The sequence below is a fragment of the Cydia strobilella genome, chromosome Z (assembly GCF_947568885.1).
Source record: "Cydia strobilella chromosome Z, ilCydStro3.1, whole genome shotgun sequence".
Taxonomy (NCBI): Eukaryota; Metazoa; Arthropoda; class Insecta; order Lepidoptera; family Tortricidae; genus Cydia; species Cydia strobilella.
In genome coordinates, this window is record NC_086068.1 from 19,208,842 (window position 1) to 19,353,020 (window position 144,179).

The 144,179-nt window shown below is 37.7% G+C and overlaps 1 protein-coding gene across 1 annotated transcript; it reads right to left on the bottom strand.

Annotated features, from left to right (window-relative positions):
• Positions 1 to 26,913: 26,913 nt before the first annotated feature.
• Positions 26,914 to 107,204, bottom strand: LOC134754162 (sterol regulatory element-binding protein cleavage-activating protein). The gene is made up of 22 exons (XM_063690283.1): positions 106,636 to 107,204; positions 106,430 to 106,548; positions 105,222 to 105,329; positions 103,427 to 103,535; positions 102,101 to 102,287; positions 101,108 to 101,253; positions 98,404 to 99,585; positions 97,556 to 97,764; positions 94,028 to 94,184; positions 85,501 to 85,594; positions 84,955 to 85,115; positions 82,233 to 82,303; positions 81,360 to 81,394; positions 76,638 to 76,765; positions 63,582 to 63,951; positions 62,465 to 62,642; positions 60,625 to 60,735; positions 60,154 to 60,263; positions 59,764 to 59,911; positions 33,598 to 33,743; positions 30,220 to 30,340; positions 26,914 to 30,101 (listed from the first exon to the last, which is right to left on the bottom strand). Exons 1-22 carry the CDS (start codon positions 106,752 to 106,754, stop codon positions 29,968 to 29,970), a joined length of 4,143 nt encoding a protein of 1,380 aa, XP_063546353.1. The 5' UTR covers positions 106,755 to 107,204; the 3' UTR covers positions 26,914 to 29,967.
• Positions 107,205 to 144,179: the final 36,975 nt, after the last annotated feature.

Consider the following 144,179-nt stretch of genomic DNA (forward strand, 5'->3'; position numbering starts at 1 on the left):
TATCTTTTCTTGTTTACTCTGCAACGATTGACCATATGCATCTGCTGTGCATATTTTCTGCGTATAATGAAAGCACAGCTTCCCATGGCGAAAGCAGTATGTCTATTATACCTGCTTATCAAATACTCGATTGAGTCATACTTATTCTGCATACTGAAGTAAACACTCTTTTCCAAATCATACAGCGTTTCTTCATCCCAGTCGCGGACGTTCTGGGTCTGAAGAAGTAAAACACATTTAGTTTGTTAAAAAGGTAAAGTAGGTTAATTGTGCCCGTTTGCCGTCCAGTGCTAGTTTCCGTCCACTTGGCGGAGTTGCTACAAAGAATTGTGTATAAATATCTAATTTGAATATAAACTTATAGTATGAATTATCTCAAATGATTTTTTCGCCCAAACCCTACGCCGTTAAACAAAAGGCATTTTTTTGTGCATAGCGGAGGCTACCTTATTTCTCATTAGTGAAAAGATCACGCCCGTTTTAAAGGCAATTTTAGCGTGCTACACATAGGGCTCAAATTTATGTAACAGCTTTTTGCTATCTCCGAATATTCTTACCTTTCGTCCTTCATTACCCAAACGTGTTAACTCCGAATGCTATAAGTTGCTTGCCTTTTAAATGGGCGTGATCCTTTTCACTGATGAGAAATGAGGTAGCCACCGCGGCGCACAAAATAAACAATGCCTTTTGTTTAACAGCTTAGGGTTTGGGCGAAAAAATCCTTAGAGAACCCTTAATATAATATCCACTTACATAAAAATGATATTTCGCATGTAGCGAATAGGGGATAATACTGCAATGTTCTGCCACCAGAGTGCAGCAATAGCCTTTTTAGTAAACCATAGAGGAACTTATATATAAACTGTACCTACCTTTAACAGGTTTTTGACATGTTTTCAGAGATAATAAAACATGACATTGATGCATCAAGGCGATTTGTTTACAGAGGACCTACCGGGAAACGCGAATCCGAAATTTCGCTATCTGCCTCTTTATCGCTGTAATGTGCAAGAGTGACAGAAATGTTAGATACCGAAATTTCGAGTTTCTTGTTTCGCGATAGACCCTCAGATTGTGGTAGTGGCGCCCCTTAGGCAGTTTCGAGTAATATTCCCTATTAAAAATAAAACATTTTTTTTCTTCTTAATGGAAATATAAAACATGTTAGTTTGCAGCTTCGCATTCGTGTCTTTCAGAGGCCATAAAACCAAGAAAAAAAGTTAGGCGGGAAATGTTCATGGTAAGTTTATTAACTGTTCTAGATATAAGTAATATTTCTAACACGTGTATACATATAGCATGAATTTTTTCAATAGTTATTTGTGCAACAAGAGAGGAACGTTGGTTTTTCTTGCGAGCGTTTATTTTGAGTCCCGAGAAAGCGAAAGATTCTATAATTGAATCACGAGCGAAGCGAGTTATTCTAAGTTAGAATCTTGAGCGTAGCGAGGGACTCAAAAACACGAGATGTAAAATAACTTTTCCCCTCACTAGCTCGGAAAGCCGTCTTTTATCCTTTAAAACAACCGGGGAAAAACCCATTTTATCCACTAGTGGGGAAAGTAATTTGACCTTGGATGGAGCGTGTTTAAGTAGCTTGACAGATAACAAAACGTAAAACGCTCGTAATAATGGTTCGTTCGATATTAATTATCATTAAATAAATGGTTTGAGAATCTAATAAAAAATACCAGATTTAGCTTTATTTAATGATTTTAAGTCATAAAATCCTTAAAATTCCATAATAAACGTTTGTTTTTAAAAAATTATGTTAAATATAATTCTGAACGCACAAGTTAAGTCGATGCAATTTCAAAACGCATCATTGACATTTCATACGTCAGAAATGTCAACATTGTCAACAAAAATTTTACTTAAAAACTTCTCACGTAAAAGTACAGAATTTCCAGTTTTTTGTTATAAGATCTAACGCCTGTGGATGTTGCACTTTCCTCGCTATAGTGAGTGGAAAAGTTTTGTGTTACACACAGGTGCAAATGTATTTTACTTCTCGTATGTTAAAACACTCGCCGGTAATATACAACTTTGCACCCTTGTATAACAAATAACTATTGCTCTCGTGTTGCACACATAATTTTTCACCTCAGTAGTGAGAACATATTAAAGGTTAAAATGTATTTCGAATTACACAGAATAATACAGAAAAAAAAGAATGAAGTGGCAGTTCCTGGCCTTCACTAAATTAAAAAGCTACTTTGTTTCACTCCCTGGAGTGAGGAAAGTCGCACTTTCCTCACTCCAGGGAGTGACGAAAGAAGGCCTGTTCGAGCTGCTGAAGTGAAAATGATTTTCCGGTCCGGTCCGGTCCGGTCTCGTCTCGTCTCGTATCGTATCGTACATATTATAATACTTTTTTTTTCTGTTTATTCTGTGTAATTCGAAATACATTTTAACCTTTAATATATTCTCACTACTGAGGTGAAAAATTATGTGTGCAACATGAGAGCAAAGTTATTTTACATCTCGTGTTTTTGAGTCCCTCGCTACGCTCAAGATTCTACCTTAGAATCACTCGCTTCGCTCGTGATTCAATTATAGAATCTTTCGCTTTCTCGGGACTCAAAATAAACATCCGCAAGAAAAACCAACTTTCCTCTCTTGTTGCACGAATAACTATTTACGCCTAAGACCCTAACGTGCTAACTTAGAAAAAAGTATAACATTATCAGTTTTATGATGTTTTTTAAAGTAATCTTAGAGGAATTTTGTGGACGAGAATTAACATACCAATTTTATGAATTATTTAGTTTTGGCCTCGGACAGACGGAAACCGAAATAGCAAGGCGAATATTTAGTATGGGGATTTTATTTAAATGTATCTGTTTTTCCTTGTTACATTTGTTTTTCCTCTTAATATGATCTGTATCGCGTATTAAAACCGGCATTAAGTTTACGTCCACTCCTTTGTCAACGGTGCGTGAATATAGGTACTTAATGGTATTTTGTACAATTGGTTCTGGACCGATTTAAATAAAGGATTCTTGAATTTGGTATGAAAATAGCTTGAATCCCAAGGAAGGACATAGGTTAGGTTTATCACGAAAATCATATACCTTTAAACGAGCAGTTCTTGTATATATCTATCTATAATCGCACTTAAACTATCGTGAGACATATTTGAAAATATTTATCAGTACGGTTTTTACTCACTATTATTTTTAGTCGCTTTTGGCGACATGTTTCGGACTCTTTGGGAATCCATCCTCAGGCACGAGTGTCCGCGGCGGTTGTACGAGCGACGAGGCGGGCGGCGCGGGCAGTGCACGACGTACAACCGCCGCGGACACTCGTGCCTGAGGATGGATTCCCAAAGAATCCAAAACATGTCGCCAAAAGCGACTAAAAATAATAGTGAGTAAAAACCGTACTGATAAAAATTTTGAAATATCTATCTATATTTATATATTTGGGGATCTCGGAAACGGCTCTAACGATTTTGACAAAATTTGCTATATGGGGGTTTTCGGGGACGAAAAACCGATCTAGCTGGGTCTTATGTCTGGGAAAACGCGCATTTTTGAGTTTTTATATGTTTTCCGAGCAAAGCTCGGTCTCCCAGATATTAACACATTTGAGTAAGGCAATAAAGATTTTTGTTTTCGCATTTTAAAGTTTGCAATTACCTTATATATGTAAGTAGGTAGGTATTATAACTAGTAGTTCGCCCTGGACTGAGAACTCGCGGTTCGCTAAAAACTCTTTAGAGTAGGTTCATAGAGTTAGACCAAGATAACTCTGCAGCGATTTTGTTAAATTAAATCCAAAAAATCCCCAATTGCGCTCTCCTAGTAATTCATACAGTTTTACATGCTTATAGCTACAATATTTATAATAACAACTCTCTTTCTATTAAACGTATAATAACCATATTTAATCCATATCGCTTGTAGATCTATTAATTGACGTATCTAAAAGTTTATAGCAGAGCTGCCACACAGAGACGTTTAATGGTTAACTACTTACAGTTAAATTAATATGGAATTGGTAAGAAATTATGTTTGAGTAAATTATTTCCCGTTAACATACATATTAAAGATACTCTAGCATTGAGTAATTTAAAATTAGATTATGAATTTTATCTTTAAAATGTCATTACCATTGACCCAGTTTTACACCATCCTCTATGATTAGCGCGTAGTTAATTTCATTTCTTTTATAACATAAAACTCTTCTAAGATCTTCATATCCTTTGACACCAGCGATTGATCTTGACACCCATCAAGTTGCTATAGGTACGTACAAATAAACTAATAAGTAATAGGTAGATAATGTTTTAATTATTTTATGCTTAATGCAAGCTCGGCCGAATTTTACCTTCCCATACAAGCGGAGTTTCGTTCTCATTTTATCTTTTTTACTACCTGTTGTTTAATTGCAATGAAACTTTGCACATACAACGACACGAGGTATATGTTATGCCCTATAATTAGTTTATATAGCTCCAGCTTATAAAACAAACTAAATAAAGTCTGTCCACGAAAAAAAGTGGTCATGCATATAATAGTGTAAATCTTTTATTTGAATGTGAATTTTCAAACAGCACGTTTTGTACATAATTGGTGGATATCAAACTACCTATACATATTAAAAATACAAACATGATATAACGTTAGGTTTTCTATGAATTTTGGCAATATATATCCCATGGTACCAATGTTTTCTTGTACAGCGTTTTCTGGCAGTTTTTACCAAATTGTCCCGCTAAATATATATTTTATTTATTTATTAGATAATCCAAATTATACCTTATGACGTCCTCTTTTCACAAAAGAAACAATTTTTCTAATTGTATTCAGATTGAGATAGTTCTGAGGTTCTTTAACTTTGGTGAATTTGACTTTTTGACGAAAAAATGCCTCCCATATAAAAATTACTTTCAGTGCTTAGAGTAGAAAGTCTTCCTGACTGCCACAAATAGAAATGAGTTTCAAGAAGTATTTTTTTGGTAAGATGAAATTCTAATGTGCCTAAAACAGCTTGTAAAAAGATAAATACTGTTGTGACATGTAGCAGGAAGCGAGTGAAGAATGTCAAAAAACGCTGTACAAGCAATGAAAGGTATGATGGAATTTATTTGGCGAAAACTCACACAAACGCATACATTAAAATACTATTTTATTTTTGTTTATAGTATTATATATACAAATTATTAAAATAAAAAAAACTTCTTGAAAATGTACATTCGGTAAAAAGATATACCAGATCATCCACGACCACTTTTTTTCGTGGACATACTTTACTTATAGCAAAAACCAGTTTTGTATATATTTAAACTAAAATAATATATATAAGTAAGTACCTACAAAGTTTCAGAGCAATCTAGCTAGTCGTTTTGGCCATGGGGGCGATTTTTGAATTTCGATCGCTCGATTTCGTCACTCGAAAATCGGTGGAAAACGGCGAAATGCTAATTTATGAAATACGAAGCCATATAAATTGGGAATCTAGTGGTATTGAGCACTCGTTTTCAATTCTATTAGTATAATTTAAATTCCTAGTAAAGTGGAACGAAATACAAGAAATCGAGCGGTCGAAATTCAAAAATCGGCCCCCAAATTTGACTACGAATTCACATTAAGAGGCCGGTGTCGATTTTGGAGCAAAAATGTAAAATTAATAGATTTAGTCGTTAAAATTATACACGTTTTGTTACGTAATATCTAAATAACAAGTATTGGTTTCTATTAGCACGTCTTCTCATCTTGCCTTTTAATAATGAGGTCCTTGCGACACCGGTAATATAGGGGCAGTTTTTAAAAATTCATCAAAAAATTATGGTGGTAAATTATACAAATTGATGTATAAGAATAGTTTCAGAAAATGTTGCAGATTGTTTAAGGCGACGGGATATGACGTTTTCGATTTAGACCCCACTTTGCGGAAATAATTTGTTCAATAAATGTTTAATAATTGCATTAAGTTACACGTTAATGAAAATCTTCAAGAACCAAGAAACAGTTTAACGGCAATACAACTTATTCTTCGGGCGATGCAACGTCTTCTGGCATAAATGGGGTTGGAGTGACTCCGCGCGGCCTATACGACTGCGGCATCGAGGACCAGACCATGGAGCACATCATCCAGCGGTGCCCACTCCTCGCATACTCGGGTAGCCCGGATGATCTATTAGACTTGACGTCCGATGCTGTGCTATTGTTGCATAACTTGGATGATGCCTTATAAAACACACTACATAATTTTTGTCTACGTGTCTATATCGCACCAGAGAAGACCAGCACTTAGTACCTATTAGCGAGTTTTTTCGGCTTTGGAGACAGAAATGAAGCAGGTCAATATAAGTATATAATAAGCACCTATCGCTGAGGCCTGCTTTGTGTTGTTTATATATCGAGTGTTATATACATTTTTACTATCCGACAAAACAATGTTTTATTTCAAATCAGCCCGCTGGGACTCGTAGTTTCTGGTCTCTCGCCAAAGCTCTACAGGGGAACTTCTGTAAGGTCTCCCTTCCTTCTCTGCACAAACCTGACGACTCACTGGCTCATTCTGCAAAAGAGAAAGCGGATCTTTTGTGTTCTCTTTTTACGTCAAATTCGACACTAGACGACGGGGGCAGCACGCCACCCACCATCCCGCGCTGTGAACACTCCATGCCCGAGGTCCGCTTCACTCAAAGCGTAGTAAGGCGTGCACTTATTGCTCTTGACGTCAATAAGTCTAGTAGGCCTGATGGTATACCCGCTATTGTGCTAAGAACGTGCGCTCCAGAGCTAGCTCCGGTTTTAAAGCGCCTATTCTCACTTTCATACTGCTCAGGTAAATGTCCGTCATCCTGGAAGACTGCTTGGGTCCATCCAATTCCTAAAAAGGGTGATCGCACAAACCCTTCCAACTACCGGCCGATTGCGATTACCTCTCTTCTCTCCAAGGTGATGGAGCGTGTGGTTAACAGCCAGTTCCTAGTATACCTCGAGGACCACCAGCTTATAAGTGACCGGCAATATGGCTTCCGCCATGGTCGCGGCGCTGGTGACCTTCTGGTATATCTCACTCATCGTTGGGCCACCGCCATTGAGAGCAAGGGAGAAGCTCTGGCAGTTAGCCTAGACATCGCAAAGGCTTTCGATAGGGTTTGGCACAAAGCGCTTCTCTCGAAGCTTCCATCGTACGGGCTCCCTGAGGGACTATGCACATGGGTCGCCAGCTTTCTATCTGGGCGTAGCATTGCAGTCGTCATCGACGGGCAATGCTCAGATCACCGGCCCATTAACGCCGGCGTACCCCAAGGATCTGTACTGTCACCTACTCTGTTCATCCTTCATATCAATGATATGCTATTGACTAGCAATATCCATTGTTATGCGGATGACAGCACAGGTGATAGCTTCTACACAGGTCGTGCAAATGCCCCTCGTGAGCAGGTGTTGGAATGTAGAATGCAACTTGTGTCCGAAATCGAAGCCTCTCTTGAGCAGGTATCCGAGTGGGGTAAACGTAATCTCGTCCAGTTTAACCCCAGTAAGACACAAGTTTGCGCGATTTCCGCTAAGAAAACTCCATTTGTCCTAGCGCCTAAATTCCAGAACATTCCCCTTGCCATATCCATGAGTATCGGGATACTCGGTGTTGACTTACGAACGAAGTCCAGTTTCGGGGTCACTTGGAACTCAAAGCCAAATTGTCCTCTAAGAAGCTTGGGGTGCTCAATAGAGCGAAACAGTACTTCACACCAGGTCACCGGCTTTCGTTATACAAAGCGCAGGTTCGACCACATATACCACCGAAATATTAACTTCTTCCACTTGACTCCATCCAACGTCGGGCAGTTCGTATTGTTGGCGATCCCGATCTCACAGTCGGTTTGGAACCTCTTAGCCTTCGGAGGGACGTTGGCTCTCTGTGCTTGTTCTACCGTCTGTACAATGGGGAATGTTCTGAAGAACTTTTTGATCTGGTGCCACCGTCACGTTTTTACCATCGCACCTCCGGCCAAAGAAACAAAGCTCATCCTCACTTTCTTGACACGTGGCAAACCAAAAACAAGCGGGCATCTCGCTCGTTTTTGCCCAGGACGTGCAAGTTGTGGAATGAGCTACCTTCTGAGGTGTTTCCCCTGCGCTATGACATGGGGTTCTTCAAGAAGCAGGTATTTAGGGTACTCAAAGGTGGGCAACGCATAAGTGGCTCCTCTGGTGTTGCTTATGTCCATGGGCGGCGATGACTGCTTCCCATCAGGCGGCTCGTCTGCTCGTTTGCTTCCTATTACATAAAAAAATGACATTTTGTGCATAGGTAGGTATCTAAAGTATCATACTAATCAGAACATATTATAACCGTAAGTAGAAAGCTAAATAAAATCCGAAATGTATGTTTCGGTGCTTTTCCACACATCAATCGTAAAAAGCAGTAACAGATTTCGTTATGGTATAAGCGACCGTTATTATATATTTATCGATACCGTTTCGTTTTGAAAGTAAAACAACTATACCTACGTACGGTATCGGTACCACCGGTATAAAATTTAAAAAGGACAACATTTTTTTATAAGTGTATCTGAACCATTATTTACCGAGCGTCAGCGAAGGTGTCCGTTTCAGCGTGGGCAAAAATGTTCTCCTTTGCAGATCTCATTTCTCGACTGATTTTCGTGAAAATTTGTAAGCAGGTTCGGTAGTTCGATAAAATTATTCTGTGGTTTCGTTTTTTTTGAAAAAGTTTAAGGCAGAAATTGGCATACAGGATTAAAGCGCCAGTAGGGTCTATGACACTTAAGACCATTGTGATTACGCCGCGCCGCGTGGAACGTGAGGTGCGTTGGGGTAAGTGCATACAATTCATTCAACGAAAAAAAAATACCTCTTATAAGATCACTGGTGTGTCTGCCTGTCTGTTGCATTCAATTCACATATTATTATGTCACATAAGTATAGTAAGTCGGTGCCGAAGACGGACTAGTAAAGTAAATAAATGAAATTTAAACTTATTTGCGGTCATTTTTGGTATCGTGTGACATATCAGAATAATTTTATTTATTCATAAAAACAAATAAACAAATATAATAAAACTTACTATTTAAGTACAAAAACTGTGGCGTACAGCCAGTGGACTGTATAAAAATTGTGCGGGTTGGGTCTGCTGTTGGCAGAGGCCTCTGCTGGTGGTGGCTCCTTGTTGGTTCTTTCTTTATCTTATTGGAATGCTTAAGAATATTTTTTACTAAATATTATTTATATTCGTGCTGTTTTCGATTGCGATTCTAATGACACAATAATTTTAAAGGCAGATAATTATAAAAATCATATAAATAGGTAAAAAATTACTATAACCTATCTCAGAAATTTTTAAAATATACAATAAATAGTTCAACGCCATAAGATCAATGGAAAAAATGACATTAATTTAAAAATAAATGATTATTCTCCCGCCAAACAATTGCCTATGGAAAACAAGTTTTTAAAAGTATATGTGATAGGCCACCTCTTTGTTTCATATTTGTATACCTATACCAAAACTTATCTAGTAAGTAGTGACCTATTGTTATTGCGTAAAATGTTAGGGAAGTAGATGTACGTCAAGTGCCATCGCTTTTGCGGGGAATTTAATGCCAATGACACATTGACAGCTTAATGGTCATAAGTCTTTATAATTTAATTTCAATTTAAAAAATTAGGTGTAACAAAAAACTTAATTGTATTAGAGCTACTTTTGGGCATTTCTATTTAAAGATGTACAAAAAAAATCGTGTTAATAATTGGGAATTTTTATTTTATTTCTACTCAGTCACGAGCTTTTTTTAATTTTTAATGCGAAAAAAGTGTCCCCAATATTTTTGGTCCGTTTGGTTTGGTTACGGTTTTCAATTGATACTTACAACGTTACAACCTTCTATGACTAACAAATCGGACAAAAGTTTTAAAAATCTAAAATACAAGTTACAACTTTAAATAGGAATGCCTATTTATGTGATCGCCCTCGATTACCAAATTCGAAAAATTGGTTCCTGGTCACCGATTAAATTCCATCTTATATATGCACTTATCCCAACGCACCTCACGTTCTACGCTGCGCGGCTTCATTGCCGCTCCCACCGGCGTAAATAACATCAACAACTACATCATCAAGGGTACGATCTAAGTTATTCAGCACTGAAATAACACCGGTATAATATTTTTTTTAATTTTCATTTTATTAATTTAACAGCGAAACAAACAGCGAATATACCACATAAAAATAAATCAGAAAATATATCAGGTAAATTAGCCAACACTGTTTCCACATATATTTTTGTTGTTTTATTTAATTAAATTTCCAAAGTTAAATTTCCGCCCTGCCTAAACTATTTATTTAAATTCCCATTGAATTAATTTTGAGCCTTATGAAAAATACTCCCATGAAAGCAATGAATGTATACATATACCTAAGTTATGTTTCTTTAAGACCTTATTCAAATATAGCGGACTTTTTAACTAATAATAAATGTAATAAACATGTGTGAAGATATTATTACTGAAATTTTATGTACTGAAAAACTGTTTAATTTTATACAGGGATTGATTAAACTTAAATAGCTATAGTTGTGTTTAAAATGTAATGTTAATGCCTGTCATAGCCTGCTTAGCTGCATGTCTTGTTAACATGTCTGTGTTTATTTTTACTAGACATAAGCCTGCAGTGTAGAGTTTTAAGTATGCTATATGTAGAGCCATACCTATAGTTATTTTTTTTGTTGGTATGTAAAGTGTAAGGAGGAGTGTTAGAAATCGTGTAGCGTCCCTTTACATGTATTGTCTATTGATATATACAGGCAACACCTACTTTGTTACTTTATGCTACCGCTCTATAACTGTATCCGTTTTTGTCTTTCGTCTCGCTTCTATCGATATAGCTCTGCATAAGTTGTTCCCAATTTTAAACGGTGTTTTATCATAATATGTGACTGTTCTAATCTATATTTATCAATCATTGACATGAACGGAATGTAGTCTAATTTATAGTAAATTTAAAACTACATATTTGTTGAGCATAAATATGATTTTATTTCCGACGACATAATCACCACAATCCTTCGCTGCACTCGAACGCGGAGCCCTGCGCCTCCATTCTGCACAACACTGCTGAATAATCTTAATTTGTTATCCGTGCTTATTCTTGAGATAATAGACATATTCGTATGATCTTCTTATAGCTTAAAATGTCAACGATTTGTCCGTCAACATTGATTTCAACTGGCAGTGAGGCAGTACAGCTATGTCGCGCCACCATACTACATCAGGAATGCTATAATGCCTATCTACTTATATTATCCTTTCATCTGTGGCTTGTCAAAGTTATTATATCTTGAAGTTCAAAAATTTGAATTTAAAATTGCGCCAAAACTGATGCCCGATTCGGGTCTCGCCCTCAGATGAAAGGATATATTATTAACAATGTTCATTCACTTTTCTAAAGGAATGTATTCAATTAAACAGGCATCTACATTTAAAACTCACTCACTGCTCACTGTTTCTATGTTATCACCCAACTTGTTACTCTAGCTGTAAGTTTACATAACAATGTGGAACTTAAAGTTGAAGTACATAAGGTAAGTATGCCTATACCTGTTATCAGAATTATCTATTAGGTGTGTTCACTTTGCGGTGAAACCTTAATTCTAAACCAATATTATATTATCTACTCATGGTGCAGTATTAAGATGTTTCATTCCACTTACCCGTCATCAATTCCCAATATTGTAAACATTGCCTCTTTTTTCAGCTTGAATAGACACGTGCTGATTTTTTATTATTGTAAAACTAGCTGTGCCCGCGGCTTCGCCTGCGTGGAATTCGGTCTGTGTCATGGCGAAGCAGACGCTTACGGGGACCTGTAGGTGCTTGAAGCGGAACGGGAAGTTGCTCGGGATGAGGGGGATGTGCGGGATGAACACGGCTTCTCCGGCGCCACACTCCGTCAGGATCTACGCATACATATGTATTGCGTACGATGTCTTTGGGATCACAATCGAGACTCGCGCTGGCTTGCCGTTTTAGCCGAAAGCGAAGCGACCTGCCTGGCTAGAGCGCCACTGAGTCTCTCACCGTGGTCTTTCTCAGACTCCTGAGACCGTGCTCCTTTCGCGAAAGATTCGATTTTTTTCGGGATAGTAACGCGTATAAGTCCCAAATCGTTTAACAATTATTCCGCAATTATCTAAATCGGTTAAGCGTTAATTGAATCCCATACCAATTTCCACCTCCCTTTTCACACCCTTAAGGGATGATGTTTGAGATTAAAACTATCCTATGCTATTCCCTGGGACTCAAACTATCTCTATACCAAACTTGAACTAAATTGGTTCAGCGGTTTAAGCGTGAAGAGGAATTAAAAAAGGTATTTTTTTTTTCATATTTTTTGTGCTTTCACTCCGGAATGGTGTCATTTTGATATCATAAATGAATTCGGCATACCCGATTTATACAAAAACGATACCTAATTAGCCCTAGTAACATAAATGATATAGTTATCAAGATAAAGTTTTTAACCCCTTTTTCACCACCTTGGGGGATGAATTTTTATAAAAGCTGAAAGTAATTTTCTTGCGTTTTAATATAACCTTTTTGCAAAAGTTTTAAGTTCCTAGCTTAAAATAAAATTTGCACCCCAAGACACACTTTCATCCCCTTTTCAACCCCCTGAGGGATTAAATTTCCAAAAACGTCGAAATTACTTTTTTTGTAATCGTCTATTATACCTTTCTAAGAAGTTTCAAAGCATTTGTAATGTATTCAAACTTTCAACCCTCTTTTAACCCCGTTAGAGGACGAAATCTTGAAAACGCTGAAATCACTTTTCCTATATTATAATAATATGCCCAGGTACAAAGATTCAAGTAACGCACTCGAAAAAAAATTTGATCTCCATACAAACTTTCAACCTCTTTTTACCTTCTTAGGGGATGAATTTTCAAAAACACTGAAATTAGTTTTCTTGTAATTCAATAATATATCTTTCACGAAGTTTCAAATTGCTAGCTTAAAATAAATCTTGAACCCCATACAAACTTTCATCCCCGTTTTAACTCCCTTAGGGGTAAAATTTCTCAAATTTTTATAGCCTATAACCTGGCCGTGGATTTTTTAGACAGATTAGTAAAGTTTGCATCAAAATCCGTTCAGCCGTTTTAATTTGATGCGCGGTCAAATAAACAGACAAACAGACAAACAGATAAACAGACAAAAATTCTAAAAACTGTTGGAACGTGTTCTGTTATCGATTCTAAGTATCCCCAGCCAATTTTTTTTCGAATATCTTCCATGTACAGACTTTCGACCCTCTTCCGCTTTATTATATGTATAGATATAGATTATTTATCATGCGGAAAAGTAGCTCCCGTACGCCGCTTTTATAAGGTTTTACCATGGTTTCCCCGTTTATCACAAAACACAATATTATTTATACGATTCTGAGAATGACAATACACATGCCATGTGAATGACGTTTAGTGGCTGCTAAAAACATCGCCGTAGATACATACATACATAGTTTTTAATTGAATGACAGCTGCAGACTTTTCTTGGTTTAACTTTACCTACTATGTCAAAAAACTTTTATAAAAAAAAAGCTTAGCTTTCGCGTATTCGCCTACGTAGTACGCTGCGTTAGGCAATCCAACGTACATACTTATATAGCCGCAGCCTTATCGAATTGCACCAAAATCACTATGAATATATGGTTCAAAATTTGGCTTAGCACCGACTTCAAACATATCAGTTGGTAACGCATATACTTAAACACGGAAACCTAAAAAGGATAATATTTTATTTCTTCCTTTTTGAAGTCGGTTTATCTTTTTTTTTATGAGTTTTTATTTTTCCATTTTTAGTTTTAAGACATTGTTAAGAGCATGACGCATAAATGCAAAATATAATCATGTTTAACTCTAAATTCGTAAACTTTATTAAATAATCAGAATTTTCCTCGAGTCCGTCTGAGAAATCATTCCTGACACTAAATCCATTCTCCGCCCCGCCACAGACCCAATCCCTAAAACCCCCCGATCACTCAACCTCACAGCACATCAACCCCTGATCACCGAACCCCTCGACCCTAAACCACCAACCCTTCAACCGCCATTCCCCGACCCCTAACCGCAGACCCCTTAACTCCTAACCCTAACCCCCATTCCCTTAACTCCCAACCCCTCAGTCCCCGACCCATCAACTCACCTCCCCTCAAACCCCCCAAACACTAATACCCGCTACTTTCACCTCTCAAACCTACCCCTCACCTCTCAGTCTCTGGTTGTTTTCACCACTACCTACATCGAAAATCATAATACACATACGAGGGACGTTCCACATTTCGTCCGTGGTCTTCATCGTCAGTAGCCTTACCACGAGTTTGACATTGATATATTCGCTATCGTGTGCGTAACTTACTGTTTATGCATCTCGCTCGTACTGGCATATTAGTGTACAAAGTTACGAAGACGCTAGCGAATATTTAGTGTCAAACTCGTGGTTAGGCTACAGTTGCACTACATCAAATTGGTGGTTTTTGAGAGGAAATGCTTGAGTTACTTTAGAAAACACCGAAATCACCATACACCTGCCTTTAAAAATTGAGGAGTTCCCTCAATTCCTCACGGATTCCATCATCAGATCAAAACCAAAAATGTTACGAAAACACCTTGGTTCTTTCAAACAGAAAAAGAATTACTCAAATCGGATCATGGGTGCCGGAGTAATACAACCATACAAGTTCCCTCAATTCCTCATGGATAACATTATCAGAACAACACCAGATTAATGGGGGACCACCTGGAGGTAGTTCCTTTCAAACAAAAAATAATTGTTAAAGTCGGACCACGGCACCACGGGTCTCGGAGTAATCGCTGAACAACCTACATTAAGAAAAATCATCATCATCAGGTCCACCTCATCAAATTGGTCGTTTTCGAGAGAAAATGCTCAAGTTGCTTATGAAAACACCTAAATCACCATACATGTGCCTTTAAAAATTGAGGAGTTCCCTCAATTCCTCCGGGATCCCATCATCAGATCAGAACCAGATTAATACGGGACCAACTTGGAAGTAGCTCCTTTCGAACAAAAAAAATATTCTGAAATCGGACCACGGGTCTCGGAGTAATCGGTGAACATACATTAAAAAAAAATAGCCACAACCGAATACAGAACCTCCTCCTTCTATGAAATTGAAGTCGGTTAAAAACGAAATAGTATACCTATCAAAATCATAATGACATGTCTTCACTGCCTGCGGGCTGCGGGTGCCAGAGGGCCTGCCGCGAACCACGTTCGACGTGTTGCCTCCCTGTCACACTTACGTACGAATTTACAAGTGCGACAGAGAGGCAACACGTCGAACGTGGTTCGCGGTAGGCCCTCAGTACCCTTCCGGTTTTATTACTTTATTAACCGACTTCAATTTCATAGAAGGAGGAGGTTCTGTATTCGGTTGTGGCTATATATTTTTTTTTTTTTATGTATGTTCACCGATTACTCCGAGACCCGTAGTCCGATTTGAGTAATTATTTTTTTGTTCGAAAGGAGCTACTTCCAAGTTGGTCCCATATTAATCTGGTTCTGATCTGATGATGGGATCCCTGAGGAATTAAGGGAACTCCTCAATTTTTAAAGGCACATGTATGGTGATTTGGGTGTTTTCATAAGCAACTTAAGCATTTTCTCTGGAAAACGACCAATTTGATGAAGTGGACCTGATGATGATGATTGTTTTGATGATAGTGATGATGATTTTTTTAATGAAGGATGTTCAGCGATTACTCCGACACCCGTGGTCCGACTTGAACAATTCTTTTTTTGTTTGAAAGGAACTACCTCCAAGGTGGTCCCACATTAATCTGGTGCTGTTCTGATAATGGGATCCATGAGGAATTGAGGGAACTCCTCAATTTTTGAAGGCACATGTATGGTGATTTGGGTGTTTTCTTAAGCAACTCGAGCATTTTCTCTCGAAAACCACCAATTTGATGAAGTGGAGCTGATGATGATGATTGTTTTGATGATAATGATTTCAGCGATTACTCCGGCACCTATGATCCGATTTGAGTAATTCTTTTTCTGTTTGAAAGAAGTACCTCCAAGGTGTTTTCGTAACATTTTTTGTTTTGATCTGATGATGGAATCCGTGAGGAATTGAGGGAACTCCTCAATTTTTAAAGGCACGTGTATGGTGATTTCGGTGTTTTCTAAAGCAACTCAAGCATTTCCTCCCAAAAAACACCAATTTGATGTAGTGCAACTGTAGCCTAACCACGAGTTTGACACTAAATATTCGCTAGCGTCTTCGTAACTTTGTACACTAATATGCCAGTACGAGCGAGATGCATAAACAGTAAGTTACGCACACGATAGCGAATATATCAATGTCAATCTCGTGGAGGCTACTGATGATGAAAACTACGGACGAAATGTGGAACTTCCCTCGTATGTGTATTATGATTTTTGATGTAGGTAGTGTTGGATTGGAAACAACCAAAGAGACTGAGAAGTGAGGGGTAGGTATGAGAGGTGAAGGTAGCGGGTATTAGTATTTGGGGGGTTGAGGGGAGGTGAGTTGATGGGTCGGGGACTGAGGGGTTGGGAGTTAAGGGATTGTGGGTTAGGGTTAGGAGTTAAGGGGTCTGGGGTTTGGGGTTGGTGGTTTAGGGTCGAGGGGTTCAGTGATCAGGGGTTGATGTGCTGTGAGGTTGAGTGATCGGGGGGTTTGAGGGATTGGGACAGTGGCGGGGCGGAGAATGGATTTAGTGACAGGAATGATTTCCCAGACGGACTCGAGGAAAATTCTGATTATTTAATAAAGTTTACGAATTTAGAGTTAAACATGATTATGTTTTTCATTCATGCGTCACGCTCTTAACAATGTCAAAACTAAAAATGGAAAAATAAAAACTTTTATAAAAAAAAAAGATAAACCGACTTCAAAAAGGATGAAATAAAATATGGTCCTTTTTAGGGTTCCGTGTTTAAGTATATGCGTTACCAACTGATATGTTTGAAGTCGGTGCCAAGCCAAGTAGTAACAATACCAGTCAAAAATAATGAGCTTTATGTATATAAATTACAACTGTACAAATATTATAAACGTGAAAGTAATTCTGTCTGCCTCTTTGTTACCTTTTCATGGCTAAATAACTGAACCGCTTTAGCTGAAATTTGGCATGAAGGTTCCTTGAATTGTTTTATATTTTGAAATGTAGTCCTCTGGATAAGCGACAGAAAATAACTCAGTCCCAATCCCACACTTGCGTGCTATGGACTGTTCAAGAATTAGTAAGAAATGCTCTTTAAAAAATACGACGACAAATAAACGCATTCGATTTACACTAATGTGCTGACAAGCATGGTACGAACTGCGTCAAGAAGGTTCAACCGTGTGTTCTGTTCTGAGGTGTGTTCTTAAATACCTACAGAAAGTTCGTTTATTATCGTCGTGTAACGCTGCGTCTTACATAGGCGAACAGTCGCGAACGCGAAGCGAAGCGACACGGCGCGGCGCGGCGGGCCCAAGGCGTTCGCGTTCGCAAAGAGATCGCCCACGTAGGACACTTCTATAGGTATCAAAGGATTAATTAAGGCGCCGTGCCGCGCTGCTTAGCGTTCGCGTGTTGTTTGCCTACGTAGTACGCTGCGTTAGGCAATCCAACGTACATACTTATATAGCCGCAGCCTTTATCGAATTGCACCAAAATCACTATGAATATATGGTTCAAAATTTGGCTTGGCACCGACTTCAAACATATCAGTTGGTAACGCATATACAGGAAACACGGAACCCTAAAAAGGACCATATTTTATTTTATCCTTTTTGAAGTCGGTTTATCTTTTTTTTTATAAAAGTTTTTATGGCTCCTCTACACCATTGGCCATGATGAGCAATTGCAGGTGATCCCGATCGTCTGTAGGGCTTAGTGACCCACGATCGGCGACGATGGAGCGTATTCGCCATTCTGTCTGCAAAGGAAGTGGCGGCCATGAGTGTGCGCATGCCCACACGATGGAATCGGCCCATTCTGTAATGGACCATATTGCCGATGGTGTAGAGGAGCCATATGGCCCTTTCCATAAAAAAAAAATATACTTACAGCTTCTTGACTTTGGCTTCTGTCTATTAGTACTGTAAGATCAAACAAATTATGTTTTTACATATTAGCAGGCCTATGGAACTCTCCGCGCGAGCTCGGATTTATACCTACGACTAGCTTCCCGCCAGCGGTACTAAAGCTAGCCAGTTGGTTGCCACACGCGCTCATGCACGCACGTCACCGCGCGCTATGCCAAAGTAATGTCTTCGTAACGAACAAATAACACAGCTTGTAGTGTGGTCGGATGCAGAAACAACAAAACAAATAAAAAAAATATTTTTTTTCCTTTTTCGACAGATGAGTTCGACTTACACCTACTGTTATTATTTTTGCGATATTTACAAGCTACGTAGGTACTATTAAATTGTTTTAAAGATATAGGTAAACAGATTTATAGTTAGATATCTACCTAAGACACCTAAGTGTTTGAAAGAAGCGTCGGCAATCCTAGCGTTGTGTCGGCGCGCGCGGTGCCGGGAGCGGCGCGTTGAAGAACTTGAAGGTCACTCCATTGTATTTTTGTGTAGGTATCAAAACGGTAGGTATTTGCGTTTTCTTTGAGAGATAAGTATCTGTTCGTAAGAACTATTGTATAATCTGTGGTATTAGCTTTAACAGACTACCAAAATTATATCTTAGGCCAATCAAATCAGATAAAAAAAACGTTTTGAGGAATTAATTTCCAAATAGTATAACACTATAATAGATAGTATGAATTATCTGAAATGATGTTTTGGCCTTAAACCCTAAGCTGTGACTGTGAAACATAATACATCGTTTCTTTTGTGCACCGCGGTGGTCACCTGATTTCTTATAAAAGGATCATCAAGCCCATTTAAAAGACAATTTATTACATTTATACTAAGTAAAATTATTATAATAATTAAATCATTTTAAGTAGAGTAGGTACTTACATAATGATGTTAGAATTAAAAAAAGAGGATATGTGTACACGGCCAACATGATTCCAATAATAAGGATTACATATAGACTGTAGAATTCAGGTATACTTAGCGTAAACGTAAAAATATGTTTGCGTTGGATAAATAAATGTGTTCCTAATTACGTTGAACTTTTCATTTTCTATTGGTGCTATTTGTAGGTACCTACTCGTATTCAAATTACAAATTTAATGATCAATAAACTTAAAACGGGTAATAATTTATAGCCGTATTTATAAGCCTGTACGATAACATCAACACGTAGAAGTAATATAAAAGTTGTACTTGGATGCAAATAAAGATCTCTTATTTCTATCTAATTTAAACTGCAGGGAAAAAAACTGAAAAAAACGGGCCAAGTGAGCGTCTGTCTGTCTGTCTGTCACAGCCTATTTTCTCCGAAACTATACTGGACCAATTAAGTTGAAATTTGGTACTCATACGTAAGTTTGTGACCCAAAGACGGACAAGTAACGTAAACAAATTAAGTTTAAACATGGGCGCCACTATTGGGGGGTAAATGAAAAAATTAAACTACTACTACCACTGGGTATAAAATTTTGAAAAAAATATACAAAATAACTCTTTACCAGATCACAGGAAAACCTATTAGAAATGTGCAGTCAAGCGTGAGTCGGACTTAATTACTTAGTTTTTATCCGACCCCTACGGATTTTTTAAAGACATCTCACGTTAAAGAGTTTAATTATTTATAAACAAAACGAGATTACACATGACATAACATTAACTATAAATAGACTTAAAAATAATAATATTGTAAGTACCAATAAACTTAAAGTAAAGGCTTTATAAATAAAAAACGTCCCCCAAGTCACTGCCGATGGGCAGCGTGCCCAGAAGACTGGTCGCATTGCCACGTTGAATTGCAATGCTTATCCTTTGAGCAAAATACTAACCAGCCCTCTGGTCACCTGTGGCGCCTATAAGGCGCGTCGCTATTAGGTCCTTGTAGAGCCGATGCGCGCTTGGTCCCCAGTCCCCACGGCCCAGCGTTCTGACCCCAAACGCCTCAAAACACAAAACACAAAATCAGTGAGTTTTGTAACAACTTGACATAGTCGTATTATTTTAGTTGAAATATTTCGGGAATTTCAGCGGTCATCTTGGTTTATTTTAATTATTTTGTTGCTATTCCTGAAAGATTTTTGGAAAACGTGCTGAGTTTTTATTTGTAATGGTTTGAAGTTCCCTTTGTGATAATGTCTTGTGTTATCGAGGGCTGTAAATCGCATACAGGAAGAAAAGAAAATACGCACGAACCGATAACCTTTAATCAGTGAGTTTTGTTCAATTTTGAAGAAATTAATTTATAGGACCTGACCCTAAACATAGAAATCGATATGTTGTTTATGTAATTATTACTTGCATTCAAGTCTATATAGATTTTTGCATATATTTTCGAACATTTCTGCTAAGTATGAAAGGTTATATTTTTGGCATAGTGATGTATCGACCTCAGATCAACAACCTATCGACATTTACAGCTTTCTTATAGTTTGGCCCAGGACTGTCTCATTTTAATTGAGTACAGTCAAGGGCATAAATATATATACATTTCCAAAGTCTCAAAAATATGTGTACGCTCAGACAATAAAATCGTGTTCATATATTTTTAAGCCATTTGTCTGGATCGATATTTTTGCCTTCGACTGTACCTATAGTTTTCTTTGTTCTTACTTACTGACAGATTGTGTTTGCCAGACTATAGTTTAATACTAAAAACCGGTCAAGTGCGGGTCGGACGCGCGCACCAAGGGGACCGTACTTTTTAGTATTTGTTGTTATAGCGGCAACAGAAATACATCATCTGTGAAAATTTCAACTGTCTAGCTATCACGGTTCATGAGATACAGCCTGGTGACAGACAGACGGACAGCGAAATATTAGTAATAGGGTCCCGTTTTTACCCTTTGGGTACGGAACCCTAATAAAAAAGACATTAATGATCATTGATTAATGTTCCTTTTATTAATATAGTTGATCACAAAACTCAACTTTTTATTTCAAATCTCCAAAGCACGAGGAATAGGGGATATTACTGCAATGTTCTGCCACCAGAGTGCAGCACTAGCTTTTTTAGTGCACCGTAGAGTAACTTATTCATACTGTACCTTTAACAGGTTTTTGACAAGTTTTCAGGGGACCTACCGGAAGACTCGAATCCGAAATTTCGTTATCTAGCTGCCTCTTTATCGCTCGAATACGCAAGAGTGACAGAGATGTTAGATAACGAAAGTTCGATTTTCTTGTTTCGCGATAGACCCTTAGATTGTGATAGTGGCGCCACCTACGCCGAGTTTCGCGTAATATTCCCTATTATTAAATATAAAAAATATATTACACGAACGTTTTTTTTTTTCATTTCCTATTTGGTACAGTCAGCTGCTGAGAAAAGGTAACCCACGTCCATACTAATTTACAGAACTTTGTATGCAGGGGGGGTGCCTTTTCTCTGCAGCTGACTTTACATGACTAGAAACTATACTTAGTCTTTTAGCATTAGAAAAAACGGTAAACCATTTCCACGTGTCTTTATTGACAAGTTTTTTTTATAAATATAGCAATATTTTACTTATGAAAGCAAAAGTATGTAAATGATCGTATATTATATTTGTTGTGACTTATTTTCAAAGTGTTTTTCGATAAAACGACACGTTAAGATCGCTCGCCTTCTTTCTAATGATAAAAAAACGAGAGGTATAGGTAGACGGTTCTGAGTGGTAGACTGCAAATGAGATAAAAGCTATATTAGGTACATGCATTAATCCTCATATCAGGCGGCTCTTTGATTCCAAGGATTGCATAATTTTTATACTTTTTAATGATTTTTAGAATATGAAAATTATAAAAAGTATAAAAGTTATGCAATCCTTGTATTCCACGCATTTCATTTCATTTCAACGAGCCGCCTGCTACAGATTTCTTGAAATTGCCGCGTTTTTTCAGGTTCAACTTTCATTAGACTATTATCAATTTGCCAATTTCGTGATTATTCTTTTACACGGCACATAAACTTATGCATAATTTATCGATATAAAAAGTCGACACAGTTACATCCCTAGCAAATTATCAAACTTATGACACCGTACGTAAATGAGAAATAACAAGCATATATGCATCTCTTTTCGGCACATTATCTAATTCGTAAGGAAGTACGGGTATACATATTTGCGAAGCATTTTTGCCCGACTTCTATGCTTTAGTCATTATTCTGAGTGAGTACCTAAGATACATTTGAAAATTGATTCGCCGTGTAAGATGTGTACAGTAAGATAAATTCGTGCTTCTCATTTGACAGCGAATGTAGCCATCACTTTGGTTGTCGAAAGTTGACGTTTAACTATTCACAGGCCCTACCGCAAACACCGAAGTTCGCAAATTGCAGGCATCTTTCTCTTTAACAGTTTTGAATGATTCACGGTTAGTTTCACTAGACTGCGTCGAAATATCGGGAGCTCGAAAACAATACATAAGGTAATCACGGTCCATATCCCGGTCAATATAAATCTTTCACTTTTACTCCCATTAAGGCGTAATTAAAGAGTGACAGAGAATGCCTGCAACTTGCGAACTTCGGTGTTCCCGGTAGGCCCTTAGTTACCTACCACAATACATGACACGAGCCTCGTCTTGTTTAGCTGTCACTAGCCCTCGGCTCGGGGGCTATATTTATTCTTACACTTTACATACTACACAACAGTACTGATATGATATGCCGTCAGAAAACTAGGAGTACAAAATTGCTTTCTTTCCACTAGGATGTTTTTTTTGAAAATTCTCGTATTTTCGTATGGAAAACTAAATGAAAGTTCCTTTTGTTTCTTGTGTAACATTTACTTAAGTTTCCAAGAACTTTTCCAGCTTTTTGGAAGCTGTCTGCAACTAAATTTAAATCAAAAAAAGGACCTTATTAATTGGTTATTATTGATAATAACGAAAACCGGAATGACAATTGTTACAGGTACTTTTTCAAAAGCTGAAATAGTTTTTTAGTGTTCCGTGCAAAACTTTGTTTTGACAAACGGAACACTTATGGGATAACTTGCTAATCAGTTAAATGAGTTTTTCTCACAGACCGTTCGACGTAGATAGTTAGATACCTACAATTTGAAATCGTTATAGCAATTACCACCACTAATATTGTATATAAGTCAAAACCGCTTATTTCTTATTTTAGGGGGAAGTTTAGGGGGTTGAGAGGGGTAACCAGATTTTTTATTTCATTTGTAAGAATCGTGTGGGGTGCCATTAGAAAGCTTGCAAAAAATTGAGTCGATGGACTAATTTTGACTTCATTTTAGACTGCAGTAGTTTCGATAAAAAATGCATTTAAAGTTGCAAGTTTTCATACAAAAATATTCGCCTCTGTCCTGGGGATTTTCGCAAAAACTCGCTAACAGGCAGCTAACCAGACAATAACCAACTAAAACGAGCATGAAGACGGCGGGAAAATTATCAGGATAACGTAACCTTTACTAGTTTTTGTAGTTTTGATCTTAGGTTACTTAGGGAATAAGTACTTGGTAATTCTGTACTTTACTTTACCTTTAAAAAACAACCTTATTCGAATAGAAATAAGTTTAAATTTGGAACGGGATTTTTCACATATTTAAGTCATTTAGTAAACTTGTTTGTGGAATTTATATGTGCATAAAGTTACTAAATCGTAGATAAATTAATTTAATATTTATTTAATAGTGTTGATGATTTCAAATTTTGACTATGACTGACAGTTCAGTATCTGATTAGTCAAATTATACTTTAAAAAAAACAACCCACAAATCCCTTTTGGACAATAGTTCAAACCCCTGCGAACGCGCTAGACTGCTCGCAGTATCGGAACCCGAGTCAGGGCATTGGCTGCGCGCCTTCCCGTCGCGGAACATTGGTTCCCTTTTGGACCCGGCGTCACTGCGCGTAGCCGTATGCCTCAGGCTAGGTTTAAAAGCTCGTACCTTGGTTCCTGAGGCGGACCCTGGCGTGGGATGTAACATGCGTTGACACGCTGGCCCCATCTCACGTCCGGCGCTCTGCCAGGAAGCCAGGGTCAGCAGCAGACGACGCCTAAATTGCCAAGTGTCGCAAATATGCATTTCTAAAACTAATTATGTAGTAGACACCAGAAAACTAGTAAAAGAAATTTCTACCTAGTACTAGGCTGTCTGGCGTTCTACGAGCTGGCGCATTTTTTGCGCAGAAGCTCAGCCTCACTGTGCAGAGGGGGAACGCGGCCAGTGTCCTGGGAACAATGCCTCAGGCTAATTTAGGTTAAGATTTTGTTTAATCTCTGTTTTGTGATAATAAAATTGTTTTATATGAATAAAGGAATAAATTATACTGTCGAGTTAAGTAAACCTGGATAAAGGTTGTGTAATGGACAGATATGATTTAGGAACCTAATACATATTACAAATTAATGGTAATTTATACAATATGGTACAACACAAGTTCATGGCAATATAATTATTTCAAATTGATTGCAGTTAAAACTAGTTTTGACTTTTCGGGAAAACGCATTTTCACTAGGTGAAACTAGTTTTCACTGTAGGTATTTAAAGGATAGGTGCGACGATGAGCAAAGCGAGAAGGAGTATGTTAGGCTAACCGTGACCAATCAGCGCGAATTCGAGAGAATGGCTATAAATTAAATGACGCATAATTTAATACTGAAACGGGATTTAATAGAATGCACTTACTTTTATCATTTTGGCCTGACGTTTTGAACGTCACATTACGTCCGCGGCTACAGGCAAACTCAAATCAATATAGATAAAATGTATTTTTTCTTATTGCTACTTTCATATACCTCTTATTAAAAATTAGGGTATTTGTAAGAAACGAACTTACGAGTAAGAGACAAAAACTGACTTTTCATTTTGAGTCGTGTCCAGTCTATAAGTTTCTCATACCTAAAACAATCATAGGTTATAATAACATGAGGTTTTATACCTACTTACTGTTTTTGATGTATTTAGTTTTTTACATACGAAGTTGTTATTTTTATTGTCAACTTTGACGTATATTGTGTTATTTTGGTGTTTGGTAAATAAAGATATAAAGAGAGATTTTATGCTACTGGACGTGAGATATAAGAGGGACAGTCGGTGTCTACGACACGGATATCAAATGACGCCTCCCTCTGTGCATCCTAGACGCCGCGGCAGCAGAGATCGCCGCGAAGTCCACCGTCGTCTTCTTTGACCACGTTCCCCCAGATTATATTATATTATTATAAGAGTTAGGGGCGAAAACCAGGTTTCATACAATTTTTGAAAAACTCCTATAAGTCGGGCATAGCTATGATTAAAATATATCAAATTGTGTAAAATATGTCAATATATAGGGAGGAAAGTGAGGACTACGTTTGTGCGGAGAATCGATTGTCCCCTATCTTCTTAACGTATGCTAGAGACTCTCTTAATGTATGTATTGTCACTGTGACAAGGTACAAAATGGGTCATAAATTAAACCCGTTAGAAATACTATAATAATGATAAAAGCTTTATCTAATAAGCTTTATCATTTCATAGTGTTTGAGATATGCCTAAACTTTAATGCGTCATAACGATGCGTACAGTCACCTGCAATAATATGTTACTCTTCAAATGCCGCAAAAATATGAGACACGCTCAGGCTTTACAAATAAGACCATGTCACATATTTTTGCGGCCTTCAAAGAGTAACATATTATTGTAAATGACTACCTACTATACGATAGATTACCTACTCACGGAACACTTTGCTGCCGCAGTCGTGACTGCGGGCTTGGCCAAATTATTTTTATTTACAAGGGGGCAAAGTTGTTGAACCTCTCGTGCTAATATTGATACCCGAGCAAGCGAAAGATGCCAAAATTGGTTCGAAGTTTAATCTTGAGCGTTGCGAGGGTTTTAAGGCACGAGGGTTAAATAAAATTTTCCACCGAGTGAAACACAAAAATTTTCACCACACCAACACAAGGAAAATAAGGTAAACGCAGCTATCAACGACCCATCGAAAATCTGCAGGTATTACCGATCTATTTAAGTAATTAGATATGTTTTCGTTGCCAGAACCATTTCAGCGGTAGGTAGATAATCTTTCACAAGCGTTTGTTCCTTGGGTATCGGGTAGTTTAACGTTATTTTGAGTGGTAGTTCGAAAAAGTTCGATAAAATATGCAAAACACGACTCGGGTGGCGTGGACGCAGGGTTTGTCATACTGGCGCTTGTACTTTCAAGTAAGAACGTGACTTTTCTGTTTAAGACATTTATTAAAACAATTGACTACTGTACTTTACTTTTTATTGCTAAATGTATTCATTCCGTTGTAAATTCTTGTTTTTACATAACAATTTATATAAAAAAGTCTTTTAAAACCATAAAACTTTAAATTAAAATAGGACGGTGATAGCTTCACCACTTTTGGTTGCAGCAGCTATCAACGATCCGTAAGTTTTCAATCTCCCTATAAAAATTTTAGAAATTTTCTAATTAATCCACTATGGAAACTGTCGTCACACCAGCTTAGGTATATACGTCTCACTGCTGGGCACATACCTTCTCTTATCACGATCGGTAATAGCTGCTTAAAAATCGTTAATAACTTCACAGCCATTATTATGGGTCGGCAATAGCAACAATCGACTCAGTAACTTTAAAAAATATTTTTTACATCATAATCCTTAATTTAGGTACAGGTAACTTAGTAATTACCTTTTACAAACATAATATTATCATATAAAAATGGAAAAGTATATTTGAGGGCATCCTGTATACTTAAAAACTATGGTCGAATCTAAAATTGCTTTAAGGGGGTCGTTAATACCTGCAGTTACCTTACTAACTGTAAAACATCCAACAAAATGAAACCAAATCAAATCCTATTGTATGTTATTAAATATTTATCTAGAATGAATAAACATGGGCCCTACGGAAGACCAGCGCTGGCTTTATAGCTAGCATTATGCTGAGCTGGGTCCATTTCGTGATGCACACTTGATGATCTCTTCTTTTCTTGCTGTTGTTGTCTGTACATGTTCGTACTTGTGTTGTGATCGTCACGAATAAATGTCTTTTATCTTTTTTTTTTATCTCAAAATTAGCATCAGATTACTTTGCCTCACATGTGGATAAAATTAAACTTACTTAGCAGTTATTGAAGTAAAAATATATTGAATGTTTAAATAATGATTGACAATAAGTTAAAGGTATTGTTAGACAAATTAACATTTTATTACTGATTGAAGTTTCATAAATACATACCTACAGGTAATAATTACATTTATCTACACACATATCATAAACCCTCTATGATGCCTTCTAAATCCATAAATAATGGTCAACATTAAGATAAGATAATCTGTTTTGTTACAACAAATTTAAAGTTGTAACTGCTTCATTACCTATTATATCAAAATCGATTTGGTAATGACATTCAAATTTAGAACATCTCTGAAAGAAAAAAGCAATTCGATTTGTCAATTGCATACAATTTTGACAAATCTCGCATGTTAGTTGGTATCGAACGATATAGTGGAGTGGGCTGGTATTAAAATACGGCGTTGCGTGAACAAAAGATTTCCTTTGACAGGATTGGTCCTTAGGATCCAAGGATGGTTTTAAGATGTGGAGCCACCAAGATTTTTGATGTAAATTTGGGGGGTCTCTCTCTCTCGCCTTTTTCTTGATATCTACATCAGTTAAGCTACTAGGCCAAGTTTGGTATCGTTTTCGTATAAATCAGGGATGCCGAATTCATTTATGATATGAAACTTATGAAAGTGACACCATTCCAAAGTAAAAACACAAAAAATATGAAAAAATACTTTTTTTTAAATTCCTCTTCACCCTTAAACCGCTGAACCAATTTAGTTTAAATTTGGTATAGAGATAGTTTGAGTCCCAGGGAAGAACATAGGATAGTTTTTATCCCAAAAATCATCTCATAAGGGTCTCCTTCAATACTCCATCTAGACCTAAAAGATACTGCCCTCCCCTCTCAATTCCATTTTCATCACGTAATTACAGAAAGAATAGCTTTCTATTGCGAGCTGGTAAAAGTCTAAATGAACTAACGAAAGAGTGTGATATTGACGTTTTTAATAGTAACATCACAACTATAAGACGGATTCTGGCAAACAAATTACTTAAGTGAGCGAGTCGTATGCGATAGCATACTCATAATAATATTATTGTATCGATCGATGTATTTTATTAATAAGTTTTGGTTTTCTTAGCTCAGTATATTAAGAGTATTGAATTGTGGGTATTTAATAAGTAGGTATTCTCATTTTGAAATTAGTATTATTTGAATATGTTGTAAAATTTTAGTGCTAACCACCAATTATGTGTTAACTTGTTGCTATTGGTGGGAACCTATAATTGGCTTTTTGTTATTTACTTATATAACTATTGTATAATTGACAGCTGTTGGTTCTCCGAAAAATAAATAAATAAATAAATAAAAGGGAGGTGGAAATTTGTATAGGGATTCAATAACCGCTGAACCGATTTAGATAAAATTTGGTATAGAGATAGTTTGAGTCCCGGGGAAGAGCATAGGATAGTTTTTATCCCAAAAAAATCCGTTAATTGAAAAGGATGGTGTAGAATTTTATGAGGAATCAATAACCGCTGAACCGATTTAGATGAAATCTACGTCTACATCTTTGATTTAGTTGAAAATGATACTAAACTTGACTTAGAACCTAAACTTAAGCAATTATTAACTTGAAACGTCGCCTACGCCTAAAACCCCCCATCCCCCACCTGAATTAAAAATCTGGGTGGCTCTACTTTTTAAATACATCTTAGGAACACATAGATTAATTCTGCCAAAGGAAATATTTAGTTCAGAGAAAGCCTACTGCCAAACTACTGCACTGTGCCAACTTTGCACTACTGTTACTGTATTTGACCTTTTTATGGCCTGAGCACACTCAACTAATACGGAAATCGGCCCCCGACTCTAGTTTGTCTCTGAAATAAATAAAAAAACTACGGCGTGACATGCGTGAAAAAAGTTTAAGTAAAAAAATAATTTGTTTTGGTGTTTTTATACTAACTGAGCCATAAAGACATTTCGGAGACGCCACATCATATCCGCGAGTTTCGCCAGAGAGAAACGATGCCCCAATGTCGGCTGTAATATGAGGTTAGTGAATAAATATATCATAGAAAGTTTATAATATGTGTAGATAAAATAGTGTATGTAACTGTACATAATTAGGCATTAAAACACTCGTGTGGTCCTTTTAAGAAACTCACTTGGTTCGTATCTTAAACCCATAGGTACTCGTATTTTAACGCCTTTCATTATGTAGCAGTCACATAAACTACTTTTAAAACTTACATTACTTTGGTAAGACACTATAAAAGTCTGTCGTTTAAATTGTGGTTGTGATGGCAGTACAGGTAGAGGAGCCCAAGAAGGTATTTCAAGGATTTTACACGAGTGCGCATCACCGTGGACTCCTCTACTATGAGTCTCAATTAAATTCTATTTGCAATTAGTTTCAAACTGGGTTTATACAGACAGATAGGCGGTACCTAATAAATAGGTGTGACTATTTCCATTTGTCCTCCAGGCCTGTAAGCTCGAGACGGACGCAGTTACAACTAGGAATACATTGTAAATATAAAATAAAATAGGTACGTTAAACATGTGGAATACATGTATAATGCAACAACATGTAAGATACATGTGACTTGGACGTTACGTCAGAAACACGCGATAATTTTTGTGACGCTGTCCACTTTCTTAGAATTGCATTATTGCCATATCTAAAAAAATAATTGCAAATAATGTTTATCGATTGTGATCATGTTTGTGTAGTTTGACTTGGCTACAAAAAAGCGGCAATCGCTTGACGCAGCGTTAAAGGAAATGGTTCGGGCGTGTTTTTGTGGTCGGAGAGGTGTGTGGTGTGTGGTTCAGTCGCTCTTCAGGTCCTCGAGGCGCGACACGAGCGGGAAACGCACGATGCGCAACTGCGTCGCGTAGTCGCACACAATGGCGTCCTTTAGAGGTAGAATCTGCCTCACCAATATACACCCGTCATTTTGCCCTGGAATATTTACTTACAGTTTAATATAACGCTGACAATTCCCTTTGTCTTATCTGCCTAATATTTGTGTTGCGTCTATTTCCTTTGTAGGGAAAAACTAATGAGTGAAGTGAATTACCTAAGAGCACTCGCCGTATGACGTCACCGGTGCTGAGGTCGTAAGCCGCGAGTCCGCTGCGGTCGCCCATCAGGAGCAGCGTGTGTGTGAGCGGCAGCATGCGGCTCATGTAGTTCAGGCCCTGGCGCAACACACGTTTATAACGACTTCCCATACAATGTGACGCTGTACTGTACTCGTACGTATCGCAGCGATGGCGTCAACTGGTTACAAGTTACACCGCCTCAAACGCCCTAATTCCTGTTCTTCTAGTTTGAGTTTGCGATAATAATAGTTTTCTCCAGTATGCTCGCACATGTTCACCTTATTGTAGCAAATATCGTAGGTACGGAAAGTTCTACATTATGGACAATCTCAAATTAGGTATTGTGTTGTACCTTTTAAAGATAGGTATGTATCCAATAAGAAAATAATCAATACAAACACCCAATTTAAAGCCGCGTCTGTACGACCCGGGACAGGAAACTATAGGATAAAGTTCGATTGGGAGATTACATGTCTAGTTCTTGCAAGACCGTTATGTTGTGTATGATCGTACGAAAACTTATTAAGATAAAATCAAAAGCTACAAAACTTTTATATTTTTATTAATTAATTTTTACCATGGTCCCATCCTACTGTTTCTTTTCAAAAAAACATTTCTTTCGCAACTTAATTATTTCTGGGCGGTTTGCCCTTCGGGCATATGAAGCTACCTAACGAGCCTAACCTACCTACCTATTGATTTAGTGTGACGTCCGTGAAAACTTTGGGAAAAAAGTGTAGGCGCGTCTAGTTTAGTTGTGAAGGTGTTTTTGGAAAAGAAACACATGTGCGACCATGGTAAACATAAATTTAAAAAAAATTGACAGCTTTATGGTTCCTAGTTATGAACTGAGAATGTTAATTCCTGATAAGTAACCATATACTTGAAAACTTCTTACAGTACCGGCCAATAATATATCACTTTTGAGTGTTTTTGTATGAGCTTGTATACAGTAAACAATATAGGTTTGTTTGTAGATTGCATATATTACTAGTCATTTTATACAAATATATGATGAATATTGCAATAAAACACTGTGAATTACAATAGGATACTCAGCATATTACTAAAAAAACCTCTAGTAAAAAAATGAGGTATAAAAAAAACTTCTATGAAATAGTATTTTATACAATCGTGATATAATAGAGAGCTTTTCAGTCGAGTACCGTGTTTAAGCAACGAAGCTTGCTGAGTTGCTTAAGTTAAGGTACGAGATTGAAAAGCTTGATTATATCACTAATTGTATGCAATACTTTTTCTACGAGACAAAAAAAATATACTTTCAACTAGTAAAATGATATAGGTAAACAAACCAAAAGTTTACAGCTAAGACACGCGAGCTACCGCAAGCCGCGATACCTTCATACTCGTACGCGCCCCGGCCGCCGGGCCCGGCGCCCCCGGCGGGTTGGTCAACGACACCTTCTCGTAACTCATGAGGCCCTGGTACCTGCTCCGCGCTAAATTCAATTTTAAGACAGTTTTTTCTCGATTTTGGCCACCGTAGCCTATGGAGACTAACAAGCAACGCTAAGCGGTTTTCGTAGGGTATGGATGTTGCTATATGAAGGGTGTCACATGCGCGTTTCTGACTTATGAAGCAATTGTTTCTACTACAACATAAAATAAAATGTTTTTGTTGGCCAACCAATCACAAAGCAGATGCGACGCAGCAGCGTGTTTAAGCAGGCTAATTTGCATTGAATCGAGTCCAAATTTTTTATAATTGACTAAACCGTATCGATAAAATTCTTATGGTTGAGTCGGAAGTGCCATAGACTATCCAACGTTGAAAAGAGTAAGGTTGTAGTGTCGCATATGAAGTTGTAATACACAGATTATACTCGACGAGTAGAAAAAAACCATTACATGAGACCAATTTTTCTCATCGCCCGTACAAAGGAATACTACTAGACTACCTAAAACAGTGAGGTGGAAGTCACTCACAAATATATAAGAAAAGTTATACCGTAAAAACACGAAGGTGATATATTATTGGCCGGTACTGTAGTTGGCAACTATAGATGTGTAACAAGAATAGTCCAATATTCGTCTTTGGCAACTGGTTGTGTAACAGGATTATTTTATGAAATATTTTTTTTAGTTATAGGTGCTTTTGCTTTTTACAAGCTTTTATTTACCTTGCAATGTTCCTATGTAAGTATGTATGTAATATGTATGTAACTTGTTTGTAAGGGTCAAATCTTGCAAGTTAAATTTGACCCACTTCCCGTTTTCCGATGAATCTGAAAATTTGCATACATATGTAAGTCGGGTGACAATGCAATATTATGGTACCATCGAGCTTATCTGATGATGGAAACAGGAGGGATTACATAGGAACTCTGTGATAAAACAACGCAACCTAATTGTGTTTGGAGTTTTTAGAATTGTCTCGATGAGTATTAGTAAAGTTGCCTGTGGAAAGGAAAGTACAGTCAGCGATAAAAGCTTGTACCAAAAATAAATTTTTTGCCAAAAACTTATTTTATTTTTGTAAGCTGAAGACGGGGGTGCGATTCCCGCCTCGGCCACCGGTGGACTTGGTCACTTTTTCTTTAGTGTATGATATGTATTTCAGTTTAGAATATTGATTAACTTAACTTTGTGATTCTATGGATTAATCGTCATTTCGGTAGAAAGGAAAATGGGTTTAATTGAGGTTTTTGGTTGTTGGGGTAGTAAGATACGTTGACGGTGCGTTAGCGATTCAGCTTGCGCATAAATGTTTTCGATGGTCGTTTGTTCTTCTCTACAGGTCGCAATTCTCATCCGATTCTCGTGAAACTTTGTGAACACTGTACAAGTTCGATGATCGAATAGAATTTTTATATCGATTCAGTTCCTTCAAAGTTTTTAAAATGGCGGAGCCATGGGGGTTCGCAAGGTCTACAGCTCACAGAGCTCCATGAAATCTTGTTTTAAAAGTGGCAAATTATATCGTAACACGTCTTTACCTATATATCATCATAACAGTAGGCGTATTATGTACGAATTGTACAGTCGCCATCAGATATATCGGAGCGGCCAAGGTGTTCACAATATCTGAACAGTGAACACGCACTCTATCGCCTTGACAATAGAGGCGTGTTCAGATATTTGTGAGCGCCTCGGCCGCTCCGATATATCTGATGGCGACTGTACGATCTTACGATATATAATATATATGTATATGGTCACTAGAGTTGATGCAAGCTATCTGACGATGCCCGTACACTATAAGCTAAACTTAAACTTGCAATACAGACGAAAGCTACTTTTTAACCAATTATAAGTATTAGAAAGAGAGTTGTGTTGGTATCACAAGTGAGAAAGTTTGATGTAAGGGTTCCGGTCCGGGTTAGTCTACTCACAATGTGTATGGAGTTGAGCATGTGTCCCTGGAAGCGGTCCCAGATGCAGAGGCGCTCGTCGGCGCCGCTGGACACAACGTAGGACGCCGTGTAGGCCAGCGAGGTCACCGCGCCGTCGTGCGCCTGCATGCTGTACAAGCACGCTCCTGGACACACAAACAATAGGCTATTTGACTAATTTTTGAAAATGGTTTTAATTGATTGTTTATGACTTAATAATTACACTACATTGATATTTCCGTGAAATTTCCTGTATTAAATATAAAAAATCAATGTTAAAGTTTATTTATTCTGAACGCGCCTTAAACGCTGTTTTTGCAAAGGGGCTAATCACGTGACACGTGTGACGTCACACGCGAGTAAACTCAGTCAATGACCTTAGTTAATCTTATGGTTTATGTGCATTGAATTGATTATTTCACTGTAAAATGGTATATAAATGGTGTATAGTGCCGCAATGTTCAAGTACGACTATAAAAAATCCAGATAAATTGTTTGTTTCCGTTCCAACGAATCCCAAAAAAAGAAAAATGTGGTTAAAACTAGCGCGAAGAGACCCAAAGAGCATTTTAGCGCATACAAATGTTTTTATGTGTGAAGACCACTTCGATGTAAGTAATATTTAACTGTAAATAAATATGGTAGTTAAAGCAGCGGATTTTGTTGTATTTAACGAAACAAGATCTAGGTATTTAATGTATTACTACATAACCTCATAACATAGCTCTTTCAGCATTAGTAGGTAGTTAGTAGCATACTTTTTCTTTCAAACTAAAGTGCAGTATGGAGATACTATTTTCGTCATCGTATTCTATATATATATATCGTCGTCGTATTCGTATCATCGTATCATTCGTATATCGAAATTTTTACGTATACTCACACAGCTGTTTTTACATTTCTAAGTTCCGGAGCATAGTAATCCGGATTATCTTTAAAGAAAAGTGGAACCAGTGATGCGTCTATGTCTGGTAGGATGCCGCTATCAGCTTTCACATATTTCGGCTCCATTTTGAGATTCTTATGAATATTGTGCTACTAGATATACGGATAAATCGGAATATATCAGAAAACTGTGGAACAATAACTAAAATTAACTAAATACAAATAAAACAGTTAAAACACTCAAGGCAATCAAGAATGTTTACGCGCGTGTGACGTCATCCGAGCGTTGACCAATCACAGAGCGTTCACGTCCCTGATGAAATTTCAAAAAATATTAAATTTTCTTTCGTTTATATTCCAAAAACTAAAAATAATTTACATTCAAATATAGTGAAATATACTTTATTAGTTTATTATCTTTCAGGATGACAGCAATTCGTTATATATTTTTAATGTTATCAAATACCCTATACTAAGTACCAGTTGCACCATCCGCACTTGACAGACCGATCGACGTCACCCGGCGAGCCGCGGCGGTTTACTATAAATAAATAAATATTATAGGACATTCTTACACAGATTGACTAAGTCCCACAGTAAGCTCAAGAAGGCTCGTGTTGTGGGTACTTAGACAACGATATATATAATATACAAATACATAAATACATATAAAACACCCAATGAAACTTACTATACTATTAACTTACTATGAAACTTTACATACAATAAAATTTAGCGAACTCTTTAACGATGACGAACAGATGGTGCAACCGACCCTTACTCTGCAAACTGTACAAACTAATTCGCTTTAGAGTGCCTACCCCAAGGCCTAAAGACTTCCTTAGAAATATATGACCCGCCAAAAGCTTCTATGTGTTGTCCGTTCTCAAAGAGTTCAGTAAAAGTTGCCAGTAATTAACATAAAAATATTTTACAACAGCAACTTTGGGCTTCGTCTATACAAGTCCGGGAACGAACAAATCAAATTATTTTATCAAAGATTTTGATTTGTATTTATAAAGTAGTCACACTACTACCTATATGTAAATTATTATTTATTTTTGATATAAATTATTATCTATTTCAGTTTGTATTTGTCTATGTTTATAAAATCTACAGAGGGTTGACGTGCCTCTTGCACTTGGGTCTGGCTGGTAAGAACTAAGAACATAGAGAAAATCTTTAATGTCGATGCTGTCAATGTCATTAAAGTCATTGAACGCAAAAAATCAAAGTTTTTATATAAAACTAACGATTTATTTGCTTAAAATATTTTTATTTAGTAGTTTTAAAAATTAAAATTAATCATATGCGCGAGCAACGTATGCTAAATGCGTCCTCGCACACTCGGTTAAATTCGGTCCACGGAAGAGAAGAAGAAGAAGCTGTAGCATATACCTATATGTTAGAGCATATGCTGAGTGGTGTCCATTTGTAGCCTCTATAGCAGCATCAATATTGTAATTATTGCATGTTAGTATAAGCTACTTGTAATTTTACGTGTTAGTGTATAAGATCTTCTTCTTTTTAAATTTGTATGGTGCTGTATGTAGATTTTTACAATAAACGTTTTCTATTCTATTCTATAAATTTAAACCGTTGTAGTAATAAACCAGAAACAATAATTATTTCAAGATAAGAAATATATAAATCTTTAAAAAAATAAGCGTACTAGTTATTGCCAAATTCAAATATAATAATTTAATCTTACTATCACTTTAAGTCCCGCACGCTATATGGCGTCCGAAATTACAATCATAGTTCAGCACAGATGATAAATGCAAAACCTCACATATTGTTTAAGCTCAAAGCTGGCAAATTTAGACCCCTGGTAGCAATTTTAAGCGAGGTTAGTTAGAAGGAAGTTAGGTAATATTGTTTAATTTGCGACTGTTTTGTTTTAGAGAGTAAATCAACAGATGGCTTGAGCGTGAGATCATAGTATAACCCTGGACCGTCATATATAATATCTTTGAAAAAGCTCAAAGGGCAAGGATCTGCCGCATATCCAGACTAGTTTCCCGGTGACCAAGACGGCTGCGCCGAGCTGTGGAGTAGAAAATGTCCCATAACCGGATAGACGTAATAACAACTTTAATTGCCATTTGCCATAATCAATGTATTTATTTTGTTTTGGACTGATAGATATAAACAAGTTCCACAGTTAGTTCCGTCCGATGCATAATTTTGTACAGAATACGCCTTTTTTCTGCCTATTATATTTTTTTCTAATCAAGCTCTTTTGATCCTACGTAATAGGAATGAAAATATTTATTTATATCATAATTAATAACTGTTTGTCTTTTTGTATTGTAAGAATTTCTAAATATAATAAAAATCATTATCTCTTCACATATTTATTTATTTAATTGAGAAATAAATTAACCCCAACAAAAACAAAAAAGAAAAAATACAAAAAGAAATTCCCTCGCTGGGATTGAACCCAGGACCATTAGCTACCTGAATTTAATTACTGCTAATACCCGCTAGGCTAAACGGGTTGTCAATTTTAGTGTATGCTATAGAACCTGAGCGCCACTAGTATAAACGAACTTTTGAAAGGGACATTTTTTTGTATGGAGTTATCGTTCTTCTCCTAGTGAGTATTATATTCTTTGGCCTACCCATACCCAGTGGACGACCCGGCCGCTTCTTCATACAAACGTAGTCCTCATTTTCCTGGATACTTATTGATGTTATGGAAATTATTTTTACACAGTTTATTGTACTATCGAGGACATTCCCGGTGAACCACTTTAAGGCCAGGATTACACTTGTAAGTTTTACTTACGTAAGTAGGGACAAAGCTATTTGCTAGAATGAGATAACGATATTCATATCTCATTCTGTAGTATAGCCGTGTCCCTACTTACGTAAGTAAAACTTACAAGTGTAATCCTGGCCTAAGGGCAAAAATTATTTACACGTGTTGCAGACGGTCAGGCGATATCATAAAAGTGATGACCAATAGAATGGCACTTAAAAATGTGGTTGTTAAAAAAAAAGGTTAGCTCAGGTAAAGTTTATTGCCGTCCATTGTCTTTGTGACTTTCGGCATTTGCAAACTAAGATAAGGAATCCAAAATGCATCCTAATTGGTTATCTATATGGGGAGGCGAAGCTTAGCCTAAACAACAACAACTATAGTAGACCCAAACCAAACGGACGACCGGGGTCGTAAAACTTCTCGTTCACGCTCGCATGGTCTAAAGCAGGATGAGAGAGATAGAGATATGATCCCAGTCGTCCGTTTGGTTTGGGTCTACTATAATAAACTAACTGTCCTTACTACTACCTATTGTTTGTCTCATTACCTGTTTTTACCCTTTTCATTATTAAGGCGACGGAAGAGGTGGGTAAATTTTCAGATTCTGTCGATTTACCCCATTTCTCACACAAGCGCACTTCACGCACACTATCTCACTTTACTGGGACAGGTCAGTGACCCCATCATGTTTAGTATTAACAAAGATAGATATAACTCCGCAACAGATGGATACAGTCTAAGGAAAAAACGTGCTTCGAAAATCAAGAAAATTTGATTCTCGTTCAGAGGGCGCTACTAGCTTTGGCCTACTGTCGTATAGATGGCGTTGACGGTTTCGTTTGTTATTTAACAATTTTAACGCATATCAGTGAAAGAACATGGGTCAAAATCATAAAAATAATTAATGCAAATAATTTAATTAATTTTTATAAATCTTCATTTTTAGTTTTAAAGTGTGTCGACAGATAGCAGTGAATTTACTGTGGTTACAAAATTTACTGTGACAGTACCGCTCTAGAATAAGTTACACTATGGTATTAACCACTGGCCTCCTTTGAGGAACAGAAACTGTAAAAGCGTTCCATTGAAAGAAGAAAGAGAAAAAATACATTTAATCTTGCTTTCCTTGTCTATTCATGTCACATATACACATGACGTAGGTCATTTGATTATTGACTGTTTTCTACTTAATATTGCTTTGTCGAGATACGCGTTTTGTAAAATCATACCGAATAAAACCAGATGTCATTAAGTCAGTTGTAAAATTTTATTTACTACTTTATACCGTAGGCGCGTAGGCTCAAAATCAAATCAATGGGAATTTAAATAAATAAAGTTTCGGCAGAGCGGAAATTTATTTTTGGCCAATAAAAATAAGTGGAAACAGTGTTGGCTAATACACCTGATATCTTTTCTGATTGACTTTTATGTGGTATATTCGCTGTTTGTTTCGCTGTTAAATTAATAAAATGAAAATAAAAAATATTATACCGGTATTATTTCAGTGCTGAATAACTTCGATCGTACCCTTGATGATGTAGTTGTTGATGTTAGTTACGGCGGTGGGAGCGGCAATGAAACCGCGCAGCGTAGGACGTGAGGTGCGTTGGGATAAGTGCATATATAAGATGGAATTTAATCGGTGATCAGGAGCCAATTTTTCTAATTTGGTAATCGATGGCGATCACATAAATGGGCCTATTTAAAGTTGTACCCCCAACTGTTGCATTATAGATTCTAAAACTTTTGTATTAACCTTTCGTATGCACCTGTCAAAAAATTGCAATTTAAATAGCAATCTAGACAACTTCATGTTTAAGTTAAATATATATGGAGCAGTTTTGCTTCTAAGCATACCAAAGGTAAAGTATTTCCACTCAGAATCACGAGCTCTTTCGATTCAAATACGAGAAAAAAAGTGTACCCAAAATTTCATTGATTTTGTCCGATTTGTTACAGTCATAGAAGGTAGTAAGTATCAATTGAAAACCGCAACCAAACGGACCAAACATATTGGGGACACTTTTTTTCGCAGTAAAAATGAAAAAAGCTCGTAACTCGTGAAGTAGAAAAAAAATATAAACACTTCCAATAATAACACGATTTTATTTTTGGTAAAAATTTAAATAGAAATGCCCAAATGTAGCTCTAATACAACTAAGTTTTTTTTATCATACCTAATTTTTAGGTTGAAATTAAATTATAGACTTATGACCCGCAAAAGCGATGGCACTTGACGTACACCTACTTCACTAACAGTTTACGTGATAACTGTTTATACAAGTTATACATAGGTCACTAGATAAATTTTGCAATAGGTATAAAAATATGAAACAAAGAGGTAGCCTATCCACATATACTTTTAAAAAACTATATTTCCGCAGCCAAATGTTTGGTGGGAGAATATTTACCTTTTTAAATTAATGTCTATTTTTTCTTTAAGATCACCTCACGCTTGTCCTTTTTATAGGTTTTCCATTAATCTTATGGTGTTGAACTATTTATTGTATATTTTAAACATTTCTGAGAAAGGTTATGGTAAATTTTTGCCTATTTATAATATTTTTATAATTATTTGTTTTTAATATTATGTGTCATTAGAATCGCAATCGAAAATAGCACGAAAATAAATAATATTGAGTAAAAAAATCTTCTTAAGTGTTTCCTAATATAAAGAAAGAACCAACAAGGAGCCACCACCAGCAGAGGCCTCTGGCAGCAGCAGACCCGAAACCACCGGTAAGCCAAGCTATATTATTTGGGGTTACAATTTTTATTTTTTTACAGTCCATTGGCCTTACGCCACAGTTTTTGTACTTAACTAGTAAGTTTTATTATATTTGTTTATTTCTTTGTTTTTATGAATAAACAAAATTTCCTTATGTATTATATCTGATATGTAAGATACCAAAAATGGCCGCAAATAATTGGCAATTTCATTTATTTACGTTACTAGTCCATCTTCGGCACCGACTTACTATATGTGACATAATAATATGTGAATTGGCTGTAACAGACACGCAGACACAGCAGTGATCTTATGCACTTACCCAACGCACCTCACGTTTCACGCGGCGCGGCATAATCACAATGGTCTTAAGTGTGATAGACCCTACTGGTGCTTTAGTCCTTTATGCCAATTCTGCTTTTTTGAACTTTTTCCAAAAAAACGAAACCACAGAATAATTATATCGAACTACCGAACCTGCTTACAAATTTTCACGAGAATCAGTTGAGAAATGTGATCTGCAAAGGAGAACATTTTTGCCCACGCTGAAATGGAGACCTTCGCTAACGCTCGGTAAATAATGGTTTAGATACACCTATAAAAAAATGTTGTCCTTGCTGGAATTTTATACCGGTACCGTACGTAGGTATAGTTTTGCTTTCAAAACGAACCGAAGCTTTCAAAATAAGTGCATTCCCGTTGCCAGGGAGGTTTTGGGATTATACTGAGCAACTTTTACTATGGGACCAACCCCGAAATCGCAAAAAAAAAAAACAATTTGGCTGTTTCATACATTTTTGCTGGTCCATGTTCTATGGGAGGGTAATTTTTTTTCGCGTTCTCGTTGTTGGTCCTATAGTAAAAGTTGCTCAGTATAATCCTATAACCTCCCTAGCAACGGGAATGCACAAAACTTTTGGCCATCCTGTAGTTAAATCGCGACGGCTTGCCGGAGCGATTTATAGACTCGAGTTTGCAATATTATTACGCCCCAAGTTACACGCAATGTTTTTCATCACAGTTGCGATACAAAAATGAAGTATAAAGACAAAAAACTGTGAATTATACTAGAAACTTCATAACTCCCTAGGGAAAACGCTTTTTCTATAGTTCCCGCTAAGCCTGCGTGCAATTCCACATTTACTGAGCGAGTGTGACGAAAAAATCTTAAAAGCACCGAAACATAGGTACCTATACATTTCGGATAAATATTTTATTTAACTTTCAACTTACGGTTATGTTCTAATTAGTATGAAAATACTTTAGATACCTATGCACAAAATTACATTGAAACAAAACATTGTTTTATTGTATAGTAAAAATGTATATAACACTAGATATATAAACATAACACAAACCAGGCCTCAGCGTTAGGTCTTGATCTGTAAGCTTCATCTCGGTCTCCATAGCCGCAAAAACTCGCTAGTAGGTACTAAGTGCTGGTCTTGCCGTTATTATTATTAAATCGGCGAAATAGTCACATAGGCAAAAATGATGTACAGTATTTTTAATAAGGCAACATCCAAGTTTTGCAACAATTGCAACCATAGTACAGCATCGGGCTTCAAGTCTAATAGAGCATCCGGGCTATCCGAGTATGCGCGGAGTAGGCACCGCTGGATGATGTGCTCCATGGTCTGGTCCTCGATGCCGCAGTCGTATAGCGCGCGCGGAGTCACTCCAACCCCACTTATGCCGGAAGAAGTTGCATCGCCCGAAGAAGAAGTCTTGCCGTTTAACTGTTTCTTGATTCTTGACGATTTTCAGAAAAGCACATAGGTGACCGCATATAGACGGAACGCACGGCAACAAACTATGTGTAGAGACTGCAAGACTTTCAGGTATTAAACGGATTGCATAACGCTTCGTATTATTAATAGGTAGTAATTATTTTAAGATAAAAGTTCTCTAACATAAATACAAGATTACAATGGTCATTAAAATTCATTGGCGTACATAAGTAAAATACGTTTTTAAAATAACGCAAATTAAATACCAGCATAATGAAAATTAATCCCAATCAGTAAAAACGATTCTAAACTTTTTTCATTTTCAGCAGGTTTTGAAGGAACAAATTGCTTAAATTCGATTGTAATCGTACTGTTTTAGAATTGTTTACTGTATGTATGACCCGTAAATAACAACAAATCAAATTTAAAATGAGACTCGAGCTCCACGTGACGATATTTATTTACCCAATTTTTTTAAATACAAATTATGTACTGGTATACTTTTTCGTATGCGTATATGATTTAATGTCAATATAATTGCCAAAAGTAGCTGTCATTTTAATACGCGCAGCTACACGTCTGCTTTCGTCAGCGGCGACGGAACATAAATAGACATCGCTCTCTATAGAAAAATGCCTTCCAAAAATGACCCCAGCCACAGTGACACTGACAACTATCCCTTCTCTATTAATAAGTTAAGCTCAATCATTTTTAAGAAAAAAAAACTGACCAATGGGGGACGCCGTTGAAAGTTGAAAGATTACTTATTGTTGATGGTGCACTCTTAGATTCCAGACAATGAAATGAAAAAGACAGCATCTTTTGCCTAATTATGTAGAAAAGGAGGTGAAACCACCCACTTTTCTAGTAGCATTTCGTTTCTGTAAGGGTCGCAGTTCTAACCTAACCCACTTTTCTGATAGCATTTCGTTTCTGTAAGGGTCACAGTTCTAACCTAACCTACTTTTCTGATAGAAGTTCTGGTCTGTGAGAATCGCTGTTCAAAAACGCCCACCCACCTAACCCACTTTTCTAGTAGCATTTCCGGGTCCGGGTCTGGGTCCGGGTCCGAGTCGGGTTTCGGGTTCAAGTCCGGGTCCGAGTTCGGTCCGGGTCCGAGTTGGGCTCCATGTTCAGACCCGGGTCCGAGTCTGGGTCCGAGTCCGAGTCTGGGTCCAAGTTTGGGTCTGGGTCCATAACGAAGAGAACAAATCGCCAAACATAAACTATGCGTCATTACAGAGTTCCATTCTGATCATCATCAGCAGTTCCACTTCATCAAATGTCACTTTTATAAATGGAAATGCTGGATTTGTTGATGAAAATACAAAAATCACTATATGATTGCCTTTCACATTTGAAGAGTTCCCTCGATTCCTCATGGATCCCATTATCAGAACTCGAGCTTGACGAAAATGTGTCTTGAAAACCTAACTTGCTTAACAAACATAACAAAGAGGACAAATCGCCAAACGTGAACTATGCGTCATTAAAGAGTTCCATTCTGATCATCATCAGCAGTTCCACTTCATCAAATGTCACTTTTTTAAATGTAAATGCTTGATTTGTTGATGAAAATACTAAAATCACTATATGTATGCCTTTAACATTTGAGGAGTTCCCTCGATTCCTCATGGATCCCATCATCAGAACTGCGTTTTGACAAAAACGGGACCAATCTGTATGTATATACTTACAATCAAAAAAAGAATTATCAAAATCGGTCCAGAAATGACGGAGTTATTGAGTAACAAACATTTTAAAAAAAACAACCGAATTGAGAACCTCCTTTTGAAATCTTGAAGAATGAAGTTGGTTAAAAAAGTTAATATAGGTATATTAATATCCAGTTTTTTATTATATCCAATAAACAATTACCCGCTATAAAAAAAAGTTGTGATTAATCAATATAAGTTTTGATTGCCTATAATAAAATTCTATGCGCCAAACCTCTTGCGCGGCGTTACAATATTTTGGCGTTGTCAAACCTTACAAGGATGATACTAACCAACAGGGAACCAATTCCTATAATTATAATTTTGACGCGTATTTATTGTTAAGATTACGCACGCATGTCTAAACTTTATATTACGGTACATTCAAAAGTTGAAATATAATATTAATGCGTAGTATGTATTTTGGAACAGTGTCAGTACATACAAACTTTTATAAAATGCCAGTGGTCAACGTTTCTCAATTTTATTTAAAACACTTCTAGGTAGGTACCTAGGTACTAGGCACTTTAATCCGTGGCACCTGGGGCCGATTGCACAACAACTTGTAACCATAGAGTAACTTATACTAGAGCGGTACTGTCATAGTAAATTTTGTAACCCCAGTAAATTCACTGCCATCTGTCGACACACTTTAAAACTAAAAATGAATATTTATAAAAATACTATAAAATGTATTTAAGGTGGTTCGATTTTCATACAAAATTCAATCTGCTTTAATTAAGGCACTACACACTATTACTACACAAATATTTGCTCATTTATCTACTTTCGAATATTCGTTTGCGCTAAATTAATAGAAAAACTTTGTTTCATACAGAAATCATACATAAATCAACGTAATTTTTTCATCAATTTTACGTATGTGTGTGTCACAAATGTCGTGTACAAATACGTTGCGTGCGGCGTTGCCACTCTATGACGTTGGCGACGTTGCCTGGCCGACCTGGCAGGATTTGCAGTGCCGTCATGTTTAGTGCATTTTTATTTGACAGTGTTGACACTGACACATAGGGTCATGTTTATTGTGACATCAATTTGTTTGTATAAACTGAAAATGATAGCAACGTCTAAATCAAGTTACAAAAATCATCGGTGTTCTGGTCCGCGAAAATCCAGAAAAATTCAGACTCAATTGAAGCGGAATTCATGATGGTGAAGTTTCGTAAGGTAGGTACAGTTTCATTCCTTCATTGTACATTGTAATTTTCTCGTGCCGATCTTTTTAGAAAATAATTCTCACTTCTTCCGTAATATAAGCAGTGAACAATACCTATATAATGTAATTATTACTGTTTTGGTTGCCGAATAGTCAATGTGTCACTAACTCTAGGTTTTTTTAGGTATTGTGCAAAATGAAGAGGCATTCTTGGAAATAAAATGTTTTCCTTCATTAGCCAGAAAAAATCAGGACATCCTCACTGCAATAAAGTAAAATAAAACATTTCCTGGGGATGACAATTATGGAATTTTGTCTATGAATGAAAAACACAATTATTACTAGGTAAGTAAATGATAACTTTATTAGAATCCATATTGTTGCATCATCTTTCTTCCTATAACATTAGAGATTTTGTGCTATCATGATATTATTTTTCTTTCAGGTACAGGGACAACTACGGATAACAAATATGAAAAAATGTTATTTCATTTGTTGTGTGAATCCATCTACACCAACGAGATATCCACTGCTGGACATAGGCCTCCCCAGGGATCTCCACAACGACTGGTCTTGCAAGACCGGCCAAAATATCGAGAAATAAATAATATAAATAAACATGATAAATATCCCGTTTTCTATAATAGTCATAATTAGAAGGCCATGCAATGTTGTTACTCACTGTACCTACTTGAATCCAAAAAAAAATATATATAAAAAAAGTTTTAATTTTATTTTACAATTACTACTTTATTATTAGTACATTACGATACAAGTGCGAAAAGTAGGAAATTGGCAACGAGTGGCGATAAATTGAAACACGACCGAAGGAAGTGTTTTAATCGACACGAGTTGCGAATTACCTTTTCGCACGTGTATTGTACAACGTTTTACAGTACATAATTATGGCCCTTTACATTTTCGACATATGCACGTATTGTACTAATTACCGCACTAGGGCGGTAACGTATATGTAGCACCATATGTACTAAAAAGTATTTTACAGTACATATGGTGCAACTTTCTCGCCCTAGTGCGTAAAGAGCACTTTTCATGCATATGTCGAAAGTTTAAAGGGCCATATGTACTGTAAAACGTTGTACGATACACGTGCGATTAGGTAATTCGCAACTCGTGTCGATTTAAAACACTCTCTGCGGTCGTGTTTTAATCTGTCGCCACTCGTTTCGAATTTTCTCTTTTCCGCACTTGTATCGTAAATAACTATTTCAAACTGCAAGGGTACGATGATAGATCTCAATTCAATATAATTTTGCAACATTTGGCATTAATAGGTTATAAATTGTATGGAGATGAAATCTATCATCGTACCCTTCTAGTTTGAAAAATACTATAGAGGCTGGGCAGTAAGGGATTGCTTTACTTGTAGAACTATATTTAGCGCTTTAAAAAAAACTGATACCTGACACTTACAAACCTGGACTTCCTTGGGCTAGTGCTACGAAGAATCGTCAGTATTCTTCATCCTTTCTGAGTTGGAAGAACCCAAAAAGGTGAGATTTGTGAAAGTCAGGTTTTCAATATATGTGGCGTTTTCAACCAAACTTATTGTTGTCATATTTCCATAAAGCTTCAAAATGAAATCAACCTAATCGACAACCGACAATGTGCTACCTTTTAGTTCAAAACGTCACATATTTTTATAAAACGTTATAAACTAATTTATTAATAATACTGAATATCTGGGAGAAAAAGAAAACATAAGTAAAAACTCAAAAATGCTCGTTTTCCCAGAGATAAGACCTAGCTAGATCGAACCCCTTACAGCAAATTTCATCGAAATCGTTAGAGCCATTTCCGATATCACTGAAATATATTTCGGTTATATCGGAATCGGACAAGAATTCGAAGAATAAAAGGTATAAGAAACATAAGATAACACAAAAAGGACAAAAAAAAGTACTCCTGACGTACCAGTCTCGAACCCGAATCTTCTTGCACGTATTTCCACGAACATACCGCAACGCCATTGCAGCATACTTACACTGCATGAAATTGTCTACTACAAGCATCACGGAAACACTGTTTGCATGTGTGAGTAATAGTAGGAAATAGCATGACAGAAACACTCTGTCGACTTTAAAAGTGTTTTTTGCACTAATGAAGTATTCAATGTTTATTATAATAGTTCAATATTTATGTAAAGAGTGCGCTAAACATACTTTTAAGTATACAGATACCAACACTATTCCACGAAAAAATTAAACATGAAAATTTGCGAAAGTGACGCCATCTAGCGGGGTTTAAGCTTTGGGTAACCTAGTCGAACCACCTTAAATATGGATAAATGTTTTTTTTTATTTGCATTAATTATTTTTATGATTTTGACCCATGTTCTTTCACTGATATGCGTAAAATTGGTAAATAACAAACGAAACCGTCAACGCCATCTGTACGACAGTAGGCCAAAGCTAGTAGCGCCCTCTGAACGAGAATCAAATTTTCTTGATTTTCGAGGCACGTTTTTTCCTTAGACTGTATCCATATATTACGGAGTTTTACCTATCTTTGTTGTAACTTATAATATTAGCGGAAGTCTCTTTCCAATTCCATTGATTAGAAAGAGACTTTTCCCCTCACTAGCTCGGAAAGCCGTCTTTTATCGTTTAAAACAAGCGGGGAAAAACGCATTTTATCCACTAGTGGGGAAAGCAATTTGACCTTGGATGGAGCGTGTTTAAGTAGCTTTTGACAGAGAACAAATCGTAAAACGCTCATAATAATGGTTCGTTCGGTATTAATTATCTTTAAATAAATAGTTTAAGAGTTTAATAAAAAATACCAAATTTAGCTTTATTTAATGATTTTAAGTCATAAACCTTAAATTCCATAAGAAACATTTGTTTTTTAAATGACGTTGAATGTAATTCTAAATGCACAATTTGATTCGATGCAATTTCAAAACGCATCGTCAGAAATGTCAACATTGTCAACAAATTTTTTCTCACCGACTCCGACACGTAAAAATACACAACTTCCAGAGTTTTCTGTTATATTATCGTAAAAAAAATAGTTATTCCAGTGATGAAGATGATCTAACGCCTGTGGATGTTGCACTTTCCTCGCAATAGTTAGAGGAAAAGTTTTGTGTTACACACGGGTGCAAATGTATTTTACTTCTCTGTACGTGTTTCAATTCCACGCTAGCGGGTAAAATACAACTTTGCACCCTAGTATAACAAATAACTATTAGCTAATATTTTTTGTATTTAATTAGCCTCATGCATGAAGTTTATATTTGAACGAAATATGTTTTATTCGGATTATTGTTACCGTTATATCATGTTACAAATGCATTTCCGTTTTAAATTACCATTTAATTACTTAAAATTATAAATAAAAAGTACAAAAATTTGCCCGCGAAAAGCTAGTGAGCGAAACGCACGAAACGCCACGTGACGTCACGCGTTCGACAGATTAGTGTCATTAGTAGCAAACGTCAGGTGGGCCGCCCAACGTGTGACGTCATCACGCTCTGTCGAATTCGCGCCAAAAATTATGAGCGTTTCAACCGCTCAAAAATTTTCTACATTTTAAATACTTAAAAAAAAATAATGTTAAGGTTTACAAAAGTATTTTTATCATTTCCGGTGTTCCAACGATATAAATTATGAATCCAAAAATTAAAATAAATTCATGCATGGAGCTAATTGTTACAAGTTGTTATGCAATCGGCCCGGGGCCTTGTTGCATAATAAACTACAACTAATATTACAAGCGGAACTCCTTTTCTAATAAGTGGAATTAGAAAAGGAGTTTCGCTTGTAATATTAGTCTCATAGTAATCACTTTCTTTGAAATGTACGCTACAAATTCCCGTGGTTGGGCTAGTGTAGCGGACCGACACGCGAATGAAATCGCTACCGCTTATGAGCTTGTGCAACCGCAAATCACGCCACTTCCATACGTCACCTATTGTCCGAGCGCAGCTGGTCTGCGCCTGCGCGCCCGCACCCGCCTTCCTATAGCCTGCTCAGTCGATCGCCGTTCAATGCGATCCTAGCCTTTGCCTAACTCACACGCGCGCTTGCTTTGTATCGAATCACTCTTTGCAATTCGCTTTGCAGTCAACTTTGTTTTTCGCTTTGTGTTATACTTTGTTGTGCTTAGTTATTTCCTAATTTCCTATTCAGTGTTTATTATTTCTCGTCTAAATTTAGTGTTCTTCCTTTCGATATTTACTAGACTTAAATTGTGTTTTTGTAAATTCCTTCTTAAATAGTAAATTAAAGTGTTATATAAATTGTGCCGCGCATTTTTTCATAAGGATCGCATTCGCTCCCTATTAGCTAACGCAAGCTATCGAGTTCGATTCTCGATTGTTTTTTCCTTGTACCTACACTGGTGACAACCCGACTTTGGACATCATGTCTGGCGGTGATGGAGATGATGCTGGCCAGCCGGCACCGGGAGCACAAGGCAACGGCAGTGGAGTAAATTTGAACCTTGCTGACACGCCACCCGGCGTAATCATATCGGGCGGTGGTCCAAGTACAGGCGGTAGCGGAATTCCCAGTAAGCTGTTTCGTGTTGGTGTACGTATTCCACCATTCTGGCCAGAGGAACCTGAGTTATGGTTTGCACAAGTTGAACTACAATTTGAACTGTCGAACATCACAAGCGACGGTACTAAATTTAATTTTGTGGCATCTCAGCTGGACCAGGAGTATGCAAGGACGATGAAGGATATTTTAGTTAACCCACCCAGGACAGGCAGGTACGATAAATTTAAAAGTGAGCTAATTAAGCGCATATCAGCAACGCGAGAGAAGAAAACGCTTCAGCTCATTCAGCACGAAGAATTAGGCGACCGTAAACCGTCCCAATTTTTGCGTCATTTACGAGATTTAGCGGGACCCACCATTCCTGATGAATTTATTCGTACTATTTGGGCGAGCCGTCTGCCACCTATTGTGCATACCATTGTTGCTTCGCAGCCAAGCCAGAATTTAAGCGACGTTGCAGAATTGGCGGATCGAGTCAATGACGTCACGCAGTCTTCCGCCCAAGTCGCAGCCGCTACCGTCAACCCCGCCCCAGCAGTCAACGCCACGCCAGGTTCCACCTTAGAAGCCAGGGTAGAAGAGCTCACACGGCACGTAGAAACCTTACTCCGTAATCAAGGTACTTACTCCCGCTCTCGCTCCCGCAGCAGAGGTCAATTCAACCGTCGAGGTTCCAGGTCGAAGTCAAGGTCACGCCAGAGATCCCGTGAACGGCCAGACGGTCATCCGCACTGTTGGTACCACTACCAGTTTGGGGGCAACGCGAAGAACTGCAAGCCTCCATGCAATTTCAACCAGTCGTTAAACTAGAACGGCAGCATTTAGTGGCCGCAAATTACTGCCCCGTGTCAAAAGGCCGCCTGTTCGTGACAGACCGCAAAACAAAGGTACAATACCTAGTCGACACAGGTTCGGACTTGTGTGTGTTTCCGCGGTCAGCCGTCCGGGTGCCTCCCAACAGCAGGACCAAGTACCTACTCTTCGCTGCAAATGGTATACCTATCAGCACGTATGGCCACCTCAATCTACATCTTGACCTGGGATTACGACGAGACTTTGTATGGCAGTTCACTGTAGCAGACGTTTCCAAACCGATCATCGGCGTCGATTTTTTAAGTCACTATAACTTACTCGTCGATTGCCGCAATCATCGGTTAGTTGATGGCGTCACGTTACTTGCAGTCTACGTACCACACCAGAAGGGAGCCAACAGTATCTCATCAGTCCGCACGACTACTGGCGAAACGGTCTATCACCAACTGCTCAGAGAGTATCCAGAGGTAACCCGTCCAGCTGGTAAGCCCACTACTCCTAAGCATTCCACGGTGCATCACATAAGGACTACTCCTGGCCCACCGGTTTCCAGCCGTCCGCGTCGCCTAGATCCACAGAGGCTACAGATTGCCAGGAAGGAGTTCGATGACACGTCAGAAGGTGCCTGGTCTTCTCCCCTACATCTGGCACGTAAGAAGAACGACGGCTGGAGACCGTGTGGAGATTACAGAGCACTAAATGCTAGGACCATTCCAGACAGGTACCCCGTCAGGCATATACAGGACTTTGCTTACCAGCTGGCGGGTAAGAAAGTCTTCAGCACGATCGATCTGGTTAAGGCCTATAATCAGATTCCAGTGCATCCCGAGGATATACCGAAGACTGCGATAACTACTCCTTTCGGACTCTTTGAGTTCCCGTACATGACCTTCGGTTTGAGTGTGACAATGTGTAGGGGGTGAGAGAAAGGTGAAGGGATGGTACTCACAACTCGTCCTTTCGATTGTCCAAATTACAGTGCACTGTTCACTCCTTTCACTCGCGTTTCGGAGGGCCTTGGGTTTCGGAAGGCACACGCGACACGGAGGGTGTAGAACTTCACCCTTTTGAGTCGTTTTTGAAGAGTCCGGGACGCACACGCGCGATATGTGTCAAGCTCGGAGGCAGATCGCATTCTGTCGCGCGTTCCCGAACGATCGACGTGAGTTATCATTTTGGAAAGGGAGGGGTAGTTGGGAACTGCACATTGTCACATCCCCCCCCACTTAATCTTGACCAGTATGGCTTCAATTGAGATATATTTACTCTTTTAACAACATTATTTGAATTCGGCTTAGTTATCGTGGCTTGACCATTTGTAATTTTCTCAATTGTATATGGTCCTGACCACCGCGGGCAAAAGGCGGCGTATACTCCTCGATCGGCGTTTGTAAGCGGAAAACATTTCGCGAGTACTTGTTGCCCTACGTTAAAAATATTAGGTCTCCGACGATTATTATAATAATACTCCTGTCTCTTATGTGCAGTGTTTAACTTCCGAGCCACTATACTTTGTTCGTGGTTATGAGTCGAGTTACCTTCTGAAATTATTTTATCTAATTCCTACTTATTTTCTAAAGGACTTCTAATTTCCCGCCCGAGAAAAATAGATGTTGGTGTACGATTTGAACTTTCATGTACTGCGGTATTGAGAGCAAGCTGGAAATTAGGTAGCGATTCGTCCCATACAGATTTCGTTTTCCTACAATAAATATTCAACATTACACTCAAATTTCGGTTCACGCGTTCCACTGCATTTGCATGTGGGTAATACGGAGATATTTTAACATCTTTAATTCCCCAAACTTGGCACATTTGTTTAAATACGTCGGCTGTGAAATGTGTTGCGTTATCAGATACGATAGTTCGCGGCGGTCCGTAGTTCGCGATCATTAGTAACGGGATATTCCTGAAGCGCGGAACAATTGACTTCCTCAGTTCCTTCGTACATACGGCTCAAACAATCGGCTACGTTATTACAGCTACCCTTAATATGTTTAATATTGAATTTAAATCTGGACAGCAGAAGTATCCATCTCCCCAATTTCCCAATCTGTTTAGGGTGTTCAAAAAGCCAGGATAACGCAGCATTGTCGGTTTGAAGTTCAAAAGGCGCGACCTCTAAATATTGTTTAAATTTAGTGACCCCGAATACGGCGGCGGCACACTCTAGTTCGTCGACCGTTTGGCGGCGTTCGGCGCTCGACAGCGTACGGCTCGCGTAACACACTGGCGCCAGGGCCCCATCTACCTCCTGCTGAAGCACAGCTCCAAGAGCTGTTCCAGATGCATCACTTTGAAGAATAAATTTTTTAGCAAAGTCAGGAAACCTTAGAACGTTCGGTGAAATCAATTGCTGTTTTAAGCGTGCGAATGCTTCAACCTGTTTAGGCCCCCAGACGTACTTGGCGTCTTTTTTTTTAAACAAATTTAACGGTTCGGCAAGTTCCGAATATCGAGGAATAAATTTAGCATAGAAGCTAGTCATCCCCAAAAATGTTTTCAGCTGTTTTAAGTTTTTCGGTTCCGGATAGTTAACAACGACACTTATTTTATCGGGGTCGACGGCTAAACCGGAATAACTAATATTATACCCTAAAAACTGCACCGACTCTTTACATAATTTTAATTTATTTGGGTTGACCGTTAACCCTGCTTTACCAAGTCTACTCAACACCTCGTCTAGGTGTTGAACATGCGATTCTTTGTCTTTGGAAAAAACACAAATATCGTCCACAAATGGTATTATATATTTGTATTTTATATCCCCAAATATCATATCGACTACCCTATTTAAATACTGCGGACTTACACAAAGCCCCAAAGGGGACATATTTGTACTGAAATAGCCCAAAAGGGGATATAAACGCTGTGACCGGTTTAGATTCGTCGCTTAACGGTATCTGATGAAATGAGCTGTTTAGGTCGATTATTGAAAAATACCTAGCTCCGCCTAAATACTGAAAAACTGATTCGATCGATGGCATAGGATAACTATCGTATACAATCTTTTTATTTACCGCCCTGTAATCGCAGCAAAGTCGTCTGCCGCCGCTGGCTTTGTCGATTAAAAAAGCTGGTGACGCATACGGTGAGCACGATTTTTCAATAATACCTTTATCAAGAAGTTGATTAATATGTGCCTCCATTTCAGCGGCTTTCGGCGGCGACAAGGGGTAAAATCGTGAGCGAACCGGATCATTATCAGTGAGTTTTATCTCATAGTTCAAGATGTTAGTTTTACCTAATTTTTCCGTTACGACTTCCTTATGTTTTTCTAATAAATCTTCTATTTTTCTTTTAATTTCGTCATCGATTTGAATGCTGTTAAATTGTACTAAACCTTGTAGCTCTTCATTTTTTAACAATGGAATTTTATAATGCGGCATAAACTGAAATATCACGTAGCCATAAAATATATATGGGACTAGTTTTGTTTTGTTAATAAAATCGCATCTTAATATAACGGGTGCAATTAAACTCGGTGCTACTATAAATTCAAATTTCTAGGTAAACTTATCAATTGATATCAATATAGTTAAAACTTCGGTAGCTGTAAACACTTGTCGCTGAGCGGTAGTGCATTGAATATTGCACCGTGACGTCGCCACCTTACGATGACCCTTGAGTTTATCCGCTAAGTCCTGAGTAATAAATGACCGAAACGCGCTACAGTCCACTAACGCGGTAATAATATTGCTACAAATAACTACTTGTAAACACGGTTTATTATTTTCCTTATAACTAATTATTTTGCCACCTTCTTTGACTACTGCGAGAGGAAGCTGTCGGTGGATATCGTTGCTTACTCCCTGTTTGCGTTTCCCGCGTTATTTGGCTGTGCCTGTGAACGTCTACGACGCTGTTCACAATCACGCCCGAAATGACCATAAAGATTGCACTCGTAACAACGTGGACCGCGCTGCGTTGTTTTAACCTGATTTGCAACCGATGTATTCGCGTTAGGAAAACCCGATCCGCTGGCGATAACCTCTCGCTCGCTCCCATGCGCTAACCGGTTCCCGCGTGAGAACGATGCATTCGACTCTCGCGCCGGTTGACTATATTGCCGATACGTATTACTACCAACATTTAACTGATTCCTTTGATAAAAGGTATACGAGTTTTGTGAATGTAATTTGTCTCGTAATTGCGCGCCCTCGACTTCACTACTTATTTGCGCTAACTGCGACATGTTTTTTATGTCCATAGGATTGCATTTAATGTAATAATATATTCTTGGTGAAATTCTACTTAATATGGTTTGCATTAACATTTCCTCTGACCATCCCAGATTGAGCGCCTTCGCCACCGCAACGACTGAGTGTGCAAACTCTAATAACGTTTCGGACTCATATTGATAACGCAAGCACATTTCGTTTTTTAAAGTTTCAATATGTATCGGTGATAAAACCTCGTTTAAAATCAGTATTTTAATATCCTGCCAATCGTGTAACGCGGCTGCCCGACGGAACCACCAATCCGCTAGAAACCCAGTTGTCCTGGTCATTATCTAGGTCACATACTCTGACTGGGGAACTAGCCCGAGTTGAGTAATTTTATCGACGCTGATAATAAATTTAATAAGTTGTTTGGCCACCTTGCCATCACAAGTTGGTAGTTCCGCGAGCATGTTTTGCAACACTTTTAACTTATTCTTATCTACTCGATTTTGTTCGCCTACCGCGTTCGCGGGTAACTCGACCTTTGGACCGCTTAGGCTCGACGATGGAGTATGCGACCTTTTTTCTATTTCAAATGTATTAATTCGTTCTTTTAACTGTGATATTTGAGCATTTTGCGACTCGATCTTTTCCTGTAATTGTCTAATAGCCGGATTCAAATTTTCCAAATTTAACGATTTAAAATATTTAAACATGTCCGACACTCGGGTAATGGTTTTTTCCGGTTTGTCTTCTGGGTCGGACATTTTTCTTTACTAATAAGTACTAATTAATGCCAAACAAGAAAATATTAGACCTAATTCGGGGTTCCGCACCTCCACCAATTGTGACAATGTGTAGGGGGTGAGAGAAAGGTGAAGGGATGGTACTCACAACTCGTCCTTTCGATTGTCCAAATTACAGTGCACTGTTCACTCCTTTCACTCGCGTTTCGGAGGGCCTTGGGTTTCGGAAGGCACACGCGACACGGAGGGTGTAGAACTTCACCCTTTTGAGTCGTTTTTGAAGAGTCCGGGACGCACACGCGCGATATGTGTCAAGCTCGGAGGCAGATCGCATTCTGTCGCGCGTTCCCGAACGATCGACGTGAGTTATCATTTTGGAAAGGGAGGGGTAGTTGGGAACTGCACATTGTCACATGAGGAACGCTGCACAAACCTTTCAGCGCTTCATCGACGAAGTGTTGAGAGACCTGGACTTCTGTTATGGGTATATCGACGACATACTGATTCATTCGGAGTCAGAAGCGCAGCATGAACAGCATCTCCGGCAACTCTTCGAACGCCTCCAGGAGTACGGCGTCCTCATCAACACAGCTAAGTGTGTTTTTGGGCGTCAGGAGGTCTCGTTTTTGGGCTACACAGTGTCTGCAGCAGGAGTACGACCGTTGGACTCCAAGGTAACAGCTGTCAACGAGTATCCGCTGCCAAAAACAATCAAGGAGTTGAGACGCTTCTTGGGAATGATGAACTTCTACCGACGGTTCATTCCTGGGGCAGCATCATTACAAGCACCACTCAACTCACTCCTCGCCGGCCCGAAGACCAAAGGTTCACATCCGATTGAGCCAACTGCAGAGTTCCGGGAATTCTTCGAAAAGTGTAAGAACAGTCTTGCCCAAGCCACTCTTTTAGCTCATCCAGACGTAAAAGCAGAGCTAGCCATCGAGACGGATGCTTCTGACGCAGCAACAGGAGCTGTGCTACAACAGCGGAAATCAGGCGCCTGGGAACCCTTGGCCTTCTTTTCTCGCAAGCTAAGCCCATCGCAAAAGAAGTACAGCCCCTACGACCGCGAGCTGTTGGCGATATACGAGGCGATACGTTATTTCAGGCACATGGTAGAGGCTCGCACGTTCACTATATATACGGACCACAAGCCTCTTACCTTCGCCTTCACAACACGTCGAGACAACTGCTCCCCTCGTCAGTTCAGGTACCTAGACTACATCAGCCAGTTCAGCACAGACGTCAGGTACATTGCGGGAAAAGACAACACGGTCGCTGATGCACTATCCCGCATTGAAGAGGTACACAGCCCACCAGGTCTTGATTATCAGCTCTTAGCTCAAGAGCAGGAGGCAGACACAGAGTTGCAGAATATGCTACGAGATGGGTCAACTACGTCACTGAAGCTAGAGAAGGTACAATGTGCCAACTCACCCATCTATTGCGACATCTCTACTGGTGAGCCAAGACCCTTCATCACTCCCAGTTTCCGTCGGACCGTTTTTAATACTCTGCACAACCTCAGCCACCCCGGTGTTAAGCCTACAATACGTCTGGTTACCCAAAAGTTTGTATGGCCCGGGGTGCGAAGTGACTGTCGACGATGGGCCAAGACATGTCTACAATGCCAGCGTAACAAGGTGCATATTCACACGTCCGCCCCTCTAGCGGAATTCAGGTTACCATCAGCTCGATTCAGGCACGTGCATCTTGATCTCGTCGGTCCCTTACCTGTGTCTCATAATTACAGGTACTGCCTCACTGCCATCGACCGGTTCACCCGTTGGCCTGAGGCGTACCCTCTCCCGGACATCACCGCTGACACCTGCGCTGCCGCCTTCGTGTCCGGCTGGGTAGCCCGCTTTGGTTGCCCCGAGCACATAACCACAGACCGCGGCCGGCAGTTTGAGTCGCAGCTCTTCAGGGCCATAGCAAAACTAACTGGCTCTGATCATCACACAACCACGGCTTATCACCCTGCTGCCAACGGAGTCTTGGAACGGATGCACCGGCAACTCAAGGCTGCAATAGCGTGCCACACCAGCACGCACTGGAGCGAGGCGCTTCCGTTGGTTCTTCTGGGCATCCGCAGCGCCTGGAAGGAGGACTTACAGGCATCAGCAGCTGAGCTGGTCTACGGCGAACCACTCCGTCTGCCTGGGCAGTTCTTCACGCCATCCAATGAGCCGGTAGACGTCACTGACTTCGCGGGCCGATTAAGAAGCTACATGAGCAAGCTAGCTCCTCAACCGACAGCTTGGCACTCTTATCGCCTGTTCTATGTGCCGAAGGATCTTCAGACGAGCAGTCACGTGTTTCTGCGTCAAGGACCAGCACGTCGCCCTCTTCAGCCTGCCTACACCGGTCCTCACAGGGTCATAAAACGTCGCGACAAGACGTACGACATAGACGTGTCAGGAAAAGAGGTCACGGTGACACTCGACAGACTGAAACCAGCCTACGTCATGAGGGAAGAAATTCCAACAGTTCCAGTACCAACTCGGGTCACCGTCATCCCACCTGCTCCAGAGAAGAAGACGAAGAGCGGACGAGTCGTCCGATTTCCCGACTACTATCGACCGTAGTTACGGTCTCAGCGGGGGAGAACTTGTAGCGGACCGACACGCGAATGAAATCTCTACCGCTTATGAGCTTGTGCAACCGCAAATCACGCCACATCCATACGTCACCTATTGTCCGAGCGCAGCTGGTCTGCGCCTGCGCGCCCGCACCCGCCTTCCTATAGCCTGCTCAGTCGATCGCCGTTCAATGCGATCCTAGCCTTTGCCTAACTCACACGCGCGCTTGCTTTGTATCGAATCACTCTTTGCAATTCGCTTTGCAGTCAACTTTGTTTTTCGCTTTGTGTTATACTTTGTTGTGCTTAGTTATTTCCTAATTTCCTATTCAGTGTTTATTATTTCTCGTCTAAATTTAGTGTTCTTTCTTTCGATATTTACTAGACTTAAATTGTGTTTTTGTAAATTCCTTCTGTGATAGTTAAATAGTAAATTAAAGAGTTATATAAATTGTGCCGCGCATTTTTTTCATAAGGATCGCATTCGCTCCCTATTAGCTAACGCAAGCTATCGAGTTCGATTCTCGATTGTTTTTTCCTTGTACCTACACTAGGGAATAAATCTGGTTCCTGACTCTCTAAAGTAACAGCATCTGTCCAAAGAATTTTCTGTTCCTGGTCCTTTGGGAAACTAGAATAAATTAAACAGGAAGTTTACCGGTAAACAATTTGCACCGTTCTAAATATTTTGCATAAAAACAAATAATCGGAGTTGCTTGCTGCTCTAATTGTACGTTATTATATATTGACGATCTTAATATGTATTCATTTTTATATTCGATTGTATTAGAAACATGTAATACTTATTGAGAAATAAATGAATCTAAATCTAAATCTTTAAAATAAAATCAATATTATAGGTATGTTGCATAACGCTATCCCCATTTTGCCACCCCGTATCAAAAAGGCATAAGTCATTATGAAACTAGATGAGTTACGACATTTGGTTTAGCGTATTAGTCTTCAACAGTCTGCTAATATAAAAAATTATTTATCGTGTTTAGGAATTAAACTTACACAAACCCCATCCTTATCCCATCCTTTTTTTCTTGTGTTTTATTGAATTGTTGCGGCACCATTTTAACGCACAAGAAGGCATTTTATGTGGCTTTCCGAATTAATAATTTGATATGGGCTGCCAAGGCAGCTGTCGTACTAAAGCTGTCAAATTCCGCGCAGCACAGTCGATTCGTTTTCGGCACAGTAGCCGTGGGGTCATTTTTGAGCTCAAGTCAGTATTCTATAGTTATTCTACTTCGTTGTTCGTCAGGCCCCAGAGGGCATCTAAGTCAAAGAAGAATTTTGAATGGCGTCGTCAATGTATGGAAATTGTACGAAAATTTATATTTAAGATTCAATTTCCGTGTTGTCTTTGTGAGTAAAAATATAAATCGATAATAATTAGCTAGTTCGGTTATCTAGCTTTCAACATCACACAACAATTTAATTACTGTCAAAGACAAAATTGTATTACGGCTTGTTCAAACGGAACTACATATTTTGATTTTTTGATACTTTTAGTGTCGATTTGTAGAGAATAACATTAAATAAAAAATATAATAGCGTGGGGAGTCAGTACACGGCTTCTTCGTGAATAAATTAACGTGTAATTTAATGCAAAGATTAAACATTTATTGAACAATTCACTTGCGCAAAGTAAGGTCTAAATCGAAAACGTCATATCCCGTCGCCTTAAGATAAGAATCCTAAATGCATCGTAATTGGTTATCTCTATGGGAGGCGGAGTTTAGTTAGCTCGTAAGGATCAAGGTAAAAAAAATCTGAAGCGGTTCACCGGTAATGTCCTCGATTGTACACCGTGTCCAAAAAATTCGAATACACTTTTTCTAGCACTGATTTGAAAAAAAAACACAACTTTCGGACAGTTTTGTTATTACAATTTGAGTGTATATTGTCACAAATAAATTACAATATTTAGCAATTCTGCACGGCGAACGTAATGTTAAGTAAAAATCTTATTATTTGTACCAAGTAAATATAATATTTAGTTAACGTAGTATTAAGGATAATTGCCATACCCTGCCAGAGTGCCATGTGATATTTTGCCATTGTAACATCTATACTATTGTACCATGGTTTGCAATAAAGGATATTATATAATATATTAAATGCATATATGCATATATTAAATTACCTATTTTTCCTTATTTTGCTTATGATGTCAGGTACTGGTGTGAAGGTTTTACTCACACACGCAGAGTGCGTGCAGCGTGAATAGCGGAAGCAACTCCATACTGTTTTGTACAGACGGCTGCTGAGATATAGAATCTCTGCAGCAGAGTGAACCTGCTTGAGAAGTTATATATGTAGGTACCAGTGTGCAGGTCCCAAACGCAGAGCAGACCGTCCTGCGAGCCGCTGCCGGCGATGGTGGGCGTGGCGTGGTCGATGAAACAGCTCGTGATGGGCCCGCAGTGCCCGTGCAGCGTGAACAGCGGACTCAGCTCTGCACTGCTGAATACCTGCATGGATTTACTCATGAGTGAATCGTTTAACCAATTACAACTGACACTATTTCTGCAGCTTATTGGAGTGTCTAGGGAACACAAAAAAGTACCGATTCGTTCAAGTAAATTATAAGTCTAAATACAAATTATATTAATAGAATATTGATTTTAAGCTTTTTGTGTAAGTATTAATATAATTAAGTAGGTAACACTGCAGATTTTGATTGTCAATATTGGCTAACTGATATAACACGTACCTTGAGCACATGATCCTGGCCGCCGGTGAGGATTCGCCCGCCTTCCGAGTGCATCTCGGTGATCGGCTGCTGGTGCGGTCGGCACTGCGCCATCCGTTCAACAACTATTTCTACCGAAAAAAATTATACACGATATCAATTATATAAATACTTCCGCTATTTCGTGTTCAATTCTTAATCACATTTTATTATATCTCACTACGTCTCAACGCGTTGGAGGGTCTACCATCTTGTGGCCTGAATCGGAAACATGAACATGTACATTGCCAAAGCAAGTGCTGCGATCTACCGTTCTCGTACGTTTTCTTGGGCATAGTAGGTTCTGCCATCTTGTGGGCTACATCGGAAGCATAAACCTTACATTACGCCTCACTCCAAAAATCTGACGGCTCCCTGCTGCCCCCTATAGTTCATGCACGCTCCCTATACCTTTGCTCGAAAGATTTTTTTATAGTAATGTAGTGTATTTACCGTCTGCATCGCCAAGGTCGGAGTCGTAGGAGAAGGTAAGCCTCGCCTTCGAGTAGTCGTCCGCGCCGACCGCGCCGCGCAGCGACCCCGCCGATCCCGTCCGCTTGTGAGCTGCACACAAAACACTTATATTACTTACACTTAAAAAAAGCGCTGAGAACGACATGTGGCAATTTAATTTACTTCTATATAAACTTAAGGTGGTATGTAAACATAAGATTTTGGACACGACGTCTCAACAACTTATTTGTTTGTTTTGAACAAATACTTGTATGTTAAGCTCTGGTCACACGCTTGACAAACTTTAGTGACAAAGATATGCATTGCGTCGGCGTACAAGCGACGGGACCCTTTTTGGACTAGCTTGTTCGTTGTATAAGGTTTGGCGAATTCAGAAACGCGACTTAATAAGTACTAGCCTTAATAATAATTATATTATTGTAAACAAATGGAGCTGCGTATAACCAAATCGGCATTATTGTCCACTGCAAATAACTGTAAAATACTCTAAACTAGTGGCTCTGTGAGCTGCCGACCTAGTGAACCCCCATTTCTCCGCCATTTTGAAAATTTTCCATAAAACCGAATCGACAAATAAAATATATTAATCCATTGAACCTGCTCACAACATATATTTTACGAGAATCGGTTGACAAATGCAACATGTAGAGGAGAACATCCTGACATACGAAAGCATTTTTGCCGAAGCTGAAACGGAGACCTTCGTTTCACTCGGTCAAGAAAAAATGACGACGACGATGACCATACCGCCGTCATTTTCATATAATATTTTATAAAACTCATGTAATATAAGGGCATTTTGACTTAAAAGTGTACCATTTACATTTTTTCGAAAATCCATCAACTTTTGGGACATTAATTCTACTCAGAATCACAAGGACTATCAATTTAAAAAGAAATGTTATTGGCAAAAATTTAATTTTTGGTACAAGCTTTTATCGCTGACTGTACTTTTTTTGCCACAGGCAACTAATACTCATCGAGACAATTCTAAAAACCCCAAACACAATTAGGTCGCGTTGTATTATCACAGAGTTCCTATGACCACCTCCTGTCTCCACCATCAGATCAGCTCGAAGGTACCATAATATTGCAATGTCACCCGACTTACATATGTATTCAAATTATCAGCTTCATCGGAAACCGGGAAGTGGGTCAAATCTTGCAAGTTAAATTTGACCCACTTTCCGGTTTCCGATGAAGCTGAGAATTTGAATACAAATTTAACTTGCAAGATTTGACCCGTACAAACATAGTTACATAAAGTTGATGGTTTTTCGAAAAAAAGTAAATGGTACCATTTTTTCTGTTTCCCCACAATAGGTATGTAGATGTGTTTGTTATATTCGACCACAACAGCACACCCTACCCAACCCTACAATTTTCTCTGATGAGACCATATATAAATAAACCCAGATGCAATGATATTGTGTATGTAGTAAAGGGGGCATTTTATTTAGTTGCGGTACCACTTTATTTAATTTTACTTCTGGTCAGAAGGGGTGTTTACAGTCATCAATGTCATCATCAATAGTATAGCGGATGACACAACGCGTCTAAATTTTATGCCAACCTATATTTTTTTCCAATTAGGGATATATGCATGTAGGTATCTCTACAGTTCGTGTCCAAAGTATCTGGCACAGAATCACAGTCTATTTGTTGTACACATAAATATGTTTTTTTCTGGTAAGTTATTAGAGAATAGTACATATTTATTACTACCTTTTACTTTTGACGCGTAGGTATCAGCTTTATCCGATACTTTTGATACTGACTGTACAAGTTGAAGTAAAATGTAAAAGTAAGTGATAGTTACTGCGGCTGTGTGCCGTACTGAACCGCCAGTCGACCTGCGCGCCCGAGCAGGCGTTGTAGGCGTGCAGGCGCAGCAGCGCGAGGTGGCCGCCGAGCGCCGCCGCCGCCACTCGCCGCGCGCCCGCCAGCGCGCGCACGTGTGTCACGCCGCCGCTGCGCTCCAGGCCCCACCACAAGCACTACATACAAAACATCGGAACATATCGACATGTACACGAACTACTTCACACTCATAATAATTACCCAGGGGAAAAAGACAATTAGCTGTTTACGACGATTTCCGAACAGTGACGACCGTTCGTCAATCATCGTATTTATCAGCGGTCAGGTCAAACCCGCATTATGTATGAACCACATTGAGAGCAACCTTTGAAGTTGAAGTTTGACCTGATCGCTGCCCGCAGAACGCATCCAGTGTGGCAAATCCATAAATCTGTCGCGTCGTCACTTGTTTTTACCCGAGATCCGCAATTTTTTTTGTTCGAAGTTGGACTACACGGTATAAATAAATACACTCATCGAATTTAAACTGTTGTGAGACATACTAATATTAAATCATTTTTTTTTGTTTTTTACGTGCTGTGTGGCGCTACAAGTGTTAGGTGACCCAAACCCAAACACACCACTGTGCCCGCCTACAACGATAGCGCAAGACCTCCCCCAACCGGTTTTCTCGGCGCGCGGCAGCGGCAGTACGCAACACACGGTCGTCGTGAACGCTGCTCGCACTATTAGTGCTTGAGAAAGGAGACCTAGGCTCTCCGAAACATGTCGCGCGAGTGACTAAAACAAGTGAGTCTAAACCGTAAAATGATTTAATATAAATACACTGCTTTTATTGCTGACTGTGCACTTCTTCTCATTTGTATGTGTAACATGTACTTCTGGAGACCTTTCTAATGAGCCTATAAACATGCGATGTGTTAACGTTTTTTCCATCGATGAGTTTCTTTGATTATATGGCTGTCCCGCTCGCACAGTGGCATTGATCATTGGCGAAACAACAATATAATTATACGCGAGCGAAAGAGGTAGGAACAGGCGGGATTGCCGCACATGACCGTCCCTCGTTTGGCGAAAGCACAAGACAAATACCACTAATATCAAAACTGACTCACCATTAACTTCCCCGAGCTAGCTTCCCAAAACTCGAGTCTTCCATCCGCACATCCTAATATGATGAGGTTGTTACAAAAGTCCATGCACCATATAGGCGAGTCGCGCACCGGTCGCGCGCGCCAGCCCGCACTGGCCCGCTCCGCCTCGCACCAAGTGTACTCCACGCCACCGTTCACTAACTTACCCTTGTGTCTGTTACGCAAACCACTCACTGACTCATTACTTTTATATACAAAACTATTTTCGTCACTTTCTTTCGCACTTTTTACACTTAAACTATCTCTGTCTATACTTAAATTGTTAATGTCCACATTTTCTTTTGCTTCGTAATTGTAAATGTCGTCGTGCTGATCGCTGCAATACAGTTCCCTGTGAAGTAGTGCTTTCAGTTAATACCCACCAAGAGAGTAGATAAACGACGTGGCTGAGATAATGTATATACCGTTTGGCATGATATACATATTTTATTTATCAACCTCTTTACCTTGGTTTCTAGTGCAGATTGCTTATTACCATGAATATTGGATCTACTCTACTGGATAAGACATGGGAGTGAGGGGAAATTACCGAACGGAATGGTCTTATGGAACTTTTAGTAGAAGTAGCACAGATAGCGCGATTATTGTTTGTCCTTGTCATAGTCTCACTTTTAATTTCTGCCTAAACTTCTAAAAAGTTTTAAGTGCCAAGTCAAAACGGTAGACGTATTGTTGTTGCCCCCTGTTCCTGGTAGGTAACAGTGAACCCGACTAAATTACGTAGGTTGTTTTTGGTATGTTCTCAGGATTGTTAAAACTTGTTTTTAATTTCGTCGCATTGCGCATGTTCTGTACTGCCCCGCCCCTCCCCCCCACACGAGCGCACGCATATGGCCCATCTACAGAAAATCCTACCTAATACTAGGTATGCTTATTATATTAACGATCCCGTCTTAGAACGCATTCATTCAAAACAAGTGGGTTTTCTGAGATTTGATACCTATCATTTATACCTACTAGCTTTTGCTCGCGACTTCGTCTGTGTGGAATCAGTAACAGCAGCTAGAGTAAGTATAGCGCCTGGATAAAGTGTAATAGCAATCATTCAATTTGAGCATAAGCTTAGTTGCTTGACATCAATTATCAGGCATTTCATTAAATCTCTCACTTTCACCCCCCTTTTCACTCTCTTTAGGGATGATTTCCGACATAAGCCTGACCAGGAATGTATGATCATGTCACGAGGGCGCTATTATTCTCATTTATATGGCAACAGTTCAGTATAGTTTGAACAATGTGGATTGACAACTTGTTTTTTTGACTTACATACTTTTATTCACCGTAATCAAAACCAGAATTCAATAATTCGGTGTTCACATTTTTTTTATTGTCGGTTCTTCTTTTTTACCGTATAAAAGTCATGCATTTTCTTACGCATCACACATAGGTCAAAATTACCTTACTCTGGTTCTGGTATATAGTCAATGAATAAGATTGATCGTCTCCTAAGCACATAGGTAGTAAATATTCTTCAAACTCACTAATTTTTGTTATTGTATTTCCTCGCTTGTATAACATAACACTACAATAACCAAGTCGTAATAACCAGACTACAATGACATTTTGATTTGTTTACCTGTCATGGTCCGAGAGCTGGTAGAAATTTGGAGTAGGTCCTTGAGGCAAGCTGAAAAATTGCCTGAGAGTCCGGAGATACAGTCCTATCTTACCCTACCTCAGCACTACAAGTCTGGCTGCAGGGTAGCGGGTCTAAATCAACCTATAATTTTTTAAAGATTTTTTTTTGGTGCCCAAAAAAGGTTCTTGAGGCAATCTGTGATTTCTACAAGTGAAAATTGAATATCTAAATAGTCATAAAAAATTGTGCCAGACGATTTAGCCGGGTCTTTAACCTTGCCAGACGCGTGCAAAATATTTTTTCAAAAAATTCAAAAAAGGTTTTTGTGGCAATCTGTAATTTTTACAGGTTACTGTTAAGTATCTAAATAGTAATAAAAAAAAGTAAGCCAGACGATTTCGTCGGGGCTTTCTACCTGCCAGACGATCTAGAAAATTACGTATGGCACTTACTCGCACGCAAAATTAAGTTTTTTATCCTGTATAAATGTATGCTAATACAAAGTTATTTTTGTAGTGTATACAAATTAGGATGTGCGATGTGATTATGATTATGAATATGTGTATATTTATTATAATTATGTACAGTATGAGTATTAGTAGGGATATAGTTAACTTAATATGACCGAATTTATAATAATGTATTGTAATTTTAATAATGTGTGAATTTGTTATTTTATTAATAAATGATTGAATAATACAAATAATAATGAAAAAATAATACAAATATGATGATGATGATGATTGTTTATATTTTTTTTTTTATTACAAAAAGGCAAGCATTGTTTGATGTCCTGATTAGGTTATTCAGTGCGTGGGGTGTTAAAAGCGGGCGAACATTTTATTATTTTTGCGCTACAACGCACGGTTTAGAAGCTACAGCCATATATTTTTTCATTGTGTTTTTAAAAACTTGGTTATTTTTGCGCTACTACGCACAGTTGATACAGCCCCTATAAAGCTTTTTTTTCTTATTTGTGATTTTCTTTAATAGTAATTAGGGGTTTCCTGGTGGGGAGACTGGGGAACAAAAAATTGATTATTTTTGCGCTACGACGCACAGTTTAACAGATACATTCCTATAACGTTTTTTTTTTTTTTTTTTTTTTTTTTTTTCATTGTGTTTTTATTCCTATATATCACTTATGGGTTCCTTAAAAGGGAACGAAAATTTGATTATTTTTGCGCTACGACGCACGGTTTTGGAGATACAGCCCTATAAAGTTTAATTTTTTTCTCTTTTGTTAATTTTTTATATTAATTCCTAAAGCTTTCCTAAAGGGGAGCAAAATTTTGATTATTTTTGCGCTACGACGCACGGTTTAGCAGATACAGCCCTATAACGTTTTATTTTTTATTTTTTTATTGTGTTTTTTATTGACCACTTATGGGCTTTTTAAAGGAGAACGAAAATTTGATTATTTTTGCGCTACGACGCACGGTTTAGGAGATACAGCCCTATAAAGATTTTTTTCTTTTTTGATCTTCATTGTGTTCTTTGTATATTACTTTGGGGTTTAATAAATGGGAACGAAAATTTTTATTATTTTTGCGCTACGACGCATGGTTTAGGAGAAACAGCCCTATAAAGATTTTGTTTTTTTTTTTAAATATAAATCAAGGGTTGCTTACGAACGAAACGAAACTTTGGGAACGAAAATTTGATTATGTTTGCGCTACAACTGAAAAAAAAAAACAGCTGTTTAGCCTGTTCGCATGAACACAGATGCCCTGTTTACATTAAAATAAAAAATACTTCCCGGCCTAGGCCTTCAATTTCGTATGAAATTCCTTTACAGTTCTCTCGTTGCTACGCCCGAAACGTGATACTTTGAAGCTTGTTTTGACGCACATAAGGAAGATATTTCATTGCATGTTTGAGATAAGGAAATTAAACGATTAAAAACGATTATCGTTCCAAAAACTTGTTATTTAATTGTACAGCGAATAAAATAATTTAAATGTTATAGATACGTCACAAAGTTTGTGACTCCCCCCCTTCCCCTTGTCACAACCAGAGTTGGTTGTTATCAAGATAATTTCTTATCTAGATAATTATTTCAAATAAATATTTATTTGAAGATAAATTCAATCACAAATAGTGCGTTGACAAGTTTTTTATTTAGATAAATTATCTACATGAAGATAACTGGCCTCGTTTGTTATTGAAGTAAGCTTATAATAATTAATTTATAGAATGTCACGTCGGGTCAAACCGTCACACTGACACTACTACTGACACCCATAAACGAAAACTGGGTACATACGAAATGCCAACACTTTTTGGCACAAAACTGACACTTTCAAAGGATGTAAAGTACCTAGGCATAATCCTGGACGATAAACTGAACTGGAACAAACACCTGGACAATAAACTGAACAAAGCAACAGGAGCCTTTTGGCAATGCCGGAGGATGATAGGCAAAAGATGGGGACTTGCCCCTCACATTATACTATGGCTGTACAAAATGGTAATAATGCCAATGATCAGCTACGGCGCGGTTGTATGGTGGCCCCGCACCCAGCTAACCACAGTAATAGACAAACTAAATAAAACACAAAGACTAGCATGTGTGGCTGCAACGGGCTGCATGAGAACTACTCCGACTGCAGCTCTAGAAATAATGCTAGGGCTCCTGCCACTAGACATGTACATACAGAAAGAAGCGGCTGCCACAGCTCTTCGTTTGAAGAATCTAAACCTATGGACATCTTTCAGCTCATCGCACAAGAAGATCTATGAAAATACGATCTCAAAAATGCCCATGCTGGAAGCGCCTATCGACAAAATACCAAAAACTATGATCTTCTGGAAAGATTACGCCATATCCTTAACAGAAGACCCGAAAGAAGGACTAAACCAAACAAACCTAAGAATATTCACAGATGGCTCAAAAACAAACGAAGGGACAGGATGTGGTGTCTTCTCAGAGGACCTGAACATACACATCACAAAACCCCTTGGTGAACACAATACGGTATTCCAAGCTGAATGTGTAGGAATAATAGAAGCTTGCAATGCTATTACAAGACGAAAAGTGAAACACGAAACCATACTAATACTGTCAGACAGTAAATCGGTACTACAAGCGCTATGCAGCGACAAACTTACCTCAGAGCTTATACTTGAATGCCATCGGAGCCTCACTGAAGTGAGCAAAGAAGGCAACAAAGTAAGAGTACAATGGATAAAGGGGCATAGTGGATCAAGAGGAAACGATGCAGCGGATGAACTGGCCAGGAAAGGTTCAGAAACACCGGCATATGGACCCGAGCCAATTATGCCTCTACCAATATCCTACATACACAACCAGCTAGAACAACATCACAGACAACTGCACAACAAGTACTGGAATGAAATGAAGACATGCAGGCAAACCAAAGAAATTCTACCGGAACTGAACCACAAACATACCAAAATATTACTGAAAACACCAAGAAGCCAACTACGTAAAATAGTAGGATTAATAACAGGACATAACACACTAAACAAACACCTACATATTATGGGTAAAACGGACAGCCCCATGTGCAGAGCGTGCATGGCAGAAGAAGAAACAACAAAACATATTCTCCTAGACTGTAAACAGGTAGAAGTATATAGGAGCAAATACCTAGGGAATCCATGCACACTAAAGGAAGCAACTAGCAACCTGATGACCTTGCTAGGCTTCGTGGAGGAGCTGGGGTGGTTAGAGTAGCGCTACCTCGTTTCACGCAAAATAGGCACATTAGATGTCGAGTTGCGGAAAATGCCCAGCAAAACTAACTAACTAACTAACTACTACTGACATTCATCTTTTATTTAAAATTTAAAAAAATAAAAATTAAACTGATCTAGATAAATTCAAAATAACAAATGACGGATTATTTAGCTATTTCAAATAAAAAATGATTTAGTTATCTTCCCGGTTATTCGTAAATAGATAATTTTTGCCCAACTCTGGTCACAACATGTCACATTTTCTTGACCCCCTCCTGCCCTAAACGTGTGATGTAATTAATTAATGGATGACCCCAAAAGATGAAAAAAAAAAATTCAGCTCGTTAGCCTGTTCATGAACACAGCCATGCACGCCATGTTTATATTAAAATAAAATATTAATACTTCCCGGCCTAGGCCTTCGTCATAACTAATTAACTACCCATGGATCTACAATAGAGATACAACCGGACATATTGTCGCTAATTTCATATGTAATATGCCCACATCCTATTCATACCCATAATTATATACACATAATTATCATAAATATACACATTTATTAAAAAAAATATCGTTACTTGACAAATACTACCCTAATTACTTTCTAATGAATAATGTGAGAGATATACAATATAGAGTTAATTTTACACCGCACCCTAACAAATCTTCATAATCACATGGTACATCCAAATTTGTACCTTTCTATCTTTAATTTTCTGCACTACAAAAATAACTTTGTATTAGCATACATTTATACAAGATAACAAACTTAGTTTTGCGTGTGAGGAAGTGCCATACGTAACTTTCTAGAATCTAGAAAGTTACGTATGGCACTTCCTCGCACTTCCTAGAATCTAGATCGTCTGGCAGGTAGAAGGCCCCGACGAAATCGTCTGGCTTATTTTTTAAAGACTATTTAGATACTTAACTTTTACCTGTAAAAAATACAGATTGCCTCAAGAACCTTTTTTGAATTTTTTGAAAAAATATTTTGCACGCGTCTGGCAAGGTTAAAGACCCGGCCAAATCGTCTGGCATAATTTTTTTATGACTATTTAAATATTCAATTTTCACTTGTAGAAATTACAGATTGCCTCACCTTTTTTGGGCACCAAAAAAAAACTAAAAATTTATGGGTTGATTTAGATCCGCTACCCTGCAGTCAGACTTGTAGTGCTGAGGTAGGGTAAGATAGGAGAAGCATCAGGCAAATTTTCAGCTTGCCTCAAGGACCTACTTCAAATTTCTACCAGCTCTCCGTCTATCAGCTCTGATGTTAATTTGGAAATGTTTCATATCGAAATAGTTTAATTTCCTGAACGGTTCTTTTTCAGCTGTCCGGAAGTTGTGGGCATTTAAATAAATCTATAGCTTAAAGGAGAGGCGTAAACGAAAAGCTGACTTCCATGAACAATATTTTACTGACAACTAAAACAAAATATAAAACAATATAATATAGTGACAGACATAGACTAAAGGTATAAAAAATTTAAACAATATAAAAACCTATTTACTAGTCCTCGTCACCAGCAGTTTACTATTTACGTATAAGTTTGGGACATTTTTTGTCATTTATTGTTTAATATTCAACACTTAAGTATTATTCAAGTAAACCGCCACAAGACACTGACAACAGTGACAGCCTATCATTAAAATTATTGCCAGTGTAAGAAATTAGTTCCAATGAAATTCCGCAACATGGCGCATGATCATATATGGTCAGGCTTTAAAGCTATCCTATGTCCTTCCCCGGGACTCAAACTATCTTTATGCCAAATTTCAACTAAATCGGTTCAGCGGTTTAAGCGTGAAGAAGTAACAGTAGTAACACAGACAGACATACTTTCGCATTTATAATATTACGTATGGATGAAGTGGTTAAGAACCACACCAATCTAGCCGCCGCCAAACAATCAAAGTTACGCTCTCATTATAAAACGACATTCTTTACATACAAAACTTCTACTTGCTATATTTGTTTTTTTAACTTTTTTCACTTGCAGCTTGTGACCACACTAAGTTATGTTTATATGTTACATTTTAGTTTTACAAAGTGTGTAAGTCAACGAAAAGTATGTATGTTCTTCATTAAATTCTCAAAAATGTGTCTTTGAAATAAGTAAGTTAAGAGTTCCCGGCAAGCTCGCTCCACACAAACGTAGTTACGCTCTCATTTTAAAACGACTAGCTAGATTGCTCTAAAACTTTGTAGGTACTTACAGTAGGATACGGTATATGTAGGCACAGATTATATAATAGTTCTTACGAACAGATACTTATCTCTCAAAGAAAACGCAAATACCTACCGTTTTGATACCTACACAAAAATACAATGGAGTGACCTTCAAGTTCTTCAACGCGCCGCTCCCGGCACCGCGCGCGCCGACACAACGCTAGGATTGCCGACGCTTCTTTCAAAGCGGGTTTCTTAGGTATATATCTAACTATAAATGTGTTTATCTATATCTTTAAAACAATTTACAGTACATATGGTGCTACTTTCTCGCACTAGTGCGTCAAATAGCACTTTTCGTGCATATGTCGAAAGTTTAAAGGGCCATATGTACTGTAAAACGTTGTACGATACACGTGCGAATAGGTAATTCGCAACTCGTGTCGATTTAAAACACTCCCTGCGGTCGTGTTTTAATTTATCGCCACTCGTTTCGAATTTCCTCTTTTCCGCACTTGTATCGTAAATAACTATTTCAACACACTTGCTCAAAACGACGTTTTTATTCCACCGATTTTTGGCTCATAATCCTAGATATTAAACACGCGTGCTCTTTCAGTGTATTATTCCACTCGTGCTTTTTCATTATATTATCCGACTGAGTTAAGAAGCTAACTGATTGCTAATAATATGCATGGAAAGGGAGCTTTCTTTAATTGGTCGGACTGGCGGGCACGGGCGCGCCCGACCGCCTGCGCAGCGCGAGGGCCGGCCGGCAGTACGAGTATGACAGATGAAACACACAATACTAACTGTTTTAACTATTAAAATTTGATTAATATGAAAGTTTCTTTTTTTTCTCGCAAGTGTGTTGAAAAACGTCGTATGAAACGCGTGTGCATTGGTCATTACACACATCGGCTTTCTTATTGCGCGCTCGCTTACAGCTCGCGCGCACAATATCGCCTCGAGTGTATTCACCAACTTAGCACACTTGTATCATAATGTACTATTAATAGTACCTACGTAGCTTGTAACTATCGTAAAAATAATAACAGTAGGTGTAAGTACCTATAATGAGAATGGCTACTTACTTTTCCTCATCTGTCGAAAAAGGAAAAAACTATATTTTTTATTTGTTTTGTTGTTTCTGCATCCGACCACACTACAAGCTGTGTTATTTGTTCGTTACGAAGACATTACTTTGGCATAGCGCGCGGTGACGTGCGTGCGTGAGCGCGTGTGGCAACCAACTGGCTAGCTTTAGTACCGCTGGCGGGAAGCGAGTCGTAGGTATAAATCCGAGCCCGCGCGGAGAGTTCCATATGGTTGGAGAGCCGGCAGTAAAGTTTCGAACCAACGTCATACCGCGATGAGATGCACAATGGTTTCCCATAAAAGTGATGCTAAGTCCGAATTTGATAGTCTGCCACGGCGGAACTGGCCGAAAGTACAAAAAAGATAGCCACTTCCGGTGCGAAAAAGGGGGGGGTCATTTAACCCATCTGATACTGCAATAATAGCTATGGCATCAGTTAGAAGTTTACTGGTAGATACAGAAAAGCGAAATCTGCCAGTATGATTCCTGCCGGAAGTGCTTGGCATACGCTCTCAAAGGTGACCATCGGGACCCCTAAATTAACCCATCTGATACCAGCATGAAACCAATTCCAGTCGGTAGATATGAACCTTCTATTCAGGAATATATAAGTCTGCCAGGGCGTTTTCAGCCGAAACACCTTGACATACGAGATTTTGTGGCGCAACATCCGTGGTACCCGTATTTCGGAATTGTACATATTACGGACATTTCAAATACTGCAGGCTTATTAATTTATTACTCTATGCTTATATTTGTATATTATTACGTTATTAATAACATATATTTCAAATTTATTAAATACACAATATAATTTGGGCATTAATTTAATACCTGCTTACGGTTTTGTACTTCTTTGTTCGCCTTATTAAAGGTGCTAACAAATTAGCTACCGATATCTTTACAGTTGATAGTACTCGGCTCCTGAAGTATATGTAAGTATGAAACATTATAGGTTTTATGATGTTATTTTGAGAAAATTGGAAAACAAATTTGCTTTGTAAAAAAACTCTGTTAATGAGATAATTAAATGAGACCTCATTGAACAGATTCTAAAACCTCTTTTAAATATAAAACGTAACTGGCCACTTCACGTTGATAAATCAAATGACACGTTGACAATGACATTTAAGACAAACAAGCAGTTAAATACATGATGATTATTTTTTAGATATAATTATAGTTTATTTATTTTGTTCGGTAAATAAAATAAAAATTATGAGAAAATTTCTTAATTTCTGTTAAAAGTTAATTGTTCTAGTGTAAAGTACCATCTCGTAAAATTTCTGTAGCTAATTTGTTAGCACCTTATATACCTATATAAATAATAAAATAATTTTAAATTACAATATCCTTATTTACCAAAATGAACAAAATTATTATTATTACATACTTATTGTAAACGGGTGTGAAAAGACAGGATTTTCAACGTCAAGGACGATTTTTACCAATAATCCAAATATGAGCATTTTACATCATTTTACACCGTACCCAAAGGGTAAAGACGGGACCCTATTACTAAGACTCCGCTGTCCGTCTGTCCGTCCGTTCCGTCTGTCACCAGGCTGTATCTCATGAACCGTGATAGCTAGACAGTTGAAAATTTCACAGATGATGTATTTCTGTTGTTATTTATAAATATTGGGAGTATTATGGGTACTAGGCGAGGATATACATACATACTTATATAGATAAATATATACTTAAATACATAGATAACAACCATGACTCAGGAATAAATATATGTTTTCATCACACAAATATATGCCCTTATCGGAATTCGAACCCAAGACCATCGGCTTTGCAGGCAGTAAGTAGGCCAGACCGGTCGTCAATAGATTAGTTATCTCAATTTGTAGTGTTATAAAACAACACCCTGAATGTTAAACTACGTCATTTTTGCGTCAACGTCAAGAATTGTAGGGGAGAGGTGGGAATGACGGTATACTTAATGTTTCAAGTCCAATAAAACTAAAAATGCTATTCTTTTTAAGTTTTTGTTATTTTTATTATTATCTTTGGTAATCAGTCTTTCATAATCAACACTTACTAGGAACTCTCTAGTTAGATAATTAAATTAAAAATAAATTAAAATGGCCAAAAGTGCCTACTCTCCATCTTGCCCCCCAGGTATGGTAAGATGGGGGAACCCCTACCGGACAAGATAAGAATAATTCATAGAAATATTATATTTAGGGTCTAAACAAAACTTCAATTTTTGGATATTGGGTCCATCGTCTAATACCTTCTCACGAACTGTTTTACTTTTATTTCTTAAGTCGTCTGAGAGACAGAAAATGTGTTTACAGCTAACATGTACCCCATCTTCCCTTTATAACAGCATCCACCCCTATTTTCTTGGCCTCTAACCACTCTCCTCTATTTGACTTTCTTTTATACTTTTTCACCGTTCTACAAGAGAAGAATAAATAAATTCAAATCCGCAATTCTTCACCAGTTTATCACTTTAAAACTACGGCCGTCAACCCTATCTTGCCCCATGTGCCTAATGAAATTCGAAAGTAAAAAAAAAACCGTACTTGAAACCAAACAAGTCCTTAGCTGTTGGCGTGATTGCTGGGCCATAGGAATAAATTAACAGTATATATGTGCTGGTGATAATAAGGAAACAAACGCAAACCAAATAAAACACAAAAACCGGCCAAGTGCGAGTCGCGTTCCGTACCATAATACCATTACGCAAAAAACGGCAAAAAGTCATGTTTGTTGTATGGGAACCCCACTTAAATATTTATTTTATTATGTTTTTAGAATCATTTATGCATCAATTGTGCATTACAGGTAATGAATACAGGTGTTATAAACAATTAGTTATAGTTTGTTGTTATAGCGGCAACAGAAATACATCATCTGTGAAAATGTCATCTGTCTAGCTATCACGGTTGATGAGATACAGGCTGGTGACAGACGGACAGACAGACAGACAGACAGCGGAGTCTTAGTTATAGGGTCCCGTTTTTACCCTTTAGGTACGGAACCCTAGAAATAACAAGGAATATGGCAAAAACAGTTTTGTTGCAAATAAATAATTAACGACACCATTTGTCTAGCCGGTCACTGTGCGAACTGATTGCCATGATGGCGACGCATCGTCATGCACTAACGGGATTCTGATGGTTGGTCAGTCGTGTCGCCATATAAAGCCGCTACCCCGTCTTACTCGTCTTGCCCCTCTCTCCCCTACATAAGATAGTGATTAGACACACCAAATAGGTGAAAAAACGCCTCAAGCGTAAAAGAAACCACCAAAAATCATTTTATGTCGCATTTCAAGCCTGATTTAGTTATGAATACTAATACCCCCTTATTCGTAAAACTTTACGAGCCTGAATTAGTTAAATTATGTTTTACCCTTTTCTTACAAATACATAAGTCAAAATGACAGACAAAGACAAACGATTCATATAGCTAATTCAATGACTATCAATCATATTAATCACATTATTTAATTTATTTTAACTTAATTTATTATAAATATGTTATTAATAACGTAATAATATACAAATATAAGCATAGAGTAATAATTTAATAAGCCTGCTGAGCCTGCAGTATTTGAAATGTCCGTAATATGTACAATTCCGAAATACGGGTACCACGGATGTTGCGCCACAAAATCTCGTATGTCAAGGTGTTTCGGCTGAAAACGCCCTGGCAGACTTATATATTCCTGAATAGAAGGTTCATATCTACCGACTGGAATTGGTTTCATGCTGGTATCAGATGGGTTAATTTAGGGGTCCCGATGGTCACCTTTGAGAGCGTATGCCAAGCACTTCCGGCAGGAATCATACTGGCAGATTTCGCTTTTCTGTATCTACCAGTAAATTTCTAACTGATGCCATAGCTATTATTGCAGTATCAGATGGGTTAAATGACCCCCCCTTTTTCGCACCGGAAGTGGCTATTTTTTTTGTACTTTCGGCCAGTTCCGCCGTGGCAGACTATCAAATTCGGACTTAGCATCACTTTTATGGGAAACCATTGTGCATCTAATCGCGGTATCACGTTGGTTCGAAACTTTACTGCCGGCTCTTCTACCAATAGGCCTGATGTAGGTCTGTAATTAGTTTATGTAGGTTCAGATACAATAGTTAAAAAAATACCGCGAATTTAAGTTTTTCATACAAAACTTGTTTTTGCTCTATTTCGTTTGGAGCTATAAAAACTAATTACAGACCTAGATATACCTCATGTCATTGTATGTGCAAAGTTTGATTACAATCCAACACATAGTTTTATAAAATGAGAACGAAACTCCGTTTGTTTGGGAAGGTGAAATTCGGCCAAGCTTGCTGGGGACTTAAAAGAGGGTGAGAAAGAGGGAAACAATTACTTGACAAGTTGTCTTGTCTCCACTTCTTTTTTGTAGTAGGTACCTACATAGTCAGGTACATAAGGTCGGGACAGTAGGTATATTGAGCTAAGATCCTGGAGTAGTACCTGTATGTTTTGGCGAAGTCGTAACGTGTGGTGTCGGCGGGGGAGAGGTGGGCTGCGGCGTCGCGCGGGGCGCGGAACCGCAGCCCGCTCAGGTGGTTGCTGAGACCTTTGCGCAGCGAGAGGACGGGCTGAAACACAACCAAACTGCTACAATATTCCGATTCCCGAGCATTAAGGCCCACTAGGTTCGTGTTCTTCTCTCACTCTCACTGAGCCGAGGAAACCGTGAGCTAGATCATCCATCTGCGTGATTGGGACATTTTTAATTTTAATTTTTGTGTGTTCTAATAATATGTAATAAAAAGTAATCGCTGAGTTCCCTCAAGCATAATATTGCTCATTTTTAGAAAATAATTTGGCCAAGCCCGCAGTCACAACAACTGCGGCAGCAAAGTGTTCCGTGAGTAGGTAATCTATCTACTATCGTACAGTAATTTACAATATGTTACTCTTCGAAGGCCGCAAAAATATCTGACATGGTCTTATTTGTAGAGCCTGAGCGTGTCGTGTGAATATAATATAATCTGGGGGAATATGGTCAAAGAACCTATCATCGCCGAAGGCGACGGTGGACTTCGCGGCGATCTCTGCTGCCGCGGCGTCTAGGATGCACAGAGGGAGGCGTCATTTGATATCCGTGTCGTAGACACCGACTGTCCCTCTTATATCTCACGTCCAGTAGCATAAAATCTCTCTTTATATCTTTATTTAACAAACACCAAAATAACACAATATACGTCAGTTGACAATAAAAATAACAACTTCGTATGTAAAAAACTAAATACATCAAAAACAGTAAGTAGGTATAAAACCTCATGTTATTATAACCTATGATTGTTGTAGGTATGTGAAACTTAGACTGGACACGACCCAAAATGAAAAGTCAGTTTTTGTCTCTTAAGTTCGTTTCTTACAAATACCCCTTTACCGAAATTTTTAATAAGAGGTATATGAAAGTAGCAATAAGAAAAAATACATTTTATCTATATTGATTTGAGTTTGCCTGTAGCCGCGGACGTAATGTGACGTTCAAAACGTCAGGCCAAAATGATAAAAGTCAGTGCATTCTATTAAATCCCGTTTCAGTATTAAATTATGCTACATTTAATTTATCGCCATTCTCTCGAATTCGCGCTGATTGGTCACGGTTAGCCTAACATACTCCTTCTCGCTTTGCTCATCGTCGCACCTATCCTTTAACTCTGGCAGATCCTTTAACTTTAACACCTAGTGAAAATGCGTTTTCCCGAAAAGTCAAAACTAGTTTTAACTGCAATCAATTTGAAATAATTATTTATTTATTTACATACATTATTGCCATGAACTTGTGTTGTACCATATTGTATAAATGACCATTAATTTGTAATATGTACTAGGTTCCTAAATCATATCTGTCATCTGTCCATCGCACAACCTTTATCCAGGTTTACTTAACTCGACAACAGTATAATTTACTAATCAGATACTGAACTGTCAGTCATAGTCAAAATTTAAAATCATCAACACTATTAAATAAATATTAAATTAATTTTACGATTTAGTAACTATGCACATATAAATTCCACAAACAAATTTACTAAATGACAAATATGCGAAAAATCTGTTCCAAATTAAAACTTATTTCTATTCGAATAAGGTTGTTTTTTAAAGGTAATCCATTGCAAAGTATAGAATTACCAAGTACTGATTCCCTAAGTAACCTAAGATCAGGCTGCAGTCAAAAAACTAGTAAAGGTTACGTTATCCTGATAATTTTCCCGCCGTCTTCATGCTCGTTTTAGTTGGTTATTGTCTGGTTAGCTGCCTGTTAGCGAGTTTTTGCGAAAATCCCCAGGACAGAGGCGAATATTTTTGTATGAAAACTTGCAACTCTAAATGCATTTTTTATCGAAACTACTGCAGTCTAAAATGAAGTCAAAATCAGTCCATCGACTCAATTTTTTACAAGCTTTCTAATGGTACCCCACACGATTTTTACAAATAAAATAAAAGATCTGGTTACCCCTCTCAACCCCACTCTCAAACTTCCCCTTAAAATAAGAAATAAGCGGTTTTGACTTATTTACAATATTAGTGGTAGTAATTGCTATAACGATTTCAAATTTTAGGTATCTACGTCAAACGGTCTCTGAGAAAACGCATTTAACTGATTTGCAAGACCGAAGTGATCCCATAAGTGTTCCGTTTGTCAAAACAAAGTTTTGCACGGAACACTAAAAATAACATATTTATAGTTTTTGTGCAGATTTCTGATAATTTTATAAAGTGCATTTTAGACTTGTTGTTTTTTTTTTCTATCGAGCAAACATATATATGTTACAAATACTAATGATTTGAAAAAACCGGCCAAGTGCGTGGCCAGGACCCGGGGTATGTCCTTAAACTACGTCCGGACCCGTATGTATGTGACCCGTTAAAGTATGTCCTTAATTTCGTCCAAAAGAGAGGTATGGGCACTGTGAGTGTCATCTCGCTTTGCTCGGTGTGCTCAATAAAGCGAAGCGATACTTTACTCCGGGGCAAAGACTGCTGCTATATAAATCGCAAGTCAGACCCCATATGGAGTACTGCTGTCACCTTTGGGCAGGAGCACCTGGATGCCAGCTTGGACCCTTCGACTCAGTGCAAAGGAGCGCTGTACGAATTGTCGACGATCCCAAACTCACAAGCGGTATTGAACCTTTAAGTCTAAGGAGAGACTTCGCCTCCTTATGCGTGTTCTACCGCTTGTACAATGGGCTGTGCTCTGAAGAATTGTTTGACATGATGCCCACGGCCGCTTTCTATCACCGCACCGCTCGCCATCGGCAGGGTGTTCATCCTCACACCCTAGCACCTAAATGGTCGCGTACTGGGCGGTTTAAGAGGAATTTCCTCCCGCGTACGCTTCGGCTGTGGAATGAGCTCCCTGCCGAGGTTTTCCCGAGGGGCTACAGTATAGGGTTCTTCAAAAAAGGAGTGTACAGGTTTTTAAAGGGTCGGCAACGCGCGTAATACCTCCGGTGTTGCAGGCGTCCATAGGCTACGGTAACTGCTTACCATCAGGCGGGCCGTATGCTTGATTGCCACCGACGTGGTATAAAAAAAAAGTGTGAGGCGGACTCGCGCACGAAGGGTTCCGTACCATTACGAAAAAAAAAACAGCAAAAAAATCACGTTTGTTGTATGGGAGCCCCACTTAAATATTTATAATATTCTGTTTTTAGTATTTGTTGTTATAGCGGCAACGGAAATACATCATCTGTGAAAGTTTCAACTGTCAAAGAAATACAGCTTTTGTCAGCGACTGTACTTTGTTTTCAACAGTCAACTAACATGGAGACAATTCTAACGAACCTAAAGACATTAAGGTTGCATTGCTTTACCACAGAGTATTCCTAGACTAGACTAGTCCTTTAAGGCTCACTCAAACAAAACTTTAAAAAAAACCGGCCAAGTGCGAGTCGGACTCGCGCACCGAGGGTTTTGTACTTTTTAGTATTTGTTGTTATTAGCGGCAACAAAAATACATTATCTGTGATAATTTCAACTGTTACTATCACGGTTCATGAGATACAGCCCGGTGACAGACGGACAGACGGACGGACAGACGGACAGACAGACGGACAGACAGACGGACAGACGGACAGCGGAGTCTTAGTAATAGGGTCCCGTTTTTACCCTTTGGGTATGGAACCCTAAAAACTGTGGACCATCTAATTAGGCCTCGTTGTTATGAAAATAATAGTAAAGCAAACTTTAATTTGTGTCTTTAACTATTAATGTCATGTTCACAAAAAAAAAGAAAAAATATATACAAAAGCAATTTACTGTTCCTCAATGTGTTATATAATACTTATATTCTTAATCCCCTTTATAATATGTTCAGTGTGTGAAGAACTAAAGCGCTTCACACACTTAATTCAGTAACTGACGACAGGGACGCAGCAAAACGTGGAAGTGTCAAAGCGTTTAAAGAGGATCCATTTAATGTCTTGATGATGACTTAGGCTCACTTGCCCCATTCCACTAACCCGGAGTTAAGCGGCTAAACCTGGAGTTACTATGGTTACCAGTACGATTTGACACTTGGTAAACGGTTTAACCGCTTAACCCCCGGTTAATGGGATGGTGCAAGTGGGCCTTAGTTACTGATGTAGTGCATAATTGTTTTCCATCGTATTTTCTCGGAAACGTTCGTATTTGTCATGCTGCTTCAGTCAACCTCAGTACTTTTTGTACCGAGCCTGATTTAAATAGCAAGACACGTTCGTACGTTTCCATGAAATAGGATGGAAAATAATTATGCACTACATCTGTACAAGTAAATCAAGTTAGTGATTGCAGGGTTTCAACTTTCAATAAAATACCTACCAGTATAATCAAATTATGAACACTTTGCTTTGGAAGTGTTCAGTTTAAATATATGTATGTACCTAGAGCACAGCCGACGTCAAACATATGTGTACATATTTCGTGTTATTAGGAACGTGTACAGTCAGCATCAGCAGCAGAAGTTGGTAAGTGGGCGAGATGTTCTGGACGCGACTTTATTGTTTAGTTAGAGAATAAGAGCGTGTCAAGGTAATTAAGAACACCTCGCCTCGCCCGCTTAGCAACTCCTGCTGCTGACTGTACCTAACGTGCTAAAGTGTGAACATTTTTGACGTCGACTGTACAATACAATAAAGTGAATTTTCAAAATTGCTTTAATTGCTATATTAGGATATCAATAGTTATTACCTCGTTTTGTTTTGCTGCAACGGTTTGTTGGAATGCTATAAAAATAAAAATAAATACTTTTATTACAGGAATACCTTTAACAACGCTAAAAACTTATTAATACAAAAAAACATAGTTCATAATAACGATCAAAATAAATAAACTAAATAATAACATTTAAACTAAACTATAATAATTCTTTAACTTGCAATTAAGACAAAATTTAATGATTACTAACGCCATGTGTGCACTGATTTTTAAAAGGCGGCCGATAAGCTGTGAGTATTTAAATGTTCGCTAATGGTAGGTTCTATGGATTCCGGGAAGATTGGAGCACCAAGGAGTCTAAGGGAGGTTTTGTCTATGATTTTGATATTAGGAGGTAGTGTTGAAATTTAAAATAATGCTTTGCTACCGACTTGGTAGTGGGCAGAGGTTTATTTATAAAAAGTTGTCATGTTGTAAATAAAGTTTAAGCTTCTCGTCGGTTTCGGCGGTTAGGCTTCTCAAATCATCTAGAACAGACTTCCAATCACCACCTAGTGTTCCGTCGTCCAGGTACTTAAAGTTTAGGTTGTATATTATGGGGTGGATGGCAAGGCTGAATATAGGTGCTGGTCCAAGCGGATCGCCCTGCTGACAGTCCACTGCTGATGCCAAGCGCTGTGTTTTGAAGAGGTGTGTGGATTGATCATAGCATTGCCACAGGTATTTGTAAAGAAGGGGGGCGGCATCTTGGATTTGTGTCAGCAGGGCTGCAGCAGCATCGACGGAGCTGAAAGCGTTGTTCACGTCCACTTACAGCAGCACCTCGCACGAGTCCTCACCGAATTACTTTTTATATCTACCTAATAATTAAACTTATTATTTAAATCAACTAAAAGCCATACTGACCTGGAGTAGGATTCAGAGATTCATTTTTCTTCGCCACTTTTTCAGCAAGTTCTTTTTGTAATTTAAAAAATCTGGAAAGAAAACAAACATCAAAATACCTATACCTGCCATTTGTTAAGACTGACTGACTTACGTTTGTGTTGTAAAATTAAATTAGTACATTTACTTTCAGAAACCGTAATTTTTTTCAACGGTTATTACCAGCTCAAGCTAAAGATCGCCGAAGAGCAAATGCAAGACCCTAGAGCCCGTTTTATAAATACGACTACTTATAAGCGACTACCTATATAAATAGAGTCTGGTAGTAGTAATGAAAGTTGAAGCTGAAAAAAACCGGCCAAATGCGAGTCGGACTCGCGCACCGAGGGTTTCGTACTTTTAATTGGACACATTTTACCACTTTGGAAGTGTCTCTCGCGCAAACTATTCAGTTTAGAAAAAAATGATATTAGAAACCTCAATATTGGGTTTGATGAAAAAAAAATTCTGGGTTTCAGTTCTAAGTATGGTAAGTATAACCCCAAAAATTTGTTTTTTTAATATTTTGTGTGAAAATCTTAATGCGGTTCACAGAAAACATCTACTTACCAAGTTTCAACAGTATAGTTCTTATAGTTTCGGAAAAAAGTGGCTGTGACATACGGACGGACACAGACAGACAGACTGACAGACAGACATGCATGACGAATCCATAAGGGTTCCGTTTTTTGCCATTTGGCTATGGAACCCTAAAAAATCTGTAGCAGGCGGCTCTTTGATTACAAGGATTGCATAACTTTTATTAACCGACTTCAATTTCATAGAAGGAGGAGGTTCTCTATTCGGTTGTGGCTTTTTTTTATGTATGTTCACCGATTACTTCGAGACCCGTGGTCCTATTTGAGTAATTCTTGTTTTGTTCGAAAGGAGCTACTTCCAAGTTGGTCTCATATTAATCTGGTTCTGATCTGATGATGGGATCCCTGAGGAATTGAGGGAACTCCTCAATTTTGAAAGGCACATGTATGGTGATTTGGGTGTTTTCTTAAGCAACTCGAGCATTTTCTCTCGAAAACCACTAATTTGATGAAGTGGAGCTGATGATGATGATTGTTTTGATGATAATAATTTCAGCGATTACTGCGGCACCCATGATCCGATTTGAGTAATTATTTTTCTATTTGAAAGAAGTTACCTCCAAGATGTTTTCGTAACATTTTTGGTTTTGATCTGAACAGGTGAACTAATAATATTATATACAATTACCACCCTACGATGCAACATACAATAAGCACATTCAAACTGTTGAAGGACGTGCATCCATCTTCTCACAGAACCTCAACAATTCATCTCGCACTTCGCTCCACCTGCCAGCAAATAAATTACACTCGGGCGCTGATGCTAAGAGCGCATTCAGGAGGGGTAAAGGGCGAACAAGTGGGGATTTTCTGCGAGACACGGTTCGCGATATCGGGCCTACAAATAGAATAGACCACGGTCCCGAGGCCGGGAGTTGACTCTGGTCGGCGAAGGGACAAAAAGACGCAGTAATTGCGCCACCAGTTCGGCACAATCCGATTCACCGTGCAAGACGCAACAGGCTGTCGTAAGGAGCTTAAAATTTCGTCTTACCTCCAAAGAGTTTAAGCCTAAAAGAATCCAGCAAGTATTTGGTTGGGTATAAAAACGGGTAATACCCGAATATTTTTTTATATAAGAACCGGAGAAATACTTTTTGTACCCTCTCCAAAAGCAAGACGTAGGATACCTCATGAGGATTCCAAACGATGGCAGCTGACTCAAGCTTGCTTCTGGCTAGAGATGTGTATAAAAGCTTTATAGTACCCGAGTCCTGGAAATCTCTCGCGTTCCTAATAATAAACCCTAACCTCTTATAACAATCACGAGCTAACGATATCATATGTTCATGGAAGTTGAGGTGGGTGTCAAGAATGATGCCAAGATCCCGAATAGTATTGACCCGGGCTAATGGTTCCGATCCTAGATGATATTCGTAGTAGAGTGGAAGACGGGCCCTACTGAAAGTCATGACGGCACACTGATGAGCGATCGTTTCACTTTGATCTGTATTGCCAGTTTAGATTGCATTATGTTTAGCTTGTAACATTACGCCTGAAAGCGAGCCACGCATAAAAAAAACTTTACATAACTACTTAGTAGGTATACGGGCAACTTGATAAGAGAATAGTTATTTACGATACAAGTGCGGAAAAGAGGAAATTCGAAACGAGTGGCGATAAATTAAAACACGACCGCAGGGAGTGTTTTAAATCGACACGAGTTGCGAATTACCTATCCGCGCGTGTATAGTACAACGTTTTACAGTACATATGGCCCTTTAAACTTTCGACATATGCACGAAAAGTGCTCTTTTACGCACTAGTGCGAGAAAGTAGCACCATATGTACTGTAAAGAATTTAGGTATGGGTTGGGCAAATTAAGCGTCCTAGTTTTCTGTACTGACCGCTATCCTGTTCCACGAATCATGCAACGACAGCCTTCGTCGACCAACTGACAACATTATTGCTTAACTACAAGACATAATAATCGCTGGCTATCGCAATATAACTCAGTAACGATTAGCAATTTTAATAACAAAACTTCCGTGTGACACAGACATATTAAATATATTAATAACGGGTCACTCATAACGATTAGGTTGTTTACATTCTTTATCTTGTTTCGCTGGCCGTACAATAATAAGTAAATGAGCATGCTTACGCGCCGCGGTCGATGTTGGTGAGGATCTCGCCGTTCTGCGAGTCCCACACCTTGACGTGACCCTGCAGACAGGAGCTGACCACCTGCTCCCCGTCCGTCACCAGGCACTCCACCTCCTGGCTGTGCCCCGCCACCACCAGCGGCACCGCCTCCGTCACCAGCTGACAATATTTACAATTTGCTGACAAGAAAAATATTCAATACCTATACATATGTAGAAAAATACTCTATACATATACAGTCAGCTGTAGAGATAGTCAACGTTCCCCCCACCTTCAAATAATTTTATGCAGGGGAGGGGGTGCAACTAATAGGAAAGAGACCAGCGATCGACAATTATGGCGCGCAAAAAACGTAGATGTAACTGATATTAATAAAAGATATGCATATTAATCGCTGATCACTATCCAGAGAGTAAATTTAAGGCAGTAACATTTCCTCGCAAAGAAAAACAATAGTGTTGAGTCGTACAGTTTCCTAAAGAGGCATTTGTTTGTTCTTGAAGGAACTTGGCATTAGATTGTGTGATAAATAAGATTAGTTCACCTGCACCGCCGGCTGCTTCGCAATGATTTTCCGATATTCGTCGTCTTCGTTCCACGAAGCACGCCACTCTGCATAGTTGCGGGAACAGACGCACCTGTTTCACACAACACGTTATAAACGTTAACACAACACATTTCATAAATAAATGTGTTTAAAACACGACTTGCGTGCTCGTGTGTTGTATTGATACGGAGATGGTTTTTTTATTATTTCTTTCTAACCCTATTTGGTTGTTGGCTTGGCTGTGTGTGTTTAGTGGCTTCTAAAGCGTCGAAACCGATCCCATATGAAAACAAATAGATAATAAATAAATGTGTTGCTGTGACGTATTATGTGGATGAACCCTAGTCTGTGTAAAATGTCCTATAATATTTATTTATATCTATCTGCATTGCATTTAAGCTGATCTTATATCGTTATGCATATTTAATACATATTATAAACCCTATATAATTACTTGGCTAAATGCCCCCAAATCAGAACAGTGTGTGCTGTAGGGTTTACCACTATTAGGTCGATGATAATTAACGATATGCCACTTTTGACACATGAAGGCTAAATCATAAATGGTTGTTTAACTAAGCGCCACTTGCACCATCCCACTAAACCGGGGTTAACCGGTTTAACCGTTAACCCAGTGTCAAATTGTACTGGTAACCATGGTGACTCCAGGTTTAACCGGTTAGTCTTGTGTTAGTGAATGGTGCAAGTGGCCTTAAGTTATTTGTTTAAGTTAAATCTGAATAAGTTAGGAAAAAAAACAAATGTGTTTTTAGGGTTTCGTACCCAAAGGGTAAAAACGGGACCCTATTACTAAGACTCCGCTGTCCGTCTGTCTGTCTGTCACCAGGCTGTATCTCATGAACCGTGATAGCTAGACAGTTTCTGTTGCCGCTATAGCAAAAAATACTAAAAACAGAATAATATAAATATTTAAATGGGGCTCCCATACAACAAACGTGATTTTTTTGCTGTTTTTTGCGTAATGGTACGGAACCCTTCGTGCGCGAGTCCTACTCGCACTTGGCCGGTTTTTTTACGAGTGCTTTAAATTTTGACACCGTTCAAGAATCAAGATAAGATACATTTATTGATAAAATTGTACAAATTTTACACGTCAATTCAACCATACTATAATATACACAATGTCAACCATATACTCGTAATAGGCATGATGACAGATTTTGAAAAACTGTCCTATAATGTTAAGAATCATAAATTATTCAATATGAATAACATATTTCTGCATTGAATAAAGGTTTAGTAGGTAAAAACTACATTTTAGTTTTTAGATTTTAAATTCGCTCCAAAACGTGACGTCAAGTTCATATAAACAAAATGCACGTTCTAGTATTCTCAAATATGAATACCAAAGTGTATAAATGTTGTGCGGGTCCTCAGTGTAATATTACATCAATAACAACTCCTAATAAGTTATTTGTGCATGTTTCACACAATAAAACAACACGAAACAAGTAGCTTAAACTTGCAAGGCGAGACAATGGCCGTATTGCCTAAGACTCATCTTTATTTTTGCGAAGATCATTTCGATAATATATAACTTATTTTTAGTTTCTATACCTAACAGTATCTATCTTGTTTGAGGCGTAACTTTAATATAAAAGTTGCATAAGAGTAGGTTTTTGAGGTTAGGTTTCAAATTACACCAGACCTGCTAGCATGAGTAGACCGCCTGGTGTTGTCTTTAATAGATAATGACAAATTCTAATATTAACCTGCTATGGAATACACATAAAAAGCGATTTTACAGGATTTGGCTTCAGTTAATTACTTAAATTAGTATGATTTTTATATAATTGACCGAAGCGTAGCGAAGGTCTATGGTTTGACTCGCGCATTTTGCTTTTGTATGTCCGGATGTTCTCCTCCACAGGTCGCAATTCTCAACCGAGTCTCGTGAAATTTTGTGACCAAATTCTATGACTAAATAGTTATTTTTGTCGATCCGGTTTTTGGAAATTTTTCAAAATGGCGGAGTCGTGATAGCTCACGCCTAAACAAATAGTCGTATCGATATCATAACAGTATTTTCTTTTTAAGATATGTTTACAGATTAAATATCGAAAAATGCAGAAATTTTGTATTGCTGGCTTTGGCGGTATTTAGATATTTAGTTTTTACTCGAGAATGAGTAGCTGAATTTCGTCAACTTAGGTAAGCACTATCATGGCGTGTTTTGCAAGCATTCGCTTTTTTCGTTTGTACCGGGTGGTCCCTGGCTCGATCCCCAGTAATTGTATGCTGCTACATAACTTTTTGTATTTTATTTTTTACACTTAAAGTTAAATTTCGTATTGTTTTTATTTATTTGTTTTTTATTATTCTATTTTGAAATTAATTGATCAAGCGCGGGCTTAGCGTATTCGTTTCATTTTTACAAGCTTTTATTTAACTAGCCCTAAAAATATGTTTTATTATTGTTATTTTAATTTTCTAAAGTGTTTTGAACGGCGGAGGCATACATTTAGTTAGCTTTAAGTGGTTCTCTCCTTTTTCCGAATTTCATACAATTTTATTTATAGTTTTTCTTTTAAAATACGTAGATTTCTTGCACCATAAACTTTGAGGTTTATTTAGTATAGATTCGTTTGTCTGAGCGGGTTTACGGAGCCAATTATTCAATATTATTATTTAAAAATTCAATAAAAAATTGGGAAAATATTACTCAACGCCTGTTTAAGTGACCTTTACACTATACATGTCAAACAAGTTGTTTAATAATAACTAACAAAGATGTCACTTTAACACAGGTGACCTAACTAAGTAGTACCTAATTTGTTCGACAGGTGGTGAAATCGTCAGGTCGAAACGGGCCGATTTTTAGGGTTCCGGTGACCCTATTACTAAGACTCCTCTGTCCGTCTGTTTGTCACCAGGCTGTATCTAATGAACCGAAATTTTCACAAATGACGTATTTCTGTTGCCGATGCCGCTATAACAACAAATACTAAAACGTACGGAACCCTCGGTGGGCGAATCCGACCAGCCCTTGTGCGGTTTTTAGTTTCGTGCGCTTTATTTCATGTGGCTCCCTTCGACATATCTCCACTACTAAGCATTTCAATACTTTTAGAAATTCAAAAATCAGCCAGGTATACAGGTTGGTTGATAGCTCGCGCAATTTGGGTCAGTGCGGGCAGCTACCAGATCCCGTGCTGCTACGCGAAAATGGTCTTAGAAAAGCTTCCCTTAATTTCAAATTAATGAATTTTGGGGTTTACAGATTTTGGAAAAAACATAGGTACCTACAGGATGCGAGAAAAAGGTCATTTTTGACAAACTTTTTTTGACGTGACGTCTTTAAAAACCCGTAGAGGAGCTCGGATCGAAAACCGATATTAACGAAAAAGTGTTATGACGCGGTGGTGGTATATTATGAATGGTTTTGATATCAGTGTATCAACGAAAGTAGCCATTACTCGGAACTGCATGTGCTGCTGACATATATGGCGCTGACTCTGCGCTAGAAATGACGCATTCGGAGCTAAAATTACCCCTATTTTCAGTGTTTATTTAATAATTACTCATCAGTCCATTAACCGATTTCGATACAATTGAGTTCATTTGATAGATCTTTTTGAAATATTATAAAAATAAAATACGTGGTATTATAAAAAGCTGGAAAAGAGTTAAAATTTGGCATTTTTACAGGAATATCACGACTTCGTTTGTTTGAGGCCAACGTGTGCGAAAATTAAGGCATAAAAAACTCAAATGCGCCCTTACCTATATAGGGTCGGGTAAAGCGTGATATTCAAACGCGCAAAGCGCGCTTTTTATACATGGCTCCTGGGGCGCCTTTTATATTGTAAAGATTACATACAGGGCGCCTGTGGCGCCCTTTACACTGTAAGGTCGGGCGAAACCCGACATTCAAGCGTGCGAAGCGCGCTCTTTCACACAGGCTTTACACTGTAGGGTTGAGCGAAGCCCGACAATCAAAAGCGCGCCTTACGTATAGGGCGCCTGCGGTGCCTTTTACACTGTAAAGATTACGTACAGGGCGCCTTTTTCCCTTACCTACAACCTTTTCACTGTAGGTTAGGGTAAAGCCCAACATTTAAGTCTTACATACAGGGCGCCTGCTTTACGCTATGAGGTCCCTAAGCGGCCCTATGCGGTCTTCGCTATGACTGTTTAGATTAGCTACCCAAAATTTTTGTTCCCCAATAGCTTTTGTTCCATTCGCGTTTTTCTCCATTCTGCTTTTTAACCAGGCGTTAATTTTTTCAGTAGTTAATTTAATCACACGCGTATGTCCCAGTCGCTTTTTTCCCCAAAGAGTAATGTTTTCACGATAGTTACACTAAGTCGATAGATAGGTGGGTTAGGTTCGTTAGGTAGCTTTAGATGCCCGAAGGGCAAACCGCCCAGAAATAGGAGCCCCGCGTAGCGGGGCTCCGTCGGCTCAGGGTAAGAAGGGCTTGTTTTTGGAAATATTACTCTTTGTTAAGATTTAGTTAGTGGAAACCCTTTTCTGCCGAAATGTAAATTGTATGAAAAAAGTACCCATTGTCTGTAGCTATTCGACCCTCTTAAACGTAACAGGACTGATTGGCGAGATAGAAAAATGTGAATAAAATTTTACGTTATCCCCATAGTAAATGTAAAATTTTGTTACCTACTCAAAAATGTGACTCGCACGCCAACAGCACTAAGCTATCAATAGTATCAATAGAAGCGTTTTTGTAGTTATCGTTAGAAGAATTCGCGACACTCAATTGATAATAAGAATAACATACGCTTAACCTGAAAAAGAACGTTAAAATTATTTAAAAAAAATTAGCACCGTCGGGGTTTGAACCATGTAGGTATCTCAGCTATTATCTGAATATTTTTTTTCAAACAAGAGATTACGGATCCTACGAGCACATGACAATTAATGTCTGAAAATATCAGTGCCTTGTCAGTCTCTAACAAGAATTTTAATTTAATTGCTAATCTTTTTTAACAATATTATAAACATTCCATCCGCTATCTAGGTTACTTTACATTACGAATCTACTGATCTTTTGGTGGTTAGTCGGCAGGACAGCTCTACACATCCATCTTAACTTAAGCTATGCTCGAGAGGTCTACAGCTCACAGAGCCACTAGTTAGTTAATATTCGGTTGCGGGATTGGCGGGATCTTGCTCAGCACAGGGAGGATTGGAAAGGAGGAAGGGCGGAGGGAGGGGGTGGGGAGGGGGGAAGGAGGAGGGGAGGGGCCATTGCCCAGCAGTGGGACACACACATAGGCTAATAAAATAAAATAAAAATTCGGTATAAGCTACTTAAATTGAATCCGTGAATCGTAAATAAAATAGCAGGAGAACCATATGAGAACCAGTACCTTCATGACATTGGATATTTGTTGACATGAAACGTGACGTCATTCGCTCTGATTGGTGTTCACCAAATCATGGCGTACTTGCGTATTTTGTAATTTTATTTTAACAAAACATTTACCAATCTCGCCAAATATAAAAAATTTAATGCGTTTTTCGTATTCTACGACTATAGTTTCATTAAATAAATATAATATTTTAGTGAATTTTAATTACTGTCATCATGCCTATTACCTATATAATAAATTTATACTACATTACAATATACAATTTGTGTTCGTAGTTCTATTAATAAAGTACAGTTTTAATTATCATTTTTACAATTATTATATTTATTTATTAAACTTCTCAGTTTTTTATCTATTTAATGTAAGGGCTATTACACTTCCTTAAAATAAATTCATTCACACTGTAGCAACACAGGTCAAGCAACATTTTTTTAATTTTATTATAAAATATTTTATCGCTCGCCGAGGTAATTATGTCACTAGGTAGGGTATTATAGATCTTGACACGTAGGACAGCAAGTGACTTTCGAGCTTTAGCGAGTCTGCGGTGCGGGACAAGTAGCAGGTGTGCCCCCCGGGTATTTCTACCATGACACTGACCGCGCGTTGTGTATTGGTTAAGATTAGACCTCACGTGTTGGCAGGCCATCAATATGAAGATACAAGGCAGAGTGAGAATTTTATTCTCACTCTGCCTTGAGAACTAAATTCCGTCGACGAGGATAGGATTCACCTAAGATTCTAAGTCATATAGTTACTCCTGGTCACATTTGGCAACCCCCTCCCCTGGTATGACGTCACATATTAGGCAATTTTGTTTTCAACGAAATCAGCAATTAGAATTTGGTATTATTATTTTAATAAAAAATATTTTTGATAAAAGCAATATTATAAAATTTATAGCACAAAACCGATTAGGAATAAAAATACATGAATGAAAACGATTTATCATTGCAAAAACTAGTTATTTAACTGTACATCCCATAGAAATAACCCAAAACAATTTTCTGATACCGATAAAGTTAAAGTGACGTCACAAAGATTATGACTGCGTCAGAATCGCCAAAGACGTCATGTGACGCGCCGGTCATGAGCGCGCGCGCGCGGCTACACCCCACCCCAATATCAACCTGCGTGTATTACGACAAGGTGCATGATGACGCGCCGCGGACGCTCAGAGTTCCTATATGACCACTTCCTGCGTCCATCATCAGATATTCGATGGTACTGCAGGGGAGAGGGTGCCTTTTCTCTGCAGCTGACTGTACCATAATATTGCGTTATCACCCAACTTATATAATGTTTTGTGTTATCACCCAACTTAAAGAATGTATGTGAAGTTTTAGCTCAATCGAATACAGGGAAGTGTGGTCTAATTTATGTTGCAGGACTTGATACATACATTGCAACAAAAGTTTGTAATAAAAATCCTTTTCCCAAACCTGCTATGTAATATTGAAATTAATTTCCATTTCACATATATTTGTGACACAGCATCAGCCATAAAAAAAACTAACCAATATTTGCTTTTTGGTTCGGAATGACATTCTGCCAATACGACTATAAAAAAAACAATAAACGATATTTGATATATTTTGCAGTTCTATTTGTATAGAATTTCCATAAAAATCATAAATAAAACATTATTAACAAATTCCAATAATATTGAATTGCAAATTTATAGTTGGTCAAACCAAATAGGCAGTAAATAAGAATAAAAAAAGCTATCTCATCCTTTTCTTTCGGGTGCTAGTACTAGTGTAAGATAAAGATAGTATGATTCTCTCTGCCTATGTTTGAAATAAGACAGTCCTTTGACAAACTATAATTACAAATACAGATTTAAAATATTTCATTTAAATAGGTAGGGAGGGAGGTAGGTAGGTCGCGTAGGTATTTTTTTAATCGTTTTGGAGGTAAAGTTGAACATTTTTCATTCTGTAATTCTATTTTATTTGATTTATTGTGCGTTGTGGATTGTGTTCTTTAATATGAGTTTCGACGAAAATATTAAATGAATACCTGTTAATTATATTTCATGTTTAAGGCAACGATGTATGTGAAGCATAATATATAGATATACAGTTCTTTATTGGTAAAATAAAATACATTTTACAAGTCACTCAATTCTCAACATAAAAAACTATGTAATCTTAGTTATGTGACTAAAACTACAGTCAGACGGATGCAAGGCGAAAAAATCAAAGATTCATAAATATATCTTGAAAGTTTGTGTAATAAATTGATAAACTACATGTGTAAAATATACGACAAGTGTGATAAAGATACGTATAGGTGTTAGTTATATTTTGTGCGTCGTTTACTTTTAGTATCTTTAGAAATAAAACTTTAATTTCGTGGAGATTTCTTTATTTATTTCATTGCATATATGTTTGAGAAAAGCACTATACATACATCGGCGTGGAAAGGGGTTGACGGCCTCATAACTATCCGGCCTCACTACGTTCGGCCGTATATATGCATTCGGCCAGCACCCCCTTACTTCCCAGCCTCTGTAGTAATGTACTATTTATTACACTGTAATAGATTCACCTACATATGTTTTACAAATAAACACTTTGACTGAATATAGACTATTCGAAATGCTTGGCCTCCCTAGTGGTATAGTATTTCGATTACCGGTTTGCCCCGAACGGCTAATCCTTTGTCTATTGTTAACCCGTGGAGCGCCCCAGGTTCACAGTAGTATGGAACTCCGGTATACTAACTAGTATAACACGTGTGATACAAGGGCGCTCCACGGGTTAAGTAAAACGGCACGTGCCACTACCTGAAAAAAAAGGTCGTGTAATTCTAATTGGCACATTAACGCGGGCTAGTCCAACGCTCAAAAAAACAGTGTAGGTGTGCTCTCCAATAACGCGCCTTTGTTACGCATCTCGATGACACATTTTAAACTGGTTCTGTAGCGTTCGACTCGCCGGCACTTAATAACCGTAGAGGTACCTCGCTAATTATTCCATTAGTTCATTTTGAATCTTATTCCAATTACCATATAGTCGTAATTCAATAACCGGTTAAAGCGACCACCTTTTTTAGCACGTGCCGTTTTACTTAACAATAGACAAATGGTAAGCCGTTCGGGGCCAGCTAGAAATCGAAATACAATATTGTCAACGAGCCCAGTAAACTGGCTATTCGTACTTACCTGTAGAGCACGACCATCATATAGGCGATGACGGCGACGCTGATGGTGCATAGGATGGCCAGCAGCAAGATCTCCATGGGGGTGGTTGGGTATATCGGCAGCTCCGTCGGTTTACGCCACTGCTTTTGCTGACTCTTGCCGTCTGTTAGCTCGAACTCTGTACAGACAAAGGGTATTTGACAGTATTTAATAGTACATTACTACAGAGGCTGGGAAGTAAGGGGTAACCGGCCGAATGCATATATACGGCCAAACGTAGTGAGGCCGGATAGTTATGAGGCCGACAACCCCTTTTCACGCCGATGTATGTATAGTGCTTTTCTCAAACATGCAATGAAATAAATAAAGAAATCTCCACGAAATTAAAGTTTTATTTCTAAAGAAAGTAAAAGTAAACTAGGCACAAAATATAACTACCACCTATACATATCTTTATCACACGTGTCGTATATTTTACACATGTATTTTATCTATTACACAAATTTTTAAGATATATTTATGTATCTTTGATTTTTTCGCCTTGCATCCGTCTGAATGTAGTTTTAGCCACATAACTAAGATTACATAGTTTTTTATGTTGATATTATGCTTCAGATACATCGTTGCCTTAAACATGGAATATAATTAACAGGTATTCATTTAATATGTTCGTCGAATCTCATATTAAATAACACAATCAACAACGCACAATAAATCCAATAAAATAGAATTACAGAATGAAAAATGTTCAACTTTACCTCCAAAAAAATAAAAAAATACCTACGCGTGTTTGAGTAGACATTTTTACCGCTAATATTTAAATGAAATATTTTAAATCTGTATTTGTAATTATAGTTTGTCAAAGGACTGTCTTATTTCAAAGATAGACAGAGAGAGTCATACTATCTTTATTTTACACTAGTACTAGCACCCAAAAGAAAAGGATGAGTATAGTTTTTTTTGTTCTTGTTTACTGCCAATTTGGTTTGACCAACTATAAATTTGCAATTCAATATTATTGGAATTTGTTAATAATAAAGTGATATAAATGTCATATACTAAGAAAAAATTACCAACGCCTCCAGTGCCCCAGGCTGGAAACGAACCAGCGTCCTCTGCTATCGCGGCAAGTGCCTGTGCCATTCGGCATTGTGCCGTATAGTATATGACATTTATTTCAGTTTATAATTTATATAGTAGTGTTTCTACTTAAAATAAAAACAAATTAAAGTATTTTCTGTAAATAATTTAATTTGTTCTAATACTTCTAACAGTTTTGTTAATAATGTTTTATTTATGATTTTTTGGAAATACAACTAAAACTGCAAAATATATCAAATATCGTTTATTGTTTTTTTTTTATAGTTGTATTGGCAGAATGTCATTCCGAACCAAAAAGTAAATATTGGTTATAGTTTTTTTTATGGCTGAATGCCATGATGCTGCGTCACAAATATATGTGAAATGGAAATTTAAAAAAGCCACTTCCCGGGCTAGGCCTGCAACTTTGTATGAAATTTCATTACAGACCTCTCGTTTAGCCGCGCCTGAGACGTGATACTTCCCAGCCTAATAAAGAACGTAATATCAATATTACATAGCATGTTTGAGAAAAATAAATTATTTTACACCATGCATGAAATAAAGCACCAGAAGATTAATCGAGAAACGTAAACAGCAGTTATTTTTAGACACAATTTCTATTTTAAAACTCGTATAAAACTATAAAGGGTAGGTAATTTGATTGTGACGTCACATGCATGAAACACTATTTCATATAAATTCCATAGTAGCAAAATTGTTTTGACAGTTCGAAAAAAGAAACTGATTTGACTAGTATTCAAATACCCTATATAAAACAAGAAGACTAACAATGTATTTGTTTTATATTGTATACCCACTTATTCATAAAACTTTACGAGCCTGAATTGTTTTTTATCCCTTTCTTACAAATACATAAGTCAAAATGACAGATAAAGACAAACAATGGGGTTGGCAACTGTCAAAGGTTTGTAGAAATGGCGCCATCATAGCTTGCCACTTTTTCTATGAGATTTGGCTTAAAGGGCTGGCATCCAGGGCATTACAAAAATTTGACAATTCTAGGGATGATTAATTATTTCGACCGGCCAACCCCATTAATAGCAAATTCAGGCTTGTCTTGTAATGCGTTTATGAATAATAATTTTGAAGCCGGTCTCAGTTCCATCCATTTTGTTTGGCGCTTAGACCTCTTGTCAAAATAACTCAACTTCCGTACAACAAATGGTGCTGAATATTGCAGGAAAGCGATATCTTAATACACATTGTTCGTTTTCATGTTTTATTAGTCCATGGTTAATAATTAATGTTTACTTTCACATTTATCAATAACATGTTTTTTTACTATGTATTTATTTATTTAAACTTTATTGGACAAAATAAAATAAAAAATGCCAAGTGCGAGTCGGACTCGCGCACCGAGGGTTCCGTACAAAAAAACATTTTTATTATATGGTATCACTAAAAATTAAAGGTTTAATTTCAATTTAATTTCAAGTTTCTGAGTTCACGGGAAGTACCTTGTAGGTTTTGATTCCCTTGCGAGTGTCGAAAATTTGCGGAAATTTGCGGCATAAACGGTTGTATCTTTTGATTGAGTTGGCTTAGTAGTTTGATTTTTAGGGTTCCGTACCCAAAGGGTAAAAACGGGACCCTATTACTAAGACTCCGCTGTCCGTCTGTCTGTCTGTCTGTCACCAGGCTGTATCTCATGAACCGTGATAGCTAGACAGTTGAAATTTTCACAGATGATGTATTTCTGTTGCCGCTATAACAACAAATACTAAAAACAGAATAATATAAATATTTAAATGGGGCTCCCATACAACAAACGTGATTTTTTTGCTGTTTTTTCCGTAATGGTACGGAACCCTTCGTGCGCGAGTCCGACTCGCACTTGGCCGGTTTTTTCACCGCTCTAAGGGACAGTAGACCTGAGTATTTGATATAAATTCCAGCTTGATACCTCCACGAGTTCTTGAGAAAAAGGGTCTTGACAGACAGACAGACGGACGGACGGACAACAAAGTGATCCTATAAGGGTTCCGTTTTTTCCTTTCAAGGTACGGAACCCTAGAAAAATACAAATGGCGGACTTAATGCCTAAAGGCATTCTCTACCAGTCAGCCATAGGGCTAAACAGAGATGTAATAGAAATGGTGCAAGAAGAAAAGTAAGAAAATTGAATTTGGAACAATTGCAAACAACTGAAAAACATAAATAAACTACATATACAATACACGAATAAAAATATTAAAATATATACAATTAATATACTACTACATACTTCATACATACTATTTATTATTACTTTTTATTATTTATTGAGAAAAGTAGTTTAATAATAACACTCTTTATTAGTGTATGGCAATAAGTATAAGGCCAACCAATACATTACATATCAGACGGAGCGGTAAAACCTCTGCAAAGAGGCCATGTACATGACTGTAGAAAAGCATAGTCTTTAGCAGATAGAGAGGTGAACGGCTGGAAATGATAAGGGCGTACCGGGCAGCGTGTCGAGCGGGTCGAGCGCGGCGGCGAGCGCCTGCCAGCGTAGCGGCGGCGGGTCGCGCTCGTCGGGCAGCCGCACGGCGGTTGCGCGCTCGGGCGACACGCGCTGCGACAGCAGCACGGGCGGCAGCACCGCCACCACGCGCCCCGCCAGCGACTCGTTGTACTGCCCGAGGATCGCCGACCAGTGGTACGCCGACACTCTGCAACCGACATCCTCACTATGACCAGCTCGGTGGTTTTAAAAGCCAACCATCATAATAACGACTCGCTAGCGAAAGTAAATAAAGTTGTGACGTTAAAGTACCTACGTCATTTATATTTCAATCAGTAACAGGGGGCATACTTAAACCATTTCTTTTATAATTCATCTATTTGCCGCTCTAACGCTCGAATATGCAAGTAACATAGAGAGGTAGTAGATAACGAAATCAAAGATAGATATAACTCCGTAATAGATGGATACAGTCTAAGGAAAAAACGTACCTCGAAAATCACGAAAATTTGACTCTCGATCAGATGGCGCCACTAGTTTTGGCCTACACTCGTATAGAGGGCGTTGACTGTTTCGTTTGTTATTTATAATTTTAACGCATACCAGTGAAAGAACTTGGGTCAAAATCATATAAAAATAATTAATGCAAATAAAAAAATAATTTATCCATATTTAAATACATTTTAACGTATTTTTTTAAATCTTCATTTTTAGTTTTAAAGTATGTCGATAGATGGCAGTGAATTTACAGTGGTTACAAAATTTACAATGACAGTACCGTTCTATCTTATTATATCCTCATTGACGAAATTTAGATTTCCAGAATATAGGTTCAAATGTAACTAACCTCGACCACGGACGGGAGTGAGGCGAATGTTTCAGTAGTATAGTGTCGTTCGCGTTCCCCACGCTTTTATCGGGATCAGACATTTCCAAAAGCGGCGAAAACACAATCGGGCTGCTATTGCTGTCATCATAAAACACATCAACCGATTGCTTTTGCGGAAAATTCTCGTCACTCTTTTTGTCCATCTCGTTATTGAGGTCCGGTTTTTCGAGATTAGTTATAAAATAATCGACTACACCCGAATTGTAGACTATCATCGATATCCATACCAGCATCCACACCATGAAGGCGCGCTGGAAGAACCGCGTCCTCGCCCACATGTTAACCAGGCGGATCCGCTTCGGCACCTTCTGGTCCTGCGCCTGCGGACTAGACTTGCGCTTCGCCAGAACATCCGTCGGACTGTTTTGCGCCAAACCATTCAACCTCGGATGCGATTTCGACTTGGTCATTCTAAGAGGCGACATGCTGCTCTCGTCCAAGTAGGTATTTTCAAACCGCCAATTCAGAGCGTTGTTGGCGTTAAAGTACTCTTTAAGATGAAATTTGTTATTTTGATCTTGAAAATATTCCATTCGCCGAACGTCGATTCCAAGAATGGTTGCAAAGAAAACCATTTGAACAAAATAATCGGAAATTAAACTGATTATCATAAATATTGAAAATTCTTGAATGAATGGAACAAAAGTAAAGAAGCTGACAGTCAAAATGGTTATTTCTGTAAGTAGATTTTTGGTGATGGACCAGCCTTCCTTGCTCAGGCCTTGCGCGAGCCGGATCTTGACGTCCAGCCTCGAGTCCGTGGAGGTCACGCTCTTGGTCAGCACGAGAACATTCTCTAGTCCGACGATAATCACAAGGTAAGGAAAGATCTCTTTGCCTTGGAGGCTCAACGAGATGCCAAAATAAAAGCATATTCCCATAGACATAGATAGGCTGCCGGCGATGGTGACCATCGCGCACGCGGACAGTCCCAGCTTGGACCGTATGTACTCGATCTTCCTCAAGGAGAAGTATACGTAGAGGAATATCCCGACGAAGGTGATCATGAGCGGCACCAGCTCGCGGTAGTTGAACTGGCCCGGGTAGTACACCAGGGTCAGCTCCTCCGAGTGCGTGTACGGCTGCTCTTGGTACAAGGGGTACATTGCTCGCAACTTTTTCGTCAGCGAATTTAAAAACCTGTAAATGTAATTTAATATTATTATTTATTACAAGCATTTATTTAACTAGCCATGATTATAAACTGAAATAATAGATATCATACACTAAAGAAAAAGTGACCAAGTCCACCGGTGGCCGAGCCATGATTGTTTTGAATTACCCTTAGGTATTTAGGCAGCCTGAGCTATCAATAAAGTTGTGTTATAAACGTCACAGGTGAAATACGATTATCGATATAAGTTTCGGTCCTACTTACAATATTTACCTACCGGAAGTAAAGTTGTCCACGCTACAATGCTCATGTTATCATGTGATCCGCAAATCAAGTGCTTGTACAATCAATACTAATCATTGCAAAATATCCACCGCTCCTTATACATATGTTGTGCTCTTGCAACCTCCCGTATGACCGCTTTATTGAAGTTTCTACAAAGACCCTTGGCCACCACGCATCAGCTTCATTATTTTCTGGACATTTTTTTTTTAATTATGTGAGTACTAATAACCGTAATAGCACTAAACTTAAAGTCCTAACTGACCATCAGTGGTGTGCAGGCCTAACCTACATTTACGAATTGTCATTAAATAAAATGTTTCGTAAATGTAAACGAGCGCGAGTTGGCTTACACATAGGTACTCGTATCGTATGTATCTAGTAGACAAGTGATACAGTACCTATAGAGATGATGATACATGTGTAATTTTATAATAAAATCTAGTTTAATAGATATATAAAATTACAAGTATACATGATAAAAAACACAATCCCTCTTGTTTAAAAAAAACTGTTTTAAACTTTCACAAATAAAAAAATGGTACCATTCGATGTTTACATTTTATTTAAAAAAAATTCACCGTCAAAATCGCAATTTTCTTGTTTTCCATACTTCAAGACGGGGAACACCCAAATATTCCGAAATATGTTTTTCCGGTTTTTATACCCACGATTTTTATAATCCCGATTTTTTATAAGTCCGAAATATCAAAATTACGATTTTAAAAAACACGATGGAATAAAATCACGAATGTGCTATTTCCGAAAACTTAAAATCCGATTGTCATTTTACCGAAAGCTTAAAGTTCCGATTTTACACTTTTCCGAAAATATTTTTTTTCCGAATTCTTAAATTCTGAAAAATCATTGTGCGATCGGAAATAAGAAAATTCGGTATTCAGAAATTCGGTCTTTTCTAATGTCGGAAAAATGAAATTCAGAGATATTCAAATGAAGACTCACGTTTTAGTAATTCGTTATTCAGAAATTCGGTTTTTTGTGAGGTCGGAAATTCAAATTCAAATGAAGACTCACGTTTTAGTAATTTAGTATGACCTACATCTTCACCCGTAAATTATTGCAGGCGTCTATAAAAACAACCTGTATTTACACTGGTTTTTATTAGTATTGAACTCTAACAAAAATTTTTGATGGTAACTACTACTACCACTGGTAACAACTTGGTGGTAACTAGTGGGAATAACCCCCCGATACCATTATTAAAAACTTGTCATGTAGCCTGTTTAGTGCAGAGGTGAGCGTGACCTGGGTTCGAGGCGCTGGTAGAACACGGTGACGGCGTACTGCAGCACGCGCGGGCGCGCGCGCAGCGGGTAGCGCTTTATGCCGCAGTCCCGCAGCTGCATGCCGAATGCCATCTCTGCTATGGACGCTTTGCTCTTTGGGAGGTTCTGCACAATTATAATAAACGAAACACATTAGATGATTTTTATTTTAAAAGAAATCTTGATATGTATCTCTTATGTGAGTTGTAACTAATTTACGGATTTATTGTATTACTACATTTACTACCACAAGATCAATAAGACAATGACAAATACACAGAACATTATCGAGTAATTTAGGGTTATTTTTAAAATCTCGATCAAAACCACATATTCTGATAACGCTTATATAGACTAACATGGACTCACAATTAATAAGCTCCTGAAATAATAACCAATAAACAAGTTACTGTCCAAAATTATTTTTAATAAGTTTTTTCATCAAACAGTTCCATTGACTACCCTCCGATTGCATCATAAGATCAGCTCCATGTTAGCATATGCATTGTCATCGAATATACGGAAGTCGGTGTGCCAAATTACAGCTCAAACAGACACCGAGAAGTGGTTCAAAGTTAAGCTAAATAAAAATGTTTAAAAGGATACCACACAGGGATCAATCCCAATGTATCCTCCTCCTCCTCCTCCTCCTCCATGGTTATGGTGCTTCCACATAGGCTGTTATAAAACATCGTGTGTCAGGGACAACATGATACTATATAACATTTTGTAACAGCCATTAACGGACCACCATACACTATTTAATAACATCACTTGTTGTATTATACACAGTTAAGTTGTTCATCTCTTTATTTAGTTTCACTACAAGCGTAAAATGAATTTAGATTAAACGTCTTTTAGACAAACTCATTTTGTAATTGAGGCTTGTGGATTTCATCTTACTTTCTAACACCACATTATTTTTGTGTAGGACTGTTAGTTTCTAATTAAAATTAAACAAAACATGACTTACTTGGTAAGAGAGAACGGTATTAACAACATTGACATCCATTGAGAATGTCTGCAGGTTTTGCTGCCACAAGTTAGCGGGAGAGAGTAAGAGGCAGCTGTATTCAGGCAGCACCCGCTCTAAGCTTGCTTTACAGTTTCGCTGTTTTATGCCTCCTATTTGGTAGCAGTACTGGGACAAGCTGCCTTTACTAAAATATACAATGTCGATTTAAATATAAGATTCAAATATTATTATGTTATCAATAATAAAATTAATAAAACTAAAATCACAATCATTTCTTTTTAATAATAAGAAAGTGAAAAAGAAAGTGGTTCATAAGTCATTTCAATAACTATACAACATTCTGGAGGCATTCAAATATTAATAAAAAGCAAAATCATTCCTTCAAATACTGACATTGCCGTGAAAGCTAGATTTATTTACAGTTCATCCTTACTTTTTTTGACTAATTCTATTTCTACATTTCATATAAATTCAACTCACACATGAAAAAACCGGTCAAGAGCATGTTGGGCCATGCTCAGTATAGGGTTGCGTATTTACACGCTTGTTACAAAACCTTTGCAGCACTTTTACTAAGAAGGGAAGACTTTTTGCAAACTAAAAAATGGCTCAACCGATCATGTTCGCTATAGTTTCAATTGAAAGTATTTACTAAGCTTTACTTGCATGAATTTTTTCATAATTTTTTGACCCATTGTTCAAATATATAGGCATTGGAACTGCACGCCGACTGCACGTCAACTGCAACGTCGGCGTGCAGTTCCCATACAAGTTGCAGTCAGTCTGTACCGGCCCTAACAATCACGGACCAAAGCCGCGGGCGGACAGATATACGGACATGGCGAAACTATAAGGGTTCCTGGTTGACTATGGAACCCTAGAAATACCTACATATACCTAATTGACAAAAGTAAATGTTAAGATGAATGCCAGTTTGTTGTAGTTGAAAGTAAATAGGTAAACCTAAACACAATGACTTGTATGTATGCGTGGCTGTTTATTGTTTAATATATTTATAGGAACAAGTGTGTGCACCTTAAACTCAAGTGAATATTAAGCCCGATTCACATTTGTCTGACGTGTCGTGTTGTGTTGTGTCGTGACGGTCGTGACGCATATTGGTTTCATACATTTAATATGGTTGCGTTCACATTTGTCTGATGCACGATGCGTCAGACAAATGTACACGCAACCATATTAAATTTATGAAACCGATATGCGTCACGACCGTCACGACACAACACGACACGTCAGACCAATGTGAACCGGGCTTTAAAATCATGATGATCAGGTTGTCGATACGAAATAATATTGTCCACTTACGTTTCAGGATCCTCATGATTTTTTATAGTTTCTAGCAACCGAAATACTTCTTGCAGGGGAGCTCTAAATGCATCCCACATACGCAGGTTGCTATTCCAGGGTGATACACCTACATATAAATTACAATCTATATAATAGTTATTTTTTATTTACAAGTGTCACCAATGTCACCATTAATACATTTTGAAATAGAGTACAATTTTTCCTGGTTTTGTCCTATTTAGATTATATGATTAAATTACCTAGTGTGGCATAACATAACTAGGTTCTTAAAACTTAAAATATAGTTATAAGATGTATGACACCTTCAGTGTGGCAATTAAGTTAACTCGTAGTTAACCATACTTGTACAGGGTCAATGTGAGTTTTGAATGATTCACGGTTATTTTCACTAGACTTATATTTATCAGGATATAGACCGTGATTACCTTTTGAAATGTTTTTGAGCTCCCGATATTTACTACGACACAGTTACATGCATCTCAAAAACAATACAAAAGGTAATCATAGTCATATCCCGGTCAATACATAAGTCTGGGGTCAATATGACCTGTGCTGCACTGAACATGTTAATAATAGGCTGCAGGACACAGTGTTGCCGGCGCATAAGCCATGCTTATTTAGGAATTACTCGGCAAGGATAGGAATTACCAGTCTTGTGCACATAAAATGGTCTTCATTTGCACAAACCTATAAAACCAAAAGGGTACCATTCCACCAAACGTGGAATGGTACCCGTACGAAGGGAACAGAGGTCAAGGACACCCGAGGAAGAGATTGAGGGATGTCTTCACTGAAATAACGGGTGTCGATTGGATGCGTAAGGCTCGTGACAGAGCACTGTGGAAGAGCTTGGGGGAGGCCTACGCCACGGAGGCGACTACTATTACCCGAATAAACTTTAAACTGATTAAATATATTATTATGTAATCAAAATATGTAATAGTAGAAATAGGCTATTTTTATTTTATCTTATACCTTTAAACAAGCAATTCTTGTATAAATCTTTATATATATAATATACACGGTGTTTCATTACCCACTGAAAACCTAAAAACAGTTTGTTCAGAATCAATAGGACAATTGATTGCACTATATTTTAATGGGGGTAATTTTTTTATTATTTTTTTATTTTTTTACATGCTCAGTCTACAAGTTTGTAATGCAACAATATCAATAACTAGCATTTCACACGTTATTTGTCAATGAGCAACATCCTTAACTGGCCATTGGTAAACCTTATCTCGTTGCAGTAAGGTATGCAAATGGTCAGTTAACAGTGTTTACAATGGTAACTAGCAATTGTTTGATGTCACTAAAACAACGAAGTATCTTGTGTAGAATTACCAGTCGAAGCCGAATAGAATTGTTAAGAAATCTAAACAACGAATATTTTTTATAATAATTTATCGGATTAAAGAGTAAATACTCAAGATGAGTTTTAAATAAAAAAAATCTGTTGGGGTGTCTCAGGTTTTCAGTGGCTCAAGTAACACCGTGTATATTTCGGGGATCTCGAAAACGGCTCTAACCATTTTGATGAAATTTGCTATAAAGAGGTTTTTGGGGGCGAAAAATTGATCTAGCTAGGTTTTATACGCGCATTTCTCAGTTTTTATATGTTTTCCGAGCGAAACTCGGTCTCCCAGATATTTTATTTTTTATTAGACCAAAAGGTGGCATTTACAGTAAAATCCTGGTGGAATGATGTATGTAGTTTAAATGTAAGTATATCAGTGTTAAAAGAACATCATTTGTTGAACTGAAATCTGCAGTTAGTATTAATTATACACACCTATTTTGAGTATGATTTGTTGCACATAAAGTAAGGGTTTGTCTTTTGCCCAAACATATGGTAGTTTTTGAGTCTCGTTAAACAGTAGTTCTAATGTTGAGGATGAATCTGGAAATATAAGTTAAATATTATGGCATTCAGTACTGAGTATGTTGATCATAGAACATCTCGAGCTATTATAATAGAGGTCATGAAATTTGTTAGAAAAACAATAATGTAAATAATAAACTGCTGGAAAAGAACAGTTCGGGAAATTAAACTTTTTCACTATGAAACATTTCCAAATTAACATCAGAACTGACAGGTAAACAAATCAAAATATCATTATAGTCTGGTTATTACGACTTAGTTATTGTAGTGCTATGTTATACAAGCAAGGAAACACAGTAACAAAAATGAGTTTGAGTTGGAAAAATATTTACTATGGGCTTTGGAGACGATCAATCTTCAAATTTAAACTACTGTGAGACATATTAACTTAGCTAAACACACATGTCGCGCGAGTAACTAAAAATACGTTACAAAGGCGAACTTATCCCTAATAGAGTTCTCTTCCACATATGTATATTGGTTGACTTGTAGAGAATGCCTTAAGGCATTAAGTCCGCCATTTGTACTTGTTTTTTAATTGTGCAATAAGAAGGACAACATGTCTAATCAACTTTTTTCATACAAGTGTTGGGATACCAAGCATTAGACTTTCCATTCATCTCGACATCTATTGTCGAGTAGCAGTACTGATTATTCCGCTATTTGATGCTAGATATCGACTATGAAAATAATATAATATTGTCTTCGGTTACCGCGATAGTTACTCATGAAATAAAACTATGAAAACGGATTATATCGACCACGAACGCTGTAAAGGGTTCGAAACGTCGGGATGTATTATAAATTCAATATACGCGATATAATCCGTTTTCATAGTTTTATTTTATGAAAATAATAGTTGTTTTGGTAACAAAACTGATGTATGGAGTGAGCACTCTATGCTTACTTATTTCTCTATGACAATTTATTTTATTTTATTTAAGCCTTTATTTTTCCTTAAATAGTTTTACAAAATAAAAGTTTTCTTATAGTATTGTCTTTCATTTTACTATATTAAGGACCCCTGTCGGGTATAGTCCTCTATGACAATACTATTACAATGTTCAATTTATTGAATAATAAGATTTGAATTAGTTTCACCTATTTCATAAACTTACCTTTTGGTGGACAGTAGTTACTGTTGCAATTTGCTTTATTCAATTCCATGGTATCAAGTAATGGCAAATTGACAACTATTGGTATGTTTCCTGGCAAGGGTACATTTAGTAATGGGTAACTATAAACAAAAATACATGATTCATTAATGCTCTATAATAATAATTTAATCATGGTAGTCTAGTAAAATGTGATTTATAATACTCACCAACAAAATAGTACAATTGAGAGAGCAAAGCCTATTACTGCAATGGGATTTGAGGAACAGAACAAACCATATGTGTAGTATATTTGTGCTACACGCTCAGGTAAGGTACTCCCTGCCATTTTGCGCCTTCGACAGAACACGAGCGGCCAGAGTTCAAGAATACTTCACAATAATATTGAGCCAGGTTAATGGGAACTTTATATCGGGAGTCGGGTTTCCACAATCGTGCATTTCAATGATGATCGCATGTCTTGATGTAATGACGGCAATTGCTTCTGTGGTTTGCATCATGCATTTACATGCCGCCTTCTAAGTATTTTTCTTTGGAATAGTATAGCTTTGTATTGCACCAATTGACCGACCACGCAATGTTGACAGCACTATTGACACTTCACGACAAAACATTCCATTATAAATTAACACATCGCAAAACGAATCGTAATAATTACCTATATGTCAATTTAAAGAAGGCAAATAAATAGGTATTTTTAACAAAATCTTACAGGTAATTGTATAAAACACATTACGGGTTTAGGGGCAAAAGTTCCAAATAATACATTTGACATGTTGGTTTCGTTTGACGTTCTGTTTTTTATTTTTAATATGTAATAGGTAATAATGTCTCATGTCCTTCGGAATAGTGATCATAGAGCCAAAAGTGCAATAATTAAATTTGTCAAATTTAAAATAATTGATAACGATACACAGAGCTCGATAGTATTTAATAATAATACTTATCAAGATGAATAATTTATTAGTTATTTATTATTAAAACTAATTTCTTCAAGAAAAACGACCTATGCTTGCGACATCTATCGATTTATTCAATAAACTATTTATACACCCAGACGGGACAAGACAGAACAGAATTACTTTTCAAATTTTACCCCTAGAGTGCGCTATCGTCATTGACATAGTATAGTAGTTATTAGACACTGGTTAATGTATGGCAGCATAATTCTTTTTCTCTTTCACTCTTATGAATTTCGGTATTTCGCCATCGCTTCCTACCTATGCTGCCATAACCCGACCATGAAAAAAACCCGGTCGGTGATAAGGACAAAGCATGGCACTATTTTCTTTTCACCTCAGCAGCTCGAACAAGCCTACTTTCGTCACTCCCTCGTATCGTATCTTATCGTATCGTACATATTATAATACTTTTTTTTTCTGTTTATTCTGTGTAATTCGAAATACATTTTAACCTTTAATATGTTCTCACTACTGAGGTGAAAAATTATGTGTGCAACACGAGAGCAAAGTTATTTTACATCTCGTGTTTTTGAGTCCCTCGCTACGCTCAAGATTCTACCTTAGAATCACTCGCTTCGCTCGTGATTCAATTATAGAATCTTTCGCTTTCTCGGGACTCAAAATAAACACTCGCAAGAAAAACCAACTTTCCTCTCTTGTTGCACAAATAACTATTACATGTTGCTATGCAATCGGCCCCAGGCCCTTTTCTACTTTTCTAATAAGTGTAATTAGAAAAAGAGTTTCGCTTGTAATATTAGTCTCATAGTGTCTCTGTGATGTGATGTGTATCTGTGATGTCAATTTGTAAAATATTTGGTAAATAAACTATTTGTATAGTACCTAATCACTTTCTTTGAAATGTACGCTACAAATTCGCGTGGTTGGGCTAGGGAATAAATTTGGTTCCTGCCTCTCTAAAGTAACAGCATCTGTCCATAGAATTTTCTGTTCCGGGTCCTTTGGGAAACTAAAATAAGTAAATAAAACAGGAAGTTTACCGGGTAAGAGATTTTCACCGTTCTTAATATTTTACATAAAAACAAATAATCGGAGTTGCTTGATGCTTGGTCATAGATATGTTGTATAACGCTATCCCATCCAAACGCTATCCCCATTCTGCCACCCCGTATGAAAAAGGCATAAGTCATTATGAAAGAAGGATAGAGTTACGACATTTGGTTTAGCGTATTAGTCTTCAACAGTCTGCTAATTTAAATAATTATTTATCGTGTTTAGGAATTAAACTTACGCAAACCAATTAATCCCATCCTTTTTCTTGTGTTTTATTGAATTGTTGCGGCACCATTTTACCGCACAAGAAGGCATTTTATGTGGCTTTCTGAATTAATAATTTGATATGGGCTGACATGTTATGCCACAGAAGGCTGCTGATGTACTAAAGCTGTCAAATTCCGCGCAGCACTGTCGATTCGTTTTCGGCACAGTTAGTGGCTTGGCGAAACAGGCTTTAAGCGAGGTTTAGAATCCAGTGGCGGAATTACCATTAGGCTGAGTAGGCTGAAGCCTAGGGCGGCAGATTTAGGGGGCGGCAAAAATATGGCCAAAAAAATTTTATTTGTTGGGCCCGGGGTCGACCAGAATTTTGCCGCTACCATTTGGCCGCCCCTGTCAAGTGCCCACCGTCTAGTTAAAATTACGTAGTAAAATAAAAAAATCGACGCCGCCGCCTCGTTTCCGCCTTGACTTTGCACTGGAACGCTTGACTTTGCCGTGTAACGCTTGTTATCAATAAACGATTGATTTATTGATTGATTGATTGAACTACGTTTTAGCCGGCACCTTATTTTAGTAGGTAGTGTTTAAATAACAGGCATTATTTGCCGATTTTTGTCGCCCCCTGTGGTGTGCGTGTGTGTGTTCGATACTCCTAGTTTTCAACCAGATTGCTACTCGTATATTTTGAAATTTGATTTTAATCTACCTAGTACAAATTTAGTTTATTGCCCTGCAATGGAGCGCGATCAGCGCCATATATCGGGCTTCGCCTGTCATGTTTAGTGTGAGGACCATGAAGGCACCGGGCACTGTAAGTCGGGTTTCGCCCAACTCTTTTGGTATTATATAGAGCAGCACAAGCTGCACAAGTTGTTATCTTAATTTGAAGAACGCGCAGCGCCACCCGGTAGTCGAACTTCGCCCGACTTTCTTCCTACGTCCCTACGTCGGGCTACATAAATAAATAATAATAAATAAATAAATATTTAGGACATTCTTACACAGATTGGCTAAGTCCCACGGTAAGCCCAAGGAGGCTTGTGTTATGGGTACTCAGACAAATATATAAATACATAGAAAACACCCATGACTCAGGAACAAATATCTGTGCTTATCACACGAATAAATGCCCTTACCGGGATTCGAACCCAGGACCATCGGCTTCACAGGCAGGGTCACTACCCACTAGGCCAGACCGGTCGTCAAAGGCTACATAATTACGACGTTTTTTGAGTGAGAGTGCCGAAGACATCGGTCACTCGCTGTACGTCGATCTTCGCTCGACTTTATTCATGCGTGGGTGCCGAAGGTACTACCCATCACTGCGTCGGGCTTTGCCCATGCAAGTTATTAAGTTTGAAGATTTTCTTGACGAAGAGGCGCGCGCTCTATATAGGTCGGGCTTTAATTGACTCTTTAGTGTGAGGACGCTGAAGCCGCCAGGCACTGTATTGCACTGTATTGGTCGCCGTTGTCGGGCTTCGCCCGACTTATTTAGTGTGAGTAAGTAGTAGTGCCTACGGTAAATAATTTTCAGAGCACAGCCCAAATGTACCATGGTAGGTACAAGCGGTATAACACACACAAGAAAGCAAAGTCTCTCTTTAGACTTAAACGTTCAGTATCGCTTGTGAGTCCACACTCACAAGCGATACTAAGGTAAAAGAATCGCCGACGATCCCACGATCGTCGGCGATTCTTTTACCTTCGTGGGATTGGATCTCACTTAATAAATTATTCCCAACCCGCGCTGAAACTCTGGATAGAGTGCTCTGCTCTCGAGTTCTGCTCTCGATATCGTATATGAGCTTCTCACGCCTTTACAGTACCACAGAACGACGGATATTGGCATAGCCTATGTGTAATTCGCATCCCCAGTACTATCGTCTGCATAGTAGTGATCGTTATTGATACAATATATAACAGCGTTGGGGATAACACAGAACTTTGCGGAACGCCAGCGTTAATGTCCATACTATCGGAGCAGCTTTCGTCTACTACGGCTCGTATCGTATGCGTCTAGGTAACGGACAAAAACCTAGCGATCCATTTGCATAGCATAGTCACTCGAGCAGACCTCGACGCCAGACCCGACCGAACGCTTTAGCTATGTTCAGCCTGACTGCCAATGCCTCACCTTGACTCTCAATGGCCAAAACCCAGCGGTATGTGAGATACCGCCTCGTGCGGCAAGATGCCTCGAAATGAACGCTCTCCGACAACCGCGCTTGCGGCGGCGGCCATTTTTAATATTGAAAACTTGCCGAAAATTTGAAATTGCTGCCCGAGGGGGTAATGAGATCAGGCAAATAAAATCATGAGGTCGCATCTTCATTGAGTGAAGCAGACAGTACAGCCCAAATAAATCTGTATCTAGAATAGTGACGTTACCGTTATATGCATTTTAATATGTGGGATATCAAATACCCCACATGGTATGATTAAAAAAAAAGTAAAAAAGTTTGTACTGCCGACTTTTTGACGTCACAGCAACTACCCCTACCTCTTTCGTGCTTGTCATCTCATATATTTGTGTTCAGGACATCACACTGAATGCACTGATACCAAATATGTCCATATTTGCGACGACATGAGCGAAAATCGATTAATTTCCAGAAGACTTCTAGACCAAAAACAAGCGTACTAAGTAGCCGTGGGGTCATTTCTGAGCTCAAGTCAGTCTTCTATAGTTATTCTACTTCGTTGATACATTATATACCGGGTGTTTCATGTAACAGGAGCAATAAATTAAGCTGTAGGCTGTACTCCTCAAACTGCCCAACATTTTCAACATTAGCTTGTGTTAGCTAGCAATAACTTGTGTTTTGATTTTTATTACACTTTAAAGTGTATTCTAAGAGGCAATGTATTGCAAAATTTGTTATGTTTAAAGGGTGACAAGCAACGTCAAACACACAGATGGTAGCGTACATTGAAAATAATATTTAATTAGAATTAAAAAGGAATAATCTAAAAATTTCATAATTTTAAAAAGTTGCTGAACAAATGTTGGTCAGTTTGAGGCGTACAGCCCACAGACCTAAAATTTATGCGTTTTAACAATTAAAATTTTTATTAATATGAAAGTTTCTTTTTTTGTGTGCAAGTGTGTTGAAAAAGTCGTATGAAACGCGTGTGCATCGGCTTTCTTATTGCGCGCTCGCTCACAGCTCGCGCGCACAATATTGCCTCGTGTGTAGTGACCAACTTAGCACACTTTTGTATCACAATGTACTATTAAAGTGTAACCGAATAAAAATGGAGCAAGCATTAAACACGAGAATGATTAAAATAGGGAAATTAGCCTCCCAATATTAAAACACCTGGAGGCTTTAGTGGAGATTTTAGTAGTGCTCAAGGCAATTTTAATTTTAGGTTTTGAATGATTCACGGTTAGTTTCACTAGACTTATATTGACCGGGATATAGACCGTGATTACCTTTTGTATTGTTTATGAGCTCCCGATATTTACTACGACACAGTCACCCGTGAACAAGATGCATGTAACTGCGTCGAAATATCGGGAGCTCATAAACAATTAAAAAGGTAATCACGGTCAATATGTCTAATTTTAATTTTGTCCACGATAACTATGTCCGATGACATTATGCAAAAAATAGTGCGATTTGATTTCGCAAAGACACGTGGGAGGAACTAGAGCGCATCTATGGAGGTACCTGCTTATACAAGAGATGAGCTATGCCTGAAATTCTTCAGCTACAAGATGGACCCGTGACATCATTAGAGTTAGACCAAGTGAAGTCTGCAACGATTTTGAGAGCACACGCAGTGCAAGTGTTATTTAATAAATGCACGTGTCCTGACTGACTTATTGACAGACTGACTGACTGACTCATCAACGCAGAGGCGAAACCACAAAAGCTAGAAAGTTGAAATTTGCATAACAGATTACATTTATATTGTGTACAAGAAATGGGAAGGGAAGGGAGTTAAAAGGGGATGAAAGTTTGTATGGGGTTCAAGTTTTATTTTAAGCTAGGAATTTGAAACTTCTGGAAAAGATATATTGTTAAAATACAAGAATAATAATTTCAGCGTTTTGAAAATTCATCCCCTAAGGTGGTGAAAAAGGGGTTGGAAGTTTGTATGGAAATCAAAAATTTGTTCAAGTGCGGGACTTGAAACTTAGTATATGGGCATATTATTAGAATACAGGAAATTTAATTTCAGCGTTTTTTAAAATTCATCCCCTTACAGGGTTAAAAAGGGGTTGAAAATTTGTATAGGTATACATTTTATTTAAGCTAGGAATTTAAAACTTCGTAAAAAAGTATTTCATTAAAAGAGAAGAAAACTAATTGCAGCATTTTTATAAATGCATCCCCCAAGGTGGTGAAAAAGGGGTTGGAAGTTTGTATGGAAATCAAAAATTTGTTCAAGTGCGGGACTTGAAACTTAGTATATGGGCATATTATTAGAATACAAAAAAATTTTATAAAGCGGTTTTAAATATTTATCTCTTAAATGGGTTAAAAAGGGGTTGAAAGTTTGAATCTATTACAAATGCTTTGAAACTTCTTAGAAAAGCATTGTATAAGATAACAAACAAAGCTATTTCAACGTTCTTAGAAATTCAACCCCTAAATGGGTTAAAAAGGGGATGTAATTTTATATGTGGTACAAGTTTTCTTTTAAGGTAGGAGCTTGAAACTTGGTAAAAGGGCATTATATTAAAAAAGACGAAATCTGATTTCACCGTTTTTGAAGTTTTTATTAATAAAGTTTGATTCGGGAGCGAACATTTTTTTTAAATAAGAGGGTTGAGTGGGTATCGAGAACAGTTTTTTTTAGTTAGGAGCTTGAAACCTCGTAGTTTTTTTGTAAAAAGACAAATTTTATTCATTGTATAATTGTTAACCAATGATCAACTGTTCCTACTGATATATTTTGCTGCATAATGTTCTGTGCTCATGTAAAAGACTTATATAACCACCAACATACAAATCTACGCGTACGAAGTCGCGGGCATCAGCTAGTACGTCATAATTTCATAAAAGTTTGACGTTTAAAATAACACTTGCACTGCGTGTGCTATCAAAATCGTTGCAGACTTTTCTTGGTCTAACTTTACTCATGTCATTTTAAAGAATTTCTGGAGCAAACTGTGTACGGAGCTACCTACCCGAAATTCTCCTAATGTGATGCTGATGCCTAATTATTGCAAAGAAAATGGATATAGAGTCAGAAGTTGCAAGCGGAGGATTCAACCTACTTGGTACTTACACCTGCTCTTATTAGTTACTATCTTTGTATAACAAATTGAAATCAATAAAAATACTTACTTTACTATTATGTATTTATAGTTTTATTCCACTATTTAAAACCTTTAAATTTCAGTTAAATGCCTACAATCCGAAAAAACTTTCACTCGCATCATGGTTTCCTAAATCCACAAAAAAATTTTTTTATTAACCGCACAACTTTTCATTTACATTTTTCATTTAAGGTGCAAAAGTGTAAACAAATCTTTGACCTCGATTGTACCTCAAAAAATTATTAAAACAGTTATATGTATTCGAAATGGCCATCTCAAACCGCATTTACAACTTCTTTGAAAAATATAATATATTTGATAAAAACCAACATGGGTTTCGAAAAAATCACTCGACAACTGTTGCAGTTTAAAACTACGTAATAGTACATTTCGATGCTAGTGCGGAAAGTATGTCATCATTTCACGAGTACCAAGATATCTTGGCACGAGCCGTAGGCGAGTGGCAAGACTCGGGACGAGTGAAGAATGACATTTCCGCATGTGTATCGAACGACGTTTTTTAATACAGTTGCGAAAAAATAAGAAAAACAACAAGTAAGGAATTCGAAACTTTTATATTATTAATTCTGTGACATCATTGACATTGACATTATGAAGAGGTGTTTTTTGCTTTTATTCGACTAGAATAGATTTTGTTATTATTATTGAACCCACTTGAATGAGTTTTTTTTTCAAAAAAGAAACAATTGTAAATATAAAACATTGTACTATTATTACCTAAATATCGTTATTTACGATTATTTGTGTATCTTATATTTATAAAAACAATATCGAATGTTGCCTTTGGAAACTTAAAACATTCTTGCAGTAAGAAAAAAAAACGCCTCTTCTTTGACAGGTGTTCCGTTCCATTCAGACAACTTATTAAGAACGGTTTTTCAACATTAAAAAATAAACGTGTAATACTTATAATGATGAAGAGGTAAGTAATAAAATATGAAATATGCATATTTTTCGTATTCTTACATTAACAGTAGGTTTTATGTTGATTACGACGTTTAAAGGTAACTAATATTAACACTCATCAATAAGTAGTCATGAATTGGAACAAGTATAAATTTAAAAAACTTGGAAAAGTAAAAAGCACTAGTTTCTGAAAACCAACTTTCCGCACGCTAAACAGCCACGAAAAGTAGCACTTTTTGAGCAACTGTATTAAAAAATAAATTTTAGAGAGAATAAACACAAAACAATATGCTATCGGATTACTATTGGACATGACGAAGGCCTACGATAAAGTGTCCCATAAAATCCTGTTATCTAAATTGCACGACATGGGAATACGGGGTACTGCACATAAATGGTTTAAATCGTATCTGCAAAATAGGAAACAGGTTGTGCAAATAGATAACTACGATGACGAGACTCGGGAGGTTACGGCGACCACCTCACGGTTGCGGTCAACCACCTGCTCAATTCCACAGGGAAGTGTGCTCGGATGTACCCTATTCATGTGTTACATAAACGACTTGCCTAAAATATTGAATACAAATATCAAGTGTGTTATGTTCGCGGACGACGTTTCCCTGCTACTTAATGGTACTGATAGTATTGAGTGCAACAAACAGCTTTGCCATACGCTCCCTTACCGTTCAGAAGTGGCTCGAGGACCACAATTTAGAAATAAACCTTTAAAAAAACCAAAATTATGCAGTTTAAACCCAACCAAAAGAAGCCCTTAGAGTTACAATTAAAAGTAAATAGTAATGAAATTGAAGAGGTTAACGAATTTAAATTGCTAGGAATCACAATAGACTCCAGTTTAAACTGGAAAACCCACATTCAAAATACCAAAACAAAAATAGCTACATATACATACGCGCTAAGCGTACTTAAATCGAACACGAACCTTGAATCTGCGTTGTCTGTGTAGGTATATCTACTCTAGTCTCCGTTATGGTGTGGTCCTATGGGGATCTAGCGTAGACTCTTGCCAACTTTTCATAATGCAGAAGAAGTGTATCAGCATATTAGCAAATAATCACATTCCTAATAGCTGCCGCCCCCATTTTATTAAACTTACTAATTTGTTAACGCTGCCTTCAGTATTTATTATGGAAGCGGCCCTCTTTGTTCGAAAACACCCAGATCTATCCCGATAAAACCGGAAACATCAAAAACTAGAAGCCAATATAAAAACAAATTACTCCTACCAAAATTTAACTTGGCTATCTTCAAAAATGGGCCACAATATAATTGTATTTCAATTTTCAATTAAACTCCGGACACTATCAAACTTAAACCAAGTGACAAATTATTTAAAACGAAATTAAAAGACATGTTAATTCACAAATGCTATTTACTCACTTGAGGAATTTTTAAATGATAAAAAGCTGACGAAGTAAAATGGCGCAAATATTTATAATAAGAATTTAAAATACTTTAATTTATTTATTGTGACATTGAATTTTAAATTATTTTTTAATGATTAATTTTATTTTTTTATTTTACTTTTACTTTTACCATGGCCAAAATCTGACTGTATGGAATGTTATTTAATTTTTTATCCTTTATCACTTTTACAATGTTATTATTATTCGATTATTATTATTATTATTATTAGTTTTTTTTTTTACACAAATTACGGTAGATATTAGATATGAAAGTAGAAATTGGATAGTAATTTTAAACATTGTTGTTGTGCCCTAACAGGGTGTCATGAATTAACTAACTTTAACATCTGTAACATCTTATTATGTATCATGACTGTGCAATAAATGAAATACGAAATATGAAATATTTTCATAAATTATATGCCTCTTTTTGTTAGATGAACTCTAAATGGTCTTTTCTATAAATTTTCAGTGTTGCCTATGCACCTATACCTATGTATAGTTAAGGCGCTTCGCGCAGTTTTTGGCCAAAAACTGTTACATTTTAGAGCTTATAACTTCTAAATGAGTCAACCAAAAATTATGAAAAAAATATATATGCATCTTCACTCTATGGACAACAATCGCAACATTTGACTTTTTTCCTGAAATTTGTAGTTTCACCGAAAAAAAAATAACACGACAGGCCGTTTTGCGGAACTTTGCTTATAAATTCTAAACGGCTTAATCGATTAAAATTATTTTTAAACTAACAAAAATGTTTTAACAGGTTCTACAAATGCAACATAGCTTTTCTTAATCAAAAAATATTTTCTTAAGAAATCGAACATTTTTCCACATTTCATGCGTATGCAGCCTGAAAATGGCGTGGCCGGCAGTCGTGTGCCAGCTTTGAGACGAGGAGGCTGTGTCGCTCGTCGCTCCGTGCCTTCCTTGCACTATGTTCGCTTATGCACAAGCAAAGTGCTATAATATCGGAGTTATTGTGGCCAAAGAATAAATAACTGCAGAGCGCTGATTTGGGTGCGACGCGCATTAGCGAGCGCAACATGGTATTTTGCGGTCTATTACAATGAATGTAATGATAATATCCGTATATATTATACTATAATATACGTATGTGTGAGAAAACTTCATTTGAAATAAATAAATAAATGTTTTCTAACCGACATATTATAATGTCATTAAAGTTTTACGTTTTGAATAATGTTCCATTCCATCTCGAAACAATAAATAATTGATTTAACATAAGCTACCTATTACCTAGTATGTATGAATAGTACCTGTTAAAACACATTGTTTTTGTAGTTTAAAAATAATTTTAATCGATTAAGAACTAGCAAAACGGCCTATCGTATTTTTATTTACGGAAAAACTTACTATTAAGTTTATTGTAGGTTTAGTTAAGTAGTAATTAGTGTTAAATAGTGTAATTGTAGTTATGTCTGTAAATTTTTCATGGGTGATCTTTGCCTGTTAATAAACGTTTTATTATTTTATTATTATTTGTATCTCCTTCTGGATTTCAGTAATTATTTCATTGGGGTCAACTTGGTGTATTATGTCTTCTAAATGGGTAAACAAAAATTATGAAAAAAATATATATGAATCTTCATTTATTGTTCAACAATTATAAAATTAAACTTATTTCCTGATATTTATAGTTTTACCGTAATAAAAATAATAAAACAGGCCATTTTGCGGCTAACTTTGGTTATTTTTACTAAACGGCTAAATCAATTAAAATTATTTTTAAACTAACAATAATGTTTTAATAGCTGACGGTCTTTCCACCGCGATACAACCGGCCGACGATTTGTTTTATTAACAATATCATCTAAACTACCATCTGACAAAATATGAAATGGGATGCGATGACTGAAAAGATTTTTTTATATGTTCATGTGACCAGCTGACGGTCCACCGAGATACAACCGGCTGACCATTTTTTTAATTCACAATAGCATCTAAACTATCATCTGACACAGTACCAAGCGGGAGGCGATAACATTTTTTTTGCGTGTTTCGGTGGCTGCCATTTCTCAACCCATCAACGACGCGGCAGCTGACGTCCACAGGGGTTCATCATACATAGCCGTTAACTACTAAAAAAATAAATGACTGCAAAGCGCTGATTTGGTTGTGGCGCGCTTGTAATAAAAACCGGCCAAGTGTGAGTCGGAGTCGCGTTCCAAGGGTTCCGTACATTACTCGAATTAAACAATTTATTTTTTATGTGAAACGTGCGTGAAATGTCTTTAATAAACCCGTAGGGGTTGGATCAAAAACTAAATAATTAAGTCCGACTCACGCTTGACTGCTCATTTCTAATAAGTTTTCCTGTGATCTATAATAGGTAAAGATCTATTTTGTGTATTTTTTTCAAAATTTTATACCCAGTAGTTTCGGAGATAAAGGGGGAGAATGCTAATTTTTTGCCTATTTTCGTGAATAACTTCTAAACAATTTAAAAGTGCTTGTTGCTAGGCCTATTTGAATAAAGAATATATTGAATTGAATTGAATTGAATCGAATTGAATTGAATTGACTGTTTATCCTAAAATTATAAAAAATATACATTTTAGATTCTCACAATGAGCTCTTTCATTTGATATGTACACGATATAGTTTGAAAAACTTTTTTTTTTAATTTTCTCTTTTACCCCCCAAAAGTGGCCCCCGTGTTTAAAATTAATTTGTTTACGTTACATGTCCGTCTTTGGGTCACAAACTTACATATATACACCAAATTTCAACTTAATTGGTTCAGTCGTTTCCGAGAAAATAGGCTGTGACAGACGGACAGACAGACAGACGCACGAGTGATCCTATAAGGGTTTCGTTTTTTCCTTTTGAGGTACGGAACCCTAATAATGATGATATTCCCACGTAATGATTGAGAAAACTTCGAACTTCGAAAAATAACACATTTGTAGTAGTATATGAAGCTAGTAGGTACTTTAATTTTATAAGTTAACTATTAATGGCATTATTTATATTTATTTATTACGGATAAAAAAAACTGTATAAAATAAACGCACTGTACGCCTCAATTTAGTACATACCAAGCTTTAGCTATAAATCTTAATCCGTCGATTTGACTTAGGTATTTATTTGTAAGAAACAGATAAAACACAAATTAACTAATTGAGGCTTGTAAAGTATAATGCATAAGGGAATATATTTTTATTATAATTTACGACCTCCACTACACGCATGATCTACTCATACTCAAACAACAAAATATCTGCAAAAGATACACAAACGCCAAATGCCGCGCGCCTCTGGGCTAGTATAGCTGTAGGTTATTCTTTGAACCTCGTTCCGCCGCAGTCGCCGCACCGAGACGAAATTCACGTACGATCGCAGTGAGCGGGGTGCGGGTACAGAGACGCTGAGACGCTCAAGGCCAAATCAGCGAGAATCGTCTTAATGTAGTTATGATGTAATCCTATAAACCTCAAAATAATCCTTTATATAATTTGATACAGAATTATAACTTACAACACGAGATACATGAACATTCAATTGTAATTAGGTGTAATCAACAAAGTCGAACAAATTAAAAACCGTAAAAATGGCTCAATCGTTCCAGTTGGAACAAATTAGTACTTAAGTGAAGTTGTCTCTGGAAACAACACTTGGGATGAAATTAAAATCCAAACAGTTTGGTGGGCCGGAGCGCGGCGGGGCGGGCGGCAGGCGGCGGGCGGAAGGGGTCGCCTTATCGGCCCGCGCGGATGCCGCGGCCACTTACGTCCCAGGAAATCTTTCAAGTAGCGAGCCGAGAAAACATTACACTGGCAAGGACTGGAAATATGGCGTTTTGAACATGTCGTCAGGATTTTTTTATACAGGTTGGCTAAAAATAGTATGAAAAAGCCAATTTTTTTTCGCGATTTCGTTGTTGGTCCCATAGTAAAAGTTGCTCAGTATAATTCCAAAACCTCCCTGGCAACGGGAATGCACTTATTTTTTAGCCACCGTGTCTACTAAATTTATGAAAATAGGTGATAAATAATAATTATAAACATTTACGTTTCTTATCGTTGTCTGTTGATTGGTAATTACACTAATGACTGAGAAAGGCATTCAAAGGTAAAATTGTTCTGGATTATATTTTCATACAATTGATCATAGAATATTTATATATTTTCACTTGTACCTTGATGTAAAGTGACACTTAAGAGGTACCTACATTACCTACCTGGCGGCCTAGCCAAGGTGATAATCGCTATCGCTTCGCCATCGAATCGCTTTGTGTCTCTCTATCACTCTTCCATATAGGTGTGACAGTGACAGTTGCGTTTCGTTCGCTACGGACCGTTAGCGATGGGCATGTTGTCTACAGGGCCTCCACCTAGCGTTGTCCCAGCTTTTTTGCCTCGGCTCATGAGAGCCTGGGGCCTGCTTGGCAACTAATTCCAAGAATTGGCGTAGGCCAGGCACTAGTTTTTACAAAAGCGACTGTCATCTGGCCTTAAATCTTAGAAAGGGGATGAAAGTTTAATGTATGGGGTAAAAATTTTATTTTAAGCTAGGAACTTGAAACTTCGTAAAAAGGTATTTTACTCGTATTACCTCTATAAGACCGTCACCGTTTTTGTAAATTTATCCCACAAAATGGTGAAAAAGGGGTTGAAAGTTTGTATGGAGATCAAACACTTTTTTTTATTGGAATACAAGAAAAAACCGGCCAAGTGCGAGTCATACTCGCGTTTCAAGGGTTCCGTACATTACACAATTTTTAACATTGTATTTTTTAGGGTTCCGTACCTCAAAAGAAAAAAACGGAACCCTTATAGGATCACTCGTGCGTCTGTCTGTCTGTCTGACTATCTGTCTGTCTGACTGTCTGTCTGTCTGACTGTCTGTCTGACTGTCTGTCTGTCATTGTCTCCAAAACTACTGGACCAATTAAGTTGAAATTTGGTAAACATATGTAAGTTTGGGGGGGCCAGTTTTGGAGGGTTAATGGGAAAATTAAAAAATAAAGTTTTTCAAACTATATTGTGTTACATATCGAATGAAGGAGCTCAGTTTGAGAATCTCAAATATATATTTTTTGTAATTTTAAAATAAATAGTTTAGAAGTTATTTTATAATTCTATATTTATCTCCAAAACTACTACTTTAAAATTTTGTAAAAAATACACAAAATAGTTCTTTACCTGTAGATGACAGGAAAACCTATTAGAAATGTGCAGTCAATCGTGAGTCGGACTTAATTATTTAGTTTTTGATTCAACCCTACGCCCCCAAAAGTGACTGATTGAGAGAAGTGAGTGCGTGAGTATTTTAAAAGTGGCCCCCATGTTTAAAATTAATTCTTTTAACCTTTTGAGGTGCGGAAACCTAAAAATAATTCCAGTTTTTTTAAAAATCCATTTCCTAAAAGGGTTAAAAAGGGGTTGAAAGTTTGTATGGGGTTCAAATTTTATTTAAAACTAGGAACTTAAAACTTCGTAAAAAGGTATGCTATGAAAAGAAAAAAAAACCTGAAACCTGAAATCATCAGCGTTTTAGAAAAAAACATCCCCCGAGGTAGTGAAAACAATTTTTTGAGTGCGGTACTTGAGTCTTGGTATAAATGCATATTATTAGAACACAAGAAAAATAATTTCAGCGTTTTTAAAAATCATCCCCTAAAAGGGTTAAAAAGGGGTTGAAATCTTGTATGGGGTTAAAATTTTAGTTTAAGTTAGGAACTTGAAATTTCGTAAAAAGGTATGTTATGAAAAGAGAAAAACGAATTTAAGCGTTTTTGTAAATTCATCCCCCAAGATGGTGAAAAAGGGATTGAACGTTTGTATGGAGATCAAACATTTTTGTGAGTGAGGGACAATCTTTGTATAAAGGCATATTATTAGAATAAAATAAAAGTACTTAAAGGGTTAAAAAAGGGGTTGAAATTTGTATGAAGATCAATCATTTTTGAGACTGCGCGGGACATGAATTTCTGTATAAAGGCATAATATTAGAATACAAGTATTTCAGCGTTTTTAAAAAATCTGTCCCTAAAAGTGTTCAAAAGGGGTTGAAAATTGAAATCCATTACAAATGCTTTAATACTTTTTAGAAAGGCATAATATAAGATTACAAAAAAAGTTATTTCAACGTTCTCGATAATTCAACCCCTAAGGGGGTTAAAAAGCGGATAGAAGTTGAGACTTGGTAAAAGGGCATTATATTAAAATAGACGAAAACTGATATCACCGTTTTTTTAAATTCATTCCATAAGCTGGTGAAAAAAGGGTTGAAGGTTTGCATCGGGAACGAAATTTTTTGTAAATAGTGAACTTGAAATGTCGTAAAAAGACAATAATGGAAACCAAGAAAAGCAGCGTTTTTAGAAATTTATTCCCCAAGGGAGTTACGAGGGATTATATTGAGATTTTTTTTTGTTAGGGGCTTGAAACTTCGTTGGTATGCATTGTATAATTATTAACAAATGATTAACCATCCCCACTGCTTTTGCTGCATTATGTTATATGCTCGTGTAGAATATATGACCACCGACATACATCCACGCGTACGAAGTGGCCGGCAACAGCTAGTCTTTAAATATAAGTAAACTTAACTACAATGCTTACTGTTGGATGGTGGCTCCACGGACGCCGTTGTCCTGGCCGCTCACTTTTTAACAGCGTTAATAACGGTGGAATTAAAGCGCGAGAGGCCGCTGAGGACGATTTAATTAAACCTTAACGAACCCCCCACCGCCAAGACTTACCTGCCCGGTGTTTTATTTAATTTCTGCATTTATTCTTATTTAAGCCTTCTTGCTAAGTGTCACTTTTAAATAGCATCTTTGCTGTTCTTAGGTATTTATTGTGTGTTAAACGTAACATTGAGTAGGTATTTGTTTAACTATTATCTATCTATATACATATTACGCGAGGCCGATTTTTGTTCATCCCATCAGATCTACAGTTATGGTTCGATTTTAATAATCTATCTATATACATATTACGCGAGGCCGATTTTTGTTCATCCCATCAGATCTACAGTTATGGTTCGATTTTAATAAATTATATGTCATTAGATTCGTCTCATGCTACAGATTTGCAATAAGCTCTTAGTTTTTTTATTATTCCTGAAAAAGTACTAAAAAGTTAATTTGAAAAAATGTACCACGTGACCTTTGTTCTGACTTGAGATTGAATTGAACTCAAACCTATATCCAATGTATGTAAGGTATCCAATCCATTCAAATATTTGTTTTGAGACTGTAACATGCATACACCACACTAAAAATTATATTAAAACACCATAAAAATTTATTATTGTGTTTGACAACATGTCAGACATGTGTCATCCACATCAAAGAGCATATAATCACTACGTTCTAATCCACATCGTACTCATCAAAATGACACATGTTTATTTTATTGTTGCTTTGGCACATAGAAGGTAGGATCCTATAGAAGTAGCGTACCGCGTGCGCCCGTGAGGGACAGAATTTTAGCCCACCAGGCCACCATAAACCATACAAATCGGTGGGGAAAAGCATCTATATTTACTTCAAAAAGCACGTACGGCGAGGTTTGTTCTTATGAGGATGTTAAATGATGTCGGATCTTTAAGGTAAACGGTCAGCCAATGGGGTTGGCAACTGTCAAAGGTTTGCAGAGATGGCGCCATCATACCTTGCCCCTTTTTCTATAAGATTTGGCTTATAGGGCTGGCATCCAGGGCATTAAAAAAACAAAAATTTGACACAATTCTAGGGATTGACAGGGCAAGCTATGCTGGCGCCCTCTGTTAATTATTTCGACCGGCCAACCCCATTTTCCGCATCGGTCCGCGCCCTTGGTGCAGTGCGGCGTGTGTGCTCGATCGTGTGTAAAAGCCTACCGCACCGCACCGCGATCTTGGTGCGCCACACCCATAAGTGAGAGACGAAAGAGAATATCTCGAAAAGCCGTACTGATGCGGTCAAAATATCTCTTTCTCGCTCTAACTTATAGCTGCGTCCTTAACGTACGTAAGGTGACCACGGTGCACACTATCGATACGTGCGCCGCACCGCACCAAGGCCGCGGTGAGGTCTCTAACGGCTTTTACGATAGTCTGTTAAATACGGCTATAATATTTCTTTCTCGCTCTAACTTATAGCTGCGTCCTTAACGTACGTACGGTGACCACCTTGCGCACTATCGATACGTGCGCCGCATCGCACCAAGGTCGCGGTGAGGTGTGGTAGTCTCTAACGGCTTTTATAGTCTGTTAAATACGGCTATAAAACGGCTAACACATTACCGCACCGCACCAAGGTCATTGTGTGACGCACCCATAAGTAAGAGCGAGAAAGCAATATTTCTTTCTCGCTCTTACTTATAGGTGCATCGCACAATGACCAGTGCGGTGCGGTAATGTGTTAGGCGCTTAAGGTGGGCTGCCGTACGCCGAGAGCGAGAAAGAGATATTTTGACGGTACCAAGGTCGCGGTCTGTTGTACATACTTTCAAAAAAGTAAATTAAAAAAAACTAAATTAGGTTCAAGGGCCTGACACTCTTTGATAGAGAAAGATAGTCTTATTGCGATTCCTATAAGAGGAAAGAGAAAATAGTGCCATGCTTTATCTTTATCACCGACCGGGCATTTTTTCATGGTCGGGTTTGCTATGATGGCATAACCCGACCATGAAAAAATGCCGAATGAAATGGAGGCGATGACGAAATACCGAAATTTATAAGAGTGAAAGATAAAAAACCGGCCAAGTGCGAGTCGGACTCGCCCACCGAGGGTTCCGTACTTTTTAGTATTTGTTGTTATAGCGGCAACATAAATACATCATCTGTGAAAATTCAACTGTCTAGCTATCACGGTTCGTGAGATACAGCCTGGTGACAGACAGACGGACAGCGGAGTCTTAGTAATAGGGTCCCGTATTAACCTTTGGGTACGGAACCCTAAAAAGGATTATACTGCCATACATGAAACTGTCAATACATGAATATGTCTTTCTCTTACCCCTGGTCGCTCGGTTTCATGTCTATAACTACGTGTATATACTAAGTCTATTATTAGGTCAGAGGGTCTACCGCGAAAACCGAAATTCGCAAATTGGAATTTATAAAAAGCAGATTGGGTAAAAAATCAGCTACGCAATAGTAGATTGAAATTGATAGAAGGGATGAAAGGCACTCATTGTTGCCGAGGTATTTTGGCGCCAATAGTCCGAGGCTGAAATGATGCCTTTCACCCGAGGTAAACACTACTTTTGATTTCGAATACGAGGAAAGTAAAATGCATGTTTTTTTTTTAAATACGACAGTATAAATTTTACAGTATTTCTTGAGGGAACTTTCAATTAACAATTTAGGCAAAAGTATCGTTGTTAATGGAATGGGGAGTCAAATATCAGAATGGCAAGTGTATAACAAATCCATTTAAATAATATTGTGTTCGGTTACCGCGATAGTTACTCCTGAAATAAAACTATGAAAACGGATTATATCGCGTATATTGAATTTATATAATACATCCCGACGTTTCGAACCCTTTACAGCGTTCGTGGTACTTTTAACAAATTATATCACTTTTCATTTTGTATAAGTGGCCATGTCGCTCAGACGCATAGTTTCCGAGATATAATCGAAAAACTGAAAAATGGAACCTTCAAACCCCACTCTCCCCTCCAGCACCAGGGTTACGGCCGGGGACTTTTGATATGTTCACCTTCTAACTAGTCCAAACAAAGCTACGAAGTCAAAAATTGTGTTCCTAGCATTTCCCTCTATACCATCTTATTGCTTGGCCTAAATTGAATAATTACCTATAATCTTCTGTAAGTACTTCCCACAAGTTATGAATGGTAAGCTCAAAAACAAGGGAAAAACTATTTTCATAACAAATCGTTTTACATTTTTTCTCGTATTTGAAATATTTTACATTTTTTCTCGTACTGGAAAATGGTACCCGGCACGTTGGTCACTAATGTCTTCGTTATCACCTGAGTGATGCGGGTAGCAGCGATAGGCTGATCCCTTGTGATTTATAACACAAATGCTTAATACATACAGGCCGGCTCAGCTCAGTCAGACCAATTATAACTTAGTGATTCTACATGTTAGAAAACTTATTCAATTGTTGTTGTAGTGGATAAACATGTACCTAAGTACCCTTATCGAACGGGCGAGCGAAGCGAAGTTCTTACATTCAACTTGGAACACACAACGGGTTAGGGGCACGTCCCGACATTTCGATGTTTTTAAACTGAACTACCAGAGGATAGTTTGATGGGCAATAACAAGTAAATTTGTTCAAAGGGCATTATATTCATTCGTCGGTATTGTCGTTGGAAATCAACAACGCGCAATAAATCCAATACCTAAAACAGAATTACAAAATTAAACATTTTCATTTTTGCCTCCATAACAATTAAAAATAAAAAATACCTACGCGTGTTTGAGTTGACATTTTTACCGCTAGAGTTAGACCAAGGAAAGTCTGCAACGATTTTGATAGCATACGCAGTGCGAGTGTTATTTATACGTCATAATTTTATAGAAGTTTGACGTTTAAAATAACACTTGCCCTGCGTGTGCTATCGAAATCGTTGCAGACTTTTCTTGGTCTGACTCTAATAGTCATACTTGTTATGAATAAAATGCTGCACTTCATGATAAAAGCAAGCCGCTTTGCACAGTGATAGTAGGGACCAAACTGAGCGATTTGACCCGCAGCAGCGGCAGTTTCACCCCTTAGGAACAGAGATGGTGCCAATTCTTAAAAAAATATTTCAAAAAATTCTACAAGCTAAACCAATGAACCGATTTAAAGTTTATATCTCAAATGAAAGCTCATATACATTATTTTAAAAAAATACTCAAAAAATATATACTGAATACTTTTGATAAAAACGGGAATTTAAAGTTTTTTTTTACTCGATTGATAGTTTTTACTTGATTTCTCAATATGAATAGTTTAATGCATGTATATATTACTGAATAAATAACGTGTATTATAAAAAAAACCCGACACCGATATCTCTCATACTTCTCGAAATATGAAAGTTTGAATGTGAGTGTAAATTTCTTCAAGATATATTTCAAAAAATTCTACAAGCTAAACTTAATGTTTAATATCTCAAATAAAAGCTCATTATATATACTACTTATAAAAATATATTCAAAAAACATATACTAAATACTTTTGGCAAAAACGGCATCTTAAGTTTTTTTTCTTACTCGATTGATAGTTTTTACTTGATTTAAAAAAAAAAAATATGGAACATGAATAGTTTAATAAACATATATATAGTACTGAGTATATAAAAGTATTACAAAAAAACCCGACACAGATACCTTTCATTCTTCACGAACTATTTAAGTTCAATTATGCACGTTCTTACAAATAAATCCTTTAAAAGAAATCTTCAACCGCAGTAAGTGCACTGATTTTAATATGAAATGTGTCACATGAAAAGAAATCACCTAATTTATTTTAATAAATAAAAAAATAATAAATAAAAACTGAATAAAGTTTTTTCCTGGTGCTGAATTACAAAAAAATATAAAAATCTAAAATTAGGAATTATTTTTATTTAAAGTGACTATATACATTTATAAACAAAAAACTTAAATGTCCTCTTCGGGTTTACCGGTAGATGTAGAACTGAAAAAGTACTGACTGTACTACAAGTGAACTGAGAAGTACTCGTACCATTTCAATACTACAAAATCACATTTTTTTGTAATTCAGCACCAGGAAAAAACTTTATTCAGTTTTTATTTATTTATTTTTTATTTATTAAAATAAATTGGGTGATTTCTTTTCATATGACACATTTCATATTAAAATCAGTGCACTTACTGCGGTTGAAGATTTCTTTTAAAGGATTTATTTGTAAGAACGTGCACAATTGAACTTAAATATTTCGTGAAGAATGAAAGGTATCGGTGTCGGGTTTTTTTGTAATACTTTTATATACTCAGTACTATATATATATATTTATTAAACTATTCATGTTCCATTTTTTTTTAAGAAATCAAGTAAAAACTATCAATCGAGTAAGAAAAAAAAACTTAAGATGCCGTTTTTTGCCAAAAGGGTTCAGTATATGTTTTTTGAGTATTTTTTTATAAGTAATGTATATAATGAGCTTTTATTTGAGATATTAAAAATTGAAATCGGTTCATTGGTTTAGCTTGTAGAATTTTTTGAAATATTTTTTAAAGAAGTGGCGCCATCTCTGTTCCTAAGGGGTGAAACTTGCGCTGCTGCGGGTCAAATCACTCAGTTTGGTCCCTACTAGCACTGTGCAAAGCGGCTTGCTTTTATCATGAAGTGCAGCATCCGGGCAAAAAATGGCCATAACAAGTATGACTATAACATTTAGATGAAATATTATTTTTTAAATGTTTATTTGTGTAGTTAAATTTGTAGTATTGAATTTTGTTAATAATGTCTTATTTATTATATGTTCATGTCGATTTTATATAAATAATACTGCAAAATATAGTAAACATCGTTTATTGGTGTTTTTTTATAAGCGTAGTGGCAGAATGTCATGACGAACCATAAAGCAAATACTGCCTATAGTTTTTTTTAATGGCTGAATGCCATCGTGCTGTGTCACAAACATCTGTGAAATGGAAATTAAGAAAGAGCACTTTGCCGGCCTAGGCCTGCTGTTTTGTATGAAATTTCATTAAAGACCTCTAGTCTAGCCGCACCTGAAACGTGACACTTCGCAGCCTATTTTAAGGACCATAATATCAATGTTTCATTGCATGTTTGAGAATATTTTTTTTTAATAGTCAGCATTCTAAAGCTAAATTTGAAACAAAGTTAAAATTTGAAGCGGCGTTTTCATTAAGGTGAGACTTCTCATTTGCAAAATGATAAATATGGCATAAATTATTTCATTTAATATTCAATTTCGTTCTTTCGCCATGGCTTCGAATATTATGAGTAACGAGTAGGTAGGCAAGATACTTTGCGCCGACATCCCTTTTTTATTTTTTTGCCGCGCTACGATACTGTTTGCTCATAGGCTCTTCATTTTGTGTTTTAAAATGGGGGAGATTCGTAGAGAAGAACACTTGACAATCCGGTTAAACCTACAAAATATGTACACCTGAGTCTCGCACTCATTACAAATAGCACAGTGGTGACGTCCCTTTAAACTTGTGTAGGTATCTACGTAGGTGTAGCTATACATAACACAAGTTTGCCCTGTTATTAAGTTGGTACTAAAGTCTACCGTGTCATAGACGGATAGTTTTGAGAATTTACGACGTGTTATATTATAATTTAGTATAGCGAGAGCCGTAAAGGCGGGCTTAAAAGATCAAGCGAGCGAGCGGCGGCGTGCGGTGTGCGGCGATCGCCACTTGTCGTGAGTTACGACGCCTTACGACCCTCAAGACCCGGCCGAGTGCTAAACATAAGTTCGATGGTTCGTTTGTTCGCATTTAAAATGATCGACGGGTTGCGGGTTGGGCGTTGGCCCTAGCAAAGGTGACCTTGGTCAGTTATGATAAAATCTCCAGGCCATGTGGTTACTCATCTACGTAGTTAATTCAATAATCTCTGCATGTGTAAAATGAATGTGGGTGTACCTACCTACTAGTGATGCAAAGAATACGAATATTCGTATTCGCCGTATATTACAATGTTTGAAAATTCAATATATATTGTGCGCGCGAGCTGTAAGCGAGCGCGCAATAAGAAAGCCGATGTGGGTAAAATGACCAATGCACACGCGTTTCTTACGACTTTTTCAACACACTTGCGAGGAAAAACCAAAACATATAAATTAGTTTTTTTTTTGTCAAAACAGTAAATGTACAATAATGTGACAAAAGACTAAGTAGGTAAAGAAAGATTAAGTAGGTCAATATAACAAAATCATACTAGTAGGTGGTTCGACACAATATAAGTAAGTATTAAGTATTACTACTACAACTAAGTATTGGAGTATTGCCGAATCACTCCCAAATGTCTTGTAATTCCGAAATTAGGCTTTAGAAAATAAAATTAAAACCAAATAAGTTGAGTGTCTTAAAATACAAGCTTATAAAAGTTGAGACCAAAAAAATAAGTCATTAAAAACAAAACTGTTCCAATTTCAAAAGATTAAAACCGTCATCCTCGCGTTTCCCCTGTCGGGCCGTTCTTTCGCCGCCGCACGAAATTTATGAAATTTATAAAAGTTTTCTCCTGGCGGGGAAAAATGTGATTAAATATGTTTTGTTCAAGAGCAAGACATTAAAGCGATGTTAAGGGTGTGATAATGAGAGCGTTGATAAGCGTTTATTAGCCGGCGAGCGGCGATCCGGTACGGCTCCCGCGGCCTGCGTATCTGGGGGAGTTAAATCATTTTAACGTAGTTTGCGATGAAGACTCTTTTGCGAAAAAAATGTGTTGACCTTTTATTTTGGCTTTTAAATTGTTTGCCTGTTGTAATTTTATCTTGAATTACCCATTTAGATTTTATTTTTGAAGGTGTACGAAGTAATATCACAAATAGGCGAGAGGTACGAGTAATACCTACATTGAGGTAGGCAGTAGCATCATCTAATGTACAAAGAAAGGCGGCCTGTGCCCAGCAGGCAGTAGAAATAAATGACCAGGTGAGTAAAAAACAAAAATTACATACCTTAATTATTAATTACATACCTATACCTATATACCTACTACGTAGGTATACTTACACCGTAGGTATACAGGTCAAAAGACATATCTACTATAGACAAACAGGTTTCTGGTTCCTACCTCGGCAGAAACAGATTATTCTTCTTTGCATACTAAATGTTAAAAAAGGAAAACAAATTCTGAAGCATCTGGCACAATTTCTGCATTAGTTGAAAGTTGGATAGAGGTTCAATTTCAATATGAGATATATCGTTTGGATCCCGGTATTAGCGGCATAATCCAACGCCCAACGGCTATAACAACAGCAACACGGCGATCAAGGGCGACTCCGACGTGCGCCGCTCATATCACCGAACCATGAGTTCAGATGGATTTGTCCATTTTGATATTTGTGGTAATTTCCGGAGCAACATCTAGTCCTATGAGTATCTGGTCATTCGTGTGTTGTGTGTCTGAGAATTTGCGTTTTATATGTGTCTGAACGAAATAGGTAAAAATTGTAATCATTTTTTTAAAATACGTAAGCATTAACGCTGTAATCATTTCGATAGAAAAAAATATTGAAGTAAGATTGTAAATTTGGTGAAATGAAATTTTCCATAACTGTTGTTAATGTAAAGCCAAAAATTACAAACTCAAACCGAATAGCTAAATTACTTAGTATGCCATGTCCAGAGCTCTGTGTTTCTTGTTTGATGTCAGTTGGGGTGTTAAGTTGCGGGCTAAATCCCGAGCGATGCGGTCACAGGTGCGCGCGGCGCCCGGCACCCGGCGGCTTAGCGCCGCCGCCGCGCCGCGCCACGCTCCGATACCAATCTGCTCGAACCAACTAAATAACTATTCTATTACATTTTCATAAATGTTCCGATAATAATAATCTTATGTAAAAAAGTAACTAAAAGTAAGTTGCGCAGTTTTGTTTAAGTGTATTAAATAGTAAATTGGAGTATGTTCCTATAGTTAACTTTGGATGGACACTAGATAATTTAGCGGATTCATCTAGAATGACACTAACCATCATCCATCAGCTACGAACAATTATAGTTTCACCATGCCCGTCTGTCTGTCCGTCTGTTCGTCCGCGGCTTTCCTCCGTGATCGTTAGTGATGGAAAGCTGAAATCAGGGACCATTTTTTGATAAACATAATATTTTGGGAAATATAACCCGAAAAAAAATGTTCTCCCCCCCTCACCCCAACTTACTTTGAACCATGGGTCAAAAAAATATGAAACAAATCGTGAAATAAAGCGTAAACTATAGCAAACGTGATCGGTTAAGCCATTTTTAAGTTTTTGCAAAAAGTCTTCTCTTCTTAGTACTCCCTTTTTAGGGTTCCGTACCCAAATAGCAAAAAACGGAACCCTTATGGATTCGTCATGTCTGTCTGTCTGTCCGTCCGTATGTCACAGCCACTTTTTTCCGAAACTATAAGAACTATACTGTTGCAACTTGGTAAGTAGATGTATTCTGTGAACCGCATTTAGATTTTCACACAAAAATAGAAAAAAAAGAATTAAATTAATACATAGAACTAAAACTAAAAAAAAAAATGTTTTCATCAAACCCATACGTGTGAGGTATCTATGGATAGGTCTTCAAAAATGATATTGAGGTTTCTAATATCATTTTTTTCTAAACTGAATAGTTTGCGCGAGAGACACTTCCAAAGTGGTAAAATGTGTGTCCCCCCCCCCCTGTAACTTCTAAAATAAGAGAATGATAAATCAAAAAAAATATATGATGTAGGTACATTACCATGCAAAACTTCCGCCGAAAATTGGTTTGAACAAGATCTAGTAAGTAGTTTTTTTAATACGTCATAAATCGTAAACCGCAATTTACCTTTCATTCAATCAACTCGAATATAAAAAAAAGTACGGAACCCTCGGTGCGCGAGTCCGACTCGCACTTAGCCGGTTTTTCTTGTTATGTACAGGATACTCACTGATAGCCCCCGTTCAAGGCAGCCTATTTTAGCGAAGTCATTATACGTAATAAAAATTAAAGATATCTAATATTGATGCGGTTTAACACCCCCTGGCACTGACTAAAATAACCGACTTGGTATCACATTACTAATGTTTTTGATGGGATACTACTTACGTATATCATAATGTCATAGGTAAGCCGTGTTACGTTGTACTTCTTAATTTCCTGTTCATATCTAAATGTAAACTGATCATTTAATTAAAAATGTGCATACTTAATTGCAAAACAATTGTTTATTCAAGAGTTATTAGGAACAGATTGAACGTCACCAACCCGGGTCCCTGATCGTCCCGTCTCTAGATTAAAGCTCAGCCATAAAACATGTCGAGCACAATTAGTGTTCTAAATTTCAATTTGATTGGTGTAATTGCACCTCTTTACAGGAAGAGTGGCACAGTTGTTATTAAGCGTTTCTAATTTAATATCATTTGCATAGACGTGACCGGGCGCGCCGCGGGGAAACGTGGTCGGCTTTTTGAACCGACGACTGTCGTCATGGATGGATGTAATCTGTTAGGCGCGGAACGATCCATTTGCTAAAAGTAAAATAAAACTGAATGTTAACGATCAATGCATTTAAATTAGACCAATGAATATTGCCTACATTGAGAATATTAATTTTTGTTTTAAATATAGGTAGTTATTTGTGCAACAAGAGAGGAAAGTTGGTTCTTCTTGCGAGTGTTTATTTTGAGTCCCGAGAAACCGAAAGATTCTAAAGTAGTAGAATCTTGAGCGTAGCGAGGGACTCAAAAACACGAGATGTAAAATAACTTTGCTCTCGTGTGTATAATTTTTCACCTCAGTAGTGAGAACATATTAAAGGTTATAATGTATTTCGAATTACACAGAATAAACAGAAAAAAAAATGTAATTTAATATGTAATATAATACCATACCATACGATACGATACGATACGATACGATACGATACGATATGATATGATACGATACGATACGATACCATACGATACCATACGATACCATAATAAAAGTATGAAGTGGCAGTTCATGGCCTTCACTAAATTAAAAAGCTACATTTTTTCACTCCCTGGAGTGAGGAAAGTAGGCTTGTTCGAGCTGCTGAGGTGAAAATAGTTATTTGTGCAACAAGAGAGGAAAGTTGGTTTTTCTTGCGAGGGACTCAAAAACACGAGATGTAAAATAACTTTGCTCTCGTGTTGCACACATAATTTTTCACCTCAGTAGTGAGAACATATTAAAGGTTAAAATGTATTTCGAATTACACAGAATAAACAGAAAAAAAAGTATTATAATATGTACGATACGATAAGATACGATACGATACGAGACGAGACGAGACCGGACCGGACCGGACCGGACCGTACCGTACCGGACCGTACCGTACCATACCGGACCGGACCGGACCGGACCGTACCGTACCGGACCGTACAGGACCGGACCGGACCGGACCGTACCGTACCGTACCGTACCATACCATAAAAAAAATGTAATAAAAGTATGAAGTTCATGGCCTTCACTAAATTAAAAAGCTACATTGTTTCACTCCCTGGAGTGAGGAAAGTCGCACTTTCCTCACTCCAGGGAGTGACGAAAGTAGGCTTGTTCGAGCTGCTGAGGTGAAAAAATAATTTCAAAAGTATAGGTAGGTTGTTATCTACCAATCAACTAGATAACTTTCATGTCTATTTTGTTTAATAGGTATGATGAAAGATAGAAAATCGCGAAAATTTGATTCTCGATCAGATGGCGCCACTAGTTTTGGCCTACTCTCGTATAGAGGGCGTTGACTGTTTCGTTTGTTATTTATAATTTTAACGCATACCAGTGAAAGAACATGGGTCAAAATCATATAAAAATAATTATAGCAACTATAAAATCATTTATCCATCTAAATACATTTTAACGTATTTCATCGTAACGTTTTTTTCGTAATCTTCATTTTTAGTTTTAAAGTATGTCGATAGATGGCAGTGAATTTACAGTGGTTACAAAATTTACTATGACAGTACCGATCTATCTTATTATATCCTCATTGGTATGATATAATTTACGGAATTTATCGTTACTAAAACATTAACTAACGTAAATGGTAAGAGGAGAACTGAGTAGTAACACTAATAAGTGCGGGTTTTTTTATGTTAAGCAAGTTATCGCTCTGTGGGTTGCGTGGTAGATGAATATTTGGTGGGTGCCGTGATTAGTTGGCCTTTGCAAAAGTATCTGTCAAATTAATTGTGTTGGAGGTCGGGCGCGGCGGGCGCGGGCCCAGCGAGGGGGCTCTCCCTGTCACAGATACAAATCGCGCGGATTTACGCGCACTCCAGCCCCACTGGAATTTATCCGACGCTTCTATTTACGTATCCTTTTATTTGTTTCGCTCCTATTAGTCCCGATAGAGAATTTTTATGTTTGCATACCCCCGACGCCTGCCCTCGTAAAGCGGCGACTTGTGAACACTTTACAGCGACGATAACACAATTTTCGAGCAAGCGATCTGTTTATCGGATTATGGAGCTATAACTTAACGGCGTTACTGAAGTAAATATTCGCACGTCTCTAAAGCTTAAAGTGACTAATTACGACCGTTTGTTGTCGCGGTCCAGGTGTGTTGACAGGACTAATCCGCCGGTTGCCGTGCGGCCTGAGGTGCCACTAGCTGGTAGGTACTTGTCAAGCTTTACTGTTCCATACGACGTCTGATATTCAGTAAATACTCGTACCTAATCAAATATTTAGTTACAACTTTTTGAAAATACGCTCTTAAAAAATTTCATAAAAATTTATACCTACACCTATACTCATATTGTGATACTTTCAAGAACTTTGCTTCATGGTCAAAAAGTCGGTAATGTAAATTAACTATTGTAGGCGATTTGAAGATGAGTAGACCTTTAGATGGAACCTAATGTTACGGTCAGGTTAACATTACACCTACATAAGTATTGACAGTATTTGCCACGGCGCGGTGTAGAGAGCGTAGGATCGGCGGGATCCAGCGTGCAAACATTTAAATTAATGTAATAAAGAGGCGTGAAATGCGCGGCTTTCGGGGATCCGGGGATAAGCGTCGCGTGTTGGTGGGTACCTACCTACTGCTTGTATGCGGAGCGCCGAGTGGCCGGCGGACAAGCGGACTATACAACATATAACGACTAAATAAGTATTTTAAGTTAAACTCAATAAAGTCGTTACATTTTTCTTAGGGTAGAAGTAATTCATGAAAAGTAACTTTAAAACGACTAAGTGCCGTAAAATCGTGTAAACCACTATACTAGGAGCATACTATACTATGAGCAGATGTTTTTACTGTCGAACAACTACGATAATTGGAATCAGTGTGTGTGATAGTGATGTAGACTTACATTTTCGAAAGCCATTCATTGCAATTAGCATTGAGTAACTTATACTAGAGCGGTACTGTCATAGCATATTTTGTAACCACAGTAAATTCACTGCCATCTGTCGAAACACTTTAAAACTAAAAATGAAGATTTATAAAAATACGATAAAATGTATTTAAATATGGATAAATGATTTTTTTTATTTGCATTAATTATTTTTATGATTTTGACCCATGTTCTTTTACTGATATGCGTTAAAATTGTTAAATAACAAACGATACCGTCAACGCCATCTATACGACAGTAGGCCAAAGCTAGTAGCGCCCTCTGATCGAGAATCAAATTTTCTTGATTTTCGAGGCACGTTTTTTACTTAGACTGTATCTATCTATTACGGAGTTATATCTATCTTTGCAATTAGCAAAGCGCTAATTTTAACCTAACGAGGCATCCAGCTCGTTAGAGTAGGTAGATGCAAGGTATTAATGGTCAATAAGTGATCAGGATGGAATCGGCAAATTGGCCGGTTGCGTATAAATCTGGCCGTTGTCGCCGAGGCTTAGGAGTAAGCCCGCCCCTGATAATGGGGTTAACACGTCGCCGCGACTTAAAACTCGTTCCCCAGCGCTGCGCTGTTTACGGCACCGTCACCGCATAAGTTAGCCGGCCGACTTCATATTTCACTAACCGTGATATCGGTGGTACACGTAGGTATATGTACTTGTATTATTAAATAGTTGTAAAAATAATTAGACAAAAAATAATTCTAACCAGATTTAGAGACTGTACTGACACTTGACCTCCAAGTGAGTATTGTATTTATTGTTTATTTGCACTTAACACATCTTATTACTTGTTACTTATGCCAACCTTTTTTTTAAGTGAGTATTTTGTAATGATCGATAATTTTTATGTACTTTCACTTTCATTAACGAATAAAATATTTTTACGGCTGTTCCCAGCAAGTCCACTTTGAGGATTATCAGTATTATCACAAACCAGGGGTTTTCCCGCCGTAGAGAGTAGAAAATACAGTTCTAACAAAACAAGAAAAATGTGAAACAAACGGCCATGGGCCAAGTCTAAGAATTCGTTTGAAATAGAAACGTGCGCACTTTTAATCTAGACGCACGCAATGTGTCAGACAAGTTCGCAAAATAAAAAATCGGACGGCTGCTGTGTTATATACAACTTACAAGTGGTTGTGACGCATTCATTTGCATCTAGAGATTATTCTTACCAAATTAATGGCCATCCGGAAGTTCTATAGTACCAATAGTAGTTTGTTTTGTAAACAGGTAACATCTGTCGCCGAGCGCCGCGGAACGCGTGACGAGAGGAGTTTCATTATTGTGCAAGTTTGACAATAAGCGACCCGGCTGATGCGTGAGCCTCATGAAAAATATTCCAACATAATAACGCTACTATTCCGGTCCAAACTTATTTTTCCCTATTCAAAGAAACAGGCAGCAAGTGACGATCTACTGTCAATTGGCATTGCACCATAATAAGTACCTATTTAACATTTTGCAAATGAATAGTTATATCGGCGTACCTACACCTATACTTTTTTCAAACAAATGTTAGTTATCGAGTTTACCCAACTATGCGATAATCGGTAATACATCGCCAAAAATATACGATAATAACAATAATAAAGCGAATTAACACTTCATATCATCAATAAATTTTACGTGAAACATAAAACATACATCATATCGGTCTCATATGTTTCAAGGGTCGCATAAAACATTCCAATCACGTTGGCTCGCTTGTTTTACAAACCGATACGACGTGGGTTACCGTGACTTCCCCATATTGTTACACGAAATTGAAACTTGTAAGGCTTTTATAAGGTTCTCTATCAATTGCAAAGGGCACGGTCCACTAGACATGACAATGCAATCAGCGGTGACCGGGCAGGATTTGGTTCATACATGAGCGGATTTGCGGGATGAATAAGTTTCGACCCCACAAATAACGAAGAGGCCTTATTGCACGTTACGCGTTTATATGGCTGTTTGCAAAATACTTTCGATTCTTCTGCCACATTGGTTTAATAATGTAGCTGGTTTAATATTTGTATTTGACTTTGAATTAAGTATAAAAGAAAATAATTGCATTGCGGGGATTTTCATGAGATACTTACAAAATACGCTCGAATTGGTGGTTAAGTATGATTTGCCGAAGCGTCAAAATATCGCGCGTTAATTTAAAATTATATTTAAATAGGTACCTACTTAGAAAAATTAAAAAATAGTAAATTAAACTATTATTTAACAAAGTAAGTATTAAAGCATCATGAGCACACCATTCCTGTAAACTTGTATTTACATTGGAAAGTACTTGCTTGTTCTAGATGAGGGTTTGACCGCATGGGATTCTGGTATTCCCATTTCAAAGGCTAGTCAACGACCGGAGATAAGAGGTGAACGGTAAACCGCGACTTCGTGCCGAATTGGGTTTTTGATTGTTTGCCTGGTGCGGCTGAGAGTCGTAGGCGACAACGTACGCCAGCACTGACCATATGTAAACCTTACTGCAATGGCACAGGGTCGTGCAATGTTTGCTTCGGCGTGTCTTTGAATGAACACGGCGCGGCAGGCGGCGCACAGGCTTGCGGCGACAGATTAATGTCGCCGATCTAATATTCTGACGTGTGCGGTCCAGCCGCGCGGTCCGCGACGCCAGTACCCATGGTTAGTGCGCTTTATGTAATAGTACATTGTGATACAAGTGTGCTATAAGTTGGTCATTACACACGAGGCGATATTGTGCGTGCGAGCTGTAAGCGAGCGCGCAATAAGAAAGCCGATGTGTGTAATGACCAATGTACATGCGTTTCATACGACGTTTTTCAACACACTTGCGAGGAAAAAAAAGAAACTTTCATATTAATCAAATTTTAATGGTTAAAACAGTTAGTCATCTCTGTCATAATCTGTCATACTGCCGGCCGCCCCTCGCCCCGGCCGCGGGCGGCGGGCAGGCCGGCCGGGCCGCGGCAGGCGGTCGGGGGGCGCCGGTGCCCGCCAGTCCGACCAATTAAAGAAGGCTCCGTTTCCATGCATATTATTAGCAATCAGTTACCTTCTTAACTCAGTCGGATAATATAATGAGGAAGCACGAGTGTTATAATATACTGAAAGAGCACACGTGTTTAATATCTAGGATTATGAGCCTAAATCGGCGGAATAAAAACGTCGTTTTGAGCAAGTGTGTTGAAATAGCTATTTATGCAACAAGTGCGGAAAGTGTATGATTGCCGACGAGTGAAATTTTATTCACGAGCGAGCAAAGCGAGCGAGTGTATAAAGGAATACGAGTCGGAAATCGTCTTTACGCACGTGTATCATACAATGTTTTACTATGCATTGTGCGAGTAAATAAAAAAACATATCATGGCAAATAAATTTAATTATTAAAAGGGGTGTTTTAAATCGACACGAGTTGCAAATTACCTTTTCGCACGTGTATCGTACAACGTTTTACAGTACATATGGCCCTTTAAACTTTCGACATATGCACGAAAAGTGCTCTTTTCCGCACTAGTGCGAGAAAGTAGCACCATATGTACTGTAAAAAAAATTGAAAACATAAAGCACTAGTGCGGAAAAGTAGTACTTTCCGCATGATATTGGCTCCGTAGGAAACGCACTTTTCGAGCACATGCATTGTAAAATATCTCAACAATAAATGTGTTAACTTAACTGTGACATTTTTAATATCCACTACTGGCTGAAGAAAGTTATTTGTAGAAATACAGACTTCCTAAATACAGTGTGGAAGTAATTAATGGGCCCTGGAGGGAAAGTGCCTTAAAACCTGAAGTTAGCTCATTTTACTTAAAGGAAAATATTTATTTATTTTTATTTATCGTCCTCGAATCGAACCGAGTAAAATTTCCAAAAAATAAATACTTGCTATTTTATTCTACTAGTCGATACAATTAATGTTAATGATAAAATTTCTCCAAGAAACATTACGTCTTAAAATGCTTGTGTCGTACAGTGCCGCACTCTGGTGGAATCCCGCCTTATACAATATCCATAAAATCGAATATTTATTACTCAGAATATTTTTAGACAAGCAAATATGAGGAAAAAAAAGAAAAATCGTTAAATGCAGTTACTACAGTTGCTTTAAAAAAATTAAAGAATGTTTATTTTAAGTAAAATGAGCTAACTTAAGGTTTTATTGCACTTTCCATCCAGGGCCCATTAATTTTTTCAACAGACAATTATAAAGATACGTATGTAATATACAGACATATGTATCTTTAAATTGTGTTTAGTGATTACTTAACCAGAGCGCTGGTGGCTTAGCGGTAAGAGCAGGCGACTTTCAATCCGGAGGTCGCGGGTTCATACCCCGGCTCGTACCAATGAGTTATTCAGAATATTTTATTTTATTTTTTTTATTTTATCATTTACCAGTCGCTTTTCGGTGAAGGAAAACATCGTGAGGGAACCGGACTAATCCCAATGAGGTCTAGTTTACCTTCTGGGTTGGAAGGTCAGGTGGCAGCCGCTCTCGAAAAAACTATTAGTGCCTACGCCAATTCTTGGGACGCCCGCGCGAATGACAGCTAACTGATATGACTCCAATACGATTCAAATATCGGTTGGATGTCAGGCGAAAGTTCGAATTGGCCTAATGTTTCTATTACTCCAACTGACCTTACATTTTTACAGGTAAAATGAAAATACAAATACGCAAATTGTTATGAAACTTGAATACGAGTAAATACCTACATATATATTCTGACATCCAGTATGATATGATTTTTTTCTGTATTAAAATAAATAGTAATAGGTATAAATTGATTTTTGAAGATTTTTACACACGGTCGGTTCTCTAGGTGAGTGAGCGGGGCATTAACTTTATTTGCCACAGAAACAATAATTCAGACGATACGATACCGGTGGCAGATCCAGGATTTTGGTTAGGTAGGGGCTTGAATTCAATGAGAGTAGGTTTAGGTAGCGACCCTAAAATTTTTCATGTAGGGCCTGAGATCCCCTAGACCTAAATACTGGACGATACGTACCTTATGAAATCACATTAATTGAACTTTTTTCTTCTTTTGATCGGTAAAGAGTATTGCACTAAACGGCATTCAAGTAGCCAGTCCGTACAGTTTATTGAAATTTTCTGCTCACTTCGTTTCAATAAATAACATATTCACTAGGCATGACAGCTGCCGCTAATCGTCCCCGCCCCCCGCGATTCACCCCCTGGCATTAGTGGCTCGCGCAAACTAACATTTTCTCCGCGCAACTCAACTTTGAAAACACCATTAAGCCAATCTGCCCGTTTTACAGATGTTATCCTTATATTAACCGAGTCGACTGCTACGGTAAGATTGGTGTCTCTACCTATATATTTATACAAATATACGTGCCTACTTATATATATGGGTTAAAACTAATTTTCATATGATATGCAAATTTAAACTTTAAGTATGTTAATGGCACTTCACAAACTTATGTCATTTATTGATGGGAAACTGTAATTATTTCTTCTGATATCAAGATATCACCGTCACATGCTTGCCCAAATTCATGACTGTGACCAATATGTACTGTTGACATCAAGTTGGTAACATACCCCGAGTACGTCTCTATGCATGTACGCCCATCAGCAAAATTGCATGGCCACTTTATGAATGAATTTATTCATAATGTGTCCATGCATATATGCAGCTCACTGTACCTCTAATATTGCCACCAAAATTGAATTATATTAAACAAATAATGATTGATTGAAATTATTGTTGCAATGTGATTCGAGCGGCTCCCTTTCGCAGTTAATTGTATTCGAGGTGTCGTGATTAGTTATTTAATTGGAACCGTCGGCCGATGCTGCCGAGTTCGGCCATCAACGACGTTAACGATTTCGAGAGAACGTAACCTTTACACAGACGAGGCATGTTTTTGCATGGGTTGACTGTAGTGCTACCACGACTTTGACACTGACATATTCGCTAACGTCTGTGTAACTTACTTTCTATACATCTCGCTCGATTTAATATGTTAGTGCGAGGGAGATGCATAGAAACTAAGTTACGCACACGCTAGAGAATATGTCGGTGTCAGGTCAGTGCCAAGTTCGTGGTAAGGGTACTGAACAAAAATAGGATGAGTAATGGTTTGGTGGTGAGGTAATGGTTTTGTATAAGAATTATTTAATACATGGGAGAAAATAATTAGTTTGAGGAAAAGAAAAGAAAACTGTTATAAGAAAATTTAATTTCTAGTTTGTCGTGTCCGTTATTGAAAGTTTTGGACTTAACCAAAGTTGATTTAAAACGTTCCAACTTTTTCAACAATCGGTAACAATATTCTAGCAACATAAAATCAAATTGTATTATATAGTCACCATCTTACTTAATATTTTAGTTTTTTTTGAAACACTTTTATTTTGGAAGAGTGTGCGATCTCCAGCTTTACTCCTTACTTTCAATTCGTCCCGCGAGCTCATCGTCAACATCTCACTTATTTACGAGTCCCACCCGCCCTCTAACGACGCTCGGCTGCCACGCGTGCTGGTAATGGAAAAACACACTAATGTTAAAAATATTTTCAATAAAACATAACTTTCCTTTGATAGCTGAGTTCAGATAAACTTTTTGCTAGTTTAATTACATGCTATGGTAAATGTGGTAGAGTCTCAGGGCACTGATGCGTATTCTGACTGTATAAACAGGTTATGAATTAAATCTGGATTTGTTATTCATGATAGTTCAGTGTAAAAAAGTTTTGACACTTGACAGATTATATCTGTTATATATGGGTATATTTATATATTTATAATAAGTTGATAGGCAGTCGCGTAATAAATACTTGCCAATCAACACGTCTTTTATTCATCAATATCTTACTTATTCATATATCCTCGACTACACAGACTAGTCTAGGTTTATTATTTTGAATCTTAATTGTTTGTAAGTTTAGCAAAAATAAAAAATCAATGAGATCGATCAATTTATTAAAATTGCGCATTTTTAGAAGCAAGTTTCATATTATTAAGCGTTTAGGCAAAAATTGTAACAAAATTTTAAGGTGCTTTTTAGACCTATCATCCGTATACTTATGACGCAGTAGTGAAATTAGCATTGTGTGATCGGCGCCGGCGGCGGTGGTGATTTCCTTGCGGGCTACGCCGTAGCGGCGCTCGTAGCCGTAGCGCGTAGCACCAGCTGCGTGCAAATTGCTACACTCGATAATGGCGCTTTCAATTTGCGAGGATTTGCAACTTGCTACTTTAAATTTAGGTGGACGGCGGAGTAGTTACAGATGTAGGCAATGCCTGATGTTAAAATATATCTGATAAATAAAAGGTGCTTTACAGAGTGTAAACTCAGTCTAAACTAAATGTGATGAACTCGCGTAGGGTAGCAAGATAAGAAAACAGCAGTCCTACAATACAACAAAAAACTGTAATACGTGTTAAATACTAACAGTAGAGTCGAGTCGAGGCTTCTAATGTTATGAATTTACGCAAGAAGAGTCACCCCACTATATGGTCTTGTGTATGTTTTTTTACACTAAGTACGTAATCCTTTTTCACACTACGGCGTTATATTTAAAAACAACAGAGTTAAATGTAGGTATAAACTATATGTACAGTTATAAAAAATATATATAGAACAGTAAAACACCTTCATCAGATAAATACCTAAAATTTAGCGTGGAATATAAACATATTCCACGTAACTCGCTGATACGTACACACAGTTAATCCTAGCGCGACATAACAGAGATTGTATTACGGCTATAAGTCCGCCTCGGAGCCCGATAAACGGGGACTTAATCCCGGTAAGATTTTTTCACACGTCCCCTGATGCGGGCGCCCCGGGGAAACTAATAAAGAAACCATCTCGGAGCCAGCTGAAGCTTGAAATGTATTTTTTATATAATTTACCGCGGATTGATTGTGGCGTTTCAGACCCTTGCTTGGCGCGCCTACTTGCGAACGCCTTTCAATCAGTTTTTA

Bases quoted from the DNA above. Each gene is read 5' to 3' on its own strand.
- LOC134754162 (XM_063690283.1), bottom strand. From the start codon at position 106,754: ATGGCAGGGAGTACCTTACCTGAGCGTGTAGCACAAATATACTACACA. The intron at 102,288-103,426 runs GTAAGTGGACAA...TGTATATTTTAG, and splicing joins AATCATGAGGATCCTGAAAC to TAAAGGCAGCTTGTCCCAGT. The intron at 59,912-60,153 runs GTACGTGTTATA...AAATCCATGCAG, and splicing joins GCCAGGATCATGTGCTCAAG to GTATTCAGCAGTGCAGAGCT.